We start from the raw sequence: 144,179 nt of genomic DNA, 5'->3' as shown, positions 1-144,179 counted from the left end.
GGGTTGAAGGTGAAGTCTCAACATGTGTCATGGGCTTAATTTGGTAAATTTATTTTCTCTTCCCCTCTAATTTTTGTGGATGTTTTGACTTCTCGTCGACAAATAATAATAGTCTTGTCTAGATACCGCCTTGGTTACACCGGCTCTCTAGTATAAGGTTATTATTATTTGGCACGATAAGCCCTTAGCACCATATTGATTAGAGCGTGGTTCATGAGGTGTGGATTCCCCCCTCATGATTTAATTGGCATTAATACGGATTATTTAGCCCATGATGCATGTTGATACGGATCCAGATACCCAAGTACGTCAATTTAATAGATTTTCTCTTCAATTTATTCTCGCCATTTCAATTCCAATTTTAGAATTTATTCTTGCCATTTTAATTTAATTATTAGCATATTCCAAATCATTTCCACCATAAATCCAACTACCCATTTACAAAATTAATTCTATATATAATTAAAATCCACCTCCTCGTGGGATCGACACTCGTCACTATTAGTCTATACTACAATAGATTCGTGCGCTTGCGAGTACATTAAAATTTGCACAACACGCTTGTCGCGCAAATGAGGGGTGACAGGCGCTGATCAAGTCCCCAGGCCATAGCCGACACCGATGGCCACAATTTGGGTGCTATCACCCACACCACTAACATTGCAAACACTTCAATCTTCCATCAATCCATCACCAACAGAACAACATAAAACAAGAACACAATAGAACATGCAATAAAATCTAGGATTTTTGAATTAACAGTTGATTTCAGATATGTTGGTTTGAAAAATATTTTACAGCGGAAATATTTGGATCGCAATTCTCATGCAATATATAAAATTATCATAACTTAGAAATTGTACCTTTACTTTTTTGCTAAAGTAATCTAGACTCCCAGATCACGATCCGTCACCACCACTCATATTAGATCACGATTCATCACCGCCAAGCTTGTTAGATCATAATCTGTTACCAATGATCTTCCAAGTTATAACTAAAGTTTGATCTGAACTTGACGTATGAGAGCCTTTATCACTACTAAAAGCAACTAGTAAGAGAAAATATTCCTCTCAAAATTAGAGAGAAAAACTTTTTTTTCTCTGATCTGTATATTATGGATCCTTTTAGAGAAAACAAACCATTTTATATTTCTGGTTGGTGGAAACTCTGGGCTTCATATTTATATATTTTTTAATTCTATTAAATCAAATTTGATTTAAATTAAAAAATAATAAAACCAAAAGCGGCGTTACTTGTTCTTGTTATAGGAGCCCACTTGTAAAATAATACAAGGCCTCTTACACACAAGCATATTAAATGGAGCCTCCCACTAAATAATATATTTAGGCTTTTAACTCAAATAGCTAGTTATCTTGTTTATTAATCCAGTAGCGGCACAATCAATTAAATGAGCTAACCCGGGGATCATATGGGTACATATAATAGTGGCTACAATAATTAGGCATGTAATTAAACTAGCCCAATTATTTAATTTCAAATCTTCTCCACTAAAATACTGGAATTAACCTCCATAATTATATGCTATCTAGGATAGTGTTCTTGAATAACAATTCGACCCATGCCACATTGATTTATTCACTGAACAATCCTTTGTATCGCATCGCTAAATAAATTGATATTTCATCTGTCCAATCAATTTAATTACATCTTATTCCTTGACACTTACTGATTTTCTCTAATGATCATTTTCAACATACTAATTATATTGATACATTCTAGCCAGCGAATTCTATGATTATATGCCGAAAATCCATCAAGAGATGTGTTGTACAAATTCTATATTGTTAATCTATAATCTCACTGCTCATAATTGCTTCTACCAAGATATCGGGTAATCCTGACTACAAATATATGTCGCGTCCATTAGTAACTCAAATGAAATGACAATCACAAACATGAAACTATAATTAACTCAAGATTAAGATTGCAATAAAATCAATACCTATGAGATTTAATAAGTCTGACAGTCATTTCAAGATTAATTAAATCTCATATATGATCCAGTTCAATGTAGTCAAACTACATCAATAAATTCATACATGATTAAGACAAATCTTTCAATGAATTTACTACAGTTTAAACATAAATAGAGGGTCCAACTTATTTATCAATTGCGAACTTAATTTATTTAATCATAAGATAACTTGTATTTATGTTTTCTGTGAATCCATATGATGATCACATAAATACATATAATATGATTAAACGGACCTTATTCAAAATATTTATGCAATTAAAAATATCTCAAATATTTTATTAATTAGAAAATAAATTAATTAATATGCTTTAAAGAGCACATAATCCCAATAAGATGTTGGCCATAATTTTGGTGAGGTTTACTGCCAAGGATGGACTCTGGTAAGCCGCTGACGATGAGTGACCAACTTGGGGGAGAGAAATCATTAGGTTAGAGAGAGAGGACGCTTGGTGAGAATGGGAGGGGTACTTTCGCCACTTGAGATGTTGTTTGGCTAATGTTGATGGAAATAAACTTGAAGGGCCAATTGTGAAAATGATAAAAAAATTTGGGTAATTTTGTAAATTTTCCAAAATAAATTACGTGGACCATTTAGTATTTTTAAGAAATGAATAAATATTTTTATGTCATATTAATTTGTAAAAAAATGTATATAAATAGTTCGTGACTATCCCATTATGAAAATTAAAATAAATGATGGAATTTAATTGATCAAATTACCAAATTCATTATCTAAAAAAATAATTTTTACGATTTATAAAATTCATTATCCAATAAATAAGTATTGATGTTTTCGGTTGTTTATAGATGATTTAGTGATGTTTGCGAGTGTATCTATTGAGGCCCCATATTTCATCTTATCAGAACCACTGCCAAACACAGGCCACTGTAAGTCTTTTCAATGGGGTCAGCAAAGATAAAATTGGGGTGCAAATAAGAATTTTTCCATAAAAGACTATTAGAACTTCGGCCTGTTTAGGAAGAAAACTAAATACAATTTTTAAAAGGACGGCCTATGATATGTGGTATATGTAATGCGTCATATCATCATATTCAAATCTAGGGATGACAATTGGGTGGAGTGGGGGGTGGAGAGGCCTACTCCATTCTCCACCCTATTGAAAATTTTGTCTCTATTTTTTATCTTATTCCCTAATAAATTTAGTCTCCACTTGAAAAATAATTTCTCCATCTCCACTCATTCTTCATTTATTTATTTTATAGTAGATATAAATATATAATTTTAATAAATTAAAAATTAAATAAAATCATTACTATAGTGTAAAGCATTTAATTATTTTAAAAAATCTCTAAATGTTTGAAAAATATTTTCAAATGATATCAAAAATTGAAAAATATTTGAAGAGAACAGTATCTTAAAAAAGAAAAGGAAATATAATAATGTTTTAGGGTTGAATAAAAATTATATTGTGGGGTTTCTTTTAGTTATAGCCCGTTTGTATCAAGTAAAATTTTTTTAAAAAATTATTAACTAACATTGGAATTGATAAAAATTAGAAAAAAAAATGTTTGTATATAATTGGGATTGAGGTGGGGATGAGGTGAGAAGTACAAAAACAAACCCCACCTCATTGAGAATTTGGAAATTATTTTTTCACTATTCTCCACCCCATTCCCCAAAAATTATTCAAAATTCACCTTATTCGGGGTGAAGACCTATAGGGCTCCAAACTCATGGAGGATTTTGCCATCCATATTCACATCATTCTAAGTTTGATTTAAATTTTCAAATTTCAACATGGGTACGGTTAGTTTGAAATCGAACGTACCTAAACCTCCACATTAGGTCGATTTTTTTATTGCAACATTTTCAATTTCATGGTTCTCAAACTGATTAATATTAAATCGATTTTTCGATTTAAATAAATTTCAAACAGATAAAAACATATTAAGTATTTGTATAGTTAATTACGTTTTATGTCATACGACTTTCATTATCTTTTTTCTTAATTTATTGGTTCCACTACACAGATCAAATTAATTAGACTTTATGTTTTTTTAATTCTTTTCAATACACTAATTATATAAGGAAAAATTGTTAGATTTTTTGTTGTTTGACTAAATTTATTTTTTAAAATATATCTAAACTCACTTGACCGTCAACTTTTTAACTGATTTGACCATTTCATTTTTCGTGGTTGTTTGATGTTGGGAATATGAATATATTTAATTATTTAATTAAAGATATTCATATTTTTAATCATAATTAAGTGAAAATTTTGATGCAGAATTATTAAAAACAAGTAAGGGAATTGTCATAATTTTCTAATTAATTCCAAAAAAAATTAGAATTAGATAAAAATTTAATGCAATTAAATTTTTAAACTAAGACACACACACTTTTGGAGAACAATACTTTTGAGGGTAATTGAGTCAGTAAAAATAATATACATATATATAGTTTCAACTTTTTATAATCCAAAATATATACATTAATTTCACATTTAATTTTTAATGTATTCTAATTGACAATTCCCTTGCTTTTTCTCATAATTAAAATAGAATTGTCAATTTGTTATGATTTAAAAGTATTCAATTAATTAAATAATTGAAGATATTTATATTCTCGATATCAAATAATTATTAAGAGTAAAATGAAAAGATTATCAAAAGCTTCAACACTTAGGAGAATTTTGATGTATTTTAAAAATCAAGAAAACTTCGATTAAATTAGTCAAATAGCATGGAGTTTTACTCTTTTTTCTCAATTCTATTGTAACAAAAAACATTATTCTCAATAATTCACTTGCCAAGCTGTGTATAACAATTTTTTAAAAAACATTATTCATATTCATTATGATTAATTGTAAAATCTTCACCCAATTGCGGCAAAAGCAAGCTTAATTAACCAAAAGATAAGCAAATTGTAGAAGGGAAAATGACAAACACACCCCCAACGTTTAGGCAAAGGGACAAAAACCCTATTAACGTTTCAAAAAAGAAATATACATCCCAATTTATCATAATTTTACCATTATACCCTTCTAGCATATAAAAAAAATTATTAGATTATCCAATTTATCTATATATTGTTAATAAAATTATAAATATACCCTCATTACCTCATTCTTCTATTTAAATTTTTATCAATAACCAATTTTCAAAAAAGACATCTACACACTTAAAAAAAATTATAAATAAATTATAATTTTAAAAATAAAATTGGTTATTAATACCATAATAAATAACATAGAAAATTAGTTATAAATATACAAGTTTAAATGATTGACATGTGGAGAATTGTTAAATATACAAGTTTAAAGTTTAAATAAAATTGGTTATTAATAACCAATTTTATTTTTAAAATTATAATTTATTTACAATTTTTTTAGGTGTATAGATTTTTTTTTTAAAAAAATTGGTTATTGATAAAAATTTAAATAGAGGAATTGGACAATAATGATATATTTATAATTTTTTTTATAATATCCAACTTGTCTATTTATAATTTTATTAACAATATATAAACAAATTAGATAATTTAAATTTTTTTATATGTTAGAAGGGTATAATGATAAAATTATAATAAATTAGGGGTGTAAATATCTTTTTTGAAATGTTAAGAAGATTTTTGTACTTTTAACTAAATATTGGAGGTGTGTTTGTCATTTTACCATTGTAGAATTAGAAATTGACAAATTCAAAGGTACATGGTCCCACAATCCACTATGTCGAGATTCCCTTCTTTTTCAATATGTATTAGAAAAGAAAGTCCATCCACATCCCCATCATCCCCAAATTCCCCATCACCATTCATAGAGTAGAAAAAATGTCTTCTTTTTCAATAATTTATCAAAAGAAAAAGAAACTCCAACGGTCCAATTCACACACACACACCCTCTGGGCATGAAAGCATGAAGAAAATGAATTGCTGGGTTATGAATTAATTTTGACAATTATGTTCACATTTTAATGGGGGGTTGATCAATTTGTTGCAAATATTTTCTCTAGGTATTAAAAAAAAAAAAAAGAAGAAGAAGAAAAAGAAGTTTCAAATATTCATGAAGCAAGTTATAAAAATCCTCTAAATAATATACATATTCAAAATTTAATAGTCTATATTAGTTTTATTAAAAAAAAGAAACTGCTTCATAACCACTTGATTAAGGTAGTATTTGTTTTTTGTTTTTTGAAATCTAAATGGATTTGAATTTTTCTAAAGTCTGAATGAGTCTGAATACAAAAATGTAAATAATATGTTTGCTTTTCTTTTTTTTAATATCTGAATATAAGTAGTCTCTTATTTTTTTTTACAATAAAAATATCTTAAACTTAGTTATTTGACATTTATGTCCTTGTAAATTAAAACAAAAAAGAGGATTAGATTTTATAATTTAGGAATTAAGTTATTTTACATGAATATTTTTAAAATATAATATTTACTTATCATTCAGATATTTTACCATTTAGATAAAAATCACAAAAATTTACTTTTTCTATTTAGATGTAAATGTCTTAAAATCATACATAAGTTCCAAAAAACAAACAAGTAAATTTTAGAAAATATCTGAAATTAATAAAATTTTAGACTTCAAATATTTAACAAATTAACTCTAAGTCTTAAATTCATTTCACCTGGTCTACAAATAATAAAATTTTATAAACCTATCCAAACAGCTATTTATTTATAGGGGAGGGATCAGCAGCCCCTAAAAATCCATCCCCTAAAAATACTCTTAATTTTACACTAATTAATATCCATTAGATTTGAATTGAATCAATGGATGAGATTAATTGAAATTAAATCTTCAAGATCTTTTAATATTCTCTCTCTCCATGTAGTCCCCACCAAATTTTTTTTCTCATTCTTTTATTTTCTCCCTTCCTTCACGTGATGTGCTCTCTCTCTCTCTCTCTCTTTCCTCATCTCTTCTCTTCTCTTCTCTTCTCTTATTCTTTTTAACCTATGACTTTTCGTTAGCTTTTTTCTTTCCTCAGTCATAAAAATTCTTAACTCTTTCCAACAAAAATTCTTTACTCTCTCCAACTTTTAACTCCACAACTCTTTCTTTCACTTTTTTTCTCTCTCCACATACCATTTGGAAGCACAAAATTATTAATTTTAACCAGCGGAACTAGTCCCCCAGCAAAACAGTCATCAAACTCAAGTTTTACAAAAAATTCTTGTGAAAAAGGATGTCTATTGACAACAACATTACTACCAAATTGTGTGTTTGCTTCAATATGATTTGGAATCAATTAATTTGTTCTAAATGGCATTAGAAGTTTTTCTTCAAATCTCAACTCTAGATCTGATTGGTACAAAGATTTACCACATAATCAGAGCCCATTTAAGTTTTTTTCCCTTCGCAAGAGTGAATGATTGAATGGTTTAAGAAACTCTTTTAGAAAAGGCCAGTTTAACATGAAAGTGACTTCAAGAAAAAAATATCTATTTTAGAATATAGGTAATGGAATTTAGTTGACTCATGAGTCATGAGATGATTGCCTGTAATGTTCATATTTTAGATTGGTGGGCAGTTAATAGTTGGATTAAGCATTTGCTAATAACTTTTTATTGCCAGCATATATGACAACAACAAAAGAATCGTAGCAGTTCTAAGTTATAAAATTTATAATCTTAAGTACATGAAAAAATATGTGCAAATGGGAATATGATCTCTACTCTATATTAAGAATAAAAATAAAGAAAGAGACAATAATAGAAATTTTGAGCAAACAAATAGAAACCTTGCCTTATGCTATTTAACATTAATAGTATTACGTCATAGTTAATTTGAGAATTTGCTTTAAGTGGTCCATAAAGTAAGACAAAATTACAGAGACTTCTTTAACCAATGAAACAAGTTGGTTGCTTCAATATTCCTCGTCAATGATTTTGGTGCCCAACTCTTTGAGTCCTCTTGGAATGATTTCAACAACAATGCTACGCAAAACTGACAATAAAAGAAAATAAGAGAGGAAACAAATGAAAACAACAACGAAGAAAAATAAGTAGCATCAATGGTTTGCATAATACAACTTAAGCCTATAGCTTGAGGCAATCACTATGCACAATAAAACTCAAATCACAGATACAAGTGAAGAACTAAAAACCAAAATAACTTCATACATGAGTAGTGTAACAAGTCTGGAAATGATATCCCATAGATAATGGAGGCAGGCCCTAAAAAATTACAACATGTTCAACTCAAACATTTCGCATTAAATTAGTTGAATATTAAAATAAAATCGATAAAGCTCAAATAACATATTTATGAACTAACACATTGGATATTTTAAAATAGTACAATAACAAAAAGTGGTTTAAAAGAATTCTATCACAAAACTAGTACGCTAACATAATCATTATTTTACCATACTGTAGGAATTAAAGAAGTTGGCTATTAAACATATAAATTTCCGTTAACATAATCAATCAAAGTCTAAGCATACTTACAACAATCCTCTTCATGATTATATTGATATCAATTTAACTCATTTCTTCATTCTGTAATATTTCTACAAATAATTAAAAATAAACTTTTTAAAGAGATCTTTAATATTGAAAGGTAATTATCACAAGATTTATTTATAATTTACCTGGATTTGATGTTTCAATACTTTTTCTACTTGGATTTAAAGGACAAATACACTTATCATGTCCAAGTTTGCCGCATGAATTGCACTCCCTCTTCTTATTGCCAAGAGCCAACTTAATACCACTTTTGATTCTGTCAGTGTTGTTAACATCTTTCTTCTGACCCTTGGTTTGTGAAATATTTGGATCCAAAAGTAATGGCTGAGATGAACTAATGCTAAAGTAAGGATCATCTTTTTGTTAGCAAACAGTGGCTGGTTGGTTTGAAATATCTAACAGCTTTTTTGCTAGCTCGTTTATACCATCTGTTGTGCAAATTTTAATGTACTCGCAAGCACACGAATCTATTGTAGTATAGACTAATGGTGACGAGTGTCGATCCCACGAGGAGGTGGATTTTTAATTATATATAGAATTAATTTTGTAAATGGGTGGTTGGAATTGTGGTGGAAGTGATTTAAAATATGCTAAAATTGGAATTGCAATGGCGAGAATAAATTGTAGAGAAAATCGATTAAATTGACGTACTTGGGTATCTGGATCCGTATCAACATGCATCATGGGCTAAATAATCCGTATTAATGCCAATTAAATCATGAGGGGGGAATCCACACCTCATGAACCACGCTCTAATCAATATGGTGCTAAGGGCTTATCATGCCAAATAATAATAACCTTATACTAGAGAGCCGGTGTAACCAAAGCGGTATCTAGACAAGATCAGTATTATTTGTCGACGATAAGTCAAATCATCCACAAAAACTAGAGGGGAAAAGAAAATAAATTTACCAAATAAAGCCCATGACACATGTTGAGACTTCACCTTCAACCCAAGCTTGAAAGAAAATTAGCCACTCATAATTGAACTAGGGGCAAAATAGAAATTTATTAAAATACGAAGAAAATACAAGATGGAGAGGGAATTACAGAAAACAGAGTCCAAAAATGGATTCAGAGATATCAAATTAGGGGGGGGAGGCCCCCTTTTTATAGATACATGGAGTAAATCATGGCCATCGGATTAAAAACAGTTTGGACGCTCAGGATTGCGCCACGTCATCAGTCAACAGTCCACGGTTTGACCACGCAGATGAACAGTAACACGGTTTGACTCGGATGAACAGTAACGCGATTTGATTGAAAATAATCCAGTGTGATGCATGTACCGTACGCGAGATTTTTCGTCCACTGATATGCTGCCACGTCACCATCAACAATACATAAGAATTTTAGCCCAACAGGATCGTGACACCTCATCAGTCAATGCCACATCATCGGTCAATGCCACGTCATCGATCCGTCTATGTGAACAGTGTTGTGAACAGTAACGTAGTTAGTACCGTACACGTGAATAGTATCGTACATATGAATAGTGCCATTTTTCTTTTTATGCTCCTCCTAAGGTTTTCGACCGTCCTGAGTTCAAAAGTGATGTCCGTTTTACCGTCTGATCTCTCCTTTATTGTGAAATGACTATAATGCCCCTAAAATACATAAAATACTTAATTAAAATAAAACACATGTAATTAAATCACAAGAAGGTTAAATACATAAAAGTAAGGGTTGTTAGTAAGACTTGAAATGTAAAATGACGGTTTTCTCCTTTATAAATATGCATTTTCTAACACTCAACACCATCCATGTAAATCAAGTATGCCTCATTTGAAGATGCAGCAGCACATGCTAATTTAGTAACTTGGTGGCACATATGGCTTAGTCTCAAAGCCTCTGATTCTTCTTTACCATCATTTTTCAAAAAATCTCTCAAATCAATCTTTCTAAATTTATTTGCCTCTTGTCTCCATCTTGGAAGAATAAAATGATTCGGCAGCTTATCAATGTCTAAACAAACAAACACTTTTAGCATATGTCTGCAAAGTATTCCAATGAACTCAAATTTTTTACAGTCACAAGTACTCTCATAAGTTTGCAGATTTAACTTCACCATAAACTCTTCAGATTCTCCAAACATTGTTCTCACTAAGTACTTGAGAAATTCAGCATCACAGTCATTCTCTTCAACTTTGTATCGATTAATTTGGCTCCATTCATCCTTGAATTTATTTAAAACATTTCTGGTATAGAATTGGGATGCATGTTTCAAAAGAAATTCTCCATCATTGACAATTTGATATCTGTGTTCTGATTCAAAATCTTCATCACTTTCTGTTTCAATAATTCTTTTCAACGCTTCTTCATATTTCACAACAAACTCTCTAAGATTTGTCGAGGATGTTACACAGCCGTCAAAGAATGAATTAATGCCCTCACTTCATCCTGTAGTATTCATTCCAGCAAAACAAATACTAGGATTATATACAGGTGTACAAGAAGCACATATTTGATATAGATGATTTAGCCATTCATTGTCTTCCAATTTATATTCTATAATCAAACTCTTCCAAGTTTCTTCAAATTCCTCTACTTTGTAAGTAGACATAATACATTTTTTTAATCCGATCTTGAATCTTGACTTCTTGAAGTACACATGTGACAACTTCTTGGCAAACTGCTTCTTAATATGCCAAAGGCATAATCGATGGTGAGTGTTTGGAAAAACCGTCACAATTGCCCTTTTCATTGCCAAGTCTTGGTCAGTAATGATAGAAACTTGAGGACATCCTCCCATAGCTTCAAGCCATGTCTCAAAAAGCCACTGAAATGTTACCTCTGTTTCATTTTGTAGAAGTGCACAACCTAATTGTATTGACTGTAAGTGGTGGTTCACTCCTGTGAATGGTGTGAACGGCATATCGTACTTGTTTATTCTATAAGTTGTGTCAAATGAAACTACATCCCCAAAATAGTGATATGCCAACCGTGATTGAGCATCTACCCAAAAAAAATTGGTTGTCTGCCCTTTTTCATCACATTGGATTGCATAAAAAAATTGAGGGTTCTCAGCTTGCTTTTTCCTGAAATATATAAGGACTGATTGGGCATCCCCTCTATTCAATTGCGTTTGACGCACATTTCTTAAGTGATTATAGCAATCTCTGTTGTTAAAGCCCATTTGCGAACCTCTTAGAATTGAACAAACTTTTGCAATAGGAAAATTTTCTCTATGAAAAGCTTCAGTCAAATTTTTAGGAGCTTTAGGCATGTATTTGTTTGACTTCATTTTATTCTTCTAGTAGGAGTAACTACTTTATGATTGTGAGAGTCCCTGAAAACTATAACTTTCCACTTGTTTGAGCATTTGTCATACATAACCCGCATACTAGCTTCACACCCACATTTGATTGTTGAATAATTTCTACTTTTTTTTTTGTATTTACCTCACTTGCATCTTTTTCATTGTGTTCTTCCATAAAATTAGGCTTATTAATCTTTGGCACATACTTCCCTTGATGGGCACAAGTAAATTGTCCACTAGTCACCTTATTGTAGCCTACTCTACTCTTGGAAGAAGATCGAGTTCGAATCCAAAACCCCTCATGTCTACCGAAATCTTCATAGTAGTTTCTAGCTTGCTCTAATGTTTCGAAAGGCATCCCCACATATGGTGCCTCTAATTGTTCAAGATTTTTTTCAACCTATTCGCCATTGTTTCTCCAGTAATGTGTCAAACAATTGAAAGAAAAATAAATAATGTATAAAAAGATAAAAATATTGAAAAAAATTACAAATTAGAAAAGTTAGGTAAAATTAATTGTAAAAAATAAATAAAAAATTTATAAAAGTATGACACATAGCAAATATTCATTATTTTCAGGCATCTTCACGAAGAGTTGTGCAGTTAAAAGTTGGAGAGAGTTAAGAATTTTTATGACTGAGGAAAGAAAAAAGCAAATGAAAAGTCATAGGTTAAAAAGAACAATGGTGTGTTTACTTCTTGGAATGAGGAATGAGAATAGAGGAATGAGAATCAAAGCTATGTTTACTTGACAAAACTGAATTTGGGAATAGGAATAAATTGTGTGGATCCCACGTAATTTGAGAATAAAGAATAGGAATCACATTCCCATGGGGGGTTGGGAATGGGGATTCCCATTCCCTGAACTGACCATTATATCCCTCTCATATTTTTATATTTACTGAGTTACCCTCATTTAAAATAAAGCCATTTACACGATTTCTATTATCAAATTGCAAAGTCCTTGAAACCTAACCATCAACGCACTTCACAAAACAAGCCGTTTGCCGTCGTTTTGCTCCCGTCTCCAGCACCGCCTGTCCTCGTTGCCTCCACACTGTTGACCTGCTCTTGACCCACTTCTGTCTCAGCCGATTGAAAAGTTTGTTTTATTTTACTTTTTTTTTTACTCTCTTTGTGCTTCAAGTTATGTGTGTTTCATGCTTCTCAGTTTCGTTTGTGTGATTAATTTAGTTTAATTTAATTTAATTTATTTGATTATTTCGCATGCAATACCACTAATCGTGGTTTCGACAGTCCTTCGTAGGTCAACTTTCTCTGCAAAGCTTTGCTCTTTAGCTTCTACGATACTCTCTCTCTCTCTCTCTGTAATTTGCGTTATGGCTTTGCATTTTTATTGTACTTTTCTTTATTATTATTATTTATTTTTTTGGTATGATATGGGTTTTATTCAATTTCATCCGGGTGTTAATAAATATTAGTGGGCATGATTTATTAGTGAGGATTGGAATAGTAAACTGTAAGTTGAAGTGGGTAATGAGAAATTGCTATGAGGTCGTTCATTGTAGAGACAACTCATCCTAAAAAAAAAGGGTGTTGTTTTCATTTGATTTTGGAAGAGGTTTGCCTGGGATCTTTTTACCTTATTTTTGGTTGGCTTTGCTTGTGTATGAGGGAGGCTAAACTCTTGAGGTATTGTTTGTTTAATCCATGAATATGCTCTGTTTTGCTGGTTGTTTGATTGATAATTATTGGCACAGGATTAACTTATAAAATTGATGAGAATATGTTTTAGTAATCCTGAGATGATGTGAGCAGTGTGGATGTTATACTGAATATCTTTTGATTTAGCTAGAATCATGTGAAATTAATTTTGTCGTATTAAAATAGATTTCCTGAGCTTTTCGCTGATATGTTTCATGTTAAAAAATTATTAAAGCATGAATTGTTATGATTTTTCGAAGTTGCAATAGTGGTGCTGGAAATTTTCAATTTTCAGCAGTTGTCCTCACTTCTACAATTTATTTGGTAAACCAAATAGCTTCCATAAATTATAGGAACTTTTATTTCAATATGTCTACATGTCTATTTTCTGTAAATTGTATTTCGTTATTTTTAACCTTTTAGAAAAAATAAATAAATAAAAATAGTAATGTTTGGTGCTGTAGTTTCTGAAATTCTGTTTTTCAAAATTTCAGAAGCTGAATTGGGAGTCAGTTTGGGTTACTTTGTAATCATTATGTTGAGATTATATGCTCTTTTAAAGCATATTAATTTATTTCTGATTAAAAAAATATTGAGATATTTTCAATTGCATAAATATATATTGAATAAGGTCTTTTTAATCATATTATATGTTTTTATGTGATCATCATATGGATTCACAGAAGACATAAATACAAGTTATCTTATGATTAAATAAATTTAGTTCGCTGTTGATAAATAGAGTTGGGCGCTCTATTTATATTTAGACTGTAGTAAATTCATTGAATGATTTATCTTAATCATATATGAATTTACTTATGTAGTTTAATTACATTGAGCTAGATCACATATGAGATTTAATTAACCTTAAAATGACTTTCAGACTTATTAAATATCATAGGCATTGATTTTACTGTAATCTTAATCTTGAGTTAGTTATGATTTCATGTTTGTAATTGTTATTCCATTTGAGTTACCAATGGACACGACACACAATTGTGGTCAAGATTATCCGGTATCTTGGTGGGAGCAATTATGAGTATTGGAGTTATAGATTAACAATATAGAATTTATACAACACATCTCTTGATGGGTTTTCGGCACTTAATCATAAAATTCTTTGGCCAGAGTGTGTCAACATATTTAGTATGTTGAAAATGATCATTAGAGAAAACCAGTAAGTATCAAGGAATAAGATGTAATTAAATCGATTGAATAGTTGAGATATCGATTTAATTAACGATGTGGTACAAATGATTATGCAGTAAAGAAATCGATGTGGCTTGGGACAAATTATTATTCGAGCATATAATTATGGAGATCAGTTCCAATCTTTTAGTGGAGTAGATTTGAAATTAAATAATTGAACTAGTTTAATTACAGGCCTAATTATTATAGTCACTATTATATATTCCCAAATGATCCCCAGATTAGCTCATTTAATTGACTGTACCACTATTTGATTAATAAGCAAGATAACTAGCTATTTGGGTCAAAAGCCTAAATATATTATTTAGTGGGAGGCTCCATTAATATGCTTGAGTGTAAGGGGCTTTATGTTATTTTACAAGGTGGGCCCCTATAACATAAGAACAAGTAACGTGACTTTTGTTTTAATTATTTTTTAATTTAAATCAAAATGGATTTAATAGAATTAATAAATAAATAAATATGGAGCCTAGGGTTTCCACTAAATAGAAATATTAAATGGCTTATTTTCTCAAAAAAAAAAAAGAGGCATCCACTTTATACAAATCAGAGAAAAAGATTTTTCTCTCTGTTGTTGAGAGAAAAATTTTCTCGTGCTAGTTGCTTTGGTAGTGATAAAGGCGCCCACACGTCAAGTGCAGATCAAACCTGAGTCATAACCTGGAAGATTATTGGTGACAGTTCGTGATCTAACAAGTGTGGTGGTGACGGATCGTGATCTAACAAGCATGGTGGTGACAGATCATGATCTAACAGGCATGGTGGTGACAGATCGTGATCTAACAGGCATGGTGGTGACAGATCGTGATCTAACAGGCATGGTGGTGACAGATCGTGATCTGGGAGCCTAAATCACTTCAGCGGAAAACGTCAAATCAGATTTTCAAGGTACAATTTCAAGATTACGTGTTCCTATATATTGTATGAGATCGGTCCTAAAATGTTTTATAAAAATAAAAAAAAACAAATTTTTCTCCAACACATTAAATGCCTTATTAATTTTAATACAAATTTCTTGTTGTCTCCTCTGTTTGTCAAAAATGGAAATTTTATTTTTGGATATGTGTAACCAAAGATATGAATTTTTGAGTTGGGTAATAGCAGATTTTGGAAATTTTGGATAGGTTTGTTATACCCAAAATAATAATACATTTTAATTATTTTCATAAGTCTATAAATTCTGAATTTTATGTATATCTTTACTAGGTATGTCTTCTGTCATAAAAACAAGAGAAATGAATTTTTTGAGTCCTAATGAATATTTTGTGAATTTTCAAAGTTGTGGATCTCTGTTTTAGTTGTTGCTGGACAGTTTTCTAATTTTGGCTAAAAGTCACTTATCGGAAATGCTCCTCACTTGTGTTGATTTTTATGGATTTTTATGAGTAATGCCACACCTGTGCACAGTAGCTTTGTAAATTTTCATGAATTTCCGACATATATAATTGATTTTATTATTATTACCCTGGAATTTGCTTTCTGTTTTATGATTCTGGAAATATGATTTTACTGCAGATATTATGTATTTTTCTTTCTAAAGCTTTTTATTTTGAACTATATATTTATTTTTGTTTTTATGAGAGCTATTGTTGGTTTCAAACTTTATATAGTAATTAATTTTTTATGTTATGTTGAGATATATGAATGACTCATCAATTGGCAAGAAAGAAGAGAGTCTTGGTAGTTGTACAAACTGTGGTTATGATGTTACAAATGATATTGGTTGTGTGTACTGCAATGTGTGCCAACCTTACCTTAATTAATGAACGGAGAGTGAGAAGACCTATACCGGTCAATAGACTTTGGACTAGAATGAGCTTTTTGTATGGTTTGATTTTTGATAGCGATGTTAAATGTTTGTCACAATTAAGGATGGATAGGCAAACATTTAGAAAATTATACAACATGCTTCGTGAGCAGGGGGGTTTGGTTGGTAGTACAAATGTTTCTCCCGAGGAGATGTTTGCAATGTTCTTGTATATTTTAGCACACCATATGAAGAATCGGGTAATTGGTTTTAATTTTATAAGATCGGGACGAACAATTAGTAAATGTTTTCATGGGTGTCTGAAAGCAATGATTAGATGCCAAAAGAATTTTTGGAAAACACCCGAACCAGTGATGGAGGATTCAATAGACCCAAAATGGAAATGGTTTAAGGTGCATTTAAATTATTGAAACACAATGTCAAGGTTGTTAAATTTTTTAAATTAATAGACTTGTGAAATTTTTTAATTTTATTTTGTAGAATTGTTTGGGAGCATTGGATGGTACTTATATCAAGGTTCACGTTCCGGAGGTCGATAAACCGAAATATAGAACTAGGAAAAATGAAGGTAAATTATCAGCCATATATCCTTAAATGACACCAGTATCAAATATGCTACAACACTTTTCGCTTATATCACTCGTATACCTTAAGTTGACAAAAGAGTTCTGGTGTCCACCTTTCCGTTTACCACCATTAAGAACTTAACAGAATTTGAGCAAAATGATTATTTTACCCTTTAAACTCAAAATAAAGTAAAAAAACAAATTTATCTTGAAAATTAATGTAAATTTTCAATACACAATATTTTTTTTGTTATTAACAATACATTTTTTTATTAAAAAAATATGAATTATTAATGGTACATATTATTAACAATTATCCATAAAAAATTATTAACAACATATTATTTACAATTATACATATTATACCATAAACAATTCAAGTTTGAGCTTGGAGAAGTAGATCTTCAATAATTTAGGTTAAATTTTGGAGGAGTAGATTCAGTTTTAAAGTAGCTTTTTTTTTAGCAATTATTAACAATTATCCGATAAATGGGATGACATGTCATTTTTATCAAAATATATCATATGACATGTCTGTTAGCCTAAAGGGCTACACATAATGTAATTTTGATGATAACAAACATGTGTCTTAAGTAAAAATAATAAATATTGTATTTCACATCTTCACTAATTTTTGAAGGATAATATTTATGCAAGTGAATCAAGTGAAATCAAGATTGAAGACACTCAACGGACAACGGCGACATCAAGAATAGTCTAGAGCTCAACGAACAAATTAGTGCGATAAATTCTTGTAAAGCCGATATGATTTAATTGATGTTTGATTTAGCATTTGAGAAGCTCAAGAAATAAATTTAATACTTTTCATAAACTAAAAGGTTATATATTTATAACATAAGGTGTTTTGTGGATTTGAGTAATTTGGATTAAAATGAAAAAGTTTTGTAATCTTTGAGTTTAATAAATATTATTTTGAAATTCAAATTTGAACTTATTTGCAAAGGTTTGAAACATTTTGGGGCATACCATAATTTATGAAACTTTGAGGACCCCAACGTAATCTAGATACTTGAAATCCAAAGTTGGACAGAGAGGAAGCGGCGAACCGCCCGAGCACTAGCAGCTAACCGCTTGAGGAAAATCTTATATTTTCAATTTTTGGACTAAAGTGAAAGGTTTTGAGAACTTTGAAAAATATGGGTATTACACTAAATTTAAAAAGGACCTCTTTGAAAAATAATAATATGCTTGGGGTCATATCATAATTTCAGAAAGTTTAGGAAAGACAACTATTCTTAAGAAGTTCTGAAATTGGACCTATTTAAAAAGTTTTCTGATGTTTTGGGCTATAGTATAATTATAGAAAGTTTTGGGTCAGAGTGTAATTTCAGTGAACAGTCTTACTGTAGCTAAATTAAAAAATAACGGTAATATTACTGTTCCTGAGCGGCTAGCCGGTTAATCAAGTGGCTAGCCGGTTAATCAAGCGACTAACCGCTTGAGCACGGGTTTTTGGCTATAACGGTTAGTTTTTGGGCTTTCACTATAAAAACTCAACTCAAACTTCTTTCTAAGGACTAATGCACGAAAATATAAGATCATACAACATATATTGAGCTTCCAAAACATAAATCATCATTGATTGAATTATTGTTAAGCTATTAGTTGTATATCTACTCTTAAAGAGAGTTTTTGTTGTAATTTTCATTTCTTATCAAATTGTGAGTGTGTAAGTGTGGGAAACACTTGGGGTGAAGAGATTGGGGAGATAATCTCTTAGTTGTAAAGGTTCATTAACACCTTGAAAGTCAATTGTAAAAACTTGAAGCCTTGGGAGGCTTGGATAGTGAAATCCTCGAGCTCGGTTGGCTTGGAGGCGTGGACGTAGGCGGGGATTGCCGAACCACGTAAAAATCCGCGTGTTTGTTTTTCTCTTCCCTTGCTCATTTATTTTTATGCTTGCTTGAATTTATTGTTCTCTATTTCACTAAGGCGTTAGATTGATTTATTGTGCGAATTGTATTACATAATTTTTAATATCTCAATTCACCCACCTCTTGGGTTGCATAACTTGCATTTCAATGTCGTTTTTTACTAGGTAAATGGGATGACATGTTGTTTTTTTAAAAAGACTAGATTACCTTTATAATGTCAGCGCTCCCAAACGGCAGTTAACAAATTGGTGGACGGCAAAAGTGTTTTGTTAACTTAGGGTATACGAGTGATACACTTGAAAAGTGTTGTAGCACGTTTAATACTAGTGTCATTTAAGGGTATATGGCTGATAATTTCCCAAAAATGAAATTGCAACTAATGTCTTGGGGGTTTATTCCCAAGATATGCAATTTATTTATGTCTTACCCGGATGTGAAGGTTCAACTCATGATATGCGTGTGTTAAGAGATGCATTGACGAGAAGAAATGGTTTAAAGGTTCCACATGTTAACTACATATTTCAAAACAACGTTACCATTAATGTTATTTTTTTGATTAAATTTTTATATTATGTGGTTTATTTGTCTTAATAGGTCATTATTACTTAGTTGATGTTGGCTACACAAATGGAAATGGTTTTCTTGCACCATTTAGAGGTGAACGTTACCATTTGAGTGATTATCGTGACAGACACCAACCTACTATGCCTGCTGAGTTCTTCAATATGAGGCATTCAAGTGCTCGCAATGTCATCAAAAGATGTTTTGGGTTACTAGAAAAGAGATAGGTTGTTTTAAGGAGTTCTTCATTCTATGATATTAAAACACGACGCATAATATTAGTTTGTTGTATGTTACATAATTTCATAAGAAGGGAAATGGTTTATGATGATATGCAAATGGACTTTGATGATGAACAGCCTGATGAATCAGAATATATTGATAACGTTGAGCCCACAAATGAGTGGACTACTTGGAGAGAAAATTTAGCACAAGAGATGTGGAACACATGGAATACTAGTAGAGAAGCATGAAATGATTTCTTTGTATTGTTGTTTGTTTTGTCTTGTTATTTGACATTATGCTGTTTTTTTATATTGTTGTTTGACATTATAGTGACTGAGATGTAATGTCTTTCCTTTTTATTGTATTTCATGACTTTGACCTAATTCCTTTTAATTTGATTGGTTTATGTTTGGTTGTGTTAAGATTATTTAAATTTGTACATGAAATTGTTTGTTAATGATATAGAATGAGTTCTTCTACAAGAAGTAGAGGGTTGAACAAGCATTTTTGGACCGAAGTTGAAGATGCAGCCTTGGTTGATTCATTGTTGGAATTAAGTCAGAGTCCCTTGTGGAAGATAGATTGTGGATTCAAAAATGGCTATTTGCAAAAATTGAAAGCTATTTTGGAGGAAAAGTTACCAGGTTGCGGTTTGAAAGGAGATCCCCATATAGGATCTCAAGTAAAGACTTTGAAGACTAAATGGAGTGTTCTGCACGATATGTTATGTCTCAATGGCTTTGGTTGGGACAGTGGAGCAATGAAACTTATTTGCGACAAATCTATTTTTGAAGATTATGTCAAGGTATTAATATTTTTCCTGTTTAAAATTATATTAGAATTATTATCTGTTTTCAATTTTTTGAATTATGTGTAAGAATTATTATCATGTTGGATAAATATTTTGATTCTATTACAGAAGAGACCAGCTGCAAGTGGTTTGTTCAACAAACTATTTCCACATTATTACACTTTGGGTGAGATTTATGGTCGTGATCGTGCTACTGGAGCTAATGCAGGGAATGCCGATGATGATGAAGAGGAGGTACATCAAGAGGACAATTTGAATGTGAATTTGGGAAATGACTCAACTAATGAGGTTTCAATGAATGATTTTGGTGATGATATATCTTCAGCAAACAAGAGTGCACCCTCTCAAGCTAAAAAAGCTCATAGTAGTTCAGCAAATAAGTCCAAGAAAAGAAAAAACAAAGATAGAGATATTGGTGGTATGTACTCAAGTGTTAAGGCAATGGCTGAGTCAGTGGTTGGGATGATACTCAAATTAGATGGTTTGATTAATGTTCTTTCTACACAAGATAAGGAGGTAGCAGATTTACTAGCTAAGGTGTTTGATGAGATGCTGAAAATTGATGGCTTGGATGAAGTGCAGAAAATGAAAGCTACTAACATGTTGGCAACAAAGCCTGAACTGCTGCGTGTGTTTTTTAATATACCTAGTTCGATGAAGAAAGGATACGTGCTTGCTAAGTGGTGATATGTAGTTTCATGTGATAAAATTTGTTTCAACATTTAACATGATAATATTTTGAAGAGATATCTTGTTTTGGATGATGGAATATAAGTGTTTGGGTGTTTCAAAAATAATAGATATTAATTATTTTTGTTAGTTATCAGACATGTTGATCCAAATGGCTCTTGTAAACAATCTATGGGGACTGGCTATGTTTTTGGGAAGTTGCAGTACTGTTAGAGCATTCAGTACGGTATAGTTGCAGTACCGTTTGCAGGAGCTGGAAGATGCTTGAAGTTGCCAGAAAAGGAATTCGCTTAAACGATGGAATATATGTGTTTGGTTGGTGGTGTGTACTCCATTGCACGGTGGAGGATTTCTAATCTTTTCAAGAATAGTTCAATGCCATATGGAATATATGTGTTATTTTTAAATTGTTTTACTTGATAATAACTGTTAGTAATTCCATTATTACACAATAACTATTGCTACAACTTAACACAATTAAGCTTCGTTTTTGAACAAGTCAATGGCACGGCATCATTAATTTTTCAAAGGAAACTGACAGACATGCTTATGTGTGTTTAAAAAATAGTTGGGGCTTTGTTTGTTTATAATTTGTATTAGGATGTTGTTATTTTGAAGAATATTATTGATTTTTTGTTTCAATTTTGATTCTCTTCAATTGTAATCTTAAAAATTTAGTAATTTTATTATTTTAAATATCATCATCATTATTATTATTATTATTAAATTTTATTAACTTTAATATTTTAGTTATTATTATTATCATCATCATCATCATCATTATTATTAACATTATTTATTATTATTATTATTAAATTTTATTAATTTTATTATTTTAGTTATTATTAATTATTGTTATTATTATTTTTATTAATACTATCATTATTAACATTTATTATTATTTTTATTTTTTAATTAATATCATTTTTATAATAATATTTATACATGTATCTAGTTAATAAAAATTATATTATTTAATGCTATGGGTATTTTGGTAAATTGATTCTCATTCCCATTTATTTTGCGAAGTAAACACATCAATGATATTTCAGCACATTCTCATTCCCATCTATTTTTGTCAAGTAAACATTGAAATTTCATTCCCATTTTTCATTCACATTTCAGCCCATTCTCATTCCATCTCATTCCCATTCCATGAAAGTAAACGCACCACAAAAGAAGAGAAGAGGGGAGGAAAGAGAGAGAGAGAGCACATCACGTGAAGGAAGGGAGAAAATAAAAGAGTGAGAAAATTTTTTGGTGGAGACCACATGGAGAGAGAGAATATTAAAAGATCTTGAAGATTTAATTTTAATTAATCTCATTTATTGATTTAATTCAAATCTAATGGATATTAATTAGTTTGATATTAATTAGTGTAAAATTAAGAGTATTTTAAGGTGCTGTTGATCCTTCCCCTTATTTATTTATATATTAATAATAAAACATTTTAGCAAAGGACTTTTGGGTGACCACTCTTTCTACGATGCTATTCTCCTCCCACCCACTTAACTTTTTCATCTGCATTTTTCTTCTCTAGATCTTGCATCTCCAATATTATTCCCTCAACACTCAAAAACACAAAAATGGAAGCCCTAATTTCCCAATTCAATTTCCTCACAAACCAAGCTTGCCAAGACAAAGACTTTGATCCATATGCCATTGAGGACTTCATGAAACTATTTGAGATCGAAGTATACAAGTCGTGGGCAGCAGTGGAGCTTCAGCAAGAAAGAGAAGTCGAAGAAGCTGAAATCACCATGGAAAAAGCCGAAGATTATCTTGATCTTCGGTCATGGAAGATGCCATCGATGAGTTCAGAAGGTTTGAGGATGTCAGGATGGCAACATCCGTTTTGGAGCCTAATTGGGGTGGATTTTAAATATTTTTTGAAAATAGGGTGGGGAATAGTGGCGAAATTTTTAAGGGCCACCCCACCCACCCTAGAGGAAGAAACGGTGAGAATTGAGAAAGAAGAATATGGTGGGCAAGTTCATGGAAAAAGCAGCAACTTTGACTTCTAAAAAGTATATTGAAGCTGCCATGAATTCTGCTTCTGCTTCTATGAAAGCTGCTTTTAAGGGTGTTTCATCCAATAGGGTTGATCCTTCTTGATTTTTGTGTATAAATTTGTGTCATGGTTTATGAAAATTGATTATAACGTTTATTGTATACAATATGAGAATGATTTTCTCTTGTTTAATCTAAGGTTTTTGATTTCTGTAAATGCTAAATTCGTCTCAATCTTATAGTTATTTTGATTATGAAGTTTCTGGCTTGATTTAATAAGTTTAATATAGTTCATTAATATTTTCCATCTAATAATAGCCTTACAACCATAAGTCTTTCAAGCCTCAATACTATGATACTGAATAGAACTTAAAACATCTATATCTACATATATATATATATATAAAGTTGGGATTAGAGGTGGTGATGTGGTATCACCATTTCTCATCTTTATGTATTCTCTATTATCTAAAAAACTGGGTTCAGATTAAAAAAATAATTACATTACAAAATATTAAAAAAAAATAATTATTGGATTACAAAAGATTACATGTCTCTTCTTCTTTCTATTTAAATTCAATAATATGTAACTATTAATAATAATTAATTATACGTCTTAAAACATTCATTTATTTTATTATGCAAACAATTAAACTTTAGTGATTTAAATACATCAATTAATTAATATAGGAAAGAAAGTCCCTTCATTTTTCCTCAAAAATGCCATTAGGGTCTAATTTTAATGTCATAATCCCATATTTAATTATGCAATCTTTTGTTTAGTGCCTTTTGGCTTCTTCAAACTTTATAAATATTAAGTAGTTAAGATTTGTGGCATCATTATTTCTCATCTTTTTATATTCTCTATTATCTAATATATTGGTTGAGATTAAAAATAATTACATTACAAAATATTAAAAATAGAAAATAATTATTAGATTACAAAAGATTACATGTCTCTTCCTCTTTCAATTTAAATTCAACAATATGTAACCATTAATAATAATTAATTATAAGTTTTGAAACATTCATTTATTTTATTAAGCCAACAACTAAACTTTAGTGGTTTAAAATACATCAACTAATTAATATAGGAAGGAAAGTTCTTTTATTTTCCCTCACCAATGCCACTAGGGCATAATCTCATATTTAATTATGCAACCTTTTATTTAGTGTCTTTTGACTTCTTCAAACTCTATAAACATTAAATATTTAAGATTTGTTATGTTTGGGGTTTTTTTTTATTATTTAACCAACATCCTCTTTAGAAATATTTTTGTATTTTTATTTTTTGACTTATTTGAATTTTTAGTATCGTGTGCTTCATGGAGTACTCTTTTCTTCATGAGTTGAACAATGATAAAGATAGTTGGATGATAAAAGTTAGGCTTTGTAGAATGTGGGAGTCTGTTAATATAAAAAAAGAATAGAGAATTGATTAGTCTGAATATAATTTTTATTGATGAAAAGGTTGTGCACATTTAACTATACACATTAATATATATTTTTAAAGTTAACAAAAATAATTAATTTTCATAAATAACATTAATTTTATAAGACTACGTCATCTTTAAAAAAAAGATAATACTAATTTTTTTTTTAAAGATGCGCGAAGCGCGGTTCTATTTCCTAGTTTAATTATAAATATAATACTCTTGCAAATTCAAGTTTCATAACGATCATCTTAATTAAAAAGGAAAATTTTGACTAATTTCAAAGAATAATACTATATATCAAACTACTTTGCGCAATCTAACATGATATAACACCAATAGGTAAATAAAAAAAAATATTAAACATTTGGTATTTTCTAGAAATGAATAAATATTTTTACTTCATATTAGTTTGTAAAAAAAAAAATTGCGTACAAATAGTCTATGGCTATCCCATTATGAAAAAAAAAATGATGGAATTTAACCAATCAAATTATCAAATTTCAATCTTTTTACATTCTTAAATCATCATAGGATAATTGTTCGATATTTTTCCTACATCAGTAGGGTCTATTTAGAATGAGTAATGATATAATTACAAACTCTTATACAAACTGATGTAGTGTGATAAAATTGGTTAAATTAAATATCTTTTGGTCCACATAATTTATTTCTATTATTTTATATTTTCATTCAACTAATGAATTAATACTACATCAGTTTGTACAAGATAAATTTATACAAGAGTTTGTGGTTGTATCATTACTCATTCAAAATAATTTTTGAAAAAGAGTTTGTTTAAAAATAGTTTTTGTTGTCAGAGCTTCTATAAATAGAAATTTTACCAAATATTTTAATCATTTAATTGTCAATGAAAGTCTTTATTAAAATGTAAGATTACTTTGATTGGCAAAATTTTTTGAAATTATATTATTAAAAAATGAAATAAGATTGTTAAATAAGAAAATAATATTTGAAATATTTAATATTTAAAAAAAATTCAATCTTTACTTCTGAAACCTAAAAATTTAAACTTTTACTAGAAAATACAAAATAACATATTTTAATCTTTAAAAGCTCTTTTGAAAAAACACCAAATAACATCAAAAATTTTAAAAAATACTTTTAAAATTAAATAAATATTTATGACTATTAGATAAGGCATACTGAATATGTATTAAATCATAAATGCTTGTCTTGCTACTTAGAAAGATAAATATTTTTAAGTCTCTACAGTTTCAACAAATTATTTAACTAGAAATTATTTTTTTTTAACCAAAATTTCTTTATTATATTTGTTTATGTTAAAATCTACTTAATCATCATCTATTTTTCACTGCTTACAAGTCAGATTATTGAATTTTAAGTCATATTAGATAAAAATACAACTTTAATTTTGGATAGTTAGATTTATCAACTATGAAAGTAACAATAAGAGTATTTTAGATCATTTTTAAAAACATGGACAGTAAATGCATAATTGGTTTAAACAATTGGGACTAAAATGAATTTATCCTAACTTCTGAATTGAATGAAACGACAGCGTATTCCGGGCAAGTTTGTATTTTCGTACTTCCATAATCTTCAAAGTCATCTAAAATTTGGTAGATTTCGTGTTCGTTTTAAAGAGTCGACAAATTGTCGTCACCATTAATCTGGTAATAATTTCATCTCTTTCTTGAACATTTATAATTTGGTTGTCAATTTAAGGGTTCATGCAAAGGTCAAACAAAGTTGAGATCATACAGGTACCCTTGATTTAGGGTTTTATATTTCCTGTTTGCTTCCTGAGAAATAGTCAAACGAACGGAAAATCAAAATTTGTTTATGTGAGTACGCTGTGGCGGCAGTTCAATTTCAAATTTTTATTTTGAATATTGTATTATTGTTAAGTGAAAGGTTTTAGTTTTATTTAGTTTGAAGTTATATTATCTTGCTAGCGGCTGAGTTTAAGTGTTTAATGTTATCAATTGATAACCTATATGCAGGCTAGCAACTGAATTTGTGTTACAACAGAAAAGAAAAAGGGACAATATTATAAGCTTGAGTTGATAGGAAATGCCTAGGGACTTGTCACGGTCACGTTCGCGTTCCCCATCATATAGGAGGAGACATTCACCATCACCCAGGTATAGCAGGAGGAGCCGGAGAGAGAGAAGCCGGTCGCCATATTCTTATAGCAGGTGATCCCGTTTATGCTCTCATTGTTTTGCGTTAATGTGATTAATTATCAAGCAATTGTAACAAAGATTGGGGACTCACGTATCTCATGCGGATTGGATATACAATATGTTCGAGTTGCTCTGTACGCACCCTATCCTTCTCCATTGATCGGTGTTATTCTACTTTTCTATTGAATAAAGACTTCGAATTTGCTGTAAATGGCTCCATGCTATAAAGAAACATCAAGCAATAGGTTTGAAAGTTCTGAAATTTTGGAGGGTCAAGAATTTGGTAGGAACGCTGGTTGGATAAATTGGCTGCCAAACTGCAGTTGCTGGTGCAAATGATACCCTCGAATGTGAAAGAAATTTGGCTTATTGCTTATTTGGTGGCAGATTTTTTGTCTAGACATTTCCATAATTCTTGAAATGGGCATATTCGATGGTTGCATCCTGTGGAGTGTTGTCTTTTACATGACAAATTAGCAATTGCTCAGTGTGGAGGATTATTGTTTTAGATGTTCAAGTGTGGGAATGTTTTTTTAATTAATTGTCTTTTTTGGCATGCTTATGATGTTTTTTCTGTTCAAGTAGTCTTCTCTTATTCTGCAGCCTCAGGAGCACGGTCCTGATGTAAAAACTTTCATGTGATGACAGTCATGTTGATGTTTTAGTATTGCTGATTTTTTGAGAAAACACCTGATGTCTATGTTGCTTGACTTACATCTCTACGCCATCTCACATTTCTGCAAACTGGCTATTTACGTGGAAAGCCAGGAAAGATTCCTAACATAAATATCTTGGAGTTAAACATATATAAGTTATTAACAGTTAGATAGGATGCATGTACTTCATAATAAAATTCAAAAACTCGGTTTCTTCCCATCATATGGGATGGGAAGTGAGCAGGTGATGGGTGCCGATGGGTGTCCTTTTGTTGCTCGATTCTGACATTAGCTTCTTCATGTGATAAAAGAGGGAGCACACAATGGTTAGTCTTAACAATGTGTGAGGTAACTCTGTACATGCTTCTATATTTATTGCAGCAGATGATGGGTCTGATTGGCATTTTTGTTTTAACCTGTGATGCCAAAAGTTTTGCTGTTGCTCAATTATATATATATTTTTTTATTACAGAAAAAAAAGCCGCTCAATTTCTCCACGACGCCGTAAAGGTCGTTCTCCTTCTCCAAGACGGCATAAAAGCCGTTCGCCAACTCCAAGGCGGTATAAGAGGCAAAGAAGTAGGAGTTCTTCATTGTCTGCTGCCCATAAATCTTCGAGTCCAAGTCTTGGGTCATTAGAGCGGAAAAATGCAAGTGAAAAATTGAGGAAAGAAGAGGAAGAGAAAAAAAGGTAGATTTCAGATATTTCACAGCTTTTTGCAGTTTAATCATTTTCTTTTATCACCTTATTTTAGTTCACCATTGGTTAGTTATCTTTGCCTTCCATTGTTTAGTTATCTTTGCCTCTAAATTTTGGCTACACTCTGAGGGAGCATGCACATGTTATCCTTTTGTTGAGTTGTTTGGAAAATGTCACTGCTGCAGTAGACATTTATGTGACACAGATAACCATAGTTTATATGTGCTTCTTGTTGACTTGTTGCTTTATTGCCACCTGTTAGTCATGATAATCTGGAATTAGTAAACATGATTTAGTCTGAATATTATGGAATTAGACCTATATAATGTTTCTTGTATTGATTGTAATGCTTGGACAATGAGCGTACTGTGGAAGTAACTACAGTGATGCAGGCCATATGCTATGTCTGTTGCATCACACAATTTCAGTGTTATTTAGGATTACCATCTCAGTCAAATGCGGCTACCTTGATACCTTCTGGTTGAGAGGTGGGAAGTTTGTGTTCTGATCCACCGTAATCAGAGAAAAGAAACTTAGGTCTTTTATAAATTTGGTGCTTGAGGTCTCTTGATTCTTCCCTTTAATTGTCTCTGTCCCTGTGCCTGCTTCCCTTTTGTTTGAATTTTCCTTTCTTATATTGCCTTTTTGACAATCACATCTTTGCATGAACTTTGAGTTTTCCTACATTTTCATGAAGTAAGAAATCATAGATGAAATGTTGATGAAGTAAATAATCCATTTGTCATCTTCCATCTCTGGTATTGAATGTTTGACAACCTGCTCCATGTGTTGTTGGAATCTAAAAGCCCACATTTACATTGAAGCACAATTATTGTATTATACATTTTTTTTGTTTTAAGGGAAGCAATAGTTGCCATATAATTTTGGAACAGTTGTAAGAGAGAAACCTGGACATTTTATGTTCTTAATTTATACTAGCTTCTACCATGTGCCAACAGAAAATGCGAAAATACATCATAATTGTTGATTGTAATTACTAGCTGCTTTTCATTTGCAGCCGTGTCTTTTCTCATTATTCTTTTCTTTCCGTTCTTTTCTGTAGGATTACAAGGATTGTCTTAAAGGCATTTCATTTATATTATGTATCATTGTGTCTTCACCTACTTTGTTATACTGCTATCACTTGTGGTCTTATTCCCAAAGCATCTAGGTTTAGTTAAGGCACTTCTCCGCAATCCATTTCCATTTCATTTCTTTCTCGCCATTTTTGCCCCTATGTTAATATCTGATTGTTATATATGGTGAAGAGCACACCATGGATAAAGTGGAAATTAAACATGTAACTTGAAAAGGCTGAATATGAATGAAAATCTGAAATTACAGCTATAACATCATATGTTTTGGGGCTATATGGAATTCTTTTTTTATGCCTTTTTTATTTGATTTTTTATTATAGAGAACATTTTCTGTATATTTCAAGTTCTGCAGTCGTAACAATATATTGGCCAAATTGGTAAATATAAGCTCAGTTTTCTAAATAATATAAATCTGAGTTTTTAAAGACTATAAGGATGAGGAATTAATAGGCATCTAAACTTATTTCGCGAAATAAGTTGTTACTTTTGACAGGAAAAGCTAATTAGACCTCTCTTGACCTCATTAGTTTGGAGCAATGAGCTAACCTTTTTGATATAATCCTGCTGCATAGAAAGCTGTAGGTCAGAAATTTGATTGTGGAAAGCTGGTGGCCTTGTGGCCAGCCATACCTGAAGTCTTATGAAATATTTTTCTGGGTCCTAACTTGTATATGATGGTCTTTCTTTGAATTTGGATTGGATTTTCCCTTCAGCAAGTGCCTGCGTACCCACCACCCACACCCCCCCGCTTCAACCCACACCTTTTTAAGTACTTATAACAATGAGATGTATATACCTCCTGCCAACTCTGTAACTTTTCCTTTCACATTTCCTTTTATTCCTGCTAGCATCAAAGTTCATTAGGGTAGGTTTTCAACTTAATGCCTTCATTCCAACAAGTCTGATACACATGCACATTCCCTCTAATTGTGTAATTATTTTGCCTCTTCACATTCTGGGACTTCTTTTCATCTGATATTCCACGCTTTTTCTGTTCAAGATACAAGCTTTCCTCTCAAGGATACTGTTGTGTTCTCTTAAAACCTCAATCCTTAAACTCATGATATTTGGGGTACTTAATTCATAATTTTGTGAAGCTGAATCCCCATCTATAGATAGTGACCCAGGACTGACCTACATCAGTTACGGATTTCAGTCATCTGAAATATCAGAAACAATGACTCTGTTAAAAGGATTGTTACAGAACTCAGTGTTTAAATGGTATAATGACTTACCTTTTGTTAACGTCTCATTTTTTTTCGTAGTTATTATTGGTAAATTTTTGCCTCTCATAGACTTATGAACTTAGCCAGTCTCAATTTAAATCAACATAACTTGGCCTGGGTTTACTGGTATAAAAGGTGAGTTTGCTTAAATTTATGAGGTGCTGTGTTATTTGGCAGACTGTCAAATCCTTCAAATCGAACTTGAATGGGTATTCAAATCAGCGCAGTCGACCTTTAGTGAAAAAAATCCCCTATATTCTGTTTGTATGTGGTCCTTTGCCTCTTGCAAGTGATTTTTTCTGTTTGTGAATGTGCTGTTCCTTTCAACATATAAATGCACAAAAACAGCCGTTTTTTTTTTTTTTTTTGTCAAAAGAAATATCTTGAATGCAAAGGATTGATATATTGTGGTAATTAGTTTTAAAACTGCGGCAGGTTACTTTGACATTTTCTCCACAGGCTTCTCTGAAGGAAGATACTGCTAGTTCAACCTGTTATATTTGATGATCATTGGGTGCCTCGTTTATCTACTATTCACCATTTTGAAATTGATTTGTTTGGATCAGGATTCAGTTAGAGGTATGCCTTAAAAGCATGAGCATAAATTTTAGTGCCTATCGTCATGAAGGTTAGTTTGTCATTCATTGAAGTTAAATAGCAAGTATAGGGAGAGGGAGAGAGGGAAAAGGAAGGAGAAATATTTCAAAAAAGAATCAGGGTTTGTGCATTGTTGTTTTAGTTGCAGTGTTTGTCTGGATATGAGGACATCTGTAATAGGAAGCGTGGCATATTCTACCAAGCTAGGAACAGTCATTTTCCCTGTTAACTTTTTCTCTTGTATTTCCAGGCGTCAACAAGAAGCAGAACTGAAACTGATAGAAGAAGAGACTGCTAGGAGAGTGGAAGAGGCGATTAGGAAGAAAGTTGAAGAGAGCTTGAACTCTGAGGAGATAAAGATGGAAATACAAAGGCGATTGGAGGAGGGGAGGAAGAGGCTTCTCGATGAAGTTGAATCTCAGCTTGAGAAAGAAAAGGAAGCTGCTCTTACTGAGGCTAGAAGAAAGGAGGTATTTACTTCTGACAAGAAACCTCCTGCAAATGACTATCCTTTCTTTACTTTTATGTTTTCATCACCAATGTGTGAAGCATATCAATCAGTGCTATCATGACGAATTGACATTTAAGCTACTGGAAGGACAAGAAACCTGCCACAAAACCTTAGTAAAATCACTTTTCTCCTTTACTCTAGTTTTGCGAATCACTGGCCCCTCTGTCACACTTTGGCAAAACAACCCTTCTTTTAAAAGAAAACAAAACAGTTTTTAAAGAAGAATGGTGACATGATTGCACATTGCACAAATATGGAAAAGGGAGTGCTAGGTAGGTCAAAACTATCCTGTCACGTGATTGCTGTTGAGGGATCAGGGGTAATTGTAGTTTTTTAGGCTCACTTTTTCAATGTGGATGGAAGAAATCCGCTGGGTTTTGATAGGCTTTTTTTTTTTTCCTTCTCCTGTAGTTTATTGTTGTGCGCATGGTTGCTGTATCGTAAAACTCTCGTTCGCAGTGTACCTAATTTATGTTGATTTCAGGAGCAAGCTCGAAAAGAAAAAGAAGAATTGGAGAAAATGCTCGAAGAGAACAGGAGGAAGGTGGAAGAATCTCAAAGAAGGGAAGCTGAGGAGCAGCAAAGAAGAGAGGAGGAACGTTACCGTGAACTAGAACGGATACAAAGAGAGAAAGAAGAGGCCATGCGAAGGAAGAAGCAACAAGAGGAGGAAGAGCGGGTAAACCAAATGAAGTTGTTGGGTAAGAACAAATCCCGGCCAAAGTTATCATTTGCCTTTGGCTCTAAATGAATTATCGAGAAACTTAATTTGATTTTTTCCCCCCCAATTTTTAGATGTTTGTGTTCGAGCTTTCATATGATCGATACAGTTTTTGTTACAAGAAGCTCCCATTCTAAGCCCTATATGCTCTATTTCTTTCCTTTTGTTGTGTTATTTTAGACCTAGGCAAATAGGATCTTGAAAATAGGCTTCTATATACATTTCTAAAGATTGTAATGAAATCCACTGTCTTCTTCATTCATACTATATATTTTAGCAAGTGATGGGTATAGATTGTGAAATTTTCCGGGTTTGGTTGTGGTTAATGGATATTCATTTACTCATTTCTATTGCGATTATCTCTTGATGCCCCTTATACTACATTTGATTAATGCACTTTTGAAACAGCGAAGATTTAATCTGTTCAAATAATTGTAAACAAGTCTCAAAAGGGGTAGTGAGTTGGCTTTATCCTTCTTACAGAAACAATATCTGTTTTAAGGGATCGATCCTCACTCACTTCACTTCACTCTGATTTTGGGCAAATTAAAAGAATTTAGTGATAAAATTTGTTTTACCTGGTAAAAGAAAAAATGAGGGAGGGTTATTTGAATCCACTAATTTCTTTTCTACATCTTCTCTTTATTATCTAAATTTTTTTTTGAAAAAATTACTTAATTAATTATTTCTTTTTTGTCTCTTTTCAATTTCATGAACTCTTATTAATTTATTAAGATATATATTTTTAGCCGTAAATCATTGGTATCACTAAGAGAAATAAAATTCACTATTTAAAAATCAATATTAGTAAATTTCTATTAGTCATGAAAGTTGATGAATATTAAGAAATTAAATTTTACCAAAAATTAAAGTTATATATATATATATATATAGCAAAGAGTGAAATTGAGTGTTTAAGGTTGCAAAATGTGAGAGTAGAGAGATAATGTCATTGTAATATGAAGGGAGAGAATTAGCGGAGAATAATTTTGAGATTTTTAAAATTTTTAGTAACAAATTTATTTTAAAAAATGGATGTAGAGATAAATTTGGTAGGGCTCAAGGAAAATGTTTCAACAGTGCTAGTGCAACGGTTGACAAATGGGCCGGACCTGAGCCCACCATGTCTAGGAGAAGGAAGTGGAAAAATTTAGAGTTAATTTACAATATGACATGACTTGAAAACATTTTTATTTTTTGTGGTGAAAAAAAGAGAGAGAGAGAGAGAGAATTCATTCAGGCCATTTCTATAAATTTCCCAAACTAATTTAATTTGTATCACTAATTTTTAACTTAAATTTGTTTGTCATATACATTAGTACTGCCTTTTTGCCCTCCTTTAAAAGGCAAAGCACAAAATCATCCTTTTACAAATTTTTATTCACACGAGTGAAAAAAAAAAAAAAAGAAAAAATTTACATCTCAATGCGACCAGTACTGTCGATCCAAATTCCAAAAGACAAAGTCCAGTGTCCATATCTATGAAATGAAACCCTAGAGGCGAGGAAATTCCGGGTCAACTCAACGAGTCAAAGTGACAACCACACGAGTTATCCTGAGAAAAATATTTAATGTGTTTCCGTCTGTCACCCTATCTTATCTGACTGACACATCAACTCGCCCGCCAGGCGCCAGCCGTTCCGATAAACCCGCTCCTCTCTCTCTCTCTCTCACACACACGCTCTCTCTCTCTCATCATTAACGTATAATTTCCTCTCGTGGGTCCCACCGGTAAACAAATCCAATCATTTCGTTCCACGTCACCCGCCTGTCATCTTCACGGGACACCAACGTGGGCTTGTGACTGTCCGCGTGGGGCCCGCTCTTCACTCGAGAAAGAAGAGAAGGGAATCACAGACAAACAGATACAGTGGTCGCATTAAATTCAAGCACGTGGTTGGCAGGTGAGACAGCGTACGATGTGGGCGAATCTGAGCCGTCCGATCGCTGGCGCGTGATTCTCGATGTCCTGTAAAAAAAAAACAGAAAGTGCTTTTTGACTTGTGTGTTTTCTGTAATTTTGGCTTAATTGGGTTTTTGAATTTTGGATTGTTTGTTGAGTGGGGGCTTTCAAGTATTTAATTCTTTGGTGTGGGCATTTAATAATTTATACCCCACATTTATTCTATTTTTTTCAATCACCTGTGCTAATCATGATTTGATTGATTCCATCTGCCACAAGAAATAACAATTTACTTCATTTTAATTACTCAATGTAGTTATTTTGATGCATGGAATCCAGTTTTGATCATTTAAAGTTACAATTTTGTTTAATTCACAGTGCAAGGGTGTAAAGAGTCAAATCAATTGGACTATTATTTCAAGAAATAAAAAAATGTTAGTAGTTCAATTATAAGACATTGTTATGTTGGAGATCATTTTCATAAAAGTCAAAAAATTATTATTTTTTTTGTTAGGATTCGAGTACAGTACCAAAGAGGGGTTGTAATCCATAGTTTAGACACCATCAAATATTATAAAACTAATAAAATAAGCAATGCATAAAATTAGGGTTGTGGTACCCTCTATGCGAACCATTTTAAGCATTTGTTTTTTAGCTAAGAAAACAAATATTCTAATCTCTCTTTTTTCTTTTTAAGAAAAAAAGAAAACACAAATTTTTAGTAATGGAGATAAAAACCACAAAACATATTTCGACCATGCAATCACAACGATTATTTATTAAACTAGTATCATTATATCATGGGATGGCCCAAAATTCAATGATTTCAAATTAAAAAAAAAAAAAAGATTCAAAACATTGAGAATTTCAAGATCATTAAGTTCTTGAATTAGAAACACACAAAAGTAGATAGTTGTTGGAGTGCAAATTAAAAGAAAAGAAAATTGTTTCATTCAGAAGAGGAAAAGTGTTTGAAAAGTCGATGTCAAGAATTAAATAAGATTGGTCTCCCTCGTTATTCGGGCTATTTTTTTGCTTTTCTCTTTTGTTTTCTCATGCTATAAGCTTAGCATAATGGAATCTTTACTTAAATTAATGTAGTAATAAATTTTGTACGTATGAAAATAATATAACTATACCATTTTTAATGCCCTTTGGTCCACGTGACGACGACATTAGGTAACAGGGAGAATCAATTAAGAGCTTGCCAACCCAAAGAAAAACAATATAAATTTCAAATTATTAATTTTATCAACACCCAAAAAAAAAAAAAAAAAAAAAAAACCCACTTGAAGGAAAAAGGAGGAACCCCCCTTCCCCCCCCCCCCCCAAAAAAAACTTGTAAATGAAGTTACCATATTAAAAAAAATTAAAAATATATGGTATAGACAAATTACAAATCAATTTTTTAATTTCTTATCTTCTTATAATATTCGAATTCGAGTAGTTATTTGGAGATAAAATAGGGTCTAAGAATTTAAGAGGCCAAATAATTAATATAACTAATGTATCAATGAAGACAAATAAAAGAAGTTAGAGGTAGAATCAAGAAACTGCCAGACAGAAGCATTCAAATTATTTGTTACAAGAAGAAGAAAAGAATTAAGATGAAGAAGAAGGAAGAATTGAAATTTTGGTCCATTATTAAATATACCAAAATTTTAATTATTTAATCCATGAAAATAATCTGTTAAAAAAAAAAGAAAACAAAATTAGAAGCCAAAAAGGACTTTGAAAGTAACTTTGAGGTAGTCAAACCGTACACAAAGAGAGTTGAGTGAAAGTTGGGAAAAAGTCATAATAAGGTAATAATTGTTCCTTTTTGGCTTTTTATATTGTTTTGGTTTTAAGGTTCAATAATAAGGTAATGATGAAGAATCACATTGGGCCTTGATGTTTTTATTGGATATCTTTCTTCAAAAGTTGAATGTGGAAAGATCACTGGATTTGCAATTATTTCCAATCACAGAAAAGCTGTTGTAACTTGGCAGCAATGAAATTAAAGAGGAAATTGCCATACTTTAAATGCATGTTGCTGTTCTTGTCACAATTTGCTCTGCCATAAATAAATGTCGATTGATAATTGGTGTTTATATTTAAGTTTTTTTCTTTCTTTTTCTCCCTGAAGTTAGAGAGATTGTTATCTATAAAATTGTCAAAATCTATTAAGTAATTCAATCACAATTTAATCTATTCACCATCAATGCGAGCCATTAGAATCACAAACCTCTTGTTTTCAACATGAAGTTCTACTAATCATTTAACTACTTTGTAATTTTTTAAATTTCATATTAAAAGAATTATCACTATTGTTTTTGGTAGCAAGACTTGGATGGGAAAACACCAACAACTATTGGGAATATATAGAATTAGTAGCTGTAATAAATATAAATATATGTACACATTTACTTTAGAAATTAAATACTTAGTTGAATGTATTTTAAAATAAATATTAAAAATTATAACAATTTCACATGCTGAAATTTTTTTCCAACGAATGGCGACAAAAATAGGCAACAAATTGGGTATAGCTGGACTCCATTTTTCACCATCTACCCAATAGTAGTGCCATCATTGATGCCAAAGTAGCAGTGAAGATGGACAAATCATTGAAAAATAATAATGGCTTCATTGTAAGGCAGCCGTTAAATGGTGTCAAGTAAAATGGGAGTGAGTCACACTGGCTACTTGATTCAATTGGTCGTGCATTATATATAACTACTTGCCATTTGATGCCGGAGTTACGGTGAAGTCGTGGCTAGTACGACATCGTTGATGACACAAATGGATTAATTTTATATTTATAAAGTATAGAACATTAAAAAAAAAATGATAATAATGTTACAAATGGATTCATTTTCAGGTAATATTGTCATCGTTTTGTGACGGTAACCATTCATTAAATATTAACGATTAATTTTGTGTTTATAACGTATAAAACACGAAAAAAATATGATAAAAAAGACATAATTATACTTTAATTTGATAAAGTGCTAAGGACGATATCAGTATTTCATAGTCTATAGTGGGGTGAAGAAAGCAATTGGACACCCAATACATTCATTTTTTATAATTAAGAAACCATCATCACCACTAAAATTTTAGGAAATTATCTCTCAGCTACTTATTTTTGGCACATGTTCAATATTCAACCGAGTACCAATAATCAAAACCATGCCAAGGTATTAGCTAGGTATGAAATTTTCATAAAATAATCCAATTTGTTGTAAGGGCAAATTTGTCGTTTTATATTTTTATTAATAAAAAGAACAAAGTTAGTTGGTGTTAAGATATTAGAGATGAGGTGGGAGAATGTAAGTAAAATAAACACGTTTCTCTACGGTGCTTAGTTAGGGTTCTTAAGCTTATGAGTTTTCACCATTTACGCACCCACTTGACCCTCAAGCGTGTAAATTTAACGTTCATGATTGAATTCAAGATTTGAATCTCATTCGTTTTAAATTCTCTTTACTTTTTATTTATTTATTTATTTACGAATTCCATTTCAAAATGCGAATAAGATCCTCTCCTGATATAAGCTCTGTTGAGTTTTTAAATATCTTTTGACATGTGTCCTTTAGTATGAGTGTATAGATAAGATTTAACTTCTTATTTTTTTTTATTTATTAACTATGAATCGGCAGTTGAGTTATTTGCCCATAATATGATCAGATGAAGAGAGGATCATGATCCCAAAGGGAATAAGATCATCCCTTGACATGAACTCTATTGAACTTTCAAAGATCTTATACCATATATCTTTTAATAGTAGTGTATGGATTAGATTTAACGTCTTACCTTTTTATTTATTAACTATCGTTCAATAGTTGAGTTATTTACTCAGTACATGATGAGATCAAAGGAGGATCCTGATCCCAAAGGGAATATAATCCTCTCCTAATCTAAGCTCTATTAAATTTTTAAAGATCTTTTATCATTTACCTTTTAATAGCAATATATGGGTAAGATTTAACTTCTTTTTTTTTATTAACTACTAATCTACAATTAAGTTATTTCCTTAGTGCATGATTAGGTGAGGACCTAATCTGATGGAAAGTAGGAATGACCAAAAGAGGTATCATGCATTTTTATGAATAGGTTATTTTAACTTAAATTTTTTTAAAATTTTGAAAAAAAATTTAAGCTAATATTAGAAATGTAGCGTTACTATCCTATTGCTATGTTTATTGGTTGAGTTCATAACCATAATTTAGTGTAAGTTAGTGTTCCACCCATCCACTATCGAATAAACAACCAACTCTATAAATTTGGGATTAATAATTTGAAAAAATATATTTTAGGATTCCAAATAATTAAACTTTGTGTAAAAATTGGTGAAAGTTCTAAATAAATTGTATTTTTGACGATATCGATTTGGGTTTCGGGTAGAGCCGTTTGAGCTTCAATATAGTTTTCTTGGTAATTATAAAAGACTATCTACATAATTTCTTTGTTAAAGGCTAAACACTTGGGTCTTTAATTAAACCTTGATTGAAAAGATTAGATCGTAGATATCTTACTCTCAACACTTTTAAAGAAATCAAAAGAATACAATTGCTAATCTTTTTTTTTGGAAGAAGACTCGTTCGATTGCTAAAGCCTATTGAATTTTTTTTTTTTAATGGATTTCATCATGCAATTCAAGTCAATTCCGTTAGGGTTGTCTTGAAACAATTTATTTCATTGATATTTAATTATTTATCGCATCAAGTATTCGATATGGTTTCTTAAGATCTAGTTCTATTTAAGTAACAGATTCTAACCAATTAGAAAGATCTTCGTATCAATTTAGAGATCTCTCTAAGCATACCACTTCAAGAAAATTCGTGAGAATATTTTTAAATCTTTAATTGATTTTTTTGTCTAAATATGAGAATATGAATTTTGGGGCAAAACGTGTAAAGCATATTACATTTTGAAAGATTAGGATTCTCCCCTAATCTATATTGAGCAAATAATGATGTGAACCTCTGGAAAATGGGAGGAAAAGAATAAAATTGCAATAGAATTACAAATTGAAAATAATATATATACGTTTATATATATATAATTTAATTAACTCAAGGAGCGTGATACACGCGCTATGCAAAAGCGAGTCTTCCATATATATCATTCCCGATACTACTCTTCTGACTGAGAGAAAGATGTCAGCATTCGGCAACCGATGCTGTTCATGTTATCATCGATCTCTGCTTCTCTCTATAAAGCCAAAGTGCCCTAGGGCTTCTTTCTTTTAACCCTCTCCCCATTTAAACAAAAAGAAAAAAAAATATTTGTTTTCGTTTCTGTTCTTTCTTTGATGAGATCTAAATTCTTATATGTTCTCATCTGGGTTAGCTTAGGGTTTTGAGAGCAGGAAGCCATGAAAGTCGATGGATGGGAGAAAAATGATTGTTTCTGAGGGGACTGTTGTCTGGCTCGATGCATTAATAATAATTATAATTATATAATTATAATTATCATGAAAAAAGGGTATCGGACCAGGCTTCATTCCCTTCAGAATCAAATTCATTGTTTGATTTTTTTTGAGAGGTTATGGTTGATGGGAATGTTGTTTGGCTCGAGGGTCATCTAGGTTTTCAAAATTTTCTCGGACTTTCTTTCTTGCTTTTATTTTTCCAGGAAAATTATGTTATTTGCCTATGTGATCTCGGACCAGGCTTCATTCCCGTCAACCGACGGTTTCTCTCTTTCTCAAGCTGCTATTATGATGGTGGTGGTGATGAGTGACGATACTTTCCGGGGAAAATAAAAAAATTGTGGTGATTGGTGATTGGTAAAAGTTTTCTCTCTCTCTCTCTCTCTCTCTTTACCTCTCTCTGTTCTTTATTATTTTCTCGAGAAAATTTTCCGTATTTGGAGTTTGCATGGAATCATTTTGACCCGCTTAGTAAAAAACATTAACAAACAAGTTCGGGAGATGCCATTGACTTTAATTTATTTTCTTTTCTAATTTTATCTGCTTCAGCCTTTTCTGTTGACCACGTCTTTTTTGGCTTTGCATCTTTCTTTTCTTGTTTGATTCTCGAGAAAAAATGAGACAGAAACATAAAAAAAGCAATGATTTAAAAAATTATTTCCTCTCTCTCTCGCTCTCTCTCTCTCTTTCCCAATTGGAATTGTTGCCTGGGTATATTCTGATTTTGAACAAGATAATCATTGGATTATGATCATTTTATTAGAAGAAGATAGAGGGAAAAAATTGTCAAAAACAAATGGAAAGAAACTATTTAGGGTTTCTGAACAACAAGCTTTAGTTGTTTATTTACTGAAATTATTATTACTTCTACTATTAGTTAAAAAAGCAGTCAAAGCCATCTCTCTCTTTCTCTCTTTTTGTGTTTTTAAACCTACAATTTTAGGTTCGTTTTATTATTTTTTTTGTCTATTCTGTGAAAGCAGTACTAATGAATGATGATGAGTCCATATTTGCATAGCTTAATGGGTAAGTTTTACTCTTCATTGATTAAAAATTATTTGTTGTTTATTTTGCGTAACTCCTGAAATTTAATGACAAGAAATGTAACTGATGTGCAACTAATACTGTCTTTTTTTTTGGTAGAGAGGTTAATGGAGTATTCAGTATTCAATGCATTGAAGCTTGATGAGACATGTGGGGGTTATGTCTGTCTATATATATATATATATATATAGGAATCAGTGAGGCCTTTATTGAAAACTTTTGTTTATTAGGAACAAAAATATGTTGCGTTTTTGTTTAATTCATTGTTGTAAAAAAGTAACACCACTGCTGCTGTTGTATATATCTTGTGTCCTGTGTGCTTTTTGATCATGAATCTCTGAAATTTGTACTTTCAGTCAAAAGATGAAGAATAGAAACTGGACTTCAATTTTGTTTTTGCAGCTTCGTATACATCACGATCAATTCGTATGGATGTTTAATTTAAGCACAATTTAAGCCAAATATTAGGCCCTTATATTTTCAATTAATTGAAGGGAACTACAACCCAAGAACCCCCCCCCTCCTCGATCCCCAACTCTTATTTGAGTATACAAATATTTCAAATTACATTTAAAACAAAAAATTCCGTTTCGAAATGGTTTTGTAACACATGAATTTACAATCTGATGTTATGAAGATGCTAATATATTTATTTATTGGTGGAAAAAATAGTGTTTAATTTTATTTTTTCGAATAAAACACACCCATCATTTTTTTCAAAAAAAAAAAAATATTGACAAAGTCACACAGTGTTATAATATCATTGAAAGGTTGCACCATCTATCGTAAATGCCTCTTTAAACTCGATTTGTAAGAAAAATATGGAATAAAGTTTTATGTACTCTTAACTTAGTGCATAACATGTTCCTCTATTAAATTCTTGTCATGCATATTTTTTAACTAGTTAATCATAGAAGAATCTGTATACCTATAATTCAGGAATACTGAATATATACTTGATGACCAAGCTATTTGGTTTGGAAATTGAAAGAAAATAATTTATTTTCTTTTATCTTAAAGAAAAGCTCCAAGGTTACTTATTCATGAGCATAAGGTTAATAACTTTCTAACTACAATTGTGGTGGTAGAATTTCGGTTTTTCATGTAAGATTAAAATTGAGAAATAGGCTTTTGCAAGTAAGAGATGAGGAAATTATAAATCTCATCGGTTTCGAGTTCCATCTTGTCTTGCATACTGAGCCATGCTAAAGCTAATTCTTTATTTTTTTTAATATGATAAATTTTATTTTTACATAGCCCTCCTAGAGCAATTAATCGCAAGATTAATCAAGCACCATTGGATGTGAAGTGTGTGCCTCTCTTTCATATCGAGGTATGGGAATTGAATTAGATAAAAATTAACCTATGGTTCAAAGTGAATAATAGTAGTAGTAGAGTTGTGGTGGTGGTGGTGGTAATAATAAAGGTGGGAAAAGATGATTAATTCACAAGATTTCATCCATTTTAGTTGAGAAATTAATCCTTAAAAACTATCATGTATGACCAATGGGCCTTTGGTCCAGTGGGAGAGCCCTTACACTTACAATGTTGAGTGTAAGGATTCGAGCTTCTATAAAAGCATTTATGGAGGTTATTTACAATCCTCTCCCAATTATCAAATAATTGAGTGGAGCCAATCTATCCTTCACAAAATGTGAGTGGAGTGGACAACTCTCGAATATTTGAGAGGATTTAAAGAATTTGGGTAACGCTTTAGAGGAGTACATGCCACTACGAAGGTTCCAATTGTAGAATTTGTTAACAATCCTATATAACAGTATTAAAAAAAAATTGTCCAATAATCCTATATAACAGTATTAAAAAAAAAATTGTCTAATAATCATGTATAACAATATTAAAAAAAAAAAAAACTGTCCTGTATGTGTTTTATCATCGATAGATAAGATTTCCGAAACCCTACTTGAAAGTGGAGTAAAATTTCACCCACACCCCCCATTTAATTAGTTTTCAAAAATTGTCATTAATCTCTTATGATGTCAACAACACCACCCATATACATTATACCTTTTCCAGGGAAAAGGCAAAAAGCAATTGACTAATGTATATTTAGACCAAAGGCAGGACTCCCTCAAATTTTGTGAACTCATCCAGCTTTAAGAAAATAATTACAGAAATTTGACATTAATTAAGTAACTTGAAGGACCGAGATTGATTTAACATAAATTAATTTGAGTTCTTTGGGAAAGAGCGAGAGACAAGCCCCAAATTTATTCCTAAAAGAAAATTTAAAGAAACAACAATATTTCATCAAAAACATTAAACATGGATTTCATTTATTAGGTTATGATATCACTTTACAATGAATGAATGCAGAAGCAATTCGTGTTGGAAAATTTTCTTTACCTATACAACAATGGCAGTAACCAGTAAATATGAAACTACCAGGTTTGTAAATTATGGTTGCTGTGGGAATTTTTTCTTCAAGAAGTTGATGAAACGTGAGGCATAGAATTTCGGTTCAACAGCAGATATTAACTGAGGATCAAATTGCAACGATTTGAATGCATGCTCTATTTTCTTTTTCACATTGTATTCCTGCAGTATATCAATTATGCCCATGTAGAGAACTACATCATAGACCTCGAAAAGCTCAACTTCGTTCGAGTCACACTCGTTATCGAGAAGTTTGTGGTTAGCCTGTGCTGGCATGTTTACTCCTAGCTGCACCTTAAACCTGAAACATAAGCAAGCACCTAGTTTAAATATATGCTCCTTGACGAGTATTCATACTGCAAAACGTCACAGTATCCAGAAATGCATGAGCCTCAGGACTGAGTTTGCAAGCTTCAAATTAGTTTCCAAGTTACTGGTATTACAGCATTATTAGTTATATTATCGACATGTTTTAGCAGAGATGATACCAATTACCGAATGATTAACAGAGTTTGATAGCTGTTAATAAAAGATTTGAGTGTATCATAAGGTCACTGGGGTCAACTTTACACAAACATACAGAGATTAAGGTTTATTAAGCATGATGCCAAATTTTGGTCTAACACATTAGAACCAGAGAGGTTACCTTCCGGTGCCTGGGATCAAGAGATCAACTTCCTTGTCACCGACAGAGAACGCTCTCAATGTACTTCCTCTGATGTGAGGCCCCGGTGCAGTGCTGACGAAGCTAGGTTCATGAGTTACAAGGAGCAGACCTTTTGGAGGAATAATGATCTCCCCTTGTGAGCCAATTATACCTAGTGAAAGCAGAAAATGAGCAACTAATTTATATAATAGAAGCCAAGGCAGACCAAATCCACTCTCAAGTACTTAAATTTTACACACAAGCATACAGACACAAAAAGAATGAGAAACAGATCACAGTGACTTGAGATTAACTAATTATTCAAAGAGAAGAATAAATCCTTACAGTGACGCTCTCTTTTTCTCCCTGAAATAACATCTTCTATTTTCTCACTGAAATAACATCTTCTATTTTCTTGGATCACTCTCAAAGATTCACCAAGCAGTTCCCAAATAGCATGTAACACAGATGTCTAAATCCTTAAGTTGTCACTAGCTGTGCAATAGGAGATACAAAAATTTGTACAAAACCTGTATGCAACATTGATTTTCCTGCAGCTATAATGCCTAACTCCCATTTTAATGCTAGTCCACACTGATGACCAATGATGCACACGGAAGAGCAGTTTGTCCATTAGAATGAAAAAGAAATACCCAACATTAAAAAAAGAATATGGTTCTGGGGAATGAATCAAGACTCAAGTAACTTCAACATGCCTATTCTCTCTCTGTTTTTAATTTCTTTCTTCTTCTATAATTAATGCTAGATTGATAAGGCCAATATAAAGTTCTAATATTTTGTACATCAGATGTATATGGTTTAGAACAGATATTTCAGATGCACTGGAAACTTGAATAAAATTACAGGTTGATGGATCACCAGCACTGCCCTTTACTATGCTCAAGCATGTTCTACAGCATTCATTCAGATTAATTGCTCAATATGTTTTATCATGGAGTGCCCCCATAATTAGGACAAATCTTAAAGATATTGGACTTTAACACCTCTGAAAAATATAAACAGGCATGTTCAACACCTTTATAAAGTGAACCCCAATCAATTAGGCAATTAAGTCTTATACCCCAATGAAAATGCAGTAATTTGACCAAAGAAAAGTCAACTTATGAACATGTTCTAACTGCAGAATAACCTTACAAATACCTTTCCTACATGCTTAAAGTTGAGCAATATTTTCAAATGAAAAATTCTCAGGCTTAAAAAAACCACCCTAAAGCATAACTTACGTAAATGCAAGCAAGAGAATACAAGTTGAAATATAAGCATATTTATGACAAAAAACAATATATATACCATCAGTACGAGGTAAACTGTCAGAGTTGGTTGCTGTAGTTGGAAGTTCTAGTAAGGCCTTCAGATGCTCAGGGGCTCTAAAATGTAATCCCAACAGCAGGCTATAATCAATAATTTGTTGAGATTCCAAGAACTCGCAGTCTATTGAAATTTGTCTGCAAGTTACAAGAAAGAAGAAAAATTCCAATGATAATTAGAAATGTATAAAATAATAATATTATCAATGAAATGCACAATGCAATCCTTCATTTCTCTATTCATGTATATGTAATCGCACTAACAACAAATCAACATATCTGCAGTCAACACAGCAGTTTGATGACTACTAGCAGGATGAATAATGTAAAAGGCCATTCAAAAAGAAGCACTAAATATTGGTGGAAATGGAAAAAGTGCACAAAAGGAAAAGTAGAAACACTTCCAATGTTTTTACCCATCTAAAATCTTACTTCTCAAAATCATTCACAATATTCCGTTGGTGGATCTTGCAAAAGAGATATCAATGGTGAGCAAGAAGCTGAAAGGTATGCAATCAGATTGAAAATTGTATACGACCTTATAACTGAAGACTCCAAGTTTGAAGAATTTAGTGTGGTTGCTACTGACGTGCTTATATTTTGGATTAGCTAAAAAGTGGAATGAGGTATAAAAAATGTCACTCTGTGGAAGAAACCAACTGACCAAGGATCAGAATAACAGTCTTTGAAGTATGAAGTTTTACCAGCAAAACTCTTGAAAAGTTTTAGAATTAATTAAAAAGAAAAGATTGCAATTTTATAAATAATGATATATGATTAATATTTCAAGAATCCTATGGTCCAACATAAAAAACATAAAAATGTGTCCAAAACAAGTCACATTTATTTGAATACCAAAAGTTGGTCCAAACATTTTCATAAATGAATTATGCAAGCATCATTTTCCAACACTTACTTAAAAAGGTACTCCCGTAACAACTTGTCCATTTGAAACTCAAAGGATAGATCAAGATCCTTCAATGTGGTATTTTCCTTGATTTTATCTTTGTCTGTACATCTTCCTACTGTTGATCCCTTTAGATCATACGAGCGGTGAATTCGTAATTCTGTACAAAACATATTCCCCATGACCACAAACCGCACCTGAAAACCAAAAACAATAACAGAAGCACTTAATGATCATAAGTAAAAGAATACATAACAGAAGGTAAACCAGAGCTCTAGAAAGGGCTAGCACATACCTTTCTTCCTCCCCGTAATGTTATCCGGTGGAGTCCAAAAAATTTGGTTATGAGTGTATTTTCATGTTTCTTCACATGAATGTAATACTCATGTAGCATTCTGAGTAAGACCTGCACAGAAGGGAAACAAAATATAAATGCTCATGTCCAACTCTCTTTCAGTCATAGAAAGTTTAACTAGCTCATTTTTTTACTCTTTTGAATTCAGTTGAGTGTTCAGTTTTGGATTGCAGAGCAAGTTCAAAAGGTACAAATAAACTAAACATAGAAAATTACATATATTTAGGAGAAGTGAAAATATTGTAAAGTAAGAAACAACTTGACAAAATTTTCCAATTGAAATTAATGTAAAATCTCCAACATAATTGACTTGACTTTCCAACCTTAAGAAATTTGAGATTAACTGAATGTAATCATATTTGGCCTCAGCACTCCTAGTGTTTACCACCTGAAGACAAATCTTTTCCCTCTCACTGTCCTTCTAACCCCCCAAAACCAATGGAGTGGTACGACTATTGTGTTATCACAATTAAAACATCCAAATTAACTTCCTATTTCATTCTAACTAAACTCATTTATTTTAGGTATTTCCCTTTTCGTCTTTAACTATCCATTTCAATTTCTTCCTCTAAGTTTTGATAAGAGAAAGGATTCACCAATTGATAATAGACAGTGCAAAGGCGAAAGGAAAGAAACGGGAAGCAACAGAGACCAACCAACAGAACCTCACATCTAATCTAGGAAGTTAAAGATTCCAGTTAGTGAGACACAAGTGAAACTCATCTTCGATAGCCATTCCTCTGGCGGCTGATGTAAGTTACCAAATAATGGATCTAAAGCATACAAAGCAATTTGATTCTAAGTTCAAGAACAGCAGAGATAGAGATACTATTAAGGTAGAGGCATTGCACTATTATAATCCATAATGGACGAATGATTATTCAGATGATTCTAATTAGGAAAACAGCTCTCATCTATGATCAATAACCCTGGCGGGCAGGCCTTTCCTTCAGTCATTTTTATCAACGAGCAAGACCACTGACCTTTCTTCCTTGAACTATTCCTACTCATTGGAGTCAGCATATCAGAAATGGATTGCCTCCTTGCTGGAGAATTCTGAAAAACTCAAATCTGCAACCGTATACTCCTATGTTTTGCTTCATAGAAACTCTTCCGACTCAACCAATTAACTTTACTCAATGAGAATCTTGTTAATTGTACCTCATCTGCTCAGGCACTGTCCTCTCTAGAAAATGTGATGCAAAATAATCTTTTGAAAGATAAGCAAACGGGATTATATCATCATATCCAACTGATTTTGCTACACCTTGCTTATGGTGAAATTTGATTACAAACAACCAATGGACTAACCCAAGACCTGAAGATAGAAAATGAATAAAGTCCCTTTTCTGCATCAACTGACCCGTAATTGCCATCATAATGAAATGACTGTCAATTGTTAGAGAACTATAAACAATAGGGTTACAATTACTAACTTACCCGCGTAACAAGAAATCTGAAAACATCATCAAAGAACTAAAGCAGACTCTTATATAATGTTTCATGATCAAACCCTATCTAAAGCTCTATCTGCATCATTTGATTGTCCTTTTATATCTGTAGTCTCTCCGGACTCCAGATCTGTCAATCAAAATATACAAATCTGACATCAAGGAACCAATCCACATGTTTTTAGTTCATAAAAAATTTTTAGAAAGGTTTATATCAGGAAAAAGGAAAAATGGAATGTAGATAAATCATGGAAAAGACAGACTAAAAATCCTTTGCAAGCTCAAACTGATTCCTGTCAAGACAAAGAAAATACACAAAAATTTCGAAGGCTACATCATAAAAACAAAAATTTTCTACATAAATCAGCTGAACAATAAATTCGTAATAGATAAAGTAAATAAACATGCTTGCAAGAATAGAAGTACGAAATATATTCAAATAAAACGTTAAAACTGGTTCTGCAACTTCAAACCTTCAATTCAGTTTTTTTTAATGTCTTAATGAAAAATCTATCATCATGAGAAAGATAGAAGATGCTGCCACTTTTCCCAGGGGAAGAACGCTCCCTTAGACCATCATCACCACAAATGGACATCATATACTCCGCTGCATCTAGTTTAAACATCTCCCTCAAATTCCTGAGAATAAATTATCATACACATGAACAAAGTCAGAAATCTAAGCCATGGAATGCAAGGTAACAATCATACATATAGTTTGGTCGACTACCCCTCATATGGCAACAGAAATAAACAACACTTAGCTTGAAAGGGCTAAGTTCCAATAAGAAAATTTTATCAGAAGCTAACATATGAGTGTGATTTTGTACACTATCAAGAAGACCAAGATGGAATGTGGAAAACAAAGCTGAGACATAGACAGTCTCCCTAGCATATATTACTGAATACCAAGGTAGATACCTGAAGACCATCGGACAATAATCTTTCCAACTGAAATCAATGGAATTGTGAGGAGGCGTGAACTGAGAACCCTTTCTAGGAAAATACATCCTTATTCTAGCTCGATCTCCAAAATCTGAGGATCGAACTTCTCGCATAGGCACTGGCGTGATTTTGCCAACAGTATACCTGTGAACTTTAAATCAGGTATTTATAACAAAGGCCAACAATAAATTTTAATAACCAAAACCATAAAGTTAATTATTTCACAGAAATTAAGGACTGTCAAGTTCCAAACTGAGAAAAACAGTTTAACAAGCCCTTCAAACAAAGATAATCAGCTCAGTTGGGCACAGAAACTATTGTCTATCAAAGAAATTTCTCTCTTTGGAATAATACCCAACTCTAAAGTATCAACTATTGTTAACTCAGACTTTGCTAGGATCTAGCAGATCAGAAAAGTGGTAAACGAAAATGGAAATCACATGTTCTCATAACTATTTAAAAGAAGAAGAGCCAAGCGGGTAATTTTGCACCCTTGATTAATTTGGGCACAGCTATCTAAGTTTTAGTTTATCTGGCTTCAGAGTGATCAGAGAAAACCAAACAAGCACTCTTTTTGAAGAGGGAAGGATTATCAGCTAATAGACTTGGAAAGACAATGGGATACATAAAATTTTGCAATGGTCAGCTTGAATAGCATTTCACTAAAGAGCAAATGATATATGGTAAAGATCTCAACAAGATTGCTTTTATTTTATTATTCATTGCATTTACACAAAGCTTATATTAATCCAAATTTAGCAAGCAATTAAGACCATTTTATTCTCAGCATTAATCCAACACTTAGGACAGAAAGGACAGAATGAAATTACAGAAAAGGCATTACAATTGATGTGCCAGCACATAGACTTTCGACACTGTGTTCATGACTCCGAGTCAATTCTAGACCAGAAGTAAGCATAGTCTTTCCAAGTCCAGGTTGGAAAGGGAAGAATAATAAAAACATGGAAGAACCAAATAATGACACAACAACATCAACAATCATAGAACAGACTATGTAGATAACAAACATAAAAGTATTTAACCTTGTGGAAAGGGAAAGGAAAAAGTATACTGCTTGAGAAAAGGCTTCCGATGTCAATACTTTTACCTGATACCAAGCTGCAAGTTAAGCATAAGATAATAGCTTCGATGGCCTTCAAAGATGTCCACACATGACTTCTTTTTCACTTCTTTCACTGAATGCTTATTTCGTGGTTTTCCTTTCCGTGTTTGCTCTGTATAATTCCTAACTGTCTCTTTCATCAGCACTCCCTGCATGTATTCTCTCTCATAAACTACAGGGCTCCCATCCGGCATGTCACTTTGACTTTCATCTGAATCGTGCAACAACTTGGATGAGAAGTCATTACTTATGGACTCTACAGAAGGATGGCGTTGGCTCCAATTTCCATCCAATGATGATGTTCTGTGTGATATTCGACCAGAACTTCTTAAGAGCCCCCCCACTGAAATCCTCTCAGACAGACTACGTTTAACTCTTGGCTTTGAGGTCTCACTTCCCTCTGAATTTATCGAAGAACCTTGAGATGGCAATCCTTTTGTATTGTCATCATATCCTAGATTGCTACACATTCTCCTCAGAGATGGATGTTTACTTCCTGCAGGATAAAATTTTCCTTTTCCATCCTTCAGGCCCTTACTCCATGTTCCAGAATAATGTCCCCCATCAGCAAACATATAAACTCCAGACCCATGTCTGTAACCATTTAGCCAAGAGCCATCATATATATCACCATTCATCCATTTCATAACCCCTCTACCACTCATTTTCCCATCTTTCCAGCTCCCAATATATATATTTCCACTATTCCAAGAATACCGACCACTACCCTCATGGACTCCTTCCTTCCATGAGCCATCATAAATGTCTGAATTAGGATACTCCTTTCTTCCAAGTCCATGCCGGATATTCATCCTCCAGTTCCCTCTGTAAACAGATCCATCATGTCCAGTGAAGGTGCCAAAACCATGAAGATAACCTCCAGAGAAATCACCCTCGGATTTTGCTCCTGAAGGCCAGACTATATATCCTTTTCCTGTCATTTTCCCTTCTTCCCAATCACCTTCATAGACTGTTCCATCTAGCCATATATATTTTCCCTTTCCATGAGGCAGTTCTCCCTCAAAATTACCAACATAGATGTCTCCATTTGTGAAGGACTTTTTAAGCCTGGAAAAGCATGAAATTCACTTAAATTTAAAAAAATAAAGAATAAGTTGGTGTATATACAGATTGGTTTTCCTTCTGAGACAGGCAGAGGATGTGAAAAGAGTAGGAAAGTACACTACCTTCCAGTGTCCTCCATGATTAGTAAATTAGACATAGTCTAGCTGCTTTCAACAGCTTTAACAAGTCCCATCTCAGATGCCCTAAATAACAAAGCAAGCCAGTCAAAAAGTTTGATAAGACCACTAGCTGGTTTCTGAACATTAAGGATAACGACCATGGAGTCAAGAAGCACATAATAACAGCAACTTCTTAATAACATAATATATACTTCAGTGTTCACAACGCCAAAGAAGACTACTGGTCATCAGTTACATCACTACTTTACAACTCTTTCATTGGTTCATCTTTGTAATCTTTATTTTTCTTTCTCTTCTTTCCTTAAATTTGGTTGTTATAGGGATCATAAAATAAAAAGAACAATTCAGCTTGTCAATGTAAAACATCAGTTAGCTATCATAATAAATCAGTTCTTATAGTGTAGAACTTTTTAACTCTTCGTTTTTCATAGCACTGATTTTTCATCAATCCAATAGTCAGGTCAAATATATTCTTAACACTTGTATTATGTATATTTCCCAACATGAAGCCATGAGGCGAAACTTGGCTTTGATATCATATGAAGTAACCGCCTCTCCCAAAAGCTTAAAAATATTGGTAATAAAACTGACTTCTAACAATTCAGCTCGCAGTCTACAACCCTTTTAATTCTTTCAAAAAATTCTTCAAAAATCTTGAATGCAAGACGCTAAAACCTAAGTACATCTATCTATCCCCATTCACAATTATCTCAGCTTGCAGCCTTGCACCACACAAGCTTTTCTCACTTGGGCAATTATCTTTCAGGTCACCAATGCCACAATTATAACACATCTAAAAGGCCAGAAAGAAAAAATATTGAAAAAACTACAATGATTGTAAATTGTAATACAATTTTCAGCCTAATTTTAACCATTTTGAATGGCTGAATCGCTGAATCTTGTCATTGGGTACAGGCTCAGCAATAGTATTTAAGCTCTAATAGGAAGCAATGAATCTTCTAATTAATCAGTATTATAAGTTACAGCTCTAATAATAAAATATACAAGAACCATAACTAACAAATTCGATCGAAAATGAATCCAGAACCTATACTTGCAGAGCTGATATACTAGAATCTAAAATAGAACTGCTCTAAATTGACTATTTCATTTCATTTTTGTTCAAAACAACCACTAAAACAAATAATGAAAATGAACAAATATACTGATTATAGAAGAGAAGAAACAAAACTAACCTGGGTCATTCTCAAAATTCAATCTTTCCTTCAGGCTACAGCTCAAAGAATATATCTCCAATGAACCTAGATTCACGCAACCCACTAAAACAAAAACCCACATATTAAAAAAAAAAAAAAAAGTTATAATAAAATATGATAAAAATTATGCCTTCTATTTATTTATTTGTTTATTCTTCTCAAGATTTAGAGCCGACCATGAACTAAACAGATCGCTCTGCAGCTTGAAGTTGACACTTCAAATCTTTGTTCAAAAAGTTTCTCTGTTACAGAATAAATGCTTTTGGCTTTTGCTTTTCAGCTGTTATTTTTGTTTAGTTTTTAGTTTTAGTTTTACTTTCACATGCAGCAAGAAGAAGCACTCTTAGAAGAAGATCATAACCTCTGTTTTCTGTTCATCCTGCCACGTGTCGAAACGCGGGACCTATTTGGATTTTGCAAACATCTTAGTCAAGCCATAGTATCCTTTGCTAATTGCTACTATTTTCAAAAATGGAATTTTATATTTTGAAAATTTAAATTTTATAAATAGAAAAAAATATTTTATTATATTAATTTACCTTTTATATAATTTTTTTATTTAGCTTAAGAATATACATTATAAATCGTGGGTGTCTTGAAAATTACTTTCTTATTTTTTTAGTTAGTTTTGCAACACAACTATTAGTAAGTCTTATGTCCAAGCGTCCAACACATGGAGCTTTTGGGTTGTTCATTTCAAATTTTCTTGAATTTTGAAGATATTTTAAAATGCAAGTATTAATATAGCCATATTTTTTGTTTAAATTTTTTTTAAAGAAAATACTTTAAATATTTTCCAATTAAGAATTCAATATAAAATTTGGAGAAAACTTGAAATCTAAATAAGCCATAAGATATTACTAAGATTATAAGATTTTTTTCTAATTTGAATTATAGAAATTGTAACTTAACATATAAAATTTATAAAAGCCCCAGCAGATGGCTGAGTTTTTTTCACGCGCCTTTATTTAATTAGCCGCTCAAATTTAAATTTTAGGAGAAGTAACGGATAAAAAATGAAATTGAACTTTACACTTATCCTTTAGTTTTTAAATTAAAAAAAGTAAAAAAAAAATATAAGATTTACATCAAATCTTGTGAAAAAGTAACAGAGATTGAATATGAATTTCGGCTTTGTCCATCTCTTTACCTTTTAATTTAGAAAAAAAATTAAAAAAATGTAAGATTTATAAATTACTTTTTTAAAATGAATACAATTAATTAGAATATGTCAAAACCCATCTTACTCAGGCATTTGATACCGTTAGATGATAAGAAAGTCGACAAAAATTAATAAAATTTTATTATCTAATAATAACAGGCTATAGAATATATGCCAAACTTATCGAATATGAGCATCTTGGTCGCATTTCTTAATCAAGCATAATAACTTTCTTTTCTGTTTTTAAGTGAGGTGTAGAGATGCCCTTCACAAATATAAAATAAAAGTTTCAAACTTATGAAAGTTGGTTCCTTTCAATTTTATTTATTTTTTTTTAAAAAAGGATCAATCCTATAAAGTTGGCATTTAAAATATTTTTAGAAAGAAATCAACATTTTTAACACGGCAAAACCTCATTGGAACTCAGATTAGGGGAAAACGGGTGCTCAAGATACATATATTTAACGTGGGACCCGGATGAGATTTGGGCGGCGGCGATTGGATGGCATAGGAGAGAAAGGCGTGTACCTGATGTTAACGTCGAATAAAGGCCACTCAAACAAAAGTGGGTCCCACAAAAGACACAGAAATCTCGGGCGAATTTTTCTTTTTTTTTTTTATTTAATGAGTTGGGGGAGCAGTGATTTTCTACAGTTACAGTTACTTACAGATGCTGCTTCAGCCAACCCCCCAAGCTTCCTGCATTTGCATTGCCTGTTTCTCTGTAAGTCAGGACACGTGTGCTATTTGCTTTGGGTGTGTATGTTACGGATGCTGTACCATAGCAACCTCCGCTCACATGACGTGGATTCATGTTTTTGTTAACTTTTCTGTCTCTTTGGTCGGGGGTCCACGTGGACGAATTGGAGCAGTTTATGCCTTTTTATTTTATTTTATTTTGTCAACTTGTGAAAAGGTCACCATCATTTTTATCCCCGTGCATAATTTTTTAAGTCAATTTTGGGGCCACGTCTATGTTACGACGACTTACGACCGTGGCAAGGTATCTCAGTTTTTGTTTTTTATCTTAAAACATAACCATTGGTTTTAAAAGTAAAAGTGACACAAAGCCCAGCTGCTGGCCACGTTTCTCTTGAGGCATGTAAGCAGTCAAGTTTAGGGGTGTCAAAAAAGTCCGTCCGGACCAGACCCGATCAATTCGGTCCAGGCAAAATTTGGACTGCATGCATATAAAAATCGAATCTGGATTTAAAATTCTTAAATCCGGATATTTTCGGGCCCGATCCGGGTTCAACACCAAAACCCGAAACCCGGACCGGACCCGGTTTTTTAATAAATTAAAAAAAAGAATATATAAATATATTATATATAAATATAAAATTATAAATTTATAATATGTTGGATATTATTTAAATTTATTGTGTGATTATTGTGTTGTTGAATTTAATTTATTTATTTTATATATAGATTGAATGAGTTTAAGTTAGAAATTAGATGAATTTAGGTATTAGAAAGTAGATTGAAATAATTTTAATTTATCATTTGTGCAAAACTTACATTGTTAGTGTGTTATATATTTGTATTTGACTATTTTTTTTTTAAAGTTTGAGATTGAATGAGTTTATTTGATTATTTTCTTTTTTTAAATTTGCATTGTTAGAGAAATGAAAGACAAAATTGAAGAAAAAAAAATTGAAGTTATCACATGCGGGTTTAGAAAACCCGGACCCGGAAGGTGCCGGGCTCAAGCCCGGACCGCACCCAAAAAAACCGAGTTTTAACCCGGGTCCGGTCTTGTATTTTTCTCATCCGGTCTGGTCCCGGACAATACCAAAACCCGAACCAGACCCAAATTTTGCCAAGCCTAGTCAAGGTGGCTAATAAAAGGCAAATTTACTCGTAACAACTCTTGTGTGCGTAGGAGGCAACAATGTATTGATCGGTTGTGGGTATCAAGATTGAGGTCAGATGAAACTATATGAAGGTTAAGAACAAATTTGTGTAAGATAATAGCAATCTAGAAAGCAATGGAACAAAAAATTGGTCATAAGTATCAATTTATAATTATGGAAGAATTAAAACTATTGGAAAATGGAGCCTTTCTACAAGCAAAGTAACATTGTGGATGAATAATGTAATTAAGGATATATGTGTTTGATACAAGAAAGCTTATACAAGTTTACGAATAATGTAATTATCTCTGATAAAACAATTATGATAAGAAATATTTAATGATATATTATGGAAGGACTCGGCTAATTAAGTTACAATTTCTGTAAGCAACATATTTGCTTTAACTTTTTCTCTCTCCTTCAGGATGCGTGTGACCCTCCCATTCGCTATGTTACTAACATAATCTGTAACATAGTATGAACTATTATAGAATAGAGCGTATCCAAGTAAAGGAAATTCAAAGAAAATGCTAATTACGAGTAGGAAACACTAGCTTCTCTAAACACTTGTCCAAGAATGATGCTGTATTTTCTCGTTTAGGAATTTGCCGAAGCCCTTTAATTTATCGGTACTATCATTATAGCCAGAGCTTGTTAAGCTACTTGGCAAAAGGAGAACCTTGATCCACCATGGCTGAGTAGATAGCATATGCATTGAAAAGTTCCTTAATACCATCAGAAACTTCCCTGACTCCGTTCCAGATATGTATTACTACTATAAAGGTGTGTTTATTTATTGGAGTGAAAATGGGAAGTATAGGGAGCTTTTACACTCTAGCGTTTACATATTTATTTAAGGGTGAGAGTGAGAGAGTGGGATTCGCACCCATCTCACCTCTGCCTTTTTTTATTTTTTATTTTTTGATATATTACAATTAGAACTCTACTGATATTTTTACAATTAGACATCAATCGAGACTCTCTTTTATAGTTCTAAGATAGCATAGCCCGAACAACAACCATCATTTTAATATGAGAGAGAAATCTATTCTATCTCCAAAGTGGGGAGCCAAATAAATCTCTATCAAAGGGGAGTTGAGTAGCCCATTGGCTTTTTACTTTTCTCTTTAAATATAACATAATTGTATTTTATTAAAATAAAATATTAAATATAATGTAATTATATTTTTTAAAATAAAATAATGTTACATTTATTTAAAAATATTATTATTATATTCATAGAATATTAATAATAATATTACATAATATATTTATTTAAAAAATAATATTTTTATATTTATTTAATTTTAATAGCATTATATTTATTTAATAATAATAAATAAATAATAAATAATTTATTCTAAGAAAATATTAATTGTACTATGTTATTAATAACAACGTTTCATTTATATTTCTCTTATCAATAATTTTTAATTTTCAAAATTAAAAGTAAAATTAAAATAATAAAATTTTGATATTTATATAATTAAGAATAATAATGATAATTATTAACTTATATGATCAAAATTAATTATAAAATAAATAATTTATTTTATAAATATATTTTTTATTGGCTTTGTGATTAAAAAATACATTTCTTTAAATAAGAGTGAAACTATAATTTTAAATAATTTACTCCCAATTTAAGAAAAAGTAAACACATAAATGTAATTCAATTTTTATTCCACGCTCCAGTAAATAAGTTAATAACTTACTTTCACTCTCACTCTCTAATGTCAAAATTCTCGCTCCGCATGATTTCCAATTCAATAAAAAAAAGAAAAAGTAAACACTACTAAATCTGAGAATAGTGATACTCCACCAACTTCATCTTGAATCGGGGATCTTCGATGGCGGCCATTGCCAAAGCCAAACTGCATTGGCCTAATATTTTCAAACTTAGTTTCCATCTTTAAAGCCACGGAGCTCATAAGTTCATCTGGACTCTTGCACCAATCAATTGATTTGGATAAAATCTCAGAAATGTATACATTTGCAGTTGGACATTTGTAGCCAGAGAAGAGGACATTGGTGATTGAACCCGAATTTTGGTGGTAAAATTCCAAGGATTTAAAAGTTAATTCTATCATTATCTTTTTTTTTAGTAGAATCGTGGCAGTATCTTATCAGTCGTATTATTCATTCAATTAGTCTGTGGTAATAATTATTTTTTTTAATCATTAGATGAATTAAAAATATAGTGGAACCTGCCTAACTCATTTTTATTTTTACATTTTTAATCAACTAATCGTATCTTATCACACCAATCTGACTTTAAATTAAAATAAGAATTTTCACCAATTATAAAATATTTAAAAGACAAAATGAGTGATACGTACCTGCATGCACGTTGGCAGCTGAGCCGGGCTCGGCTGTTATAATGGATTAGCTTTGAGCTTTAAGTACAATAATTAAAAATTGAGGGGTTGCTTTGAAAAAAATAATAAATCAAAGGATAGCATCATTAATTTGGCCATTATGAAGAGATATATGTATCTGTTTACCTGATTATCTTTTTGATACATACATGAAGTTGGAAACATGTCCTCACAAGACTGATATTTGTTATTAATTGTACAAAAATTATGAGCACCTTTGTGTCATTCAACTACTACAACCCAAAAAAATAAAAGAATTGATGAGACATTTGTTGAATTATTCTATAGAGTACCTCAAACTGGGATAATCCTACTGAATATGAAAACAGATGAATTGCATTACATGAATCACACAGAGTTACTTGAAGATATGGTCGTAACCTCACAGCTGCCTCGATCCTGCTCTAGTGAACCTGGCTCGGTTCCCAGAATTTGAGCTACCCAGTGGAGGAAAATCATCATTCTCAATGATGAATGAATTGTTCTTCAATCGACTTGGAGTTTCGGTATTACCAGAAGGAACTTTATTATTACGGTTCTGGTTCTTCTGCTGGAATGCTGATTTAGTGGTAGGAGAATAAGAAGCAAGAGGCTTTTGACGATTGTTTTGTTCAATTGGTGATTTGTTTGAGGGAGAATTAACCATTGCCTTGATTCCCATTAGCTCAGGGTCAGGTGAAAACTTGTACGGTAATTTGCTGTCGTCCATTTTCCGGAAAGTAATAGAAATCCTGCAATATACGAGGAAATTAAAAAGACTGATTATGGAAATAGAAAAAGTGCAAAGATTTTTGCTTTCTGTGTGGGCAGGATAGATTAAGTACCTTTTTGTTGGGACTGCTGGAACACAGTGCTTAGCAACATCAGCTCCATTACCATTTAGAATGAGCACAGATCTGCAGTATGCAGACAGCAACATCTAAGAAGCATAATTTAACATGACAATCGAAAAAATGACTTGAAACTGATATGTCATACTCTTATTTGCACATCACAGGACATGAATCTTTCTCAATTTCTCAGTTTAACATTAGACACTCAAAATCACCTAAAATGACTCACAATGGAGAGGGCAACCTTTAACATGATAAAGCTATGTACAAGCTATGAATAAAGCTTAGCTTAACTTCCACAATTAACAATATTCATTGATTAATTTGCTATTATAACATTTACATCTCACTGTTGACACAACCACCCAACTCCTCCAGACTCAAGCTAGAGACAAAACCACAATGAACATAGATTGCTAGTAATGAACTCAACAAAACCACTAGAATACATGTCTAAGAGTAACAGCTACAATTAAAAGGTGTTACTTAAGAAAACACAATAAGCATAGATTGCTTGCTGACTAGTTCATGAGGAAATGCTTCACTAGCACCAAGAGCAAAGAGATTCCACTCAAATTAGATGTAAAACCAACACCACAAGCAACCACTTCATTTGGGAAGAGAAGTGACTGATAATCAATAACAGAAGAGAGAATTTAGAAAGCATACCCAACTGGCAAAGGGATAGAGATAGGCCCCGAGAACTCTCCTGGACCCACAATCTTCAAACTTGAACCAAAAAGTATATTGCACTCTGTCAAAAACGAGACAGTGCAAAATGGCCGAAGAAAATCATGATGGTCGATGTGAGGAGGAATGCAATCTCCTTCATCATATATATTCACAATACAGCTGTTGGGGATGCATGTTGGAGGCAAAATGTGCCACCTGACCATTCTCTTGATCATTTGCTTGAACATCGGGGGCAGAGGATCAACTTCTTCATCTCTAATAATGCCAGGAGGGTTTCCATCTTTGTCCTGATACATTATGAGATGTAAGTGAACAATCTTCATAGAACATAATGAACCTGAAAGGAAACAGATAAGAGAATTGGAAGCTTACCGCAGAATAGTTGTAGCAGCAGCCAAATTGCATCGTGACGCGTCCTTTACCACGCATCCATTTTCTAGGTTCTGAATACGTCCGTTCTGTAATGAATTGAAATGAAAAATGAGAATCAGATAAGCACAACGAATCAGATTTTCAGCATATTATTATATATTAATTTCCACTGACATTCATGCCAGAAGTTCAAATAACAAAGAAACCTTAACATCAACACTAACATATATCTCATACTTGCAAATTCCCCTGAAAAACTCATAACATTAGAAAAAACACAGGCAAGCTTTTCTACAAACCTCTAAGCTGCCCCTTTTGGCCCATTTGTTGCAGTTTGTAGACAGATTCAACAATTTCCTTCTGCTCTTCAGTATTAAAAACCTTGGTGTTCAGCTCAAGACCTCGCAACACATTTATTGCTTTCCCGTCAATCCTCTCAATATAAACAAAGTCCTTTTTCCTGCCAACATTGGAAAACCTGATCTGCTCATTTTGCTCCTCGGACAATCCACGGTCAGCTGTGGAGGAAACTCCACTGAGCCTATCATTCGGCAAAAATGGGGATAGGCACAATATCGTGTCTCGCTGATCGGGCCTCTTTCTCATAGATTCTGAATCATTCTGCGGTGGAGCACCTGATGCCGAGGAGTGCTCAGACGACAACACCTCAGCGCTATCACTCGACAACGACATGTGATCCAATTTATCTGCAACCACATCAAATAGCATAAGAGAAGAGAATTTCTGAATCTTGATTTTCAATAGTAAAACATATAGCATGGAATTAAACAGTAAAAAGCAAAAACCTTACAAGAATTCAAACTGTAGTCCAAAAAAAATGAAGACTTAAAAAATTAGTGTGCAGAATTTAACACTCATAAAACCCAAATAATCAACTACCACAAGTAAAGTACATCAAACATAGAAAATTTAAGAACAAGAACTCACAAGTCACCCCAAAAAGTCAAGAATAAGAAGACTTCAAGAGTCAAGAAAGAACAAATGCATTACCCAAAAGGAAAGAAAATCAAAATATTCAAAGAGAATAAAGTAAATAAATAAATAAAAAACAAAATTGCAAAGTTGGTGCCTTTAATTCATTATACCATGGATGAGATTAAAAATGCGAGTCTCCAAAAGACAGGCACATTGCTTGCAAAACCCTTCTGATAGAACCTCTAGTAAGTCTTGCTGTTCTAACGTTTCCAGCAACTTCTTGCGGACCTTGCCGTTGCCGTCGCCGGCGCCGGAGTTTGTGGGGTTTCTAGTCACGTCTTTGCTCATCTCTCCTATGTCAGAAAATCGAAGAGAAGATTCTACGGTGAAGTATTATTGTCAAGTACACTTGAGTAGAGGTAGCTGTTAAGAAATAAGTACACAGAGAGAGAAGATTTAGAGTCAAGATTGTGTAAGGAGAAAAGAAACCAGGGGAGCCGCCGTTTGTACGGATTTAGGCGTTAAATAAATAAAAAAAAACATGGGTTTATTTCCCTCTGAGTTACGTTTATTGGAACATACAATCAGTGAAAAGATCGGTTGGTCAATAAACGCTTGCCAAGTGAATACATAAGTGATAAAATTAAACTGATTTAAGCGGTTGAAACCGGTCACCAAAAACAAGCAACGCGAGATACTCCTTTCTACAGCCGGTCTTGACTGGCGTAACGACGTCGTTTTCACCTTCAAATTACCCATCGCTTCCAACCTAATCGTCGTCAAAATTCAATCCTCCACCACCGAAGTCGTTATGGCTCACAAGACAAGAAATGTGACTGACTCTTGCGTCGGCAGTTTCACCAGTTCGCAAGACCTCAATCACATCATTGCGTAATGCCTCTTCCTCCTGTTGTTATTCTTCTTATTATCTGTTTATTTTAGTTAAATTTTCCATATTTAACCCATGATCCTGATGCTTGGTTAAATTTTCTACTTATTTTCAGAAACTATTTTCTGTCTCCCTTTTCGGTTGGTTGTAACGCTGATGTTCTTTGGTTACTTGAGAGTAACAAATTGATTGGATGAATCAAACTTGGGAATTGACCTTCATGATTGTGAAAAATAGTGCCAGTGAATCAAAGTGATATAAAAGTCTCTGTAACAGAAATGATGTAGTGGACAGCTCCGTACCAGATTCCATACCATTCACTATCATCTATCTGATCGGCGATACAAAGTCTCTCACTTCACTTGTCCTTGCATGGGAAATTAATAACAGTTAACAGAGAGAGCCCTGTTTCAAACAAAATCTACAAGTTTTAATTTGCATTTCAAGCTCTCTTTCTTGTTTTCTTCTGCTTATATTGAAGCTGTGTTTTGAATATTTGAAGAGCTGTTATGTTGTTATCAGATGTTATGGCAAATGGTAAAAGGGTTTTCTCTTATTGGTGTTAAAGTTGCAAACTTTGAAATAAAAAAGAGGTTTTCGGAGAGATTGAAGTGTTGAATTTGAAAGCCATTAGCACAAGGTAAGGGATTTTTCAAAAAACTATTCTTGGTGCTTTTCAGTGACCCTTTTGCTTAAATTTGATTCTTATAATTTTGGTTTGCTCATTTTGCAGCATTCTGTAGAAGCAAAATCAAATCTTTGAAGCTTGGAGCGGTTATCTCTCAGGACTGAAAGAACCCATTTGATCAGAAAACAGAAGAAACCACCAAATGAAGGAGGTTGACTTCTTTCATTCATTCAGTGGTCTTGACTTGGATCAGATCCTTGCATATGATATTTAAACTTTGTGCATTTCATTTAAATTTTCATGGCATGAATAAAATTTTCGGTTATTCTTTTGTAAAAGTAGTAATGAATGAAATGACGACATAGAGCATTCATTATACCTTGTTTGGTTGGTTTCCTGCATAAATCGCAACAGTTTTATTGCCCCATTTAAGTTCTCGTTTTATCCAAGGAACTTTTTTAACTTCTTACATCCATTATGCACAAATCAGGCATAATAGTTTTCCTTAGCAGTAATCATTTTTTTATTTCATAAAAGTGAATCTATTATTCTTTTTATGACAGGAACCGGGATCACCTTAGTGCACATCAGTAAACGAGGAAAATGAGTTCCTTCTCATGCAAAAAAATGATGCACTTTGATGGAATTTCTGAGTTTTAACTCGCAACTTGATAAAAGTACCTTATATAACATTAATCGTAGTTAAATGGCTACTTCAGGTAGCAATGCTATTTTGGTTTTTTAATTATGCCAATGTGAAGTATTCCTTGTAGTAGTTGCGCAATTTTGTTGGTGTATCAAACCTTGATTCAATTAAAGCTAATGGATGTACTATTTTCAGGCTGCTAACTGTTGCAAAGCCAAAATTAATGTTTGCAGAAGAATGAAATAATAATGGCATTTGAAATTGACATTATACACTTGTACAAATATTTATGCTTAGGAAATTAACTGACTCTTTCCATACAAAAATCCGATCTGCAACCAGCAACCTTTATAGCAACAAATCAAAATCTGCAACATTGTCATCTTTTTGAAGATGTTACGAGGTTCTATTTTCAATAAAATCAAATTGAATACATGCTCAACCACCTAATAACAGCGTTGATATCAAGAAAAGTTCAAAAAAATTTCAACAAAACGCAAGGCATCCAGCCATCTTACTCCGAGCATGAAGGTCTGCAAAACCTGAAGTTTCAATAAGAAAGCAGAATTTCAATTTAAATGCTTAACTCACGACTAATTCTCGCTAATAACTTTTTGAAAATACTAATAGATGAGTAAAATGTACAACACATGAAGTTATTTCGTCATTTTCATAACACGGGAGGTTATTACATCCACTGAGACTATCAATAAAATAACAACATCAACTATAATGGATGATGCAGCCACAAAAGCAATAGCCGAAACTTGTAATTGTTTAATCAAAGTTTTAAGTAAAAGATTTTGCGTATTTCGGACAAACTATTCAAAATTTGAGTTTATTTTGATATTTATAGACATGTGCTTCTTAAGATAAAGAGTACATTTTCAGATCTGTATAAATTCCAGCCTCAGTAGCAAATGGAAAACTTTGGATGACTCACACAAGTAATCATGAGTTCAAACAATGTGGAAATTTTCAGAACTTAATTTGAGACTCACATTATGGTATAATACATCAAAATTTCAGTTCATCTCAACATTGTTACACTATTCTTGTTCAACATCAAATGTCCCACGGAAGTTATCTTTGGCAAAACTTCTGTCAACAAATAATGAGTGCAATCCAGCAAAATCAGTCATAAACCCATTTTAATCCATAGTTTCCAGAACTAGACCACAAAAACTTTTGCCTGTCATTTTATGTTTAATATTCAAACTAGGTGTTGCTAAGAGACAATGAAAAGTTTTAACACAGATTGATGCTGAGCAAATCCTATAGTGCCTTCAAAAATTAGCAGTACTTCATGACAAATAATGTTGTAGCAGTGAAAAGCAACTTATATATTAAATGAGTTCAGTTGGTGGCATAATTGGAGTAAATATTTGGAAAGGCATAATGAAAATTATTTATCTGAATGTCAAGGTACCACACTAATTGAAATATGCAACTAGCAATGAATAACCTTTTTCCATGAGTAGTAACAAAAGCACTAACCTAGGCCAAGAAATTAGATGACTCGTGTTTGCAACAGACATGGAAAAAAAATTGAAGAAAACATGAGGGATTGTTGATACTATGTGTGGTGTAGAGTTCAAAGTTGTAGTCGAAGAACTTACAAACCTCGCAATATGCTAGACTCCACTGACAGCAAGATTTGTTAATGTTCACAGGCTTGAGACCCAATCTTCTGTTTTCATGCAAAAGAGTTGACGTATAGATACATCGGGTAGCCTTTTCATATGAAGATTCCAGGGAGACACTCCCACATGATGCTAACTAAAATTACCAGAGCAAGAAATGTGGTTGGCATTCCATTTATATCATTGACTTAATAATTAGCATATCATGCATTCACTAATGAGAGCAAAGGTTAAACAAAGACAAGTCAGCAAGATGCACCATTCATAGTTATAGACAGAGACAAAGCAGCATAATGGATTTCTTCAAAATGTAATAAGCCAAGTTTAAGCTGATTCCGAGTTTCACTGCTGCAATATGATTTCTCAATCAAACTATCAATAATATTGACAGAATTTAATTTGGTATCTGGGGCCTGTGAATGGTGTAGATGATTATAGACTATTATAGTGCAACAGAACAGATGGATTCGAAATCCAAAGTCACATGATATATACATATATTTCAGTAACATAACAGCAATTAAGAGAAATAGAGTGAGTCCACAGCAAAACCTTGTTGCACAAGGGCGTAGTAAGCATATATAGCCAAATCCATAGTCCTAAAATTAAATTAAAGAAATATTTTACCCAAACAAGTGGCAGCTGAGTTGATTGGTTAAAAAATTAAAGAAATGATACCAGTGCTGGGAAAGTAAAAAAGAAATATATTGCTAATTTGAATTAAAAGATAAAGAAACGAAAGGAGAGCCCACCCCAGTAATCTTAACAAGTTGGCCATGAGGTACGAGGCGTGGGAGATAAAGAGGAAATTTTGAGAGATAGCTCGAGAATGGCATTGTCCAATATCGAATGATAAATCGAGAGAGGGGAAAATAATGCAAGTCTCGTGCCCTGTTATCGACAATTCTTCCACTTTCTACCCTTGTAATTGCATTCCCCTCTCACTCTTCTCCTCTTCTCCTCTTCTTTGGCTTTCCTGCCCTTCTGTAATTCAACGGCGGCAGCAGAGCCCTTCTGTAATTCAATGGCAGCAGAGCAATCAATCGCCTGGGTTTGCCAAAAAGCATTCAAACTGTTTCATCCGGTAGCCCATCTCTTCAATTAACCAATTCAGCCGGTTTGCCATTCCAACTATTTTTGTATAAATGTAATAATATCCGTTGGATCTAAATTCAAGATATCTGACGGTTTTAAATTAACTGATCGTATGTTACGTTGAACTTAACTTAGGGATTGCCTATATTATATCATATACTTTATTTTATTTAGTTATATGTTCTTAATTTTACCTATCGTTTTTAAATTCCTTTTACTTTTTCTTTTATACAAATTGCCCTTAAATTAAAATCAGTTGGATGAAATTACCACCTTGTAATCAAATTTAACAAATAAAATAAAGTATACGTTATTTAATGATATCTCGTTTTATTATATATATATATATATATATATATATATATATATATATATATATAGCTTAAGAGTCATTTTTTATTATTACATGGAATAGGTACATTATGTTATTTGACGCATGAATGTCAACAAATATTTTAATATAATACACACATATATATGTATGTATGTATTGGAGTTTAACAATTACAATAAAGAGAAAAAAAGCATTGAAAATATACGTGACGTATTTATTGGAAGTCATACAATGGGCAGCCCATTTATGTTTTCTCTTAAGATATACTAGGCCACAATAACTTTCCTGCTATTATTTAAGTTTTGGTTGGCATGGGTGGATTGATATCAGATCAGGTGGCACATGGCGCAGTTGGCTTTTGAAAAAAATTCAAAGTATCATTTTGAAAAAAAAAAAAAAGATTTTATTTTCTTTGAATTTTGTAAAAGTGCCCCCTTTGAATTTTGAAACTCTAAAAATGTCTTAAGCTGATTTTGAAATTCAAGCTACCCCATGTTTAAAAGCCTAATTCTTTAAAATTTAATGGGTTATTTTAATTTTACAGAATGTATAACCCACCCCCAGTAAGAAATAGCTTACAACATAAAATAAACAAAAAAAATGACATCTTAAAAACATCAAAACTCGTTATGGAATATATAAATATTATAGCCATGGTGCCATTTATTATATTATAGTTGTATTGCTATTTAATGTGATGTGTTTTCAACTGATTTTGGGGTAAGAAAAGCCAAACCAATCTAGAACAATAAATTTGTTATTTTGAGGGGAGATGGGGTACCTCACTGGTTTATTGTGTGTTGGGCGGTGTATCTAAGATTTTGGGGAGGTGAGAAAGGGAGAGAGAGTGGTAACAATGGTGGAAGATCAGAAACAAGAGAGGTATCCTTCAAAATGAGCTTCACGCCTGCAAAACAATAAAATAGAGGTTAGAGGTGAAGCCGGGGGTACCCCGGCGTTCACACTCCGACGCTCAAGTTAGCAAACTCAAGCTTTTATTGCAAAGAGAGCTAGCTAGCCCTCTGTAAATTAGGGTTTAAGGTTGAAGAAAACCTCTTTTTTGGAGTGTGAGTGTTTTTGGGCGAATGAGAGCATGATGGAGAATGAAACTTAGGCACCTTTATATATGGAGTACCTCAGCTGCCACGTGGCGTACCCTTTTTGGCTAACGTCCTTTTACCTTTTTATGATTTTTGGGCCGTTATGTGCATGTTCGCGGCGTATCTCATCCTTTGGAAACGTGGCGCGCGCTGGAGAGTGGTCCAGGGTACCTCTGCAGTAACTGTCGGGTAGGCGGCTGAGGACCACTGTCCTTGGGACAATGTCCTTTACTTTTGGCAGAGGTAGCAGGCGGCTGTCCCCCCCTTTTGGTACAACGTTCTTGATTCCTTATTCTGACAAAATTGAATAATATCTTTTAAGAGGTGGAGACGTTTCTCATGGCGGATATTTTCGGAGGATTCTCTTGCATCTGATCTGCCGGGTACCTCGAGTTACGTGGGGTACCTCAATTTATATGGGGTACCCCTAATTGTACGGGGTACCTCTATTTGTGTGGGGTACCTCTTATCATGTGGGGTACCTCTATTTGTGTGGGGTACCTCTAATCAAGCCGGTGACCTCTAATTACGCCGGGTACCCTAATCATGCGGGGTACCTCTAATCACGCCGGGTACCTCTAATCAGGCCGGGTACCTCTAATCATGGCAGGTACCTCTAATCGTGCGGGGTACCTCTAATCATGTCGGGTACCTCGGATTGCACTGAAGTTATTCCATTCGTCGACACGTGGCGTTCTGCTATCTTTCTTATTTTTCCCCCAAACAACATCCCCCTAGTTTCTTTTGGCGAGAAGTATTGGAGGCACAAGAAACTTACATAAAAAGTAGGAGCGACACGTGGCGATATGAAGTTTAGCTCGATGGGCAGCTGAATAGAGGACGCCTCTAGGGGTACCCTTATGAAGGGAAGATCTCTGGAGTGAACAAGACTTTGAGGGGACACTTTGATGAAGTTTCAGAGGAGAAGGCCCATACGGTGGGAGACCCTGAGGAGCTTTAAGTTAAACTTGAGAACTTGGTATCTCGATAGAAGAACATAGTTGACAATGCTTTTGAGCGCATCATGACCGAGAAATGGAGTGCTGATATGGGGCTGGTGGTGCCAAGAGTAAAGAACTAGGTAGATAGGCCGGCTATCTTGAAGGCAATTGAGAATATCAGGGCTTCCCACACATCTTGGTCTGAAAGCCCATAGAGATCAACTGGGGTACCTCAGATGAAGTCGCCATAAGGTACCCCTGATACCGACGCTTGTGTTTCTGCTATTTCTAGCACTTTTGTTGATCCCCTTATCCTAAATGATGAAGGTGAAGATAACCATCTTAGTATGTAACCTTGTTCGGCATTACCGACAAGGCGTATGGGGTACCTCGGGTACCCTTAAGCTTGGATATCCCCTGAGCTATCTGTTACTTTATGGCGGGATAACCCAATTTTATCAAACATATGGTGATTCCTCCGGATATGCTTGTTGCTTATCTCAAGCATTCTTAGGGTTCCTCTTGGTGTATTTGAGGAGTGACTTTCTGGCGTGGGGTACCTCGGAGATACCCTTAATTAGTGTATGGCGATTTTCATAGAAATGCTTGCCGCAAATCTTCACAAAACTTATGGCGATTCCTTTTGAGAGATGATGGAAAACCTCATGATCCACCATTCACTCTACATCAAATATGCAAGACAAATAGTAATAAAGGTGGGCTGCTCGCCTACCCTTATGCAAGGTGGTAAAAAATCTTATGATCCGCCATTCGCGTAGAATCAAATAGACAACATAGATTGAGATAAAGGTGGCTGCTCGCCTACCCTTATGCGATATGGTCGAAAACCTCATGATCCACCATTCGCTAGAATCAAATAGACAACATAGATTGAGATGAAGGTAGCTGCTCGCCTACCCTTATGCGAGACGGTCGAAAACCTCATGATCCACCATTCGCATGGAATCAAATAGACAATATAGATTGAGATAAAGGTGGCTGCTCGCTTGCCCTTATGCGATATGGTCGAAAACCTCATGATCCACCATTTGCTGGAATCAAATAGACAATATAGATTGAGATAAAGGTGGCTGCTCGCCTACCATTATGCGATATGGTCGAAAACCTCATGATCCACCATTCGCTGGAATCAAATAGACAATATAGATTGAGATAAAGGTGGCTGTTCGCCTACCCTTATGCAATATGGTCGAAAACCTCATGATCCACCATTCGCTGGAATCAAATAGACAATATAGATTGAGATGAAGGTAGCTGCTCGCCTACCCTTATGCGAGATGGTCGAAAACCTCATGATCCACCATTCACATGGAATCAAATAGACAATATAAATAAAGATGAAGGTGGCTGCTCGCCTACCCTTATGCGAAATGATTGAAACCTCATGATCGACCATTCGCTCAGAATTAAATATGGCGAACAAATAATGATAAAGGCGGCTCTGATGTTGAGTAGATTATCATAATTGGAGATAGGTTAGGTACCTCGAGTACCCTGGAGTAAGATGATCTCTGCATACCCTCTTGCATCATAATAAACAATACTTTTACTAGTAGTATGACATTTCTTTATTGGATTGGTGGCCCAAATCAAGACTGAAACCGAGTCTTCAACCGGGGTACCCCGTTTTTCATCTTTGGGTATTCGAGGATCCAAAGGTGCCTCCAATTCACATTTGAGCTTAATTTGTTCCCCGTGGGGTACCCCCGCATAACTCTGGAGTAACTAGTTATGGGGTACCCTACCACCGAGGCCTCGGTGGTGGCTCTTGCTGCTCTGGTAGTGGCGATCTTGGAGGTTGGGATACCCGTGAGATACCCTGAGTGTTAAACACTCGTCCCCGCGGGGCAACCCGTGGAGGGCTCCGCATTTGGGGTACCCTTGGTATTGGGGCTTCCGTCCTCTTCGGCTTCTTCTTATTCTTTGTGACCTCGACCTTATCTTCTTGGCGCTTCAAATGACATTTCTCATCCATCTCCACTTGTTGCAACGCCCGTGAACGGGCTTAATCTAGTCCCCGTGGGGTACCCCGCATAACTCTAGAGTAACTAGTTATGGGGTACCCTACCACCGAGGCCTCGGTGGTGGCTCTTGCTGCTCTGGTGGTGGCGATCTTGGAGGTTGGGGTACCCGTGAGATACTCTGAGTGTTAAACACTCGTCCCCGCGGGGCAACCCGTGGAGGGCTCCGCATTCGGGGTACCCTTGGTATTGGGGTATCTGAGGCATGGCGAACGCCTCGGGGAGAGCTGCTGTCCTAATCTCCATAGTGAATGGCGATTGGTAGGTCATTGGCGTTGGTGCAGCTGTGATGTTTTGCTTCTTGGAGAGGAGCTTTACTTGGGCTTCCAGGTTCTCCATCTTTTCCACAAGTTCGAGGGGTACCCTCGGTGTACCTGATGATGTCGCCGCCATTTGAGAAGCCCTTTTGGCGTTTAACTTCTCACGGAGATCCTCGTGGGTACGCTTTGCACGCCTCGTACCCTGGCTACTGCGGGAATTGCAAGAGGCGGTGGAATGCTCGTCGCGGGAGCCCATGGTTTGAAACTTAGAACGGGTACCCGATGGCCTAGGCTTTGGCTTGCTGGCCTCGGGTACCCCTCTTCTGACCATAGCTTGGTCGTCCGTTTGAGGTGGTGGAGCTTCTAGCATCACTGGTGGAAGTGAACTTTCGGGTGCCCGAGATCCGACCGCCCTAAGTATTGCGTGAGCAAGATCCTCAAAACGCTTGTGCGAAATAGGTTCTTCTTCTTGGCGAACACCCGTCGACTGCTTGACACCCTTGCCCTTACTGATGCGGGCTACCCTTCTCGCGGGATCACTGCCTTCACTGCTGCTGTCCTCTCTCATCCTTGTAGGATCCCCCATTAAACCTTCGGGAGGTACGTCGGGTGCCATGTATTGGAGTACACACAACAACTAGTTTGGTAACCGTGGAGGAGGCTTTTTGTGCGTCTCCCCACAGACGGCGCCAATTGTTTTCAACTGGTTTTGGGGTAAGAAAAGCCAAACCAATCTAGAACAATAAATTTGTTATTTTGAGGGGAGATGGGGTACCTCACTGGTTTATTGTGTGTTGGGCGGTGTATCTAAGATTTTGGGGAGGTGAGAAAGGGAGAGAGAGTGGTAACAATGGTGGAAGATCAGAAACAAGAGAGGTATCCTTCAAAATGAGCTTCACGCCTGCAAAACAATGAAATAAAGGTTAGAGGTGAAGCCGGGGGTACCCCGGCGTTCACACTCCGACGCTCAAGTTAGCAAACTCAAGCTTTTATTGCAAAGAGAGCTAGCTAGCCCTCTGTAAATTAGGGTTTAAGGTTGAAGAAAACCTCTTTTTTGGAGTGTGAGTGTTTTTGGGCGAATGAGAGCATGATGGAGAATGAAACTTAGGCACCTTTATATATGGAGTACCTCAGCTGCCACGTGGCGTACCCTTTTTGGCTAACGTCCTTTTACCTTTTAATGATTTTTGGGCCGTTATGTGCATGTTCGCGGCGTATCTCATCCTTTGGAAACGTGGCGCGCGCTGGAGAGTGGTCCAGGGTACCTCTGCAGTAACTGTCGGGTAGGCGGCTGAGGACCACTGTCCTTGGGACAATGTCCTTTACTTTTGGCAGAGGTAGCAGGCGGCTGTCCCCCCCTTTTGGTACGACGTTCTTGATTCCTTATTCTGACAAAATCGAATAATATCTTTTAAGAGGTGGAGACGTTTCTCATGGCGGATATTTTCGGAGGATTCTCTTGCATCTGATCTGCCGGGTACCTCGAGTTACGTGGGGTACCTCAATTTATATGGGGTACCCCTAATTGTACGGGGTACCTCTATTTGTGTGGGGTACCTCTTATCATGTGGGGTACCTCTATTTGTGTGGGGTACCTCTAATCAAGCCGGTGACCTCTAATTACGCCGGGTACCCTAATCATGCGGGGTACCTCTAATCACGCCGGGTACCTCTAATCATGCGGGGTACCTCTAATCAGGCTGGGTACCTCAAATCATGGCAGGTACCTCTAATCGTGCGGGGTACCTCTAATCATGTCGGGTACCTCGGATTGCACTGAAGTTATTCCATTCGTCGACACGTGGCGTTCTGCTATCTTTCTTATTTTTCCCCCAAACATGATGTGAATTTTCAAAATTATAATATATTTTGAATGTGCTCCAACTAAACAAATGTGCAAAATTCACTATGCAGAGAGTCGGCTTGGAAGAAGTTCATGCAACCATTAACATAACATAGAACTGGGTAATTTTTACTTTTTTCCCTGAGTTTTGGGCTTTTTGCACTTAGATAGCCAAAATCTATTTATTAATAAAGACCCCCCTATTGTCAATTAATTATGTGCTTGACTGTTAGCTGAATTTAAAAAGACTAAAATGCCTTTAGTTGGGTTTTCAAGAACTTTCACGTCTCATACATTTGGCGCGAAGATTATAACAACCATAATATTACCATTATACCCCTTAAATTTGGATTATTTACAATTGCATTCAACAAATAAAAGGATATTCTAATCGTGATCATAAGTTACATTAACCAAAATACTCATGTAAAAAGCTCAAAAGCTTAAGTAAGTTAAAAGAAATACTCACTGTTGGGATCCAACGGTCACACTGCCACAAAATTGCCTATTTAAAGGCTTAAATACAAAGTCTTGTTTACACGCATCCCTACCTCCTCTCAACACTGTGCAAACTCAACTATATTTCTCTCAATCTTTCAATCTCAACAACATGGATTTAGAGGGCTCAAGTGCAGTAACCAACAAGAAGAATAGATATAATAAAGGCAGTACGAAATGGAGGAGTTAAGTTAATAAAAATCAATGTTAAAGAAACAGCTAAAATTTAGAAAATAGAAAATGCAAAGCGTAGGTGAATGGTATTAACACAAAAATGCAGCATATCATCTATTAGATACCAACAAATTAAGTACACAATAGAGCTATACAAATTCAACAACATCTAACTAACTTAAAGAGACTAATCATTCTATATGAAAACATTTCAAGTTGTCAAAATAACATTTTATCAATTATCTAATTTAAGACTATTGAGGCATATCTTGCATTATGCAATTAAAAACAATTATCATTAAGTGTTTTAAACTTCAGTTTTTCAGCTCTATATAATTGTCATTAAGACCAAAAAAATTATTTATATTTCATACATATTTCAGGCCTATCAAAACTCACTTAAAAAAGTACATCATGAATATTACATGGCATAAATTAAATGCATAATCTACCATAACATAAGTTGAAACCATATGCTTACAAAATACCCAAAACGGCACATATTTTATGTTGGAAAATTTTTTCTTGATTTTATACTTCACAGTTCCATAAACGTTATCAAAATTGTGTCAATAAACAAAGAATGAAGCATCCACTTGACATTTACAAACAACTCACAGTAGTATCAATACACTCTAAATGGAGCAAAAAAAAAAAAGCCTTATTCAAAACTAACTTATTATTAGTTTCAACATAGCAATTCAAGTCTTTTGGGTATCGACGAAATTCAAAATCGTGCATGATGCAAGTTTGGTGTTTCTTCTTCACTTCACATAAGTAATAGATATTGTTTTATTAAAAATGAAGAATTTTTTGGCCTTCTAAACAGAGCTCTCGGCTAAGCTTCATGAAAAAGAAACGTTCAGTTTGAAAGAAAAGAGAGAAAGATGTAAGCTTTGAATTTTTTTATAATTTTTTATTTTTATAAATGTTCACAAGACTCGATTTTTTCATAATGATTTAACAATTCACTGTACTCATATCAATCAAAATGTGCAAAAGTTATGCTTTTCAGATTAAATTACCAAATTGCCCATAACTAACTATATGAGAACTATCATTTGCATTCTGTAAGGGGATCTTTATTAATAAATAGATCTTGGGCATGTAAGTGCAAAAGGCCCAAAGCTTAGGAGAGAAAAGTAAAAATTACCCACATAGAACCATATGTAATTTAGACTTGAAGTGTTGCATAAAAATACAACATTCATAATGCACACAAGAATAGGCTTGGAAAAAGTTTATACAACCATTTATATAACATGACATAAAACTACATGATAAAAATAGTTATGAGGTGTAACCTTATCGGCTTGGATTGTTAATGATTCAATACATTAAAAATTCAATTTCATTTGGTCTTGAAAACTATTTTGCCCATTTATCCCACTAGCGTAGCAGTAATATAACTACAACAATTTAGTCATTTTTCTCTCTCTCTCTCTCTCTCTTTTTTAAATGAAAAAAAAATGATATTAAATTGATTACCTATGTAATTCACATAATTAATAACCTTAAATCCTTCAATGCTTATATTAAAATTTAAGCCTTCACCTTTTACCTTTTTTTATTTTTATATGTAAATATCTACTGAGATAATTATAAACTTTATTGGACAATTATGTGATGTTAAACAACAAAATGCTAGTTTAAAATTAATTTATATGTTTTGTGTAGAATTTTAAAATTTGGTTTTGTACATAGTTGTTTGTCTTTACATTCAAAATGTCCTAACTGTTATTTGGTTGAAAAACTTTTATTTAAGAAAAATAGATGGTCAATTGGGTCAGTTTGGATATCATTGTTAAAAAAAAAAAAAAAAAGGTCGGACTTAGTTTTGACATTTTAACTCAATAAATTAATAGTTTGATTCGATATACAAACTTTAACACGACAGCACAACTTGAAAACATTCAACACGACTCACTGTCAAAGCCTACAAGTGAGTTCTTAAAACTCTCGGAATCTCTGAAATAAATTATATGATGTTGTTGAGAAAATCAATATCTCTAATGCAGAATAAAATACCCTAAATCTTGACCTAAAAATATAAGGTGATGGAGCTTCGATCACTTAGATAATAACGGGGTGTTTGGCACCCCTCATTACTAATAAGGGAGCTTCCATCACTTAGACAATAAGGGGGTGTTTAGTTTGGCTCTTTACCTACCTCGGGTTGCATTGCATTATGTTTGGGGCACCAAATTGCAGCATACCTGACCATTTAATCGGGTTTATCTAATGCAGAATATAATTTTTGAATTTAATATAATATTATAAAATATAATATTATATTTTTATTTCTACATTATAATTTTTAATATAAAATAATAAATTTATAATTTAATAATGTTATATTATATTATATTTTTATTATATTAAAAATATAACTAAATAATTTATTATTTAATTATATTATAATAATTAATATATAATATCGATTAATGTTTAATAAGGTAATATAAATAATAATAAATACTTACATAATATATAAAAATAAAAATATCACATAATATTAGATTATTTAGTTATATATAGTAATTAATATATAAAAATTGATTATTATTCAACAATTTAAAATAACTAATAATAAATATTTAAATACGAATAATTTTTGAATAATAATATTTGAAAATTAATAATATAAATAATTATTGGATAATTTAGCACAATTCATTTTGTTAGTGAATATGTTACGATAATTTTTTATTTTATTATTTTGTAATTATCTTGGTATATAAAAACTTTATTCTATTATTCTAAGATGATTTTTAAACCAATCTTATAAATTTTAATTGTTTATTTATGTTGTTATATTATTTAGAGATTATTTGATTAAATTATTTGTTTTGGTCTTTATTTTACAGGTTAAATATTTAGAAAATACTAAAAAATAAATATTATTTTATGAAAATTTAAGGCTATAGGCTTTAATCCTTATGAAAAATTATGATATTTTTTATTATTTTTATTAAAAATGTTAAATTTTTTAAATTTAAGAATTTTATATTTAATATTTTTAAACATTAATAAATATTATTTTCTAAATATATAATTTAAATTAACCATAAAAAATTAAAACAATATAATATAAAACTAAATATTATATAATATTATTATAATATAATATATTATAATATACTTATTTTAAAATAATATAATATAATATAATACAGTGCGCTAAAAGCAACTTAAATACTTTAATTGGTAATATCATTTCAGTAATGGAAGGTCGTAAGTAAAATTTGATTTTTATGAATTCATTTTTTTAAGAAAATTTAAGAAAAAAATTTGAAGAAATTGCCTTATCTCGTCACAATCTTTTACGCATGGCAACCAGTTTCAAAATATCCACCAGAACTCTTCTAATGTAAATACTTGCATCTGAAACTCAAAACACTCAAAATTCTCAAAATCTTGGACATGGAGATATCGGTAAGCCTTGGCACCAAATTTTCCCACGTATTATTCCACCCTTTATCTTCATCGTTTCCAACAGCAACAGTCAGCAACTGGGCTTCTGCAACAGCAACAGCGAGAGTCGTTGTCAAAGAACAAACTCACACTGAACCAGCACAACAACCACCACCGGCAGCCGCAGCTGCTGCTCGAGGAAAGCGCCAATCCAGTTCCTACTTGGCAAGAAAATCCGCCATTCTTGAAGTTCAACAATCATCTGACCTCACTTCCTCTCTTGAGAGGTCTTGTTTTGTCATTTCGATCAATACCTATTTGTTGTTTCTTTTATTTTTTTGGTTGAGTGTTGACCCTTGATGATTATCTCAACTGGGTTTCTATTTTTTCAACTAATTTAGTGACAAAGTCGGGACTTTTTTTTTTTTTTTTTTTGAATTTGTTTTCTGAGTTGTGTTGATTTTGATTATATTTAACATTGAGCTGCTGCGACTTCTAATCCACAATTAGTGTGGAATAGAAAGGATCATTGGGTGGATAGTTGATAAATAGTAATTTCCCATCAATAAGTAAAAAGGTGAGTGTATATCAAACAGTTTAGCTGCAGTACTTTCCTAGTCGAGTAGAAGCAGAAATGTTGCTGAGATAAATAGTAATTTCCCATCAATAAGTAAAAAGGTGAGTGTATATCAAACAGTTTAGCTGCAGTACTTTCCTAGTCGAATAGAAGCAGAAATGTTGCTGACATAACCTTCATTTTCTTATATGTATGTTTTATTATGCAAATTTGTTTTTGGATGCTGACACTGTTGCAATTTACATGCTGACTTCGCTTTGGTTAGAAAACCTTGATTCTTTTGCAATGTTCAATGCCGTTTAGTTTTGAGCCTAAAGTAATTAGTATGTTGTTTATAATGTTCTATATTAATCGAAACATGAGAGTTACAGCGTTAATTTTGGAGGTCAACGATGAATTTCCAATGAACAAGTTGGCTAGTAGTCACATTGCATAAGCAATATAGCATAGTTTGAATAAGAAGAATAAAATAATCGTAATTTCATTGAGTACCTCTCTTTTCTTGACTGCATTCCTCGTTGGAAAAGTTTGTTAGATTGAAATTCTGGTTGTCTTTTAGACTTAAGTTTTAGTGACAATACACTTGGTGAAAATATGTTTACTTCATGACATCATCTTGAAGTCTTGTTGTTATGGAGACAAATATGTCGCTCAATTAGCTTGGCATTATAAGATAAATGTACTTCTTTGCAGATTAGGAGGGATATTAAAGGTGCCAGACTTGAATGCTATTTTGCGACATTTTGGGGATCTTGGCCGAGGGCGGGATGTTTTGCAGGTCCTACTACTTTCCTTTTGTTTTGTTTATCTTTTGTGCACGCCATTGATATTTTTGATGGTAAAACCTGCTGAGTTTATTTGTTTACCTTTCTTTGTTCAAATGCATGTTCCTTTCCTGATTTATTATTAGTTGGGTTTGCTTACTGATTAAATATCAATTTTTTGGTCCTGTATATGTACCTTTTTTAATGAGCATTTTGTACCCAATTAAGTGTTCTTTCTTATATGGAGATCCCATTTTGGTAAAACAAAAGCTGTTTCTGTTTTTTATACAAATCTCTGCCTTATGATTCAAAAAAATGTAGACACCCCGACGAGAAAGAAGGTTGCTGAATATGGGTGGGAGGATTATCTATATCGTTCTTCAATATTTGTTCATTACACTTTCCTGAGTGAGCTTTCGCTGGAGAATCCTCATTTTTATAGATTCTATATTTGTTAATTGCTTGATTGCAAAAAGTTATTCTGTACTAGTATACAAAAACTACTTTATGCATTTGTTTTTGTTTCTATTATTAACTTGTTCAAATTATGGTTTTGAAATTAGCCTATTTCATTTCAGCTATAGGGAAGATCATTCTCAAAACAGTAATTGATTTGCAATTTATCATAAATATCGTTCTGATAATTTAATATGGCTTGTTACGACTGCATCAACCCAATTTATGGCTTGCTACCACATGAAGTATCCCAAAATGCTTCTATGCTCTTTCCGTCCTATGTGAACAATGGTTTACTGATGCTAATAATTACTATTTTTTTAATACTTCGTGCTTGGTATTTCTGCAGCTCTTTGAGTGGATGCAACAACATGGCAAGACTAGTATTTCTTCTTATAGCAGTTATATCAAGTTCCTTGGGAAAAGCGGCAATTCCCTTAAGGCTCTAGAAATCTACAACAGCATTACAGATGAATCAGACAAAGTTAATGTCTTTATATGTAATTCGATTCTCAGTTGTCTAGTCAGGAACGGAAAGTTTGAGAGCAGCCTCAAACTGTTTGATAAAATGAAGCAGAGTGGTCTGACACCAGATGCTGTTACTTATAATACGGTATACCAATTTGAACACATTATATAATTTTGATTTACATGGATTTGAGGATGTTAAATGTTTGTTCGAAGTTGAGTTCAGTCAGGCAAATGATAATAAAATTCTGCCTTTTGTATGACACTTGGTGTTGCAGTTGACATGTAAGTTGCACAGAGTCTTTGAGTGACAGCTTTGTTGAACAATGGGTTTGACACAAGTGAGAGAGTCAACTTTTATATGCTTGCAATATTCTTTTTCTTTTCTATGGTTACATAATCCATATTGTGAATCTGATTTGCTATTTTATTTTTCAAAGTTCTTCTAAAGTGTGAATAAGCCAAAGAAAGACAGAATAAATGGTTTTGACATAGATTTAGAAGAAATAAATGTGTTGCCGTGGAATAGCATCAAGCTTTGTTGGAATGAAGTGCCAAGATCATTTTGTAACAAAATGCCAGAGTTTAACAGGAGTTTCAGATCTATGATAATATAATTTAAGTTACCATTCAAGTAGGATATCCTTTTGTCGATTTCGTGTTATTTAATTTGTTATTGTCTTTTTAACTGTTCTTCATTACATTTGTCTTTTGTCTTCCATAGCTGCTTACAGGTTGCATTAAGGATAAAAATGGCTATTCTAAAGCATTAGAGCTGGTTCAGGAACTTAAGTATAATGGAGCGCAGATGGATAACGTGATGTATGGGATACTTTTGGCTATTTGTGCTTCAAATAATCTATGTGCCAAAGCTCAGAGCTATTTTAACCAGATGAAAGTTGAAGGCCATTCGCCTAACGTATATCACTATAGCTCTTTGCTCAATGCTTACTCCTCTGGTGGAGACTACACGAAGGCTGATGAATTAATTCAGGATATGAAATCTTCAGGGTTAGTACCGAATAAGGTTTGTTTCATGTTTATATGGCCATTCTAGTTTCAGGAGTTACTAGTGCATTACTTAACAGTTGAGTTTTGCTCATCTTGAAATAGGAAAGAATGAAAATCGATGTATACATGTGAATTTGGTAGAATAGAGAATTTGTACTGAATTTCAAATGACAAAAGAACACAGTTATGATACATAGTTATCATGGTGAATTGAGGCTTACCTAACCGTATTCTGTCTATGCTTTCAAAATCAAGTGTAATTGTTTTGGTGCAGCAAAAATGTATTAGTATTATGGTACTTGGATGCTATCCTGATTAGGGGATACTATTTTAAAGTTAAGGACCATGGGGTTTATTCCCAAAGATTAGTTGGTTTGTTTGGCCTTTTTCAGTGGAAGCAAGAAGTTAAGGGATCAAGTCTAAAGGGATACTTTATATTTGGGTTGAAACAGAACTATAAAAGAATAAAAAAGCACCATGGGGGTTTGGATTTCATGCTGTAAGAGATTATTGTAAAGGAATGAATTGGTGCTTTTCAATATATGCCAAATCTATTTTCATGGGTATCTAGGTCAAAATAGTGCATAAAGTAGTGAGTTTCTTGTTATCTCTTTTCCTTTTGTTCTGTGCATTTTCAATAATTTGCTTTGTTTCTATTTGCTGTAAACACGTGTGTTGGCAATTGTGTGCTTTTCTTATGTTTTCTTTTTGAGGGTAAATCATTCTTTTTGCAGGTAATACTGACAACATTGCTGAAGGTATACGTCAGAGGAGGCTTGTTTGAAAAATCAAGGGAACTATTAGCTGAACTGGACACTTTAGGCTATGCTGAAAATGAGGTACATTGATGAATTTTTACCTTTCATATGTATGTTCAAATATCAATCTTGTTGAAGATATGATATTTAATTTTAATATTGTGTTTCGGAGTAGAATATGTTATTTATTACCTTCAGGATCATAGCAGATCCTGATAAGGAAGTTGGAAATTCAGACAGAAAAGAGCATAACAAATTGGGCTGAGGTTCAACATGTTCAAAATTTTTTGTTTCTTTGCTAAACTTTATTTTTTTAATTCATAGGTTGGTTTTACGATTTATAATAACGCATGATTCGGCTGGGTCTGCTTATTCTTCTTTTAATTTATTTTTATTTAAATTCTAAATTTTAATTTTTTAATAGAAAACTGAAATGATTTAAGGTGAAAACGAAATACAAAAGTGAACCAGACTGGTGGGTAATTTATTATAAGTCATAAATTTCTTTAAGAACACTGCTCCTTTTTGAGGTTTTCGAGTGAAAAACAGACTTCCAAACATCCACATTGTTGATTCATTGTTATGTGGTGCAAGTTGCAACTTGATTTGTTTATAATGATTTTGCTTGCCCCTATGTTGGCACAAGTTCTTCTTTATGTAACGTATAACCTTGGCTTTGTTCATATGCGTCTATATTCTAATCGACAATTTTTTTTTGAAAGAATTCTTTGGAATAACTCTTCTGCAGCTTAAGGTACACATGCCATTTTGCAGATGCCCTATTGTTTACTTATGGATGGTCTTTCTAAGGCTGGTTGTTTAGATGAAGCAAGAGTAGTTTTTAACGAAATGCAGGAAAAATGCGTTAAATCTGGTATGTTTCCCATTTGATGAGGGACCTTCTAGCAAGCTGTTAGTTTCAAATATTTATTATTATTATTTTTTCTCTTTACCAAAGAAACAAGAACATTCTCAAAAATTAAATCATTCATTTGACCATTGTTGACAAATGCAGTGTTGTACATGTCATTTCAATGCCATGCCAAAAGAATGGGGATTGCTTTTGAAATTAAGTTAAATTTCTTTTTCCTTAATCTCAAAGAAAAATAAACTATCTGATTCTAGTTATAAAGCTTTATTTTCACCTTAAACTCACATCTGTTTTAGTTCTGCCTTTAATTATTTCTAATGCCCCCGAGAAAACCTAACTTCTATGTTTGTTGGACATGCTATGAACTCCCTAGTTGCCTTTTCCTAGATTTGAAGGCTAGGGAGAAACATTGTTATTCCTATATTAGAGGTGAGTAGCCTGTATAATTTGATTAGTTCACATCTGTTTTACTTGAATCAAGAATAGAGTGGCCTAATCTGATCTGTGTCTTTGTTGGCATTGTTTATGCGTTGAAGAATGCTGTATTGAGGTATATTCATTGTATTTTGCTAAATATATTTTGTTAGACTTGACTTGAAGTCTGAAAAATACTTGCGATGTTTTCTTACCTAATAGCATTAAGCATATGGATCAAGTGATTTTACTAACTTGTGTTGCTCTATCTCAATTAATTTTCAAAAAGATATCTCTTTCAAATCAAGGTCCTTACCTTACGGCTTAAGCTTTTAGGTTAAGCACAAATTTTGTTTCCCTCACGCAGATGGCTATGCCCATAGTATCATGATTTCAGCATTCTGCCGAGGTGGGTGTTTTGAAGAGGCAAAGCAGCTGGCTGGGGATTTTGAAGCCAAGTATGACAAATATGATGTTGTTCTGTTAAATTCAATGCTTTGTGCCTACTGCAGAACTGGTGATATGGAGAGTGTAATGCATGTCATGAGGAAATTGGACGAATTAGCAATTAGTCCCGATTACAATACCTTTCACATTCTAATCAAATATTTCTGCAAGGAGAAGATGTATATTCTTGCTTATCGGACAATGGTGGACATGCATAGGAAAGGCCACCAACCTGAGGAGGTATGTTGCATAAATTTATTACTTCTTGTCAAGGATTTACTCTAGTCCCTTGCAATTCTAGAGGCCTTTGTTACTACTGTGATTTTAAATAATGAAAGTGGTTATAGACAAATGAACTCTCACTTCGGGACTGCAACGTGAAAGACTTATCACGTATATTATGCTGTTTTGCAGGAACTCTGCTCCTCCCTAATTTTTCATCTTGGTAAAATGAGAGCACACTCAGAAGCTCTCTCTGTTTACAACATGTTAAGATATAGCAAAAGATCAATGTGCAAGGCCCTTCATGAGAAAATTCTTCATATTTTAATATCAGGAAAGCTTCTCAAAGATGCTTATGTAGTAGTTAAGGTCTGCTATATTGTCTTACCATTTTAGATCGATTCTTCAACTGTCCTTTATATGCTTTTCAACCTAAATTACTCTCTTTTCAGGACAATTCGGAGTCAATTTCTCATCCTGCTATTAAGAAGTTTGCATCTGCATTTGTGAGGTTAGGAAATATTAACTTGGTTAATGATGTAATGAAGGCAATCCACGCAACTGGCTACAGGATTGATCAAGTAAGCAATCAAGGATTTGTAAAGCAAACACAAGCTCGCATGCGCGCGTGCGCGCACACACACACACACGCACGAGTAGAAGGAATAATTTAGAAATGCCCTGTAATTCCATTTCTTCTATTATCTCAGGGAATATTTCATATAGCAATAGCACGATATATAGCAGAACGTGAGAAGAAGGAATTGCTGCTCAAGTTGCTAGAATGGATGACGGGTCAAGGTTATGTTGTTGATTCATCAACAAGAAACCTGATACTCAAAAACTCACACTTATTGGGACGGCAACTCATTGCTGATATACTGTCCAAGCAACATATGAAGTCAAAATCGTCAAAAACTCTGAAAGAATGAGCAATTTGATATTAATTAATGCTGGAGTTCTACATAAAGAAATGAATATGGCTTGCGGTTTACCCTATCATACTATAAGCTAGCATGTCTCTCTTATGTGTTAAAAGTTAAAACTCTAATATTTTACTACATAGAGCGGTTAATCAAAAAATAAAAGAAAAAAAGGGGGGTGGCCGGGGGGGGGGGGGGGGGGTTGTTGGAAAAGAAAGAAATTAGACAGATTAAAAAGATCTAGCATTGAAGGTGATGAAATCCGACTATACTTGGAAACAGAGGTGGCCAATGGGCCGAATGGCACGAGGTACGGCACGTGTCCATACAGCACGGCACGACACAAGCACGTTTCGGTAAAGCATGTGGCATGGCATGCACGTGGGCCGTGTCGGGCTTAGATTTTAGGTATGTGGGCTTTAAAAGCACGACACGATTAGAGATGGGTCAAAGTACAGCAAGCGAAAAGTACACAATAAGCACGTTTCATTTTTTAATGAAAAATAAATTTAAAATTTTATGATTTTATAAATAACTTGAAATTGAATCTTTTAATATATTTTATTGGCTCAAGTTTTTTAAATTTCTCAAGTTTTTTAAATTTATTTAATTCTTAGTTTCAAAAAAATTATAATTAATTTATGTTTATAATTTATTAAATAAATAATTAATATTGTAATTTTAATAAATAAAATTATAACTATCATGATTTTATAAATATGTATTAATATTATTATAAATTATAATATATGACTTTACGTAATTTCAAGTTAACAATTAAGTTAACTCTTAAAAAAATTATTATTGTTGTTGTTGTTTAGTACTAAAAAAGAATACCATAAAGTCAAACTTAGCAACTAATATTATATTTTTTTATTATTATTAATTTATTATTATTGAATATGGACTTGAATTTTGAAAATTTTATTCTATTAAATTAAAATAAAGGCATATAGATCCACAAAAAATACATAACATTGAAAAAAATAAGATAACAACTTGGCATGTGCTCTTAAAAAAATAAAAAAGGAAAAAAGTTTAGTGGGCTATTTTTTCTAGACACGGCACGACATGTGTGGGCACAGCACAAGTGGACACGAGCACGTGTGGGCATGGCACGTTTGCCAACCTGGCACGACGCAGCACGAGCATGAGCACGCGTAGGCTTCCTTTGCCAGCCCAGGCCCGTTGGCCATCTCTACTTGAAAATTATGAATTTACCCTTCATCTTCAAGCTCCCAAGGCCTGCAACGTAGGTCTTTAACTTGCAAAAGACATTTTATTGCTACGTGCGAGTTAGCATTTGGTTCATGAGAAAATTTGTCAATATAAGTGTAATGAAGCTGTATCAGAGTTGTAGCAAGAATGTTGTTCTCTAGAGACCTACCTATCATATTCTCTATCTCCATGATGGGAGAGTGTTTGGATTCACTTATTTTTTTATTTTTCTGGTAGAGTCGCTTGGATCCCCTTATTAATCATCCTAAATCTGGATTTATGGTCCCAATTAGTTTGACACTTTTATTTGTAACTGCCATATCAAGTAAGTTATTAATAGTTACAGAGAAAATTGAAGCACTGAGATCCCTAGTTTTAATATTCTAATTAGAGTTGTTGCTAAGATTACTATCGTTAGCTTGCAATTAATTCAGCTTAAGTTGTCAATTTCCTACAAGCCAAAAAGATGGTCATTGAGCGTACTTGTAAGGAGACTGACACCTCTGTAAAGGAGCTTAGAGACCCCCATATTTTCTAAAAAAGGATACAGACCTGTTTTTGGACATACAAAAAAGTTTTTTTAGACAAATTACAGACCTCTATTTGGACTTACAAAAAAGTTTTTTAGACAAACTTTGGGGTTCAAAGGAGTCAACCTACCATGCAGACCTCTTTTTGAACACAAAAGATATTTAAAAAAGTACGTCCCGAATAATTGCTATTTGTGGATGCTCGTCCTACACGTTTACAAGAAATTGTAAGAAGTTTTAGGAAAGGACGAAATCTCTAGTCATAAGAGAGCATTGCCATTTATGGATCAATGTCCACATTTAGAGGTTCAACTCAGAACGACACTTTAGGCTTTTATAATTTCAGTATTTATTTTATAATTTATTGATTTCATCAATCATTCTAGGAATTCCAGGCTTTGAGTCGCAAATGGAGTCTCAATTGTGTGATGGTGTTATGAAAACTGTTATTTTTTTTTCTATAATTGGGAGGAGATAATTTTTGTCTCCTACAAGACTCGTGATAATAAAGATACCAAAATGTACATTATTAGTCAAATGTATTTCTATTATTGATCAATGTGAAGATCAACAAGAGATGTTTTATTTGAATTAGAAGAAATTAGTGAAGATTCTAAAATAAAGAGTGAAGCTAAGTGCTTAGCAACATATGAATTAAAAGATTTTGAATTCATATTAGATGTGATTATTTAGTATGATATTGTTTACTGTTAACTCTGTAAGATCGATCTTGCAAAAAGAAGATATGCATATTGATATTGCCATAGATTAGCTTAAAGGTCTTTTTTCTTTCTTTGAAAGAAAATAGAGAAAATGGATCCATGTCTGCTATGATTTGAGCTAAAGAAATTGCAAGTTAAATGGAAATAGAACCTAAATTTCATGAAAAATGTATAGCTCGTAGTAAAAGAACAAATTTGGTGAAAATATTAGTGAAGAGGAAATTTTACCTCTCAAAGAGTCTTTTAGAATTAATTATTTTATATACATAATAGATCAAGCCATCTCTTCAATAATAATATATTTAAATAATTTCAAATGTATGATAATTTATTTAGGTTTTTGTATAATTTCAAAAAATTACAACTGTTAAGTGATTATGTTTTAAAAACTTATTGTTTTAATCTTGAAAATACTTTAAAACATGATACATTTTTTGATATAGATATAGATTTGTTTTGAAAGTTGAGAATTGAGAATTTTAAACAAGTTTTTCAAGGTGAAAAAATACTGCTTAATTATTTGAAAAAAAATTGATTCTTTTCCAAATGCATATATTACTTATAGAATATTATTAACAATATTAATAACAGTTGCTTCTGTAGAAAGAAGTTTTTCAAAATTAAAATTGATAAAAACTTATTTAAAATTAACAATGATACAAGAAGATTAAATGAACTAGCTATATTGTTTATTGAAAAAAATATATTAGCAAAATTAGAATATAAAAATTTGATCAATAATTTTGCATCTAAAAAAATTAGAAAAATTGATTTTAAATAAATAAATTTTAATAAAATTAATACATGTATTTAACCTTAAATTTTTTGAAAAGTCTAATTGAAACAATTCCCCTAAAAACCCATAATTGATTGAGCCGTTACTGTCTACAAGACTCTAAAAATAAAGACACCAAAATGTACATTGTTAGTCACTTGTATTTCTATTATTTTCATTTTTCATGAAACTTCTCAAGTTGTGATTTGATGGTTAATAATTTGCTTCATCTTGTGTCAAAAAAGAGAGGCTCCCCGAACAAGCCCCCACCAACTAGAGTCTAATTTTGTATGCGCATGTGCTTATGAATTGCACATTGATGTAGTATGTTATCACTGTGTCAAAAAGGACAGGCTCTGACTCCCGGACAGGCCAATACCGACTAGACTATTTTTTCAAACGCATGTGGCTCATGCACCGCACTACAGTGTAATGCAGCAAAATTAAGAAGAAAAAAAATGAAATACGTTGTCTCTCTTTTATGAGAAATTCTAGAATATGTGTATTTAAATTTTTTATAACCACTAATTATATATCAGTTCTTTCAAATAAATGTACTTATATTATAAAATTATTTATTTATTATATTAATGACATAATATCTGAAATGTATTTTAAAATTTCCTTTCTATCCTTCTTGTCATTTTCGACTATTAGTCAATGCAGTGGCATTTTACAAGCTGATATGGTGCCTCACAAAAACTCTTTTGTTTTGAGTTTGATGATCCTTAGGAAATGGCACAAATATCTCTTCTAATGGTATTTTACAGGCTGTTGATGAAAAGTAGCATGTGTTTTGGAAGACTAATGGTATTTGCATTTGTTTGCAAATTCTAGTAAAGTCAGGCTACACAGGATTTTTCAATAAAAACTTGTTTAATTTCTATATTTTGAGGTTAATATCTTTTTAGTCACTATATTTTTAGAAGTGTTTCAAAATATCCCTATTATTAAATTATTGACATCCTGCCGCTATTTTTTGTTCATTTTCGCTTGTTTTTATATACTACCCTCTTACAATAATGTTTATTTTTTGGATATTAATAAAAAGAAAAAAAATTAAATTATCTATTTAATCCCAAAAAATTAATGTTGAATACTCTACTGAGGAATTACTATATTAATGTCCAAAAAAATTGGTAATTTTTTTACAATATTAATTTTTTTTAACATACATTAATTTTCCAGAAAAATTAATATATATTTTATTTTTAGGGTTAAATTGATAATTTAATTTTTCATTTTTATTAATGTTAAAAAAATTATTGTAAGAGAGTAATATTATAAAAGCAAGATAAAAGAAACAAAAAGTAATGGTAGAGTATCAATATTTTAACGGCAAGGAATTTTAAGGTATTTTTAAAAACATAAGGATTAAAAAATATACAAAACTCAAAATATAGAGATTAAAATACCTTTTAAGCATTCTTTTTGGTGCAAGCACATGCTTCTAAACGTTTTTGTTCACTGTGACTATTATAAAGAAATATCGACATCGTTGATTATTGTAAACACATGCATTAGCAAGTTAGAATTCCCTCATGAAAAAGTATGACTATTTTTTGCCTCCTGATTTGGACTATTAAGACTTAAAAATTAAACTCTTTCAAAACTCAGAAAAAAATGAGTAAGAAAAATAAATCACATGAACTTCTCCTCTGCCTATATATATGTATATTTATATATAAATAACCTCGTGCATCACCACAAACCATAGAATAATTTGAGAATCTTTGCCAAGTATAACTGTAAGCTAGCTTACACTACATCTGTATATCCAATGTCTTCTTCCATTAATCCCTTAACCTTGGTTACCTCTGTAAATGGTTTCAAATGTCTTCCTCTTGCAACAAATAAAGCAGCCATCAGAATCATGGCAAAAAATAAGCCGGTCCAATGCCTTGTCAGCGCCAAATATGATAATTTGACAGTTGATAGGAGATCAGCAAACTACCAACCTTCAATTTGGGACCATGATTTTTTGCAGTCACTGAATAGCCACTCTACGGTATTCATTATTATTATTATTACATATTAATTTCCTTTGTTCATTTCAAATTGGCACCATGAATAGCTAAAAACAAAATGCTGTGCGTGTACAGGATGAAACATACAAAAGACGAGCAGAAGAGCTGAAGGGAAAAGTAATGACAACAATTAAGGATGTAACCGAGCCTCTGGATCAGTTGGAGCTGATTGATAACTTGCAAAGACTTGGATTGGTTTATCGTTTTGAGACTGAGATTAGGAACATATTGCACAATATCTACAACAATAATAAAGATTATGTTTGGAGAAAAGAAAATCTGTATGCAACCTCCCTTGAATTCAGACTACTTAGACAACATGGCTATCCTGTTTCTCAAGGTACATTTCATTAATTCGCTTCCTTCTTCATGCACATGCATGATCTGAATACTTGAATCGATCTCTTTGTTTTTTTTTTTAATTATTTAAATGTAAAGAAATGGACGAAACCCAAATCAGTTTTATAACTCTCTATCTCCTGAGGGTTCGAACTCGAAAAGGGCGCCGCTGGGGATACTTCAATCATTTTCTAATTAATATATGGATGCAAAATTTTTGACGAATGCAACTTTTTTTGGTTGAATGCTGCAGAGGTTTTCAATGGTTTTAAAGACGACCAGGGAGGCTTCATTTGTGATGATTTCAAGGGAATACTGAGCTTGCATGAAGCCTCGCATTACAGCTTAGAAGGAGAAAGCATCATGGAGGAGGCCTGGCAATTTACCAGTAAACATCTTAAAGAAGTGATGATCAGCAAGAGCAAGGAAGAGGATTTATTTGTAGCAGAACAAGCGAAGCGTGCACTGGAGCTCCCTCTGCATTGGAAAGTGCCTATGTTAGAGGCAAGGTGGTTCATACACATTTATGAGAGAAGAGAGGACAAGAACCACCTTTTACTTGAGCTCGCTAAGATGGAGTTTAACACTTTGCAGGCAATTTACCAGGAAGAACTTAAAGAAATTTCAGGGTATCTATGCCTTGATTTCATAACTGATATATATTCCAAAGATTTGATTTTATCGAATAGATAACTTGTACAATTTAATCATATGTATATTAAATTATTCTCAAGTGCAGCCTCCGCCTTTTACAGCAGTATAAAGGCGCCAGCCTACACTTTATATAAATGTATATTAAATTATGCCAAACGTTTGCATTAAAGAATCTCGAACTAGAAGATGACTCTATATGTAAATGCATTGTAAAGCCACAAGTCACGTGCTTTATAAAATGAGAATGCTTGTATCAGAGAAATATTCTTCAGAATTCCAGACAGAAAGCTGATTCTATATATACAGATATATAAAACATGTGTCGTAATATTCGTTTTAATTTTCCTATGAAGGTGGTGGAAGGATACAGGTCTTGGAGAGAAATTGAGCTTTGCGAGGAACAGGTTGGTAGCGTCCTTCTTATGGAGTATGGGGATCGCGTTTGAGCCTCAATTCGCCTACTGCAGGAGGGTGCTCACAATCTCGATAGCCCTAATTACAGTGATTGATGACATTTATGATGTCTATGGAACATTGGATGAACTTGAGCTATTCACTGATGCTGTTGAGAGGTTTGTTGGCAAATTAATAATTCAACTGCTACCTAGCTGCATGGTACTTCTCAATTTATTAATAGACCGTTTATGTGATTTTTTTTTTCTTGCAGGTGGGACATCAATTATGCTTTGAAGCACCTTCCGGGCTATATGAAAATGTGTTTTCTTGCGCTTTACAACTTTGTTAATGAATTTGCTTATTACGTTCTCAAACAACAGGATTTTGATATGCTTCTGAGCATTAAAAATGCAGTACGTGAAATATTAATTTGACCTCTCTCCCTGTTCCTTTCCTTTGATTTATCCTTTTTAAATTACGACGTTCTTTTTTTCTCAAAAATTATAAACCGTAACTAGTTGTATATTTTCTGTGCCATGTGCATCAGTGGCTTGGCTTAATACAAGCCTACTTGGTGGAGGCGAAATGGTACCATAGCAAGTACACACCGAAACTGGAAGAATACTTGGAAAATGGATTGGTATCAATAACGGGCCCTTTAATTATAACGATTTCATATCTTTCTGGTACAAATCCAATCATTAAGAAGGAACTGGAATTTCTAGAAAGTAATCCAGATATAGTTCACTGGTCATCCAAGATTTTCCGTCTGCAAGATGATTTGGGAACTTCATCGGTATGTCTTTTTTTATTTTTTATTTTTAGACGACAGCAATTGAATTAATCCTCTATATATGAATTGATTGTATTTTTTTTTTTCCCCGATAATCATCAGGACGAGATACAGAGAGGGGATGTTCCGAAATCAATCCAGTGTTACATGCATGAAACTGGTGCCTCGGAGGAAGTTGCTCGTGAACACATCAAGGATATGATGAGACAGATGTGGAAGAAGGTGAATGCATACACAGCCGACAAAGACTCTCCCTTGACTCGAACAACTACTGAGTTCCTCTTGAATCTTGTGAGAATGTCCCATTTTATGTATCTACATGGAGATGGGCATGGTGTTCAAAACCAAGAGACTATCGATGTCGGTTTTACATTGCTTTTTCAGCCCATTCCCTTGGGGGACAAACACATGGCTTTCACAGCATCTCCTGGCACCAAAGGCTGATGATGAATTATAATGCATGATGCGTTGCGAATTCCCAGAGAGTGCAGTTTCAGTTGATGTTGGCCTCCGCTTTTCTTTCTTCTGAGGGATCTCTTTTCGATAATAAAATAAATTCCCTCATTCATCAAGGTTTATAAATGAAAAAGAAATGATATATATATATGTTACTTTTATTGAGAATAAAAGTCTTCAGGATATGCAAATACTTAAGTCAGGCTCATTCTAATTCCTACAAGATAATTATTTGCTAGCTAAAACATGAGAACGGCTGAATTTGTTCTGCATGCAGTTATACTTGATTATTCAAGGATGGTTCATAGCATTTTTAGCACAAGGGATACTTTCAGTATCCATGCATACGGCAAATCATACTCACGAAAAATGGCAATGTGCAGCTAACAGTGACAAACGCAACCCGCAGTCTGTTAAATGAGGATAGAAATTAGAGCGGTGGCACTTAAAGAAAAAAGTTACAAGAATCAAAAAGTAAATATAACCAATTAAAAAAAAAAAAGAGTTCCTAATGTGAGGAAAAATTGAAATGGAGAAAAACCCTAATCCACCTATGGCTGACGATCGTTCCACAAAGAAAGCAAGATTTAAGGCTTAAGGGGAAGATGGTGACAATCCTCAGCCTCCTTCCTTTCGTGATAAACTGATGTCAACACAAGGGTGGATGAAGGAGTGTTTTTTGATAGCGGGGAAGATTTGGTAGTTGAACTGGAAGATGTAGTTTTTGAGTGTGCAGCCTCTTTCCTTTCACTCCGTTTCTTTTTCACAGAAAGTACATGCTCAACTAATGAAACCATGGCAATACACGGTGGTGTTCAAGCTTTGGGGTCGTCGCATAGTTTACCGGACGCTGTGCAACAGCTTGGAAGCCATCTGGAGCTCGACCCAAGGGTTTTCTGTAATTGACCTTGAAAATGATTATTATCTTGTTCGTTTCAGAACAGAGAGGGATGTGGAGTTCGCTTTGACGCAAGGCCCTTGGATTATTCTGGGGCACTATCTAACAGTGAAGCAATGGACTCCCCATTTTGATAGTTCGGCAGCAGTGATTGAATATGTTATAGCCTGAATCCGCTTACCAGGCATGGCCCTACATTACTACAATACGAAAATTCTCCCGAATGTTGGGAGAAATTTTCGGGAGAGTTTCTAAAATTGATTACAACACTGAATCCGCATCCAGAGGCAAATTTGCTCGTCTTGCTGTTGAAATTGATCCGAACAAGCCCTTAATTTCTCAATTTTTACTGGATGGCAAGCTACAGAAGGTGGAATATGAAGGACTCCCTAATATTTCCTTCCTATGTGGTAAATATGGCCATAGCAAGGACATCTGCCCTAATCGAACGGAAGAAGATCATGCCTTAGGAAACCAGCCACATCTGGACGGAGCTAACGAATCTGTTGAAATGAACTCAAACTGGGTAAACGATTTGTCGTTTAGAGGTTTGGAAAGTCAAGTGACATGTTGTTTCAATTGGTCATGGATCCAGAACCGACAACTTGGTGCTGTCGTCCAAGATCATTAAACTCTCACGTGACTAACATAAGCTTGTTTTAAAGCTTAAACGGCATGCCTTATCGTCGTTTAAGGAAGGCTTTAAGTTGCACGTGAAAGGCTCGTGGTCAAGCAGTTAAGTTTGTTAGTTTTGGAGGGAATCTTCTAGATCTGTAACGCCAGTAGCAGCTGATATATATGTTGGTTATGATTTCATCTAGATCTATCGAATTGAGAGTGATAAGGAAGCCTTAGAGAGAGTGGAACTTTTTTGAGTGTTCTCTGTATTGGGCTTATCATCTCTGTAACCTTTGAAGCTTAATAAAGTGGCTCCCTGAGTTTGTTTTCTCCAGTGGATGTAGGCACTGTAACAGGTGCTGAACCACTTAAATTGTTTTGTATTATTTATTTTTTGTGTTGTTATTCTTTGATCTGGTGAGTGTTATGACTTGTGTTGATTTGGTTCTTAATCTTGGAGTCTGAATTAGATCTAGGGGGCAAGATTAATTCGACATCAAAGGGTTTGTTTCACAACAGAATCACCGATGCAGGACGTCGGGGAGGGATATGGGAATTTGCCTAGGTTTGGTGTAACACCCCAAAAATTACCCATGAAAACACAAGGGTAAAATTGGAATGAAACCTCATATCATTTATTCTTATTAATAAATCTCAAGATAGACAATCATTATTAATACTTCAACTGAATCCTTACATAAAACATGTAAAATAAAGCCTCCAAAGAAAAATCTCTAATTCAAAATAAAAAGTCTAGCCAAATTTAATCTTTAAAGCAACTCCAAAGATCCACTAAGAAAAATTCTCCATCTAAGCACCCAAGCCACATTTCTAATCAATCTGCAAAATATTAAAGACGAGGGGTGAGTCGTCAACTCGGTCACCAAATCCATGCACAATATTTAAAAACCTTTGTCGTATACCTTTAAACATTTTATAACAACATCTTCATTTAGCATAAGGGGTGGATTCATGTAAAAACATTAAAAACATTAAAACATTCATAAAAAAAACTTTAAAATATAAACATTTGGTAGCTCATGCCTCGTAGTCATCATCATTCATCATTCATCATTCATAATTTAGGGTGTTATACCCCACATTATTCCTCATTCAGGGTACTATACCCCGCATTGTTCATAATATCCTTGTGCACAAGATCATCATCATACCAGCAAGCTGGCCATAACATTACATAACATCATAACATTTGCATTGTATACATTACGATGGACTATGAGCCAAAACATTTTTGAATCCACCTTACATCCTTTCATAAATAGCATTTAAAGTCTTATAAAACATTTAAGAACATTTCTTTGATCATTTAATTCTTTTAGAAAATTCTTTAAGAAAACATTTTGTTTAAGAAAACTAATTTCTTAAGAAAAATTCATTTTAAAACACATTTTTATAAATTCATTTAAAAGTGTTTTTATTTTACAAAATTCATTTAAATATTTTAGAAATCAATTTTGTAAAAATCTCCATTTAAACATAATTCATATGACATAAATCACATTTATTATAAAGCACATCATGCATGAATCTACTTACCTCGATCCGCAACAATCAACTCAATACCTTAAGAACAAACCAACGAGCTCACCCATATCCTATAATCATCACAAAAATATCTTTATCAATATCATCTCGAACCTTAAACATAATTTGAATCATCCTTAATTCATAGCCACTTATACTAGCTCAATACTTATTCATAATCTAGACATAAGTATGAGTATCTTGCACATGCTGATTTTTAATAAAATATACACATGTCCGAAAACCACGAAAATTTACAAAGGCACTGTGAACATGCATAGCATTGCATACAATATTTCACAAAGATCAGCACAAGTCAAAATCGAGTCAGAATATTGACCTTTCACCAAAGTAACAAAACTGCCCAGCATTGACCAAAACAAACCTTTACCACTTAGGAAATTCATAAAATATTCTTTAGTAATCGAAATAATATGTTTCTTTTTTTTTTTCTAATTACAGAAGACACATTCAGAAAGCATATAATTAAAATTCATAATTTTTGGACTCCTGAAACTATTTTAAAACGTTTTATTTTCCGAGAACATCTAACCTGTCCAGAAAATTCCAGATTTGAAAACAGAATTTCATTGTAAAATCCTAACATGGCATGTAATATTCATAAATTAGCCTAACTGTTACATGTTTCAGCTTCTGCAATTCTGGAAAACAGTTTCTAGATTTGCAGCAGCCACATGTTATGATTTTTAATAATTTAACCATAAAGAATAAAACTACGAAATTAAACATGCAAGCATAGGAGACATAGATCTGTTGATACAAAAATCGCCATACTTTTTAAGGATGTGTAACTTTATAGAAAAATTTCTAGAATTGAGAACCACTGCTTAAAATCAGAATTTTCCAGAACTAGTAACCCAACTTCGAAAACCCATAACAATTTGCATACTCAGATGATTTCAACACAAAACCTATCAATGGAAAGCTTATGATGTCTAGTTCCATGATATGTAAGCATATTTATTTGATTCTAAGTAAAGAAAACGATTTCAAGCAAGGAATAGAGACTATTCATATCATCACAACATTACAAATACACATATATTACCCAAATCATACTACAAGTAATTAAAGGCAAACAATTTATAAAAATAAATCATAAAAGTCAAAGAAATACTTAATACCTTAAGGCAAACACTAAGAAAAGAAGTTATAAAACTTTCTTTTCCTGCTCCAAAGACTTATGTTTCTCTCTTTTTTTTTTCTAGGGTTTGTAACAGTGTAAAAAAATAAAAGACGGCTTAAAAAGATGGCTTCCTCTTAAATATTTGATAATTATTAATTTTTTTTAATAAAAACTAACAACTTACGTAACTTATTTAAAGCAATTTGATAAATTTTACTCTCACACAAATATTCAATAATAACTATCCTACTCAATTTAATAAGGGAAAAAGAGGAAAAAAATAAATAAATAAAAGTGGGCGTTACATTTGGTCCCTGGATGGTTGTGGCTAGAAAAGGCAGGTCTCGTGTAGAAAAGGCAAAAGAGCTCACCTGGGATTCTGAACGTGATCAGCGGGAGTATTTTGGAAAGTAATCACGCTTCGATGTCCTAGCTAGCGTTGATGATGAGATTTCTAACCATGGCTTGAATAAGGAATCTTTGGTTACCAAGAGTATCCATATGCCAACTCACGAAGAAAGTAACCGGCCTTTCCCTTCCAATAATAAACAAAAGAAAACAAAAAGCTCGACCCGCTTCTCTAACCATCCACGTGAGGACACCTCCAAACATGGCCTTCCTATGGTCCACCATCCTATAGCCTCTAGCTCAAAACACATGCACTCCCCTGGCTTCCTACGTAATAAAACCAAGGCCCATGCAAACCATGCAAACCATCCACATCTTTTGTCTAATCTCCCAAAGCCAACCGTTGTACCCACAAAACTCAATCCTGCGAACCACTTTGCCATCTCTTTCCTCCCTGAAACGAACACTATTAACCTTCATGTTGGTACCAATCCTAGTGAGCCCATGTTGGCTAATCCGAACATGGACGATTTAGTCCAACTCTCCAATTCAATTGGAGATCCCCCTGATGGTAAGTTCTTGGTTGACCGGGCGGATATGGAGGATGAAGAAGATGTTGGAGAAAAATCAGTTTTTTAAATAAAAAAAAACTTTTTAGGGTCGATCTTATACAATATATAAGAATTCGTAATCTAAAAATCGTACCTTGAAAATCTGAGAAGATGAACAATCTTTGCTTTTTCCGCTGAAGTGAAACTAGGCTCCTAGATTACGATCCGTCACCACCACGCCTGTTAGATCACGATTTGTCACCACCACACTTGTTAGATCAAGAACTGTCACCAATGATTTTCCAGGTTATGACTTAGGTTTTATTTGCACTTGATGTGTGGATGCCTTTATCACCACTAAAACAACTAGCACGAGAAAATTTTTCTCTCAAAATTAGAGAGAAAAATCTTTTTATCTGATCTGTATAAAGTAGCTGCTCCACCTTCTTTTGGAAGAGTATAAGCCCTTTTATATCTCTATCTAGTGGAAACCCTAGGCTCTATTTTTTTAATATTATTTTATTATATTAAATCAAGTTTGATTTAAATTAAAAATAATAAACCAAAAGTAACGTTACTTCTTTCTTGTCATAAGGGCCCACCTTGTAAAATAACACAAGGCTCCTTAGACACAAGTACATTACATGGAGCCGCTCACTAAATAATATATTTAGGCTTTTAACCCAAATAATTAGTTATCTTACTTATTAATTCAGTAGTGGCGCAGTCAATTAAATGAGCTAACCTAGAGATCATTTGGGAACAAACAATAGTGACCATAATAATTGGTAGTGTCGTTAAGGTGCACCAAATTTAAAACCTTACCACTAATATAAATAATTAGTACAAAGCGAGTAAGGATTGATCCCACAAAGACTATGTAGTTATATTTATTATCAACTCTAAAGTAAGATTTAAAATAAAATAATAGTAGTAATAATAATAGTAATAATAATATAAATTAATCTAACTAAAGAAAATGCAATTATAAATAAAAAGTAGGGGTGGGCAAAATCGGGTTCGGGTCAACCCGATCGGGTTTCGGGTTAGACAAGGAACAATCCGAACATAACCCGAATTAATGACCCGACCCGAACTGACCCGAACGTAGTTCGGGTCGGGTCATTAATTTGGGTTATATTCGGGTTGGATTTAAAACGAGTAGGATTGAGTTCGAGTCAATTCGGGTCAGTTCGGGTCAATTCGGGTCGGTTGAAATCGGGTCAGTTCGGGTCAATTCGGGTCAGTTCGGGTCGGTTTAAATCAGGTCAATTCGGGTCAATTCGGATCAAATTCGGTTAATACAATTTTGATCTCTTTTTTTTTCCTATTATTGTCGTTTTTTATGAAAGTTTTAAGACATTTTTCTTAATTGTAGTCATTTTTACTAATTTTCAACTGAAAAAAAGAAAAGAAAATGTTATTAATTCAAATGAATAAAGTTAAAAAGCTATAATAGGATTATTTGCCTATTGGCTTGGACTTAGAGGGTAGAATTAGGACTATTATTTGCTCAATCAACAAAATCCAAAGTTCTAAACTTAATAAAAGTTAAAATTAATACAAACTTACAAAGTCCAAAGCACAATTTCCAAATAAAAACTTACACCATTTTCATATATTCTTTGTGCTTGATTGTTAATTTGTTATAGTCTAATTCACTAAAGAGAGCCAACGATAAAAAATTAATAATAAATTAAATAAAAACAAAACCCACCAAATCACCAATCATCAATATTCAATTCCTTTTTATATATGACCAAAAAATAATTTCTGATGAGCTCAATAATTAACAAAATTTCCTTGATTTTATTACTAATATTTATAAATACATAATTAGTTAATTACAACAATTAAATAATAACCATTAAACAATTACTCAATTACATAATAAAGTAATAAATTATTTAGCACATATATAATTAATTAATTATATAGTGTATATATAGTTATATACTTATATACCGTGAGGCGTGAAGTTGAACTGAAGGAAAATTAAAAGTCTGAAATGACTTGGGAACTTCAATAAAGTTGAAGGCTTGAAGGCTTGAAGCTTGAAGCTTGAAACTTCAAAATGGAAGGTGGAAACCGGAAAGCTTCAAAATCGGGTTCGGGTGGAGAGGATTCGGCCTTCAAGCAGTAGATCGGTGGCCACGGCTCACGGCTGGACGGACGGGATTTCACTTGGCAGCAGATTGCGGAGATGCGGACGGCTCACGGCTGGTTGCGACTTCACTTGGTAGCAACAGATCGTGATTTCTTTAGCAGTTGGCAGCAACAGATCCGTCTTGTGGTGGCTGGTTGGTGGTTGCAGACTTGCGGGTTGCGGCTGCCTTGTTCTATTGTTAAGTTGTTTGTGTTTGTTTAGTTGTTTGAACTTGTGAGTTGTGGCTGACAGCGTGTGTATGAGTGTGTGTTAGGTTTGCGAGTGAATTGTTGAGACTTGAGTGGCTATGCAGCGTGTGTGTGTGCTATGCAGCTCGTGTGTGTTCTGTTCTGTCTTGTTTTGTTCTGTCATTCTGTGTGTGTGCTGTGCAAGTGTGCAGCTTCAGCTTGTGACTTGTGTAGTTGTGTTGTGTGTGTGCAGCGGCGTATGTGTGTGTGCAGCGGCGTATGTGTGTGTGGGCTGTGTGGCTGTGTGCTGTGTAGCTTGTGACAAGTTATGTGTGTGTGTGTTGTGCAGCAGCCGAGCGAGCAGCGTATGTGTGTGACTTGTGTAGTTGCCGTTGAGTGTTGACTCATTGACTGTGGGCCTGTGGCTTAAACTGTTAAAGTGTTAAACATCTTCTTCAGTTCTTCTTAAATTTGTTTATTGCAAGTTTGCTGCTACTGTTAGTGTTAACTTAAGTGATTGAAAGTTTGAAAGTGAAACCATTGCTCTGTGTGTATGCAGTGTTAGACACTTAGACTGTTAGCTTACGTTTTTTTTTTTTTTTTAGAACCCGATCGGGTATTCGGATCGGGTCGGGTTTGACCCGATCCGATCACAACCCGATCGGGTTTGTAAATTTCAAACCGATCGGGTTTCGATCTCGACCCGATCCAACCCGAACCCGAAATTTATCGAGTCGGGTCGGGTCGGATCTGGTAAAATGCCCACCTCTAATAAAAAGGGGGTTTATGAATTTTTAACTAAATAGTAAGAAGTAAAGAAATTTAAACTACGAACAAGAATTTAATAAAAACTCTAATTAAAAGAGAAAGAAATAATAATGATGAAAACTTTGGTTAAAGGATCATTCGCCACCACCACACATGCACATAATATATCAATTCTATTATCAATTTATATTGAAACTATCAACCGTAGACAATAATAAGCCTGTTAGTCTCAATCTTTCCTTAGTGTGTTGTTAGGTAAAACAAGCTCTTCACCTAATCTCTAACCATTAAATAATTTAAAACAAGCTCTTTAAATTTAAGATAATGGAAGCATTAAACAGAGAAAGATATTAGGTTGATTTAGGCAATAAACACACAAGCTTGGATTATTTAACCTAGGTTATGTTCTTCAATTGAAATCACTAATTCCAACCTGCTACTAATGATTAAAATATCAAGACAATTACAGATCAAGAATTTTAATCTAGCAATAAAATTTATTCAAGTCCTATCTAATTGGCCACTCAAATAAAACAAGAATAAACCATGAACATTAATTATAGAAGAGTATAAACAATCTCAATTAAATAAATTGAATGATAGAATTTAAATTTAATTGCATAGCATGTTTAGGGTTTTGAATTCACCCTCAACCAAATAAAAATTTAGCCTAACATAATTGAATTGGGAATAAGAGAATTGACAAAACCAATCATGGAGATTAATTCAAGCGGCTGCCTTTGCTTTAACTTAATTCCAGCTGCTGATTTTTTTCTTCTCCTTGCGGCTGTTGATTTTCCTTTGCCCGAATTGCGTCTGCACACCTCTTTCTCGCTCTCTGGCAGCTCTCCTTTTATAATGCTAGTTGACCGAATTCTTCTCCAACAAGTCTAAAGAAATCCTTTTTCAATTCTAATTGAAATCCTTTTCCAATTTAACACCACAAAAAACCATTAATTCCAACTTTTGAAAGTCAATTGCGGGCCCGTTTAAATTGCTTTCCACTTTTGCAATGCCATGCACGTGCACTCCAATTGCCAATTGGAAAAATTAAATCTTTTAATTATTCAACATTTCTCAATTGGATTAATTGCTTTGATTTCTTCCACTCGGTTCTATCGATTCTGGACTGTATTTTTGTCTTCCAATTTAATCTTTATTCCTTCTCAATTTGAATTTCTTCATGCCTTTTTTTAATCCACAATCTCCAATTAATTCTCTATTCAATAAAATAATACAATTAATTAAAAATAAGAAATAAAATAACTAGTAAATATATAATAAAAGGGTAAAATATGTATATTAATTAATTCCCTATTCAATTAAAAATTAACTAAAATAACTAGAATATTTAAGATCAAAACAAGAAAAAGACGGAGAAATTAATAACAAAATATATGAAAAATATGCACTTATCAATAATTAGGTTTATAATTAAACTAGCCCAATTATTTAATTTCAAATCTACTCTACTAAAAGATTGGAACTGACCTCCATAATTGTATGCTCGAATAATAATTCGTCCTAAGCCACATCGATTTCTTTACTGCATAATTTTTTGTACCACATCGTTAATTAAATCGATATCTCAACTGTCTAATCGATTTACTTACATCTTATTCCTTGATACTTACTAGTTTTCTCTAATGATAATTGTCAACAGACTAAATATGTTGACACACTCTGGCCAGAGAATTCTATGATCAAGTGACGAAAACTCATCAAGAGATGTGCTATACAAATTCTATATTGTTAATCTATAACTCCAATACTCATAATTCCTCCCACCAAGATACCGGGTAATCTTGACCACAGTTGTGTGTCGTGCCCATTGGTAACTCAAATGGAATAACAATTACAATCATGAAATCATAACTAACTCAAGATTAAGATTACAATAAAATCAATGCCTATGAGATTTAATAAGTCTGACAGTTATTTCAAGGTTAATTAAATCTCATATGTGATCATGTTCAATGTAGTTGTACTACATCAATAAATTCATACATGATTAAGATAAATCTTTCAATGAATTCATTACAGTTTATACTTAAATAAAGTGCCCAACTTTATTTATCAACTGCGAACTAAATTTATTTAATCATAAGATAACTTGTATTTATGTCTTCTGTGAATCCACATAGTGATCACATAAATACATATAATATGATTAAATGGATTTTAATCAAAATATTAATGCAATTAAGATATTTGAATAAAATACCTCATTTATTATATTAATCAGAAAAATTATTTATTACAATTAAATAAACACATATGCTTTTAAAGAGCATATTTTCCTAACAATCTCCCACTAGCTCTCAAAGCATATTTGGCATCTCACGCATGCCCATGGATTCTAAGTGCAAGTTAAAAGGTTTCCCAGGTATGGCCTTAGTAAAAGGATCTACCAAGTTTTGCTGTGCCGCAATCTGAGTAACCTCTACATCACTTCTCTGCACTATATCCCTTATAAGATGATACTTCCTCTCCATATGTTTTTGTTTCTTGTGGTTCATTGGTTCCTTAAATTGGGCTACCGCACCACTATTATCGTAAAATAGTTTAAGGGGTGCAGTTACAGCAGGTACCACCTCAAGATCTTGTAGGAACTTGCGGAGCCATACAGTTTCTTTTACGGCTTCGGATGCAGCCACATATTCAGCTTCAGTTGTGGAGTCTGCGATACAAGATTTTTTCACACTCCTCCAACTAATAGCTCCATTTCCCAATGTAAACACATAGCCGGAAGTTGATTTTCTGGAATCCTTATTTGACATAAAGTCAAAATCAATATAACCCATTGGAATGAGTTCATCACCAGAATACACAAGCATATAATTTTTAGTTCTTTTCATATACTTTATTATATGCTTGACCGCAGTCCAGTGTTCAGGTCCAGGATTAGATTGATATCTACTAACCATCCCTACTGCAAAACAGATGTCTGGCCTAGTGCAAAGCATGACATACATGAGACTTCCCACATCTTCTGCATAGGGAACTCGTCTCATTCTCTATATCTTTTCAGATGTTTTAGGTGATTGATCCTTTTTGTATGAATCCATCTGGTTGCTACATGTAGATGTCTTCTTCAAGATGCCCATTAAGAAAGGCAGTCTTGACATCCATTTGCCAAATTTTATAATCTAGCACTGCAGTAATGGAGAGCAGAATCTTAATGGATTTAAGCATAGCAACTGGAGAAAAGGTTTCCTTATAATCAATTCCCTCTTTCTAAGTAAACCCTTTGGCTACTAATCTTGCTTTAAATATTTCCACCTTTCCGTCTACTCCTCTTTTTCTCTTGTAGATCCGTTTGCACCCTATAGGTTTTACCTCATTTGGTGCCTCTACAAGTTCCCAGACTTTATTGGAGTACATAGATTCCATTTCTTGGTTCATGGTCTTTTTCCAAAATTCAACATCTCTATCTATTATAGCTTCGTTGTAGCTAGTAGGATCTTATACATGTTCATCTGAGATAGCCGTATAGGTTTCTCCCAATAACATGTATCTCGCAGGTAACCTAGTTACCCTCCCACTATGACGAAGTTCTAAAAGTGATGGTTGTTCAGGGATAATCCTGTGTTGATCAGCTGGTTGTTGTTGTTCTTCCTGTTCTGTAACAAGTGTTGAAAGCTGAGCATCAACCTGATCACCTGACAGTTCTTCAAGTATTACCTTACTCTTAGGTTTGAAGTTATTCATATAGTCTTTATTAAGGGAAGTGAAATGTGTGCTCACGATCACTTTCCTATCTTGAGGACTATAAAATAAACATTCCCTTGTTCCTTTAGGATACCCCATAAATATACAAACCTCAGAATGTGAATCCATTTTATCTGCCTTTGGTTTCAGCACATGTGCTAGTGATCCCCAAATACGGACATGTCGTAAACTTGGTCTACGACCTGACCATAATTCTATTGGGGTTTTAGGCACTGACTTAGATGGAACTAAGTTCAAGAGGTAAACTACAGTTTCCAGTGCTAGTCCCCAAAAAGAGATTGGTAATGACGAATAACTAAGCATAGATCTCACCATATCAAAAAGAATTCTATTTCTCCTTTCAGCTAACCCATTTTGTTGTGGTGTTCCCGGGGCAGTCAACTGAGATATAATCTCATTTTCAACCAGATACTCTTTGAAATCTCTTGAGAGAAATTCACCACCTTGATTAGATCGAAGTTTCTTTATGTTCTTATCTAATTGCTTTTCTGTCTCAGCCCTATAATCTTTGAATTTCTTAAGAGCTTCAGATTTGTGACGCATCAGATAAACATAACTGTATCTTAAGTAATCATCAGTGAAAGTGATGAAATACTCATAACCTCCTCGAGCTTGTATATTGATTGGTCCACATACATCTGTATGTACCAATTCAAGTGGTACTGTTGCACGTACTCTTTTGGCCGAGAATGACCTTTTGGTCATTTTTCCTTCTAAACATGATTCACAGAGTGGCAATGATTCATTTTCTAATGGACCCAAGAGCTCATCTTTGATCATTCTATGTATCCTATTTTGGTTTATATGACCCAAGCGTAAATGCCAGAGGTAATATTGGTTGGAAGAAATATTTCTTTTCTTAGATAAATGTGTATGCTCATAATTATTGATCACTATGTCATGCATAGAATGAATCATTGGACTTAAATGATATAAATTATCTTCCAATGTACCAGAACAAATAAGTCTCTTATTATAAAAAATAAAAACAGAGGATCCAAAATTTACAGTGTACCCTTACTTTGACAAACAAGCTACTGAAATTAAATTCCTCTTAATGTCTGGAACATAAAGACAATTATTCAAAACTAAAGTCTTATTATTAAAAGATAATAAAACAGATCCAGTCTTCACTGCTGACACGAACTGTCATGTCCCTAAATGTAGCTTGACGCTTTCTTCGCTTATTTTCCTGGTTTCCTGAAACCAATAAAGTGAATTACAGATATGATTAGTTGCTCCTAAATCCAACACCCAAGTGTCAATAGAGTTCTGAACTAAACATGCCTCAATTACAAAACGATTTCCCATACCTGATTTCACAATCTTAGGGCAATCCTTTTTCCAATGACCTTTCTGTTCACACTTGAAGTATTTAATTTCGACTTGCCATCTTGCTTGGTAAACGGTCTCTTTTTCCCAGCTTTCTTCTTACCTTTGCCTTTCGGCTTAGGTTTAGAAGAAGAACCTTTTTCAGCAATATTTATGCTTCCCAGAGATTTCTCAGCACGATAGATCTCTTCAGCCGAATGAAGTTCGTTCATCAATTTAGTTAAGGTAATGTTTTTTTTGTTCATGTTATAATTGACCTTAAACTCCTTGAATGTTTCTGGCAGAGATTCTAACACCATGTCAATCTTTGAGTTATCATCGATTTGTGCTCCCTGAATCTCAACCTCATTCAAACAGTCCATCATTTTGAGGACATGATCACGAACTCTTGTGCCCTTCCCCATTTTACTGTTCATAATTCCTTTCAGCGCTGCTTGTCTCGCGGAACGAGTACTCTACCCGAACATCTGTTGGAGACTATCCATTATTTCAGTGGCAGTCTCTAAGTTCTGATCTTTGGTCTGTAGAATATTAGAAATCGAGGCTAAAATGTGGCATTTTACCATTTCATTAGCCTTTTGCCATTTCTCATAAAGCCTCATTTGATTTGTATGAGCATCTTCCACTGGAACTGGAGGACACGGTTGGGTTAAGACATATTTATAATTTTCAGTAGTCAGGATAATGAATAGATTTCTTTTCCAATCTATATAGTTCTCTCCAGTAAGTTTGTTTTGACTCAGAATAATAGTAAGTGGGCTCAGGAAAGACATTTTTTGAAAAATAAAACATCCATGCATAAATAATTTGAAATAATATTCACAATAAATGACAAAAATGCATAAAACCATAAATGCATTTTAATTTATTGTAACAATAATCTAGTACCGCTTTGACAAGCTATCCATTGGGGAAGTCGAGTCTACACTTACTAGACCCAATTACCTATTGGATTATTTACTTTCATGTAGAGACATGATAAATAATTATCGTTATCCTTTTAGGCCTAAATTTGTTAACAGAGCTTCGTTGGAAAGGTTAATAACAAATTTTAGTTGAATGTATAATCATTGTTTCAATCTACGTATTTTTCATATCAATAGTCACCGTTGGGGTGAACAATCGATTGAAAAATATTTCAATTTTATCTTTAAAAAAGTTCATCAAATAAAATATCTAATATATATACCCTCCGAAGGGAGTATCACCGTATCATGAAGTCGAGGTATATATATAATTTTATTATTGAACTAACAATGGAGCCCGTGGGAAAATTATCTTGAATTTTCCCTCTCCCACTTAATATTTTAAAATTAGTTTTTCCTTTTTAAAACATACATATTGTTAATTGTATGCTTCCTATAATATTATCTAGATGATATCCAATATTATTAAGCATACGCAAATTACAAACAATATAACGCAATGCATAATATATGAATGACATGTATCATTATGCATAGAGTGACACTACCTATTCTATATGACATGTTATCATCCAAAACATAACATATAGAAAAATAATTAAAAAATCTTAATTTATGGCTTTCCTAAAATGAAAAAATACATTAACCTTAAGCCTAATCTTCATTGGGCTTCTTGTTAATGTCCATCTTCCATAGACTTGTCTTTGTTAATGGACTAGGGGAAATTGGGCTTTTAAATTTATTATTGGTTCAATTTTAATTTTGAAAGGAAATAAATAAATAATTAATTTTTTTTATTAAAATAAAACTTTTGGACAAAAAATAAATTTAATGTGTCCAATTTTATCTATGCATTTTAATCTATTAAACTCAATTAAAATTGGGCCTAAAACTAGGATTCTTTAAGTCCAAAACTATTTTGGACTTAAATGTAAACAATTAAGACTTTGCTACCCAAAGGAAAAAAATGTGAAACTATAGGGACCCCAATGATAATAACCGTGAAACCCTAAAATCATTTTTTTCTTTTCCTTCTTCCCCAGCTGCCACCACCTCAAACAACCAGCCGTTCACAATTTCCAGCCATCTTCGACGCCAAGTTAAACGTTGCGTCCGCACCGGAAAGCCAAAAAACGAGTCACCCGCCACCACGCTACACCAGAAGGCCTTTACTCGCGCAGCTGGTGGCGCTACTGGTCGCGCGCTGCAGCTGCTGGGCGAGTTACTTGCAGCGCTGGTTGTAGCACGCGTTGCTGGTTGCGCGCACGCTGCTGTTGACATGGCCGCACTTTGCTGAAATTTTCGACCTTCGTTCCTTTGATCTATCGTTGCATGATTAATCTCCAGCGATTTACAAATTTCCTAGGCCAATTTTGGCTTACAAAATTTCCATAACACTAAAATAAATCAAGAAGGAAACATAGTGATAAAATATCACCCCTCTTGTTACAAATTTAAAGAAAAAATACAACGAAAAATCTAACCATGAATTAAGACAAACCATAAGCATGCTTTATTCATATATTAAACAAATAATAAATATCTGAATAAACTGTGCCACTCTAATACATAAATATGAAGATTGATTTCATACGATATTCTTATATATTAATATGAGAAGGCTCTGATACCAATTATTGGAGAAAAATCAGTTTTTTAAATTAAAAAAAAGTTTCTAGGGTCGATCTCATACAATATATAAGAATTCATAATCTAGAAATCGTACCTTGAAAATCTGAGAAGATGAACAATCTTTGCTTTTTTCGCTGAAGTGAAACTAGGCTCCCAGATCACGATCCGTCACCACCACGCCTGTTGGATCATGATCTATCACCACCACACTTATTAGATCAAGAACTGTCACCAATGATCTTCTAGGTTATGACTCAAATTTGATCTGCACTTGATATGTGGGCGCCTTTATAACCACTAAAGCAACTAGCACAAGAAAATTTCTCTCAAAATTAGAGAGAAAAATCTTTTTCTCTGATATGTATAAAGTGACTGCTCTACCTTATTTTGGGAGAAAATAAGCATTTTTATAACTCTATCTAGTGGAAACCCTAGGCTCTATTTTTTTAATATTATTTTATTCTATTAAATCAAGTTTGATTTAAATTAAAAATAATAAACCAAAAGTAGCGTTACTTCTTTCTTGATATAAGGGCCACCCTTGTAAAATAACACAAGGCCCCTTAGACACAAGTACATTATATGAAGCCTCCCACTAAATAATATATTTAGGTTTTTAACCCAAATAGTTAGTTATCTTACTTATTAATCCAGTAGTGGTGCAGTCAATTAAATGAGCAAACATGGGGATCATTTGGGAATAAATAATAATGGCTATAATAATTAGGCTTGTAATTAAACTAGCCCAATTATTTAATTCCAAATCTACTCTACTAAAAGATTGGACTGACCTCCATAATTGTATGCTCGAATAATAATTCGTCCCAAGCCACATTGATTTCTTTATTGCATAATCCTTTGAACCACATCGTTAATTAAATCGATATCTCAACTGTCCAATCGATTTAATTACATCTTATTCCTTGATATTTACTGGTTCTCTCTAATGATAATTTTCAACATACTAAATATGTTGACACACTCTGGCCAGAGAATTCTATGATCAAGTGCCGAAAACCCATCAAGAGATGTGCTGTACAAATTCTATATTGTTAATCTATAACTCCAATACTCATAATTCCTCCCACCAAGATACCGGGTAATCTTGACCACAGTTGTGTGTCGTGCCCATTAGTAACTCAAATGGAATAACAATTACAATCATGAAATCATAACTAACTCAAGATTAAGATTACAGTAAAATCAATGCCTATGAGATTTAATAAGTCTGACAGTCATTTCAAGGTTAATTAAATCTCATATGTGATCATGTTCAATGTAGTCGTATTACATCAATAAATTCATACATGATTAAGACAAATCCTTCAATGAATTCATTACAGTCTATACTTAAATAAAATGTCCAACTTTATTTATCAACTGCGAACTAAATTTATTTAATCATAAGATAACTTGTATTTATGTCTTCTGTGAATCCACATTGTGATCACATAAATACATATAATATGATTAAATGGATTTTAATCAAAATATTAATGCAATTAAGATATTTGAATAAAATACCTCATTTATTATATTAGTAAGAAAAATTATTTATTACAATTAAATAAACACATATGCTTTTAAAGAGCACATTTTCCCAACAATCTCCCACTAGCTCTCAAAGCATATTTGACATCTCACGCATGCCCATGGATTCTAAGTGGAACTTAAAAGGTTTCCCAGGCATGGCCTTAGTAAAAGGATCTGCCAAGTTTTGCTGTGACGCAATTTGAGTAACCTCCACATCACCTCTCTACACTATATCCCTTATAAGATGATACTTCCTCTCAATATGTTTTTGTTTCTTGTGGTTCCTTGGTTCCTTAAATTGAGCTACCGCACCACTATTATCGCAAAATAGTTTAAGGGGTGCAGTTACACAGGTACTACCTCAAGATCTTGTAGGAACTTGCAGAGCCATACAGCTTCTTTTGCAGCTTCAGATGCAGCCACATATTCAGCTTCAGTTGTGGAGTCTGTGATACAAGATTTTTTCACACTCCTCCAACTAATAGCTCCACTTCCCAATGTAGACACATAGCCAGAAGTTGATTTTCTGGAATCCTTATCCGACATAAAGTCAGAATCAGTATAACCCACTGGAATGAGTTCATCACCAGAATACACAAGCATATAATTTTTAGTTCTTTTCAGATACTTTATTATATGCTTGACCGCAGTCCAGTGTTCAAGTCCAGGATTAGATTGATATCTACTAACCATCCCTACTGCAAAACAAATGTCTGACCTAGTGCAAAGCATGGCATACATGAGACTTCCCACAGCTTCTGCGTAGGGAACTCGTCTCATTCTCTATCTTTTCAGATGTTTTAGGTGATTGATCCTTAGAGAATGTAATTCCATGTCTGAATGGTAATAAACCAGTCTTGAAATTTTCCATACTAAATCTCGCCAATATCTTATCGATATAGACTGCTTAAGACAGTGCTAAAGTTTTATTCTTCCGGTCTCGTAGTAACTTGATACCAAGAATATAACTTGCCTCTCCCAGGTCTTTTATATCAAATTGTTTGGCTAACCAACTCTTTATTGTAGTCAATACTCCTATATCGTTTCCAATTAGGAGAATATCGTCTACATAAAGAACTAGGAAGGCTACATATTTTCCTTGAATTTTCTTGTACACACATGGTTCATCAATGTTTTGAATGAATCCAAACAATTTAATCGCTTGATCAAATCTGATGTACCATGACCGGGATGCTTGCTTTAATCCATAAATGGATCTCTATAACTTACATACCATGTGTTCTTGGCCTTTTTGTATGAATCCATCTGGTTGCTGCATCTACATGTAGATAAGGCTCTCTGGATGGAATGTTTTCCACTTATCCTTGGCTCGCCGGATTACGCTAGCCCAATCTATTTTGCAAGCTCTCCCTATTTATGCAATGCAGTCAACCGACCTTCCTGCTGGGATAAAGCTGAAGATAGACCATGCATGCAAGCGTTTCATATGGAGTGGTGCTGTAACTTCTCAAAAACTAAGTATGGTCAGTTGGAATAATATTTGTCAGCCTAAAATTAATGGCGGTTTAGGCTTCAAAAGTCTGGATGGGATGAATAAGTCCTTTCTCATGAAGGTTGGTTGGGGTATTCTTTTATCTCCTTCAAGTCTATGGCCTCAGGTTTTGTCAACTAAATATGGGGTGGATTTATCTGTCCTTCCTACTGAATTGCCTTGTAGAAATGGCTCCCACTTGTGGTAGTCGATTGGGAAGGTTTGGACTGACGTTCTCTCAGGTGTTGCTTGGAATATAGGTGATGGCACTAAAGTCCAATTTTGGTTGGACCGTTGGGTGATAAAAGAAAAACCTCTGATTTCTGAAGCTCTTTGTCCGATACCCGATGACATAATCTACAATGTAGTGGCTAATTTCATAGATAGTAATAGTAGTTAGAGGTGGGAGCTGTTTCAACGTTATCTACCTAATAACATTATTCTGCAGATAGCCTCTTGTGTTCTCCCTTTAGCTCAGTGTGGAAATGACTGCTTTTATTGGGTGAACTCTAAAAATGGAGATTTTTTCGGTTAAATCTGCCTACCATGCCATTAGTTCCCATCGGTATCAAGCGGAAGACAGAATTTGGAACTTGGTGTGGCATTGGCAGGGGCCCCATAATGTGCGTATATTTATTTGGCTGGTACTCCATGGACAACTTAAAATAAAAGTAGAGTTATTGAGAAGGCATGTTGTTCATAGTTGTGAGTGCGATAGGTGTGGCGCTCCTATGGAGGACATCACGAGATTGTATGGTTGCTAAGAGTTTTTGGAATCTAGTTATTCCCAGGGCTCATCAGGAAGAGTTATACAAGCCAGGGTTGCGAGAATGCTTGCGGGAAAATCTCGATGATCAATGGTCCTTCCATAAAGGTTTGAAATGGACATGTTTCTTTGGGGTGGCAATTTGGCGATTATGGTTCTGAAGGAACCAATTTATTTTACAGCACTCCTTTTTGGGTAGAAATGACATGTTTCATGATGTCTTGGGCAGAGCTGAAGAGATTCAAAGCTTGTATAATTCTACCTTAATGACTAGTGGAAGAAAGTGTGAGAAATTGGTTGGGTGGTATACTCCGATATGGCCACGGTACAAGTTAAACACTGATGGGGCATGCAAGCAGTTAGGAGTGTCTTCGGTTGGCAGTTTAATTCGGGATCATAATGGAGGGTGGGTGAAGGGGTTCGGCATGAATATTGGATCCTGTTCTGTTGTGATGGCTGAGCTATGGGGTCTTTTCCAGGGGCTGATCATTGCTTGGCAATTGGGTATACGCTGGCATCAAGTGGAGGTGGATAGCTTATGTGCGTATCAGATGGTTGCCAATTCTTCTTTTTTGAACTTCGAATTCTCTCCCCTTATTTGGTGAGAGCTTATCAAGCGAGATTGGACTGTTCGCATCAATCATATATACCGGGAAGCCAACTATGCTGCAAATCATATGGCTAACATCACTATTTCTCTCGCATCGGCTCTTCACATGTTTCCAAGCCCCCCTAAAAGTATTAAGCCTCTGCTTTTTCATGATATGTATGGAGTGTTTGACCCCTGTTTAGCTCATTCTTAGCTCTTTGATTGAGAGCCCATTTGTATTAAAAAAAAATGAGTTCCTAATTATTGGATTAGCTTAAATACAGGAGCGCCTAATTATTGGATTAGCGTATTTTGTCTTCCATTATTGTATTCATTTCTAGAAACAAATCTCTAACACTGTCGTTTGTGTCTATATATATATATATATATATAAGGGTAGAGAGCTGCGCTCAATTTCTAGTCCTCTCAAAATTTCGCCTCCAGCTACACATTAGTTAGGATATAAATCGAAATTCAAATATTAAAATCTTTAATTTTAATTTATTTTATTATTTCTTTAATGTTAATAAGAAAAAACAAATAATAAAAAAAGTTTCAAAAGCACAGCACCATCATCACGATTGACCGAACCTTTGACCAGCCGCTATGGCTTCATCGGCGGCTGTTAGTTGATGATCAACCGCCATCGGAACCTCCCCAATTTGCCAGTGACCAGTTCTCTATCCGGCAGACTCAAACTTAGGCCTACAAACCGAAAACAGCAAAGCAAACTATCGGCTTTCTTCCTCCATCAATTCTGCCGCAGGTGCCACCACTTTAGCTGCATCTGAAATCATTTTCGATCCTCTGCCACCATCCCATGCTCATCCTAACATTGCCATGTTATCAAAAACATCACCAACACAGCAAAATAACAACCCAAACTCACGGATCTCGCATCCAAACAGATAGGCCACCGCTGCATCCTCTTTAACCACCGGAGACACTGCAAAACTGTCGCTGCTTTCATCTCAAGTTCTCCCAAATACTGATCTGTCACTCCCTAAGTCACACGTCACTGGATTGACGAATAACAACCAAATGAGTCAGCCTTCGAGCTCTCGATCTACCACCATATCTGCTCCGACAGGTTTTCACGGTCAACCTAGTCCTCGAGAACCTTCTCAAGATGTCCGTGAACAGTCCCATGGTCACCAGCAATCTGAAACCATGACGGCTCCAACTCCTGAAAATTCCAGCTGCATTGGTAGCAACTCCAACCTTGTTGCCATGCTCTTTGCCGCCGCTATCAGCGCCATGACCTGGCCAAAACCTTCACCGTCATCATCTACAACCCAAATCCACCAAACACACTTTCAACCATGAACAACACAGCCACAATCCTGGAGAAGCAGTCGTTACCTTCACAACTACAAACGTTACAAAGCCCTAACTTGGACCCGATCCCATGTACCCAAACCGGAACCGAAGAAACAAATTTCCAAGCCCAAACCCGTCATAGACAACCCTTTTCAATAATGTCATCCAAACAAATCCATTAAACCCAAACATGAAACCAAACTCAAACCCAAAATCGTGATAATTCTCCTCCTAATCCTCAGAATCGTAATATTCACCCACCTGTCAAAATCTCTTATGCAAATGTTACTAATCCTGCAGCTATACTTAATCCAAATGCTCTACTACGGCCTCAAAAATCTTTCATTGATGTAATTGCTGGCTCCACACCATCTTCAATTTCGGTAAAATCGGTCACATTGGTACGTGAAGAGCCTACTGTCCATTTCTCAACCAAGGAGTTGTAGGCTATGGCCAAACCTTTCAAACTATCTCTAGTGGGTAACTTTTCTTTTGGGCGGCCTCCTATGGATGTTATCAGAAAATTCTTTATCTCCCTTGGATTAAAAGGGCATTCCCAGATATCTTTATTAGATAATAAACATGTGTTAATCAAGCTTGAATTAGAGGAAGATTTTTCCCAAATATGGATTCGCCAGACATGGTATGTTAATGGTAGGAGTTTGCAGATTTTCAAATGGATTACAGATTTTCGGTGCTCTGAGGAGTTCTTAATTGTGCCAGTATGGGTATCCTTTCCCTATTTGGCTTTTCATTTTATTAATTGTAAACCGGCTCTATTTTCGATAGCTTCAGCTATTGGCAAACCTTTGAGAGTTGAAAACGCAACGATATCTGTTAATCGGCCATCTGTTTCTTGAGTGCTGATTGAGTATGATGTCTCATGCCTTTATTGTCACTAGTATGGATTGGTGAGGGTGATTTCAAGGTTTGGCAGAACGTGATTTTTGAGCGAGTACCATCTTATTGTACTTCGTGTAAGCATTTAGGTCATATTTCTGATACTTGTTATATTATTAATCCCGGGCTTTGTAAACCTCAACAGGGGGAATTTCAAGGTCGGCAGCCAAGAGAAAAGGGTAAACTTTCTAATGTAGACATCCAACCTAGGGTGAATAGTCCCGATCGGTACTTTGTTATTGTTGATAAGCGGCCACAAGAACCTAACTTCTCTTCATCCTCCTATTTCTTCATCGAGGCAGCCTGATCAATCTCAACTTACAACAGTTATTAATGATTGTGATATTTTAGATGCTTCGATCATCAATCAGATACCCATCGATGAATCCACTCAGTTACAAAAAGGTTTAAATGACCACTGCATGAATAATCAATCAACAGATCTTGGTAGTGATAAGAACAAGATTGGTCTTCTCATTCGGATATAGACGTTGGTCATGAAGAGCACGGTGATGATGAGGGTCGGTTTTTAACAAATCTTGAGGATACCCATACCCGAGAATTCTCACCTGTAAGTGGCCAAAAATCTCATAAAAATAGCAAGTGTAGGCTACCTTCCAAATATTCCCCTTCCTAATAATTAACTCTATGATTTGGAATATACGGGGCATTAATAAGGCCCTCATAGTCTGCAAGCTGCAAAAGTCGATTCGGTTGCATTGACTATCTCTGATTTGTATTTTAGAGCCTTTTATTTCAGCTGATCGGTTAGAGGCTACTCAGGTTCGTCTTGGAATGGATCATGCTTTGTCTTTTCAGTTTGGGAAAATTTGGGTGTTTTGGTCTATGCCATTCTCGGTGGAGCTCCTTGAGGATATCGGCCAATTGATTCGTTGTCCGGTTAGCCATTATCTATTTCCTGAACCTGTTTTTATTTTTTATGTATATGCTAGTTGTTTTATGTTAGTGCGAGAGGATTTGTGGAAAGCCCTTATGGCTTTTGCTGATTGTCAGGAGTGTCCTTGGATTTTGGGGGGAATTTTAATATTGTACAGTCAGCATAAGAGATTTCTGGTGGGCATGCCCAACTTCAGAAGACAATTGATGCTTTTAATTAGCTTTATTAGATTTTTGCTTGGAGGAGGCTACAGGGTTTACTGGTAGTCAATTCACTTGGACTAATGGTCACACTTGGAGACGCAGGGTAGTCAGCAATGCCCAATGGTCAAATTATTTCTTATTGTTTCGTGTTACACACTTGAATCGTACAGCTTCAGACCATTCTCCTTTGCTTTTATCTTGTGATAAAAATGTAGCCAGAGGGCCTTCCAGGTTTAAGTTTCTACATGCTTGGATTAAACATCCTAGCTTTTTGGATGTTGTCAGGCAACCTTGGATTTCTCCGGTACTTAGTTCTCGAACGAGAGCTTTTCAGCAGAAACTTGCTAGATTGAAGCTTTACTTGAAAATTTGGAATAAGGATATATTCTGTAATGTCTTTCATTGGGTCAAGGAGGCGGAAGAGGACGTTGCTAAGAAAAAGAGGCAATATGATATTCATGGTTCTGTTGTAGATAGAGCTATTTTTTCAGAGGCCAGAGTCCGGTTGCAACATGCTCTTCTTTGTGAGGAGAGTTTTTTGCGTCAGCAGTTCATTGTTCGTTGGGTTTGGGAAGGCGATGCTAATACTCATTTTTTCCATGCGATGATTCAGAAGAAGTGTCAACTTTTTCATATCCATCAGATTCAGGATGCTTTTTTTTTAATAAATTTATGAGCCATCAGCCGTTGCTGCTTCTGTAGTTGACTATTTTTAGGGTTTATTAACATGTGGTATTAGACAGTTTCAGCCGTCAGACTTTGATTTTATTTTGTCTCTTGTGACTGTACAGAATGATGTGAATCTATGTAAGAAGCCAGATATGGATGAGGTTAGGCAGATGGTTTTCTCCATTTATCTTGACAGTGCTCTGGGTCCTGATGGGTTCTCCAATAAATTTTATCAGTTTTGTTGGGATATTATTAGCAATGATTTATTGGAGGTTGTCTTTGATTACTTCAGAGGTTCAACTATGCCCAAGGGTTTTTAGAGTACATTATTGAGTCTTCTTCCTAAGAAGTCGCCCCCAGCATCTTGGGCATATTTTAGACCGATTAGTTTATGTAATGTGAGTAACAACGTTCTGACCAAACTACTTGCGTTGAGATTAGACCCTTTATTGCCTCGTCTTATTTCTCCCTCTCAGAGCGGTTTTGTCCATAGTAGAGTGATACACGATGATGTGCTTTTGGTTCAGGAGTTGGTCCATGATCTCAACCAGTGTACTCAAGGAAATAATGTGGTGTGAAGCTTGACATGGCAAAGCCTTATGATGGGATGTCCTGGTATTTCATTATTAAGATGTTACGGTGTTTTGGGTTTTCGGAGCAATGGGTCTCTTTTATTCGACGAGTTATCTTTGGTCCTTGGTTCTCAGTGCTGGTGAATGGAGTTACCCATGATTTTTTTTTCCAGTCTAAGGGAGGTCTCAGGCAAGGTAATCCTCTCTTCCCATGTTTATTTATCATTGCTACTGAGTTCCTATCTCGAGGTTTGGACCGTATATATACTCAGTATCTTTCTGTACGATATTGTTCTGCTACACCTATCTTTGTTTCCCATTTAAGCTTTGCAGACGGTATTATTATTTTTTTAAATGAGAGTTGATCGAGTCTTTGGTGGGTTATAAAGTTTTTACATCATTATAAGGCAGTTTCGGGGCAATCAATTAATCAAGCCAAAAGCTATTTTTACATTAGAACTTTCGCTTCTGCTTCACGACAAGCTATTGTCCATTCGATCACTGACTTTCAGCTGCTTCAGCTTCCATTCACTTATCTTGGGTGCCCGATCTTGGGCATAGTTTAGACCGATTAGTTTATGTAATGTGAGTAACAAGGTTCTGACTAAACTACTTGCGTTGAGATTGGACCCTTTATTGCCTCGTCTTATTTCTCCCTCTCAGAGCGGTTTTGTCCATAGTAGAGTGATACACGATAATGTGCTTTTGGTTCAGGAGTTAGTCCATGATCTCAACCACTGTACTCAAGGAAATAATGTGGTGTGAAGCTTGACATGGCAAAGCCTTTTGATGGGATGTCCTGGTATTTCATTATTAAGATGTTACGGTGTTTTGGGTTTTCGGAGCAGTGGGTCTCTTTGATTCGACGAGCCATCTTTGGTCCTTGGTTCTCAGTGCTGGTGAATAGAGTTAGCCATGATTTTTTTTTCCAGTCTAAGGGAGGTCTCAGGCAAGGTAATCCTCTCTTCCCATGTTTATTTATCATTGCTACTGAGTTCCTATCTCGAGGTTTGGACCGTATATATACTCAGTATCTTTCTGTGCGATATTGTTCTGCTACACCTATCTTTGTTTCCCATTTAAGCTTTGCAGACGATATTATTATTTTTTTAAATGAGAGTCGATCGAGTCTTTGGTGGGTTATAAAGTTTTTACATCAGTATAAGGCGGTTTCGGGGCAATCAATTAATCAAGCCGAAAGCTATTTTTACATTAGAACTTTCGCTTCTACTTCACGACAAGTTATTGTCCATTCGATCACTGACTTTCAGCGGTGGTATGGTCTGAAAAATTAGGGATAAAATCTCGGGATAGGCCAATCAGTTGCTTTCTTTTGGTGGAAAGTTAGTGCTTATTCGACATGTGCTATTGTCTATGCCATTACACTTGCTTCATGTTCTTTGCCCACATGCAGCTGTAGTACAACTCTTAGAGAAGTTCTTTAACTGATTCTTATGTGGTGATTTTAAATTAAGACGTTAGATTCATTGGTGTAAATGGTCGGTTGTATATTATCTAATTAAAGAGGGTGGCCTGGGTATCAAATCTTATAAGGATTTATCTCAGGCTTTTGAGTATAAGCTTTGGTGGCATTTTCGGGAGAAAAATTCCTAATGGGCTAATTTTATGAGGTCTAAGTATTGTAGAGCTATACATTTGAGTCGGGTTTAGGTTCGTTATTCCGTCTATTCTCTTTGGAGATGACTATGTTCGGTTCGGTGGGTTGCTGAACCTTATGTACGCTGGTTGGTTGGTCAGGGGAGTGTAGTTTTTGGAATAATTGCTAGTTGGGCTCCTGCCCTTTGGCCTTTTACAACCCTGCAATGGCTTCTGGGGCGCCGATTTTTTTTATTGGCAGGGCATAGTATGGGACTGGGGTAAACTCCAAGATGTGTTACCCTCTTCAATCGTTGTACAAATTCTATTGTTTCCCATCTTTAGTACAAAACATGATACAATTCGGTGGGCGTCCGGCCATGATGGCTTTTTTTATTTGCGGACAGCGTGGGAGCTTGTGTGTTGCTCTAGGCCAAGAGATGAGGTTTTTTTGCTTATCTGCTTCTAGGGCTTTTTTCTATGGCGACTGTTGCATGGTTATTTGACTACTGATGATGCCTTATTTGAGAGGATTTTGTATAGTCTCTCGCTATATTTGTGGTAGGGCTATTGAGACTTCTCGGCATTTTTTCCTTGATTGCCCACGGGTTAGGCTAATTTGGGCTTATTTTTGGCGAAATTTAGGTATGCGACATGTGGTTTTTTTAACCCCGCATGCTTTGCTTTGTTATTGGCCACTATATGCACTATGTCGAAGTTATATTCGAGTCTTTCTTCCTTACTTTATTTTATGGCAAGTTTGGAAAGCTCGCAATACTTTTAGGTTTGATTCGCAGACCTTCTCTATGGATGCAATTATCCACCAAGTGGGATTGGACCTTAGGCTTGCTAGCTCCGCATTGGGATTTAAGCCCTCTCAGCTACGGGGAGTTTTGGGTTCTTGGATTACGGAGGGTTTGTGTGTCATAATTCCACCCAAGAGGCCGATTTGTTTCGTTTCTTAGATGTGACCACTTCCTGGAGTTGCAAAATTAATAGTGGATGGTTTCTCTAGGGGTAATCTTAGGATAGCTGCAGCTGGTGGTATTCTTTGTAATCATCAGGGTGACTTTTTGGCTGCTTTTGGATCTTTTCTTAGTTGCCAACCGACTCTTTATGCTAAGCTTATGGCTGTTTCCAAGCGGTTGGAGCTCGCTACTCATCTGGGATACTCAGTACTTGAGGTAGAATCAGATTCAGCCATGGTGGTTTCTTGGATTCATTCCTTGGGCCTTGTTCGTTGGGATTATGTTTATTTGTTACGTCGGGTGTGTGCTTTGATATCTTCCTCTCATATTTTTATTAGACATGTGCTTCAGGAGGCTACATATGCTACTGATTTTATGGCCAATTGGACTTGCTCTCACCGGGTTAGCCGGCGTTTCTTGTGTGCTCGAGATCTAACTATGGGCTTATCTGGCATTCTTTATTTAGATGCACAAACTTTTCCTCATATCAGACGATAGGATTGTTGGTTTATTGTTTCAATTGATGATGTATTCTTTTCTTTTATTCTTATGTATTTACATCTATTTTAAGAGGTTTTGAGTTATGTTATCGTCCTTATATAATTACTCCTATATTGATTTATACGTCAGATAGGGGTTTTGCCTAACCTCCTACCTCTTTAGTGGTTATTAATTTAAAAAAAAAAACAAATATTTTCTTTTCATGAGCCTGACTGTTGACTGTGTTATTAGAAATTTACAATGCCTGATTGTGAGTGCTGCCAATTAATCCATGTGAAAAAGCCACATGCATAGCACTGAATTCTCTGGAAAGCTACTTGTCCATTTTAGAAGACTTTCTCTATCCAATATCTGATTCCGGCAACGATCGAATTTATCAGCTTTGTAGTTCCTTCAATTCATTTACCTATGATAATGCCGTCCTAATTAAATTGCCTTATTCGCAGTCCTATAATGAGTATAAACTATACTTTTATATTATAAAAGTATGAAAATATAATTTTAAGGAAAAAATACACCTACACCTTATAGTTTGAAGAAATGATCATATAAACCTTCAAGTTTTCAATAAAAGATATTAAGACCTCCTTTTCACTAAAATATAATAAATATCTTTTGTAAATAGTGAATAAAAAAATTGACTTTAACAAATTTTTAATCATCTGTATTTCTATTATTTTTATATTTCACGAAACTTATCAAAATTGTGATTTGATTGTTAATAATTTGTGTCATATTGTGTCAAAGAAGAGAGGCTTCCCGGGCACGGCCGCTACCAACTAGTCTAATTTTTCAAACGGAAGTTTCTCATGTGCTACACTAACGTGTAGTGAGGTGGCAGGCTCCTCTGTCGCACCGTGTAAACATTAACAAACAATTGTTTAATCGCAAGTGCTTAATCACTAGTGTTCCAGAGTTTTCGTGCAAAGCTGCTGAACTCTTTCGTTTTGAAATTGATCTCAAAGGAAATGGAGAAAAATATCTTTGCCAAGTATAACTGTAAGCTAGCTTACTCTACATCTGTATATCCAATGTCTTCTTGCATTAATCCCTCAACCTTGTTTACCACTGTAAATGGTTTCAAATGTCTTCCTCTTGCAACAAATAAAGCAGCCATCAGAATCATTGCCAAAAATAAGCCAGTCCCATGCCTTGTCAGCGCCAAATATTATAATTTAACAGGTGACAGGAGATTAGCAAACTACCAATCTTCAATTTGGGACCATGATTTTTTGCAGTCATTGAATAGCGACTATACGGTATTCATTATTATTATTACACATTAATTTAATTTGTTCATTTCAAATTGGGACCATGAATTCTCTGCAATCGTGTATAACTAAAAACTAAAAGCTGTGCATGATTTTTTTAACATTTTAATTAAATTAGAAAATTAAAATAATTTGGTATAATTAGGATTCCATCGGGATCCCAATTGAAGTCCTGACTAGTCCCGAGTTTTAATGAGAATAAATTTAATCTCAAATTTCTATTTATTTTAAATATTTTTTAAGTCATATACCGTATCATGTACCATTTGGTACGGGATTTGGGATTCGATTTTTTCTACCAACTTTAATTGGCAAAAGAGTTTTAATTAACTGTTTGAGAATGTTATGTTAATTAAAAAAGTTATAATAATCTATGACTGTTATAATAATCTACAATGTATAACTTAGGAATAGTAAAGCTCCTAGTATTTAGCTTATTTAGGTGTATAGGCTTATTGAATTAATGCATATCAATATAATTTGATTAGAATTGAAGTATCATAATTATGAATTTTATTCTTCTACTCTTTTGTAAATGTTAATATGTTAAACATATTCTTACTATTTTGAATATTAATTATTGACATACTAATATAACATCATAAAAAATAGTAATAACTGGGAAATTTCACTACAATTTAGGTTGAAACTTAAATTAATAATCTGGAATTACATTTTTTTAATTATTTTATGTTGAAGTTCCAGCCTCTAGGTACTAAACCAAATTAATGGTTTAGGCTAACGAAAGGAGTAATTGGTTAATGCTTTACTAACTTAAATTGACGATATCTATTATTTCATTCTATGATTATTTGTTGTAATTACTTTCGGTTCCACTTCATGGCACATGAGATGGATAAGATGAAGAAATTGGAAATGATTTTTGAAATAATTTTTAATATTTTAAATTTTAATTTTATTCACAAATTAAATTTATTTATTTTTTATTTTTAACAATGAAAATGTTAATGAAATTTCTCCTAATTTTAATTGTCTAATTATTTACAATTTTGAGATAATTCAGACTTGTGCATTAAAAGTTGTAACTCTTTAACTTTGTTGAATTTTCAAAACAATAGGGACCGTAACGTTAATTACCAAACAGACACATCCTTACCATAGACGCTGCTTTTTCATTAAATCGGACGGTGAAGAGCTGAAGTCACAAAAAGACAAAAATCCTGGTACGTTGCAACTGTTGCAACTTCGGTGAATCCGCCTTTTTTTCCTTAAATTTACTTTTTATATTCTTATTTCTACATAAAATAAGATTTTAATGTAATAAATAGAATTTTTATTAGTAGAATTGAATTTATGAATTTCTTGTCATTTCTGCGTGCATTTATTGTGTAGTTTATTGAAAGACTCTTTAAAAAATTTGTAGGCAGGAAAAAAAAAGATAAATAAATAAAGATTATACAACATTCATCCGAATGTATGGATGATGTATGTGTCTTCTGGCACAATATTGACCTCGTTCGCACAGTATGATGTACTCCTTTGTGGGTCCCCCCAAATGAATAAAACACCTTTGTACTATTAAACTTAAAAATTAAACGCTTTCAAACCTCAGAAAAAATGAGTGAGAAAAATAAATCACATGAACTTCTCCTCTGCCTATATATAACCTCGAACATCACCACAAACCATAGATTAATTTGAGAATCTTTGCCAAGTATAACTGTAAGCTAGCTTACACTACATCTGTATATCCAATGTCTTCTTCCATTAATCCCTTAACCTTGGTTACCTCTGTAAATGGTTTCAAATGTCTTCCTCTTGCAACAAATAAAGCAGCCATCAGAATCATGGCAAAAAATAAGCCGGTCCAATGCCTTGTCAGCGCCAAATATGATAATTTGACAGTTGATAGGAGATCAGCAAACTACCAACCTTCAATTTGGGACCATGATTTTTTGCAGTCATTGAATAGCAACTATACGGTATTCAATATTATTATTATTACATATTAATTTCCTTTGTTCATTTCAAATTGGCACCATGAATAGCTAAAAACAAAATGCTGTGCGTGTACAGGATGAAACATACAAAAGACGAGCAGAAGAGCTGAATTGACAGATTAGATGGATTGAAAAATTTTAAAATCGACAATTGATGAAATGGACTTGCTTCTCCAAATCCCTGAAAATCAGCAAATCCGTGTGTGTATATAATTTAAAGAATTTAAAATTTAAAAATGTTATACTACTAGTAAATAGGTTAAAATCTAGTTAGGGTGGACGTTGACAACAATTAATTATATAAGCTTTCAAATTTCAACTTTTGTATTGATTTAATTCTAAAACTTAAGTTGATTTTCATCCACTGATCCAGAAACATCAGGATTTTTTATTTTGGTGTGCTAAAGTTCGAAACTTTGAATGGCATCTTAAAAAACGAATAGTCTTTCAGTAGCTGTCGTCGCGTGTCATCACCTCCAACCTATCCTACACCGAAGCTGAAACCAATTACTCCAGTGTTTTCATAGTTTTATTTAAGAGAGAATAGGGAGTAAGGCTGAAATGGTATATGGCTTCCAAATTCTTTTTGTTTTGAAACGTATGTTGATTGATTTAATAGATGTTGGGGTGGCGTTATAAAGACCCTATTAACATAGCATTCCTAAACCCGTATTTAAACTATTGATTTATTTAGATCTTGTTTAAATTTGAATTTGATTGGCATGCAGTAAAATTATTTTTATAATTAAAATTTTTATTTAATTATTTTATGAATTGAATAGAAAGAATTTTTTTTTTAATCCGTCTCGAATTCGCAAAAGTGGAATGAATATGGATTATATCAAATCCACTTCTAATCTGCAGAATTATGAATTGAATTTAGATTAATTTTACTAATTCATGGATTGAATGAGATTAAAAATTTATAACGATTTTACACTAGTTGTCAATTATTAGAATTTTTTCACAACGCGCTTTTGTAGAACGTTGTGAGATTGAACATCTATTGAAGAGTTTTTAACAACATTCTTTCGCTTGTTGTCAAATATTAAAATTATTTTACAACACACATTCACCAACCGCTGTTAAATGGAAGTTTTTTGAAATTATTACAAATTATCACAATCTACAATATATTAAAATCCATTATCTCCAATCAACTTTTTGTTGATAATCACTTTGAAATTTATTAATTTGTTTTCCGCAAAAGTACTTTATAACTGTAACAGATAGAATTTTGATGTTAGTGCTCAACATTAAGATATTGTTTGCAACTTTGTATGCCTTTTTTTTCCCTTAAATTTACTTTGTATATTCTTATTTCTACATAAAACAAGATTTTAATGTAATAAATAGAACTTTTATTAGTAGAATTGAATTTATGAATTTCTTGTCATTTCTGCGTGCATTTATTGTGTAGTTTATTGAAAGACTCTTTAAAAAATTTGTATGCAGGAAAAAAAAAAGATAAATAAATAAAGATTATACAACATTCATCCGAATATATGGATGATGTATGTGTCTTCTGGTACAATAATGACCTCGTTCGCACAGTATGATGTACTCCTTTTTTTTTCCCCCAAATGAATAAAATACCTTTGTACTATTAAGACTTAAAAATTAAACGCTTTCAAAACTCAGAAAAAATGAGCACGAAAAATAAATCACTTGAACTTCTCCTCTGCCTATATATATATATAATTTGACAGTAAGCTAGCTTACACAACATCTGTATATCCAATGTCTTCTTGCATTAATCCCTCAACCTTGGTTACCTCTGTAAATGGTTTCAAATGTCTTCCTCTTACAACAAATAAAGCAGCCATCAGAATCATGGCCAAAAATAAGCCAGTCCAATGCCTTGTCAGCGCCAAATATGATAATTTGACAGTTGATAGGAGATCAGCAAACTACCAACCTTCAATTTGGGACCATGATTTTTTGCAGTGGCTGAATAGCAAGTATACGGTATTGATTATTACTATTACGTATTAATTTCCTTTGTTCATTTCAAATTGGGACCATGAATAACTAAAAACTAAATGCTGTGCGTGTACAGGATGAAGCATGCAAAAGACGAGCAGAAGAGCTGAAGGGAAAAGTGAAGATAGCGATTAAAGATGTAATCGAGCCTCTGGATCAGTTGGAGCTGATTGATAACTTGCAAAGACTTGGATTGGCTTATCGTTTTGAGACTGAGATTAGGAACATATTGAATAATATCTACAACAATAATAAAGATTATAATTGGAGAAAAGAAAATCTGTATGTAACCTCCCTTGAATTCAGACTACTTAGACAACATGGCTATCCTGTTTCTCAAGGTATATTTCATTAATTCGCTTCCTTCAGATCATGCACATGCATGATCTGAATACTTGAATCGATCTCTCTGTTTTTTTTTCTTTTTTTTTTAAATGTAAAGAAATGGGCGAAACCCAAATCAGTTTTTTTTCTCTATCTCTCTAATTAATAGATGTATCAAAAATTTTGACGAATGTAACGTTTCTTGGTTGAGTGCTGCAGAGGTTTTCAATGGTTTAAAAGACGACCAGGGAGGCTTCATTTGTGATGATTTCAAGGGAATACTGAGCTTGCACGAAGCCTCGTATTACAGCTTAGAAGGAGAAAGCATCATGGAGGAGGCCTGGCAATTTACCAGTAAACATCTTAAAGACGTGATGATCAGGAAGAGCATGTATTTGTCGCAGAACAAGCGAAGCGTGCAGTGGAGCTCCCTCTGCATTGGAAAGTCCCAATGTTGGAGGCAAGGTGGTTCATACACGTTTATGAGAAAAGAGAGGACAAGAACCACCTTTTACTTGAGCTCGATAAGTTGGAGTTTAACACTTTGCAGGCAATTTACCAGGAAGAACTTAAAGACATTTCAGGGTATCCATTTGATTGCATAACTCATATATATATAGACAGACACACACACACACACACACACACATCAAAGATTTGATTTTATAATTTACATAACTTGTACAATTTAATCACATGTATATTAAATTATTCTTAGGTGCAAACTCCGCCTTTTACAGAAGTGTTGATGCGAGATTCCGGTTCTCCTCGTTCTACGACCAGGATCTCTGCTCGATCAACTTCATCACGACCAGGGGGTCTCCTCGCAAGGCTTCTTCTCCAGAGGTTCCTGCGCACACAGACAGGTCAGAGTACGCCGGTTGTTTTCCCGGCGCAAACCCTCCGACGCTCAAGTCAGATATGAAGGTTCGGGGAACACTTGCCACAAATCTTATGGCTGTTAGGTTGTTTTCTCTCTTTTAGAATTTCTTTTCTAATCTCAAAAATGCTAACCCATTTACCTTCGTTGGCTACCTTTTTATAGGCTTCCTTTGAATCCCAGTTTTCCGCTTTCTTCGAGACGGTACGGGACTCTGACTGCCGCGTTATGGGCAAACGTGGGATCTTGCGTGTTACGCCACGGTTCTGGGGAAAGCGTGGCTGTCGTGGTTTTGTGAGATCTTGTTTTCGCTTTTTTGGGGGACGGTATGGGACTCCGACTGCTGCGTTATGCTGCGTTATGGGCAAACGTGGGATCTTGCGTGTTACGCCACGGTTCTGGGGAAAGCGTGGCTGTCGTGCCTAGATTCTCGGGCTGGAGAGCATGCCTTGCCAACTGCCGTCGACCGGGTCTCCTCGCCTCTCGACCTCTAGCCGGAATGGCCTTATGCCTCTTACAGGAAATTTGCCTCGCAGATGACGTGCTCGTGGACGAGCAGGATATTTCTGCTCCTGTTCCCCTGCGCACCAGGCTTTTACGGAACACACCGGTTCGCAGAACTCTGCCATCAGATATCTGCTCACCATGCCTGGTCTCGTCGACGTATTTCTCCCAAACACCGGTCCCCCAGTTTCTGGTGTTGGGTAATGTAGTGGACCAGCAGTAGAAACTCGTTAGTACTCGCTCGCGTGGGATTGGAAAAGGCTGCCAAGAATCACGTCGCATTTAATTGCGGACGAGGTGACGTGGCAGAAATCCCCCCCTCCATTTGAATTTCAAACCGACGGTTATGAGACCCTCGGGATTCGGCGCTGTAAAATGTTTCTTGTGTTGTAATTATGAGCTGATTTTTGTTTGAGAATCTGCTTGTCTTTGTCTAGACGAGCAGGTTCCGGCTTTGCTCATGGTTTTGCCACACGCCTTTGAAGATTCTTCAATGCCTGGGATTCGGCTCGCCTTCGCGCGGTCGAGCAGATCATGGCACGCTTGGCATCTGTCTCGCCATAAAACAAGCTGTGAGACTTGGTGAGCCTTTGCATGCCTCAGGAATTTCTTCGAATGCTTTGGAGTCTGCTCGCCTTCTCGTGGTCGAGCAGATCCTGGCATGCTTGGCTTCTGTCTTGTCATAAGACAGGCTTTGAGACTTGGTGAGCCTTTGCATGCCTCAGGAATTTCTTCGAATGCTTTGGAGTATGCTCGCCTTCTCGTGGTCGAGCAGATCCTGGCATGCTTGGCTTCTGTCTCGCCATAAGACAGGCTTCGAGACTTTGTCGAGCCTTTGCATGCCTTTGATTCTTCGAGGAATGGGATTCTGCTCGCCTTCTCGTGGCCGAGCAGATCCCGGCATGCTTGGCTTCTGTCTCGCCATAAGACAGGCTTTGAGACTTTGTCGAGCCTTTGCATGCCTTGGGAATTTCTTCGAATGCTTTGGAGTCTGCTCGCCTTCTCGTGGTCGAACAGATCCTGGCATGTTTGGCTTCTGTCTCGCCATAAGACAGGCTTTGAGACTTTGTCGAGCCTTTGCATGCCTTTGATTCTTCAAGGATTGGGATGCTGCTCGCCTTCTCGTGGCCGAGCAGATCCTGGCATGCTTGGCTTCTGTCTCGCCATAAGACAGGCTTTGAGACTTTGATGAGCCTTTGCATGCCTTTGATTCTTCAAGGAATGGGATGCTGCTCGCCTTCTCGTGGCCGAGCAGATCCTGGCATGCTTGGCTTCTGTCTCGCCATAAGACAGGCTTTGAGACTTGGATGAGCCTTTGCATGCCTTGGGAATTTCTTCGAATGCTTTGGAGTCTGCTCGCCTTCTCGTGGTCGAGCAGATCCTGGCATGCTTGGCTTCTGTCTCGCCATAAGACAGGCTTTGAGACTTTGTCGAGCCTTTGCATGCCTTTGATTCTTCGAGGATTGGGATTCTGCTCGCCTTCTCGTGGCCGAGCAGATCCCGGCATGCTTGGCTTCTGTCTCGCCATAAGACAGGCTTGGAGACTTTGTCGAGCCTTTGCATGCCTTGGGAATTTCTTCGAATGCTTTGGAGTCTGCTCGCCTTCTCGTGGTTGAGCATATCCTGGCATGCTTGGCTTCTGTCTCGCCAAAAGACAGGCTTTGAGACTTTGATGAGCCTTTGCATGCCTTTGGTTCTTCAAGGATTCGGATTCTGCTCGCCTTCTCGTGGCCGAGCAGATCCCGGCATGCTTGGCTTCTGTCTCGCCATAAGACAGGCTTTGAGACTTTGTCGAGCCTTTGCATGCCTTTGATTCTTCAAGGATTGGGATGCTGCTCGCCTTCTCGTGGCCGAGCAGATCCTGGCATGCTTGGCTTCTGTCTCGCCAAAAGACAGGCTTTGAGACTTTGATGAGCCTTTGCATGCCTTTGGTTCTTCAAGGATTCGGATTCTGCTCGCCTTCTCGTGGCCGAGCAGATCCCGGCATGCTTGGCTTCTGTCTAGCCATAAGACAGGCTTTGAGACTTTGTCGAGCCTTTGCATGCCTTTGATTCTTCAAGGATTGGGATGCTGCTCGCCTTCTCGTGGCCGAGCAGATCCTGGCATGCTTGGCTTCTGTCTCGTCATAAGACAGGCTTTGAGACTTTGATGAGCCTTTGCATGCCTTTGATTCTTCAAGGATTGGGATGCTGCTCGCCTTCTCGTGGCCGAGCAGATCCTGGCATGCTTGGCTTCTGTCTCGCCATAAGACAGACTTTGAGACTTTGATGAGCCTTTGCATGCCTTTGATTCTTCAAGGATTGGGATGCTGCTCGCCTTCTCGTGGCCGAGCAGATCCTGGCATGCTTGGCTTCTGTCTCGCCATAAGACAGGCTTTGAGACTTTGATGAGCCTTTGCATGCCTTTGATTCTTCAAGGATTGGGATTCTGCTCGCCTTCTCGTGGCCGAGCAGATCCCGGCATGCTTGGCTTCTGTCTCGCCATAAGACAGGCTTTGAGACTTGGTGAGCCTTTGCATGCCTCAGGAATTTCTTCGAATGCTTTGGAGTCTGCTCGCCTTCTCGTGGTCGAGCAGATCCTGGCATGCTTGGCTTCTGTCTCGCCATAAGACAGGCTTTGAGACTTTGTCGAGCCTTTGCATGCCTTTGATTCTTCGAGGATTGGGATTCTGCTCGCCTTCTCGTGGCCGAGCAGGTCCCGGCATGCTTGGCTTCTGTCTCGCCATAAGACAGGCTTTGAGACTTTGATGAGCCTTTGCATGCCTTGGGAATTTTCTTGGTTTCAAGCGAAAGAAATTCCTCGACGTTCCATTAATGGCAGGATTCGACTTACATGAAATTGTTTGGACATAAAGCGTGAAAGATAAACGATAATGAGCATGAGCAAAAATAGCTTTCAAATGTGAACAAGTCTTACTGGAAGTATTTTCGGAGGTGTGCTACGTTCCATGGGCGTTTCACCTCGTGGCCGTCCGTGCGAACCAGCTTGTAAGCTCCGGGTCCCGCTATCTGCTTGACTCTATATGGCCCTTCCCAATTCGGTCCCAGCACTCCTTGAGTCAAATCTTTGGTGCTCTGATTCACTCTTCTCAGTACCCAGTCTCCGACCCTGAATTGCCGTATGTTCACCTTCTGGTTATAATTATGGGCAAACGTGGGATCTTGCGTGTTACGCCACGGTTCTGGGGAAAGTGTGGCTGTCGTGCCTAGATTCTCGGGCTGGAGAGCATGCCTTGCCAACTGCCGTCGACCGGGTCTCCTCGCCTCTCGACTTCTAGCCGGAATGGCCTTATGCCTCTTACAGGAAATTTGCCTCGCGGATGACGTGCTCGTGGACGAGCAAGATATTTCTGCTCCTGTTCCCCCGCGCACCAGGCTTTTACGGAACACACCGGTTCGCAGAACTCTGCCATCAGATATCTGCTCACCATGCCTGGTCTCGTCGACGTATTTCTCCCAAACACCGGTCCCCCAGTTTCTGGTGTTGGGTAATGTAGTGGACCAGCAGTAGAAACTCGTTAGTACTCGCTCGCGTGGGATTGGAAAAGGCTGCCAAGAATCACGTCGCATTTAATTGCGGACGAGGTGACGTGGCAGAAATCCCCCCCTCCATTTGAATTTCAAACCGACGGTTATGAGACCCTCGGGATTCGGCGCTGTAAAATGTTTTTTGTGTTGTAATTATGAGCTGATTTTTGTTTGAGAATCTGCTTGTCTTTGTCTAGACGAGCAGGTTCCGGCTTTGCTCATGGTTTTGCCACACGCCTTTGAAGATTCTTCAATGCCTGGGATTCGGCTCGCCTTCGCGCGGTCGAGCAGATCCTGGCACGCTTGGCATCTGTCTCGCCATAAAACAGGCTGTGAGACTTGGTGAGCCTTTGCATGCCTCAGGAATTTCTTCGAATACTTTGGAGTCTGCTCGCCTTCTTGTGGTCGAGCAGATCCTGGCATGCTTGGCTTCTGTCTCGTCATAAGACAGGCTTTGAGACTTGGTGAGCCTTTGCATGCCTCAGGAATTTCTTCGAATGCTTTGGAGTCTGCTCGCCTTCTCGTGGTCGAGAAGATCCTGGCATGCTTGGCTTCTGTCTCGCCATAAGACAGGCTTTGAGATTTTGTCGAGCCTTTGCATGCCTTTGATTCTTCGAGGATTGGGATTCTGCTCGCCTTCTCGTGGCCGAGCAGATCCCGGCATGCTTGGCTTCTGTCTCGCCATAAGACAGGCTTTGAGACTTTGTCGAGCCTTTGTATGCCTTGGGAATTTCTTCGAATGCTTTAGAGTCTGCTCGCCTTCTCGTGGTCGAGCAGATCCTGGCATGCTTGGCTTCTGTCTCGCCGTAAGACAGGCTTTGAGACTTTGTCGAGCCTTTGCATGCCTTTGATTCTTCAAGGATTAGGATGCTGCTCGCCTTCTCGTGGCCGAGCAGATCCTGGCATGCTTGGCTTCTGTCTCGCCATAAGACAGGCTTTGAGACTTTGATGAGCCTTTGCATGCCTTTGATTCTTCAAGGATTGGGATGCTGCTCGCCTTCTCGTGGCCGAGCAGATCCTGGCATGCTTGGCTTCTGTCTCGCCATAAGACAGGCTTTGAGACTTGGTGAGCCTTTGCATGCCTCAGGAATTTCTTCGAATGCTTTGGAGTCTGCTCGCCTTCTCGTGGCCGAGCAGATCCTGGCATGCTTGGCTTCTGTCTCGCCATAAGACAGGCTTTGAGACTTTGATGAGCCTTTGCATGCCTTTGATTCTTCAAGGATTGGGATTCTGCTCGCCTTCTCGAGGCCGAGCAGATCCCGGCATGCTTGGCTTCTGTCTCGCCATAAGACAGGCTTTGAGACTTGGTGAGCCTTTGCATGCCTCAGGAATTTCTTCGAATGCTTTGGAGTCTGCTCGCCTTCTCGTGGTCGAGCAGATCCTGGCATGCTTGGCTTCTGTCTCGCCATAAGACAGGCTTTGAGACTTTGTCGAGCCTTTGCATGCCTTTGATTCTTCGAGGATTGGGATTCTGCTCGCCTTCTCGTGGCCGAGCAGATCCCGGCATGCTTGGCTTCTGTCTCGCCATAAGACAGGCTTTGAGACTTTGATGAGCCTTTGCATGCCTTGGGAATTTTCTCGGTTTCAAGCGAAAGAAATTCCTCGACGTTCCATTAATGGCAGGATTCGACTTACATGAAATTGTTTGGACATAAAGCGTGAAAGATAAACGATAATGAGCATGAGCAAAAATAGCTTTCAAATGTGAACAAGTCTTACTGGAAGTATTTTCGGAGGTGTGCTGCGTTCCATGGGCGTTTCACCTCGTGGCCTTCCGTGCGAACCAGCTTGTAAGCTCCGGGTCCCGCTATCTGCTTGACTCTATATGGCCCTTCCCAATTCGGTCCCAGCACTCCTTGAGTCGAATCTTTGGTGCTCTGATTCACTCTTCTCAGTACCCAGTCTCCGACCCTGAATTGCCGTATGTTCACCTTCTGGTTATAATACCGAGCAACCCTCTGTTGGTAAATGACTGAGCGCTCGGCTGCTTGCTCCCTCCTTTCCGTCAGCAGATCAAGATTCAAACATATCTGCTCGTCGTTCTCCTGCTCATTGAAATGATTTGTCCGGTGTGTGGTCGTTCCTATCTCAGCCGGCACGACCGCTTCATGTCCGAAAGCCAAAGCGAACGGTGTCTCCCCAGTTGCGATTTTGTGGGTTGTTCTGTATGCCCATAGCACACCTGACAGCTCGTCAACCCACGCACCCTTTTTTGCTCCAAGCCTGGTTTTCAAAAGCCTCTTGATGGTCTTGTTGGCTGCTTCTACTTGTCCATTCGATTGAGGGTGAGCAGGCGAGCAATACTTCAGCTCTATCCCGAGGTTCTGGCAGAAATCCCTGAAGCTGTGATTATCGAACTGCCTGCCATTATCCGTTACCAGGGCATAAGGGATCCCGTATCGACAGACCAGGTTTCTCCACACGAAGTCTGTTGTTTTCTTCTCTGTGATCCTGCTAAGGGCTTCTACCTCTATCCACTTCGTGAAGTAATCTATAGCAACTATTGCATGTGTTGCTGCTCCTCGTGCCTTTGGCAATGGGCCGATCAAATCAATTCCCCATTGAGCAAATGGCCAGGGGGAGGTCATGGAGGTGAGCTTCTCTGGTGGTTGGTTAGAGAAATTTGCAAAACTCTGGCAGCTTACACAACTCCTGGTCTTCCCTTGCGCATCCTGGTGCATTGTCGGCCAGAAATATCCCTGCCTTAGAACCTTGTGGGCCAGGGACCTCCCGCCAGAATGATTTCCGCAAATTCCTTCATGTACTTCTCTCAGTACGTAATCCGCGTCGTCCTCATCCAAACACCGAAGGAACGGTAGTGTATATCCTCGCCGATACAGTACCCCATCAATCATCGTGTATCTCGAGGCCTGGGCTCTAATCTTGCGAGCTCGCAGCTTATCTGGTGGTAATACCCCGTCTCTAAGGTATGAAACTATCGGGTCCCTCCACGAGCATTTTTGTTCTATCCGCAACACCCCCAAATTCTGATCGATACTTGGGCTGGACTTCACCTCCAGAGGGACCGACTTTGGCATTTTTGGGTCGGCTACTGCTGCCATCCTAGCCAAAATGTCTGCTCGACTATTCTGCTCCCTGGGGATTTGTATCACCTCCACTGCTTCGAACTTCCCCATCATCTGCCTGACTATCTTCAGGTACTGCTCTATCTTCTCCTCTCTTGGTTGGAATATTTCACTGACATGATTCGCAACCAGCTGGGAATCAGTTCTGATCTTAACTCTGTTTGCTTTCACGGCCTTAGCTAATTCCAGACCTGCTATCAAGGCTTCATACTCTTCCTGGTTATTCGTGGCTGCAAATTCCAACTTTACAGCATAGGAGATCTCCTCCCCCTCTGGGCCTTCCAAGACAATCCCTGCTCCTGAACCCCGCTCCCCTGATGACCCATCCACAGACATCTGTCATACTTGAGTTTCGTCATTGCCTATAACTGCATCTTGTTGATCTAAGCATACTTCGGGCTCTGTGAATTCAGCTACGAAATCGGCCATTGTCTGGGCTTTTATCGCTGCGCGGGGTTTATAGTCTATGTCGAACTCGCTCAGCTCTACAGCCCACTTGACGAGCCGACCAGAGGCATCTGGCTTGTGCAGAGTTTGACGCAATGGCTGGTTTGTTATTACCGAGACCGGGAATGCTTGAAAATATGGCCTCAACTTCCGAGCAGCAACCACAAGGGCAAGTGCCCATTTCTCCAACGGTGGGTATCTGGTCTCAGCGTCGAGCAGGGACTTGCTGGTGTAGTATATCGGATACTGAACTCCTTCTTCCTCTCTCACCAGAACAGAACTGGCGGCCCGATCCGATATCGCCAAATACAGATACAACTTGTCCCCCTCCCTCGGTGTGGACAGCAGCGGAGCTTGCTGCAAGTATCGCTTCAAGTTCCGGAAGGCCTCCTCGCATTCTGGGGTCCATTCCGTTTTCTTTCCCCTCCTTATCACTTGAAAGAATGGCTGACACTTATCTGTAGCCTTGGATACGAATCTGCTCAACGCCGCCAACCTCCCCGTGAGGCTCTGCATCTCCTTCAGGTTACGAGGAGACGTCATTTGCACAATCGCCTGGATTTTCTCGGGATTTGCTTCAATCCCCCTATGGCTCACCATGAATCCAAGGAATTTCCCTGACTCCACCCCAAAAGCACACTTCTCCGGGTTGAGCTTCATCTTATACTTCCTTAAAAGCTCGAATGTCTCCTCGAGGTGTCTGACGTGTTCCTTTGGGATTTTGGACTTGGTGATCATGTCATCCACGTACACCTCCATGGTTTTCCCAATCAACGGCTTAAAGACTTTGTTCACCAGCCTTTGATATGTGGCCCCAGTATTTTTGAGACCGAATGGCATTACCCTGTAACAGAACAGACCTTGGTTAGTGATGAAAGCCGTGCTCTCCTCATCCTGCTCGTACATGGGGATCTGATTGTATCTCGAGAACGTGTCCATGAAGCTAAGCAGACCATGTCCAGCCGTTGAATCTACTAGCTGATCGATCTTTGGTAAAGGGAAGCTGTCTTTTGGGCACGCCTTATTGAGGTCTGTGAAATCCACACACATCCTCCACTTGCCGTTTGCCTTCTTTACCAACACCACATTCGATATCCACTCAGGGTAACTGACTTCCCGAATGAACCCTGCTCTCAAGAGCTTCTCCACCTCGCCATTTATAGCCTCATACCTCTCCTGATTGAAGCACCTCCTCTTTTGCCTTACTGCCCGAGCACCTTTCTTTATTGCCAGCTTATGACATGCTACCTCAGGGTCAATCCCTGGCATGTCTTCATGTGTCCAAGCAAACACATCAGCATGAGCCTCTAAGCATTTTACCAACTCCTGCTTTTGCTCTCCCTTAAGTCTCGACCCGATTCTGATCGTCTTTCCCGGGTTCTCTGGTCCCAGGCTTACCATTTCCAGATCCTCTACAGGTTCTTGTCTGCCCTTCTTGTTTTCCACTCGGGTATCGAGGGATGTTATCTGCATTGCTTCCCTTGCTGCCGAGGAGTAGCAGCTTCTTGCGATCCTCTGGTCTCCTCGTACCACTCCTACTACCCCATTCACCCGGTACTTCAGAGCTAGATAATGGTTGGACAACACCGCTTTGCTCATCCTTAAAAATGGTCGACCTAGGATCATCTGGTAAGGACCTTCCTCATCCACTACGACAAAGTCCAGTACCATTGTTCTTTCTGTCGGGGAGCTCCCAATTGTGATAGGCAGCTCGACCATGCCCAGAGGGACCAGCTTCCCTCCTCCGAACCCCTTCAAGGAGGTATTGGTGTATTCCAACTTCCGGTCGGCTATTCCCATCTCTTCCAGGGTTGACTTAAATAACACATCAACTGAGCTCCCTGTATCAATCAGTATCCGGTCAAACTTCTTGCTAGCGACAGTAGCCTTGATGACCAAAGCATCCTCGTGGGGGTATAGAATCCCTTCCTCATCCTCATCCGTCCACATGATTGGCACTTGCCTGACCCTTGCTCGTTTGGCTGCTGGGGTGTTGAAGAGTACCTCTTACTGGTCATGGCGTACCTAGCATAATTTTTTCTCGATCTGTTGGAATCTCCGGCCAATGTTGGGCCCCCAGCTATCACCCTCACTGCGGGCTGCTAGCGCCTCAAGTTTCTACCACTCTGCTCCCCTTCACCTGTTGTGGCCACCATCGGGAAAGTCCCATCCATAAACTCGTCCAGGTACCGATTTCTCACCAAATCTTCGACCTGGGTCTTGAGATCTCTACACTCTGCTGTGGTATGGCCATGGGTGCCATGGAACTTACAATAACGTCCTCTATCCCTCCTGTTGGGTAGCTTTGTTATTGGTGTAGGGAGGTGCAGCAGCCCTCGATCCTTTATGGCCTCGTACACCTCATCCAGGGACATCTTCAAGGAAGTGTACCGCCCATAGTCCGGGTTCTGGTCGATCAGGTGCACTGCTCTTTCTCAATTTGCCCCGCTCTGAGTTGGGGGCGGTGGAAGTATTTCTGGTCTGCTCGCTCTGCTACCGTGGGGATGTTGATGAAGACCACCAGATGCCGACTCATGCCTTCTCCAAGGCTCCCTAGCTGGGGAACGAGGAGGTTGCGCCCTGCTGCGCTGATACTGTGGTGGCCTCTGATGAGGCTGGTAAGCGGTTACCCGACCTCCTGCTCCACTACCGGAGGCATGGTGGTCCTTTCTCCTGATCGGCCCATTCCCCGGTAATGCTTTCTTCTCTTTCCTCCCCAACCCTTCTAACTGGTCTATCTTAATCCGTGCAGCCTTCTCCTCTTCAATCTCGATGTCTCTCTTAGCCTGTTCATATGCGGCTGCATACGTTTGAATAGCTGGGCTTCTCAAATTGTACCACAGCCTTCCTATCTTCACCCATTCTTTCAATCCCCTTAACGCCTGAGGGTGGTTGAAGGCTCCCAAGTCGAGGACAGTCCGATGAAACCTCTCGATGAATTCCCGAAGGGTTTCTTGCTCCCCCTGTCTTATGCTTTTCAGCTCCATCATATCATCTTCCGGTGCCATTGCCCCACTAAACTGCTCCGCGAACTCCTGGCACATCTGCTAGAAGGTTTTAATGCTGCCCCGAGGGAGTTTCCTGTACCATTCTCGTGCACGTCCCTCAAGGGATAGTGGGAACACCCTGCACCTTTGGGATTGAGATAATCCTTGTACCCCAGTTATGTCGTTGAAGCGCTCTATGTGCACCAGCGGATCAGTTCTTCCCGAGTATCTGAGGTCTGGGAGGCGGAAATCTCTCGGAATAACTGCCCTCATGATCTCTGCTGCGAGCGGTGATTCTCCGTCCAGCATTATCCTCCAACCAGGGGCTCTGTTCCTTCCTTGCATGTCATCAATTATCTGCGCTAGTCTGCGCACTTCCTCCTCCAGCTGCACTGCACGACCAGGGTCACGTGCTGCAACTTGATCCCACTCTTGCTCTACATCATGCAAGTGTTGCCTCAACTCTGTTTCCTCTGCATTCACCACCCCGTCGTCCTCGTCACTAGTCTGTCTTGCCGGGGACTGCTCTCTTTCTCTATGAAATTGTCCCCGCAGAGGTACGTTACCTCTCTCACCACCAAATCTCCCAGTGGTTTGACTTCTCCCCGCACCATCGGGACCTGGTGCCACTCCACCGCCTCTCACCCTTCCCTCTTGGGTTACCCTTCGCTCGCTCCGCAGCTCATGCAGGATGGTTGTCAAGGTCTCCATCTGCTTTTCCATCCGTTCCATCCGGTCGAACATGACTTTTCCCCGTGCTTCACTGACTATCTCCCTCAGCGTCACGGAATCGTTAAGCCTCCTATCACCCCCTTGTGCACTACTTCCTCCTGTCTCCATTGCTTTGCACTTGCTTCACCCCTATTCTTGCTATCAACAGAAGCTTTTTGCTCTGGTCCCCACAGACGGCGCCAAAATGTTGATGCGAGATTCCGGTTCTCCTCGTTCTACGACCAGGATCTCTGCTCGATCAACTTCATCACGACCAGGGGGTCTCCTCGCAAGGCTTCTTCTACAGAGGTTCCTGCACACACAGACAGGTCAGAGTACGCCGGTTGTTTTCCCGGCGCAAACCTTCCGACGCTCAAGTCAGATATGAAGGTTCGGGGAACACTTGCCACAAATCTTATGGCTGTTAGGTTGTTTTCTCTCTTTTAGAATTTCTTTTCTAATCTCAAAAATGCTAACCCATTTACCTTCGTTGGCTACCTTTTTATAGGCTTCCTTTGAATCCCAGTTTTCCGCTTTCTTCGAGACGGTACGGGACTCTGACTGCCGCGTTATGGGCAAACGTGGGATCTTGCGTGTTACGCCACGGTTCTGGGGAAAGCGTGGCTGTCGTGGTTTTGTGAGATCTTGTTTCCGCTTTTTTGGGGGACGGTATGGGACTCTGACTGCTGCGTTATGCTGCGTTATGGGCAAACGTGGGATCTTGCGTGTTACGCCACGGTTCTGGGGAAAGCGTGGCTGTCGTGCCTAGATTCTCGGGCTGGAGAGCATGCCTTGCCAACTGCCGTCGACCGGGTCTCCTCGCCTCTCGACCTCTAGCCGGAATGGCCTTATGCCTCTTACAGGAAATTTGCCTCGCGGATGACGTGCTCGTGGACGAGCAGGATATTTCTGCTCCTGTTCCCCCGCGCACCAGGCTTTTACGGAACACACCGGTTCGCAGAACTCTGCCATCAGATATCTGTTCACCATGCCTGGTCTCGTCGACGTATTTCTCCCAAACACCGGTCCCCCAGTTTCTGGTGTTGGGTAATGTAGTGGACCAGTAGTAGAAACTCGTTAGTACTCGCTCGCGTGGGATTGGAAAAGGCTGCCAAGAATCACGTCGCATTTAATTGCGGACGAGGTGACGTGGCAGAAATCCCCCCCTCCATTTGAATTTCAAACCGACGGTTATGAGACCCTCGGGATTCGGCGCTGTAAAATGTTTCTTGTGTTGTAATTATGAGCTGATTTTCGTTTGAGAATCTGCTTGTCTTTGTCTAGACGAGCAGGTTCCGGCTTTGCTCATGGTTTTGCCACACGCCTTTGAAGATTCTTCAATGCCTGGGATTCGGCTCGCCTTCGCGCGGTCGAGCAGATCCTGGCACGCTTAGCATCTGTCTCGCCATAAAACAGGCTGTGAGACTTTGTCGAGCCTTTGCATGCCTTTGATTCTTCAAGGATTGGGATGCTGCTCGCCTTCTCGTGGCCGAGCAGATCCCGGCATGCTTGGCTTCTGTCTCGCCATAAGACAGGCTTTGAGACTTTGTTGAGCCTTTGCATGCCTTTGATTCTTTAAGGATTGGGATGCTGCTCGCCTTCTCGTGGCCGAGCAGATCCTGGCATGCTTGGCTTCTGTCTCGCCATAAGACAGGTTTTGAGACTTTGATGAGCCTTTGCATGCCTTTGATTCTTCAAGGATTGGGATGCTGCTCGCCTTCTCGTGGCCGAGCAGATCCTAGCATGCTTGGCTTCTGTCTCGCCATAAGACAGGCTTTGAGACTTGGTGAGCCTTTGCATGCCTCAGGAATTTCTTCGAATGCTTTGGAGTCTGCTCGCCTTCTCGTGGCCGAGCAGATCCTGGCATGCTTGGCTTCTGTCTCGCCATAAGACAGGCTTTGAGACTTTGATGAGCCTTTGCATGCCTTTGATTCTTCAAGGATTGGGATTCTGCTCGCCTTCTCGAGGCCGAGCAGATCCCGGCATGCTTGGCTTCTGTCTCGCCATAAGACAGGCTTTGAGACTTGGTGAGCCTTTGCATGCCTCAGGAATTTCTTCGAATGCTTTGGAGTCTGCTCGCCTTCTCGTGGTCGAGCAGATCCTGGCATGCTTGGCTTCTGTCTCGCCATAAGACAGGCTTTGAGACTTTGTCGAGCCTTTGCATGCCTTTGATTCTTCGAGGATTGGGATTCTGCTCGCCTTCTCGTGGCCGAGCAGATCCCGGCATGCTTGGCTTCTGTCTCGCCATAAGACAGGCTTTGAGACTTTGATGAGCCTTTGCATGCCTTGGGAATTTTCTCGGTTTCAAGCGAAAGAAATTCCTCGACGTTCCATTAATGGCAGGATTCGACTTACATGAAATTGTTTGGACATAAAGCGTGAAAGATAAACGATAATGAGCATGAGCAAAAATAGCTTTCAAATGTGAACAAGTCTTACTGGAAGTATTTTCGGAGGTGTGCTGCGTTCCATGGGCGTTTCACCTCGTGGCCTTCCGTGCGAACCAGCTTGTAAGCTCCGGGTCCCGCTATCTGCTTGACTCTATATGGCCCTTCCCAATTCGGTCCCAGCACTCCTTGAGTCGAATCTTTGGTGCTCTGATTCACTCTTCTCAGTACCCAGTCTCCGACCCTGAATTGCCGTATGTTCACCTTCTGGTTATAATACCGAGCAACCCTCTGTTGGTAAATGACTGAGCGCTCGGCTGCTTGCTCCCTCCTTTCCGTCAGCAGATCAAGATTCAAACATATCTGCTCGTCGTTCTCCTGCTCATTGAAATGATTTGTCCGGTGTGTGGTCGTTCCTATCTCAGCCGGCACGACCGCTTCATGTCCGAAAGCCAAAGCGAACGGTGTCTCCCCAGTTGCGATTTTGTGGGTTGTTCTGTATGCCCATAGCACACCTGACAGCTCGTCAACCCACGCACCCTTTTTTGCTCCAAGCCTGGTTTTCAAAAGCCTCTTGATGGTCTTGTTGGCTGCTTCTACTTGTCCATTCGATTGAGGGTGAGCAGGCGAGCAATACTTCAGCTCTATCCCGAGGTTCTGGCAGAAATCCCTGAAGCTGTGATTATCGAACTGCCTGCCATTATCCGTTACCAGGGCATAAGGGATCCCCTATCGACAGACCAGGTTTCTCCACACGAAGTCTGTTGTTTTCTTCTCTGTGATCCTGCTAAGGGCTTCTACCTCTATCCACTTCGTGAAGTAATCTATAGCAACTATTGCATGTGTTGTTGCTCCTCGTGCCTTTGGCAATGGGCCGATCAAATCAATTCCCTATTGAGCAAATGGCCAGGGGGAGGTCATGGAGGTGAGCTTCTCTGGTGGTTGGTTAGAGAAATTTGCAAAACTCTGGCAGCTTACACAACTCCTGGTCTTCCCTTGTGCATCCTGGTGCATTGTCGGCCAGAAATATCCCTGCCTTAGAACCTTGTGGGCCAGGGACCTCCCGCCAGAATGATTTCCGCAAATTCCTTCATGTACTTCTCTCAGTACGTAATCCGCGTCGTCCTCATCCAAACACCGAAGGAACGGTAGTGTATATCCTCGCCGATACAGTACCCCATCAATCATCGTGTATCTCGAGGCCTGGGCTCTAATCTTGCGAGCTCGCAGCTTATCTGGTGGTAATACCCCGTCTCTAAGGTATGAAACTATCGGGTCCCTCCACGAGCATTTTTGTTCTATCCGCAACACCCCCAAATTCTGATCGATACTTGGGCTGGACTTCACCTCCAGAGGGACCGACTTTGGCATTTTTGGGTCGGCTACTGCTGCCATCCTAGCCAAAATGTCTGCTCGACTATTCTGCTCCCTGGGGATTTGTATCACCTCCACTGCTTCGAACTTCCCCATCATCTGCCTGACTATCTTCAGGTACTGCTCTATCTTCTCCTCTCTTGGTTGGAATATTTCACTGACATGATTCGCAACCAGCTGGGAATCAGTTCTGATCTTAACTCTGTTTGCTTTCACGGCCTTAGCCAATTCCAGACCTGCTATCAAGGCTTCATACTCTGCCTGGTTATTCGTGGCTGCAAATTCCAACTTTACAGCATAGGAGATCTCCTCCCCCTCTGGGCCTTCCAAGACAATCCCTGCTCCTGAACCCCGCTCCCCTGATGACCCATCCACAGACATCTGCCATACTTGAGTTTCGTCATTGCCTATAACTGCATCTTGTTGATCTAAGCATACTTCGGGCTCTGTGAATTCAGCTACGAAATCGGCCATTGTCTGGGCTTTTATCGCTGCGCGGGGTTTATAGTCTATGTCGAACTCGCTCAGCTCTACAGCCCACTTGACGAGCCGACCAGAGGCATCTGGCTTGTGCAGAGTTTGACGCAATGGCTGGTTTGTTATTACCGAGACCGGGAATGCTTGAAAATATGGCCTCAACTTCCGAGCAGCAACCACAAGGGCAAGTGCCCATTTCTCCAACGGTGGGTATCTGGTCTCAGCGTCGAGCAGGGACTTGCTGGTGTAGTATATCGGATACTGAACTCCTTCTTCCTCTCTCACCAGAACAGAACTGGCGGCCCGATCCGATATCGCCAAATACAGATACAACTTGTCCCCCTCCCTCGGTGTGGACAGCAGCGGAGCTTGCTGCAAGTATCGCTTCAAGTTCCGGAAGGCCTCCTCGCATTCTGGGGTCCATTCCGTTTTCTTTCCCCTCCTTATCACTTGAATGAATGGCTGACACTTATCTGTAGCCTTGGATACGAATCTGCTCAACGCCGCCAACCTCCCCGTGAGGCTCTGCATCTCCTTCAGGTTACGAGGAGACGTCATTTGCACAATCGCCTGGATTTTCTCGGGATTTGCTTCAATCCCCCTATGGCTCACCATGAATCCAAGGAATTTCCCTGACTCCACCCCAAAAGCACACTTCTCCGGGTTGAGCTTCATCTTATACTTCCTCAAAAGCTCGAATGTCTCCTCGAGGTGTCTGACGTGTTCCTTTGGGATTTTGGACTTGGTGATCATGTCATCCACGTACACCTCCATGGTTTTCCCAATCAACTGCTTAAAGACTTTGTTCACCAGCCTTTGATATGTGGCCCCAGCATTTTTGAGACCGAATGGCATTACCCTGTAACAGAACAGACCTTGGTTAGTGATGAAAGCCGTGCTCTCCTCATCCTGCTCGTACATGGGGATCTGGTTGTATCTCGAGAACGCGTCCATGAAGCTAAGCAGACCATGTCCAGCCGTTGAATCTACTAGCTGATCGATCTTTGGTAAAGGGAAGCTGTCTTTTGGGCACGCCTTATTGAGGTCTGTGAAATCCACACACATCCTCCACTTGCCGTTTGCCTTCTTTACCAACACCACATTCGATATCCACTCAGGGTAACTGACTTCCCGAATGAACCCTGCTCTCAAGAGCTTCTCCACCTCGCCATTTATAGCCTCATACCTCTCCTGATTGAAGCACCTCCTCTTCTGCCTTACTGCCCGAGCACCTTTCTTTATTGCCAGCTTATGACATGCTACCTCAGGGTCAATCCCTGGCATGTCTTCATGTGTCCAAGCAAACACATCAGCATGAGCCTCTAAGCATTTTACCAACTCCTGCTTTTGCTCTCCCTTAAGTCTCGACCCGATTCTGATCGTCTTTCCCGGGTTCTCTGGTCCCAGGCTTACCGTTTCCAGATCCTCTACAGGTTCTTGTCTGCCCTTCTTGTTTTCCACTCGGGTATCGAGGGATGTTATCTGCATTGCTTCCCTTGCTGCCGAGGAGTAGCAGCTTCTTGCGATCCTCTGGTCTCCTCGTACCACTCCTACTACCCCATTCACCCGGTACTTCAGAGCCAGATAATGGTTGGACAACACCGCTTTGCTCATCCTTAAAAATGGCCGACCTAGGATCATATGGTAAGGACCTTCCTCATCCACTACGACAAAGTCCAGTACCATTGTTCTTTCTGTCGGGGAGCTCCCAATTGTGATAGGCAGCTCGACCACGCCCAGAGGGACCAGCTTCCCTCCTCCGAACCCCTTCAAGGAGGTATTGGTGTATTCCAACTTCCGGTCGGCTATTCCCATCTCTTCCAGGGTTGACTTAAATAACACATCAACTGAGCTCCCTGTATCAATCAGTATCCGGTCAAACTTCTTGCTAGCGACAGTAGCCTTGATGACCAAAGCATCCTCGTGGGGGTATAGAATCCCTTCCTCATCCTCATCCGTCCACATGATTGGCACTTGCCTGACCCTTGCTCGTTTGGCTGCTGGGGTGTTGAAGAGTACCTCTTACTGGTCATGGCGTACCTAGCATAATTTTTTCTCGATCTGTTGGAATCTCCGGCCAATGTTGGGCCCCCAGCTATCACCCTCACTGCGGGCTGCTCGCGCCTCAAGTTTCTACCACTCTGCTCCCCTTCACCTGTTGCGGCCACCATCGGGAAAGTCCCATCCATAAACTCGTCCAGGTACCGATTTCTCACCAAATCTTCGACCTGGGTCTTGAGATCTCTACACTCTGCTGTGGTATGGCCATGGGTGCCATGGAACTTACAATAACGTCCTCTATCCCTCCTGTTGGGTAGCTTTGTTATTGGTGTAGGGAGGTGCAGCAGCCCTCGATCCTTTATGGCCTCGTACACCTCATCCAGGGACATCTTCAAGGAAGTGTACCGCCCATAGTCCGGGTTCTGGTCGATCAGGTGCACTGCTCTTTCTCTGTTTGCCCCGCTCTGAGTTGGGGGCGGTGGAAGTATTTCTGGTCTGCTCGCTCTGCTACCGTGGGGATGTTGATGAAGACCACCAGATGCCGACTCATGCCTTCTCCAAGGCTCCCTAGCTGGGGAACGAGGAGGTTGCGCCCTGCTGCGCTGATACTGTGGTGGCCTCTGATGAGGCTGGTAAGCGGTTACCCGACCTCCTGCTCCACTACCGGAGGCATGGTGGTCCCTTCTCCTGATCGGCTCATTCCCCGGTAATGCTTTCTTCTCTTTCCTCCCTACCCTTCTAACTGGTCTATCTTAATCCGTGCAGCCTTCTCCTCTTCAATCTCGATGTCTCTCTTAGCCTGTTCGTATGCGGCTGCATACGTTTGAATAACTGGGCTTCTCAAATTGTACCACAACCTTCCTATCTTCACCCCTTCTTTCAATCCCCTTAACGCCTGAGGGTGGTTGAAGGCTCCCAAGTCGAGGACAGTCCGATGAAACCTCTCGATGAATTCCCGAAGGGTTTCTTGCTCCCCCTGTCTCATGCTTTTCAGCTCCATCATGTCATCTTCCGGTGCCATTGCCCCACTAAACTGCTCCGCGAACTCCTGGCACATCTGCTCGAAGGTTTTAATGCTGCCCCGAGGGAGTTTCCTGTACCATTCTCGTGCACGTCCCTCAAGGGATAGTGGGAACACCCTGCACCTTTGGGATTGAGATAATCCTTGTACCCCAGTTATGTCGTTGAAGCGCTCTATGTGCACCAGCGGATCAGTTCTTCCCGAGTATCTGAGGTCTGGGAGGCGGAAATCTCTCGGAATAACTGCCCTCATGATCTCTGCTGCGAGCGGTGATTCTCCATCCAGCATTATCCTCCAACCAGGGGCTCTGTTCCTTCCTTGCATGTCGTCAATTATCTGCGCTAGTCTGCGCACTTCCTCCTCCAGCTGCACTGCACGACCAGGGTCACGTGCTGCAACTTGATCCCACTCTTGCTCTACATCATGCAAGTGTTGCCTCAACTCTGTTTCCTCTGCATTCACCACCCCGTCGTCCTCGTCACTAGTCTGTCTTGCCGGGGACTGCTCTCTTTCTCTATGAAATTGTCCCCGCAGAGGTACGTTACCTCTCTCACCACCAAATCTCCCAGTGGTTTGACTTCTCCCCGCACTATCGGGACCTGGTGCCACTCCACCGCCTCTCACCCTTCCCTCTTGGGTTACCCTTCGCTCGCTCCGCAGCTCATGCAGGATGGTTGTCAAGGTCTCCATCTGCTTTTC

At 36.0% G+C, this 144,179-nt stretch overlaps 8 protein-coding genes and 2 long non-coding RNA genes across 13 annotated transcripts in view; 6 read left to right on the top strand and 4 right to left on the bottom strand.

Moving 5' to 3' along the window:
- The first annotated feature begins 26,060 nt into the window (after positions 1-26,060).
- LOC102629255 (hypothetical protein) lies at positions 26,061-32,511 on the top strand. Of its 3 annotated transcripts, XM_052440872.1 has the most exons (6): positions 26,172-26,188; positions 26,279-26,359; positions 26,519-26,713; positions 27,830-28,048; positions 31,228-31,447; positions 31,973-32,511. In XM_052440872.1, the coding sequence occupies exons 3-6, from the start codon at positions 26,589-26,591 to the stop codon at positions 32,237-32,239; spliced, it is 831 nt and encodes a 276-aa protein (XP_052296832.1). In that variant the 5' UTR covers positions 26,172-26,188; positions 26,279-26,359; positions 26,519-26,588; the 3' UTR covers positions 32,240-32,511. The 3 variants fall into 3 exon arrangements, with proteins under 3 accessions (XP_006471078.1, XP_006471080.1, XP_052296832.1); XM_006471015.4 differs by lacking the exon at positions 26,279-26,359 and having other exon boundaries at positions 26,061-26,188; XM_006471017.4 differs by lacking the exon at positions 26,279-26,359 and having other exon boundaries at positions 26,145-26,278.
- Positions 32,512-39,111: 6,600 nt separating this feature from the next.
- Positions 39,112-40,972, top strand: LOC107176003 (uncharacterized). The gene is made up of 2 exons (XR_001507431.2): positions 39,112-40,557; positions 40,675-40,972. It is a non-coding gene; the product is annotated as an uncharacterized LOC107176003 (long non-coding RNA).
- Positions 40,973-42,838: 1,866 nt separating this feature from the next.
- On the bottom strand, positions 42,839-52,485 carry LOC102629919 (phosphatidylinositol 4-phosphate 5-kinase 8). 2 transcript variants are annotated; one of them, XM_006471018.4, is made up of 11 exons: positions 52,323-52,485; positions 52,126-52,209; positions 50,912-50,992; positions 49,710-50,792; positions 48,578-48,745; positions 48,130-48,295; positions 46,146-46,256; positions 45,860-46,047; positions 44,927-45,081; positions 43,616-43,787; positions 42,839-43,270 (listed from the first exon to the last, which is right to left on the bottom strand). In XM_006471018.4, exons 3-11 carry the CDS (start codon positions 50,944-50,946, stop codon positions 42,991-42,993), a joined length of 2,358 nt encoding a protein of 785 aa, XP_006471081.2. In that variant the 5' UTR covers positions 50,947-50,992; positions 52,126-52,209; positions 52,323-52,485; the 3' UTR covers positions 42,839-42,990. The 2 variants fall into 2 exon arrangements, with proteins under 2 accessions (XP_006471081.2, XP_024952139.2); XM_025096371.2 differs by having other exon boundaries at positions 52,126-52,470.
- A 5,218-nt stretch (positions 52,486-57,703) lies between these two features.
- On the bottom strand, positions 57,704-60,891 carry LOC102630212 (RNA demethylase ALKBH9B-like). The gene is made up of 6 exons (XM_006471019.4): positions 60,544-60,891; positions 59,737-60,144; positions 59,438-59,523; positions 59,042-59,352; positions 58,364-58,435; positions 57,704-58,270 (listed from the first exon to the last, which is right to left on the bottom strand). Exons 1-6 carry the CDS (start codon positions 60,719-60,721, stop codon positions 57,922-57,924), a joined length of 1,404 nt encoding a protein of 467 aa, XP_006471082.2. The 5' UTR covers positions 60,722-60,891; the 3' UTR covers positions 57,704-57,921.
- Positions 60,892-61,062: 171 nt separating this feature from the next.
- LOC112496244 (uncharacterized) lies at positions 61,063-62,759 on the top strand. Its single transcript, XR_008055057.1, has 4 exons — positions 61,063-61,264; positions 61,378-61,902; positions 61,996-62,101; positions 62,454-62,759. It is a non-coding gene; the product is annotated as an uncharacterized LOC112496244 (long non-coding RNA).
- A 107-nt stretch (positions 62,760-62,866) lies between these two features.
- LOC102617081 (uncharacterized membrane protein At1g16860-like) lies at positions 62,867-65,230 on the bottom strand. Its single transcript, XM_052442302.1, has 3 exons — positions 64,932-65,230; positions 64,160-64,315; positions 62,867-63,078 (listed from the first exon to the last, which is right to left on the bottom strand). The coding sequence occupies exons 1-3, from the start codon at positions 65,013-65,015 to the stop codon at positions 63,001-63,003; spliced, it is 318 nt and encodes a 105-aa protein (XP_052298262.1). The 5' UTR covers positions 65,016-65,230; the 3' UTR covers positions 62,867-63,000.
- Positions 65,231-75,711: 10,481 nt separating this feature from the next.
- On the top strand, positions 75,712-82,870 carry LOC102607323 (pentatricopeptide repeat-containing protein At1g10910, chloroplastic). The gene is made up of 10 exons (XM_052442422.1): positions 75,712-76,167; positions 77,151-77,235; positions 78,027-78,290; positions 78,870-79,172; positions 79,891-79,995; positions 80,689-80,788; positions 81,567-81,886; positions 82,061-82,237; positions 82,321-82,449; positions 82,579-82,870. The coding sequence occupies exons 1-10, from the start codon at positions 75,890-75,892 to the stop codon at positions 82,798-82,800; spliced, it is 1,983 nt and encodes a 660-aa protein (XP_052298382.1). The 5' UTR covers positions 75,712-75,889; the 3' UTR covers positions 82,801-82,870.
- Positions 82,871-87,754: 4,884 nt separating this feature from the next.
- Positions 87,755-90,894, top strand: LOC102612861 ((R)-limonene synthase 1, chloroplastic-like). Its single transcript, XM_052440761.1, is given in 8 exon segments — positions 87,755-88,044; positions 88,139-88,403; positions 88,656-89,031; positions 89,410-89,628; positions 89,724-89,865; positions 90,000-90,248; positions 90,348-90,674; positions 90,676-90,894. Coding segments are annotated over 8 exon segments (1,833 nt in total). The 5' UTR covers positions 87,755-87,816; the 3' UTR covers positions 90,703-90,894.
- Positions 90,895-103,961: 13,067 nt separating this feature from the next.
- Positions 103,962-104,378, bottom strand: LOC127902236 (uncharacterized). The gene has a single exon (XM_052441072.1). The coding sequence runs from the start codon at positions 104,376-104,378 to the stop codon at positions 103,962-103,964; it is 417 nt and encodes a 138-aa protein (XP_052297032.1).
- A 36,190-nt stretch (positions 104,379-140,568) lies between these two features.
- LOC102615011 ((R)-limonene synthase 1, chloroplastic-like) overlaps positions 140,569-144,179 on the top strand; it is a 5,978-nt gene continuing 2,367 nt past the window's right edge. The window contains exon 1 of the mRNA XM_052441071.1: positions 140,569-140,575. Coding sequence (XP_052297031.1) covers positions 140,569-140,575 — 7 coding nt within the window. The remainder of the gene's footprint in view (positions 140,576-144,179) is intronic.

The sequence above is a fragment of the Citrus sinensis genome, chromosome 5 (assembly GCF_022201045.2).
Source record: "Citrus sinensis cultivar Valencia sweet orange chromosome 5, DVS_A1.0, whole genome shotgun sequence".
Lineage (NCBI taxonomy): Eukaryota > Viridiplantae > Streptophyta > Magnoliopsida > Sapindales > Rutaceae > Citrus > Citrus sinensis.
The sequence above is the reverse complement of the archived record's forward strand: the minus strand, read 5'-3'. Positions and strand labels throughout refer to the sequence as shown.

Excerpts from the sequence above, each read along its gene's own strand:
- LOC102629255 (XM_006471015.4), top strand. The coding sequence starts at position 26,589 with ATGCCTAGGGACTTGTCACGGTCACGTTCGCGTTCCCCATCATATAGG. Across the intron at positions 28,049-31,227 it reads GAAGAGGAAGAGAAAAAAAG|GCGTCAACAAGAAGCAGAAC; the intron begins GTAGATTTCAGA and ends TTGTATTTCCAG. Across the intron at positions 31,448-31,972 it reads CTGAGGCTAGAAGAAAGGAG|GAGCAAGCTCGAAAAGAAAA; the intron begins GTATTTACTTCT and ends TGTTGATTTCAG.
- LOC102629919 (XM_006471018.4), bottom strand. The coding sequence starts at position 50,946 with ATGTCTAATTTACTAATCATGGAGGACACTGGAAG. Across the intron at positions 46,257-48,129 it reads TAAAAAAAACTGAATTGAAG|GTCTTACTCAGAATGCTACA; the intron begins GTTTGAAGTTGC and ends CCTTCTGTGCAG. Across the intron at positions 45,082-45,859 it reads TTACGGGAGTACCTTTTTAA|ACAAATTTCAATAGACTGCG; the intron begins GTAAGTGTTGGA and ends TGTAACTTGCAG.
- LOC102630212 (XM_006471019.4), bottom strand. The coding sequence starts at position 60,721 with ATGAGCAAAGACGTGACTAGAAACCCCACAAACTCCGGCGCCGGCGAC. Across the intron at positions 59,353-59,437 it reads GCTGCTACAACTATTCTGCG|GACAAAGATGGAAACCCTCC; the intron begins GTAAGCTTCCAA and ends ATAATGTATCAG. Across the intron at positions 58,271-58,363 it reads CCAGCAGTCCCAACAAAAAG|GATTTCTATTACTTTCCGGA; the intron begins GTACTTAATCTA and ends CGTATATTGCAG.
- LOC102617081 (XM_052442302.1), bottom strand. The coding sequence starts at position 65,015 with ATGCCATTCTCGAGCTATCTCTCAAAATTTCCTCTTTATCTCCCACGC. Across the intron at positions 64,316-64,931 it reads AACTTGTTAAGATTACTGGG|TTAGCATCATGTGGGAGTGT; the intron begins GTGGGCTCTCCT and ends TGGTAATTTTAG. Across the intron at positions 63,079-64,159 it reads GGAGTCTAGCATATTGCGAG|GTTTTGCAGACCTTCATGCT; the intron begins GTTTGTAAGTTC and ends TTGAAACTTCAG.
- LOC102607323 (XM_052442422.1), top strand. The coding sequence starts at position 75,890 with ATGGAGATATCGGTAAGCCTTGGCACCAAATTTTCCCACGTATTATTC. Across the intron at positions 77,236-78,026 it reads GAGGGCGGGATGTTTTGCAG|CTCTTTGAGTGGATGCAACA; the intron begins GTCCTACTACTT and ends GTATTTCTGCAG. Across the intron at positions 79,173-79,890 it reads CAGGGTTAGTACCGAATAAG|GTAATACTGACAACATTGCT; the intron begins GTTTGTTTCATG and ends TTCTTTTTGCAG.
- LOC127902236 (XM_052441072.1), bottom strand. The coding sequence starts at position 104,378 with ATGGGGAAGGGCACAAGAGTTCGTGATCATGTCCTCAAAATGATGGAC.